This window comes from Ictidomys tridecemlineatus, chromosome 2, assembly GCF_052094955.1.
Source record: "Ictidomys tridecemlineatus isolate mIctTri1 chromosome 2, mIctTri1.hap1, whole genome shotgun sequence".
NCBI lineage: Eukaryota > Metazoa > Chordata > Mammalia > Rodentia > Sciuridae > Ictidomys > Ictidomys tridecemlineatus.
Genome location: NC_135478.1, coordinates 111411626 through 111530934, shown reverse-complemented (window position 1 = coordinate 111530934; position 119309 = coordinate 111411626). Strand labels below are relative to the sequence as shown.

General features: G+C 39.2%; 1 long non-coding RNA gene and 1 pseudogene across 26 annotated transcripts; one reads left to right on the top strand and one right to left on the bottom strand.

The window, feature by feature from the left end:
* Positions 1-4942: 4942 nt before the first annotated feature.
* Positions 4943-103893, bottom strand: LOC110596936 (uncharacterized). 26 transcript variants are annotated; one of them, XR_013434957.1, is made up of 15 exons: positions 103671-103892; positions 101129-101246; positions 96381-96533; positions 92383-92546; positions 88187-88253; positions 77826-77902; positions 77413-77614; positions 75471-75498; positions 71171-71334; positions 35880-37250; positions 35735-35778; positions 34981-35040; positions 29379-29444; positions 10613-10683; positions 7689-10277 (listed from the first exon to the last, which is right to left on the bottom strand). It is a non-coding gene; the product is annotated as an uncharacterized LOC110596936 (long non-coding RNA). The 26 variants fall into 26 exon arrangements; XR_013434956.1 differs by having other exon boundaries at positions 35735-37250; positions 103671-103893; XR_013434964.1 differs by lacking the exon at positions 29379-29444 and adding an exon at positions 17946-17983 and having other exon boundaries at positions 35735-37250; positions 103671-103893.
* LOC120891575 (ubiquitin-conjugating enzyme E2 variant 1 pseudogene) lies at positions 92807-93521 on the top strand (annotated as a pseudogene).
* Positions 103894-119309: the final 15416 nt, after the last annotated feature.

Here is a 119309-nt window from a genome sequence, read left to right as displayed (position 1 = left end):
TGTAATCCCAGGGATTCTAGAGGCTGAGGCAGGAGGACCGCAAATTTGAGGCTGACCTGGGCAACTTAGAAAGCCTCTGTTTCAAAATTTAAAAAAAATTTAAAAGGGCTGGGAGTGTGTGTAAAAGCTAGCCAGTAATACCCGTCACGAAGGATTGATATTAGAACTACACTTAGTGCAAGCAAAGTATCCTGCACCTCTTTAGGTGTGATCTATGCATGTGACCTCTCTGCAGGAGACAGAATCCAAAGTGTCTCTACCCTTACAGAATAATGCATTCTTGCTGCTGGTCATCTCCAGCCACCAGGTCTCCAGTATTCTGCCCAGCACACGCTACCCAACTAATAATGGGAATTACGAGTCTGCAAAGACTGACTAGGTAGGTCATCGAGGTGGAATGCTGAGGATCTGTGAAGGCAGGAGTGTCCTGGGAGGAGGGGAAGAAGTCAAACAGCTTCTAAGGCTGACCGTAGCTGCAGACCTGAAACTTTTCCCAGTGTGCATTAACTTGACTGGCAAAGGCAGTGAAATGACAGCAGGAAAATGCTTCAGCAGAGAGCAAGTTGGAACTTGGGCCAATGTGTTCAACTTCTGGCTCCTCATTGTATCTCCTAGAAAGAGCCCTGGGAAGAAATTGCAGCAGACACCCATTGAAGGGTGGTTGAACAGGCAATGTGGAATCTCAGCCTGCCTTTATCACAAAAGTTAGCCTAACATCTGCACTTATTGGGCACCTTCAACGTGGTAGGCACTGTATTAAGTGCTTTTTATAAAAAGACTCTTCAATAACTAAGCACAGAGGGAGAACATATTGATACTGAAAAGACAAGGAACAGGCCAAGAGAAGAGGAATGCTTGCCCAAGGTCATCCAGCTTCCTTTTCTTTCATACACAAAAGAGAAGGGAGTCCTTCTGTGCCCTACATGTGCCCTACCCAACTAATAATGGGAATTATGAGTCTGCAAAGACTGAGAGTGGGTGCAGAGATGGTAACACCCACTTGATCTTGGTCTCTTCTTCCTTATTCAGCCACACTGGCCCCTTCCTCTCCTTTTGGATACATCTTTCCATCTCACAATCTCAGGGTCCTCACAGTCTTGAATTTCTCTGCCCTTCAATGTCTCTGCCCTTTGCCAGCTCTGCCATTCTTTGGGTCATCATTAAAATGTCCAGAAGGCTTCCCTGAGCCCCAGAACAGGTTGGAGTTCCCATTGTGCCTCTCATAGTAGCCTCCCCTGTGCCTTTAGAACACTTCCTATTTATAATTATACTTACTTCAAATCCATACTAATCACTGTTTGTGTAATTTAAAAAATATATTTCTCTCTCCTGTATCCACAGTACCTGGTGCATAGATGGTTGTTAATACTCATAATACTCCAGGGCTCCAGTATCCTGCCCAGCACATACTATACAACTAATAACGGGAATTATGAGTCTGATGAGAGAAAGAGTATTAACACATGAATACTGAGTCAATACACCCAAATAAATCTCCCTTAAAGATGGGTGAACTGCATTTTAGCCAAGACACAGAGACTTGTATAAGGGACAATGGCCCTTAAAATATAAATCATAAAACCTGACTTAAACAGTATTCTCCAATCACTGTGTTACTGCAAAAAAGCAGGCAGGCTTAATGTAATCCCAAAATGTGCATGGAGGGAGGTGGACATCCAGTTCCCTGCATGTACCGGCTTCTCTTTGTCATCCACCCAATCTGGCTCCCAGTGGTGGAAGTCACTTTCCTTGTTCCTGCAGAAGAGAATTATCACACAGGTGGTCATACTTGCCTTTTGTCTCTCAAGGGAAATCGTTTCGTCTTTCACTTCTGCTTTGAGGTAGAACATATCCTGTATGTCAGACGATCTAAGGAGCACTCCTGTCCTCCCAGTGCCAACCACTCACAGACGCCAATGTGGTGACCAGGAACAGAACATTGGTTTCATTATAATATAGGGAGCCCAGGTCCCAAGCCTATCCTCCCTCATTCCCAGCAGACTGCCCTATCATTGAAGCCAATTTACTGCTTCTGTCTCCCATACCCTGTGTCATTCTCTCTAAAGGGGAGAGCCTTGAGGTTGAAGAATCCAGGTAGATTCAATCCCTCCTGTGCCATGTGAGCTCATTAAATCTGGGTGGTTTCCTTCACTACCCTGAGACTTAGTTTCTTCTCTGCAATGTGAAGGACTGATACACATCCACTTCTCATAGGGCTGTCTTCTGGCTCTAGGACATGGGGCACACACTTGTTTATATTCAATGTACAAGTCAATTCTTGCTGTTATCTTTCTACTGCTTTCTATCTATCATTTCTCAAACATTCAACTAGCTGTGGGGTGCCAGGTTCTCCATGCACCTGTCAAGAACATTCAAAATGGAACATTTGGCCTCTAATGAGGGGAGTGTAAATAGTGATGCCTTAAAATTACTCTGCTGGGGATGTAGCTCAATGGTAGAACACTTGCTTAGCATGCATGAGGCCCTGGGTCTGATCTCCAGCACTGCAAGATAATTATAACTAAAGGAAACTAAAATTACTGAGCACTTTGCACCACCCAGATACCTTCACAAGGTTAGCTGCTTCAGATTCTCACTATGACCCCTTGAAGGAAGCCTGAGAAATACCACCATCATCTATACCCCAAAGTCAAGGTCCAGTGAAGTGAATGGACTTGCTCAGGATCACATTGGTAGCTCTACTAATCTCAGATTAGAAAAAAAATGACTCTACTTCATGATATAAGTTTGTTATTCCTTTTAGATATCTGATCAGAAGCCAAGAAGGCAGTGGATGGAGTTCAGAGGTGAGGACAGTTGAAACTCAGGGGCATGTAGATGGTAAGTAGAATCACAGGACTAAGCTGGGCGTGGTGGCATACTCCTGTAATCCCAGGGACTCTAGAGGTCGAGGCTCAATTCTCTAAATACTTTCACACTCCTGATCACCCTGGTTCTCCCACAAACCCTCTGAGTTACACAATGAAGACTCAAATGGTTCCCATTTTGTCAATATGAAGACTGATGTGTGTTGGGGTGGTTTCAGGAGCTTGTGCAGGGTCATATGACAAAGAAACAGGAAGCTGAACCTGAGAGCAGGGTTTCTGGATCTCTGAAGAGAAAGGGGGTCATGAAAGAGGATCATTTCCCTGTTTGCCCTATCTGAGATGCCAGCTACTGCCTCTGAGTATGGATGTGTTTAGAGCCCATTGTTTTATCCACATCCGGGGCCAGGAAGAGCAAGCCTGACAGGTGAGCGAGGCGCCACCTGGCGTGACCCCAGAAGACAGGCCCAATCAGTATTTCCAGACAATGGGCCATTTGTCACTGCAGGTTGTACCCAGGGACCTGACAACACTAACTTCCCTCTAGAAATCAGTTGTTCTAAGTATAATTGGAGTGGCGCATGTTTGGAGAACTCTCTCCCCCAGTTTTCTCTGATTTCAGTGTTCATTCCCCTTCTCTTAACTAACCCGATGCCAATGCCCTCCAGTCTTCAAGCATCCTCTCCCTCCCCTACATCTTCCTTTCCAGCTAGGAGAGCTGTGAATCTAGCCCACTATCCTTTTCTTCACTTTCCCCTAACTCTCCTGCACAAAATTAGGCTCTTTCCTTTAATCCTGCAGTCACTTACCTTCTGCCAGTACCGACCGCTACGAGAGCACCATGGTTGTCTGTTTCCCTCCACTGGGAATTCAAGCAATTTTGAAAGAGCACCTACTTTGAGATGGGCACTTTTAGTGCAGGATACAAAAAAGAGAGCCATTTTTATCCTCGAAGAGCTTTGGAAGGACAAACTGTAAGAACAAGACAGTATGTGAACACTAAATACCACCAGGATTCTAAACCTGGTTCTGTTCATAACTTGCTGTGTGGCTCTAAGCAGGTCTCTTTGTCACTTTGACCCTGAAACCTAGCAAGAGACACATCTGTAGACTGGAGATGGGGATGCCATCAAGAGGGGGTTCAGAGCTTCACATCCAGAGCAAAGTGGCAGGTTCCTCTTCTTCCAAAGTCATAGCGAGGAGAGTCCCCCCAATTGGATGTTTTACCAGATCACAGTCTACTTTTTGGTGTCTAACCCAACACTTGATGTTTGAAGCTAACAAATTCTTTGTTGTAGGGATTGTTGTGTGCATAGGGGGTGTTTAGAAGTACCTGCTAGATGCTAGTACCACTCCCTGCAGTTGTGACAGCCAAAGTGTCTCCAGACATTACAAAATGTCCCCTGGCAGGCAAAATCACCCTCAGTTGAGAACCTTTGGCTAGCTTCTGGTTCTCTGGCATTTTATCCAGGGTCTTAGAACAGGAGTCAGGTGGTTTTTGTTTTGTTTGACTTCTAAGAGACTGCATCTCTCCATGTTTCCCAGGTTGGCCCTGAACTCCTGGGTCAAGTGCTACTCCTTCAGCCTCCCAATAGCTGGAACTACTGATGGCACCATTGAACATGGCTAGGTCAAGGTTTTTTGAGACAGCACTGAGATAAAAGTTTTTCAGATTTGCCTTTGACAGAGGTCCTGCTAAGCACCCACTCGATATGGTCCATTCTTAATGGTTTAAGGAGTTGTAGGACATTTCACCTTGAAAACAGACTACTTTCCCAAGACAGCACCTGATCATGACTACAATATGCTTTCATACTGTAGGGAGGATGAAAAGGATCCAGAGCATGAGCTACTAGAACTGGACAAATGTCAAAGGCATTAGGAAAATGTCTTTCAGGATGCCATGGGTTTCAAAACAATTTTTCTTCTCTCTTTAGAATTTGAGGAATATTGGGGGGTTGGGGCTAGGAATTGAGTCTGGATAAGCAATCTGGTATAATTCAAAGAGCACAGAGGGGGAGATGAGAGGCTCAGTTCCAGTTGTAACCACCATAAACTTCCTAAGGAATCTTGTTTTAATGAGCTTTTTCACTCCTCTAACTAAAGAACCTCAAAAGAACAATTAGAGGAAAAGTTTATTTTAGGGCTCACTGTTTCCAAAGATTTCAGTCCAGAGGTGTCTGGCTACATTGTTCAGAGCTTGAGGTGAGGGTGAACAGCATGGCAGGAGAGGGTGGTAGAGGAAAGTGGTTCAAAACATCACACCAGGAAGCAGAGAGAGGCTCCACTCACCACATATAAAGTATATACCCAAAGCCACACCCCTAACGCCCACCTCCTCCAACCACATCCTACCTGCATTCAGTTACCACTCAGTTAATCCCCTTCAGGGGATTAATTCATTGATAGGGTCAAGGCTTTCATAACCCAATCATTTCACTGCTGAGTGATCTTGCAGTGTCTCTCACATGAGCTTTTGGGGGACACCTAATATCTAAACCATAACAAACCTGAATTCACTCTCGCAGTCAGTCTTCCTGTTGGTTAAAGAGGACATAAGTCTGTAATCTTGTGGTCTCTAAGGTTTCCCCCAGACAAGTTCAGGTAAAAGTTCCAAGGCTAAAAGAGAAAGGAGTTTAGGGAAGATTGACTCTTCATGAACCCCCCTCCCCGCATTACTGTGTTTCTTCTTGGAAGGTCTATGTTCTGATTTAGTGAGGAAACAGGAATCTTATCACAGCCAGAGAATCAGATGGAGGTCAAATCTGAAGGTTGGTAGGACTGAGTTCTTGGCATTTGCTCTGCCACAAACAAATATTATAACTTAAGCATTTTAGGCTAGGTTTAGGGCAAGTATGTGGCCATGGCCTGAACACCAGGAGTTGCCTGAAACATGTGCCAAGCTGAAGCCAGCACTTACAAGTCAAAGGGAAGAACTAAATAAAGCCTTCCAGATAGGAGCCTGTGGGAGGGGAAAGATGACTGGCCCCTGAATGAAGTTAAGGCCCAATCCCTGCCAATATATGTATATGAGGCCATGTCCAGATATTATACAGCATCTGTGCTCCCAGAGAACTGCAAGATACATATAATTATAATCATCTGAGAACAAAGGCCCCGAGCCTAGGCCCTGGGACATAGCAGCAGATGGTAGTTCACTGACTTAACATCAGTAGGAGGTAAAAGGGGCAGCACGGTGAGCAAGCCCTAGGCTCTTTGGTCTCACAAAGCTGACTTGCAGCCCAGCTGTTTGTTAGCTGTATCATCCTGGTTCCACTTCCTTAGGCCTCTGCCTCCCATCTGCTACGTTGATAAGATTATGTAAAGTATGACACATTACCCAGACAGAGCAAAACTATCAAAAAATGAAGTGACCACTGTTATTGCATGTATTTGAAGTTTTGTGAGTAAATGGAGAGGCCTGTAAATTGGCTTCTGTTTAGCTTTCTCTCCCACTATTTTCTATCCATTCCAATAAAGCCTCAGAAATTTGCTTAGTGTCTCAGGCATATAACATATTTAATACCCAAAGTGTCTTTTTTTGGTGGAACTGGGGATGGAACCCAGGATATTATGCATGGTAGACTAGCACCCTACCACTAAGCTTCAACCTCAGTTTCTGTTTTAATTATTTCGATGGGTCTCTTCTTACAAATGAGATGCAGGTTTATGTACCTATCCATCATAGTACAGTTGGCCCTCTGTATCACTGGGGTCCACATCCTTGGATCCAACTAACCTCAGATTGACAGTATTTGGGAAATTTTTTTTGGTACTGAACAGCTATTCATATTCTTTTCCTATTGTCATTATTCCCTAACCAATATACATAACAACTATTTAAATAACATTATCATTTTATTAGTTGTTATGAGTAATATAATGATTTAAGTATGTTGAGAAAACATGCATAGGTTACAGGCAAATACCACGAGTGTGTAGATCTGTGGTTTTTGGGATCCTTAGGGGATATTAGAACTTCATTAGCTGACTGTACTTACCAGTACAGTACTTAGCAGGTCCTGGCCAGCCTCTGGCAGTCCCGAGCCTTCAGAAGTCCTTATATATCTGTTTCCACTCTCACTGCAGGAGGTTGTATCTGGTCTGTTGTCAGATTGGGGGATCACATTAAAGTCCTTCTTATAGTTCATGTGACCCTCCTATGTACCTTATGAGTGGTCCTGTCATGTGCACGTGCTCCTTTGACTTCACTGACTTACTCAATTTACATTGACTGAAGTATATGTGAGAAGGTATAGTGCAAGGGGCTAGCCAGAGACTGGAGGCCTGGTAACTGCCTTCAGGAATTCCCAGCCTAGTGACTTGAAACAGGCAGCAGATAAATACAGTGTCACAGCACAGAAGACCAACAATAGGAGGCGTCCGTGTGTGGTGTATGTGTGTGTGTGTGTGTGTGTGTACACAAGTTGAGGAAACGGGTCAGACCATATCATCTCTTTTTATCAGATGAGGAAATAGACTCAAGAGATAGGCCGTCCCAAATTTTCACAGCTAACAAATGTTAGGGTTAGAATTTAAACCCTGCTCTTGGTCTTGATCCTATTGCTCTTCCCCCTATACCAAGGCATGGCTTGGTGGACTTTTTGATTCACACATCACTTTTTGATTGACTTTTTTTTTTTTTTTTTGGTACCGGGGATTGAACCTAGGGGTGCTTAACCATTGAGACATGTTCCTAGCTCTTTAGCTCTTTTTAATATTTTATTTAGAGACAGGGTCTCCTTGAGTTGCAATTGCTAAGTTGTTCAGGCTGGCACTGAACTCTCAATCCTCCTGCCTCAGCCTCCCAAGCTGCTGGAGTTTGTGTTCTGTTGCTGTAACAAAATACCTGAGACTAGGTCATAATATAAAGAATAGAAGTTTATTTGGCTCCTGTTTCTGGAGGCTGAGATGTCCAAGAACATGGCATGCAATTTGTGAGGGCATTCTTGCTGCATTACAACAGGGCAAAGAGCATTACCACATGGCAAGACAGAACAAGCATGCTCTCCAGAGTCTGATTTGCTTATCCTACAAAGTCACCAATGCCATCTTTGGGACCTCACCCTCATGATCTCATTTAATCCTTACATCCCTAAGGCCCTACCTCCCAAATACTACAAATATGAGTTAAAGGATTAAGTTTCAAACACATAAAATTCTGGGGGGGGGATATATTCAAACCATTATCACTGTTTAGCCAAATCATCCATTCCTTGAGGCTGAGTTCTACACTCAGTTTGGGTCCAGCTCTGACAGAGATGTGACCCAGCATTCTAACTCACCAGCTGCCCGTTATTCTCCCAGATCACTCTCTAGTCCTTGTTCAGCTGGGTCATTTCTGGAAGAGTAGTAAATAGTAAGTGAGGCCAAACATTGGCCTTACCCACTGGATACTGAGGAACACCAATGACCATGTTATATGGTATGAATAGCAGGCAGTATCTGTGCCAGCCCTATCATTCAGGAGGCTGACTTGAGAGCATGGTGAAGACCTGTCAGGAATGTGAGAACAGCTACCAGAGAGTAAATAACTGTTACTATCTCTTATTAGTGTATCCTTTCATATACATCTGCTTTGGATCCTCCAATTACCTCAGGATAGAGTTTCCTATTTTATAGATGAGAAGACTGAAACTTAGAAAGGAGCAATGGTTTTTCTGAGGGAAGGAATGGTAAAAAGACTGCAAGCCAGGAATCAACAATTATATATTCATATATATATATATATATATATTTAGTTGTCAAAAGATCTTTATTTACTTATATGCGGTGCTGAGCATTGAACCCTGTGTCTCACACATGCCAGGCCAGTGCTCTACCACTGAGCCATGACCCAAGACCATATTCATATATATTAACAAAACTACTCCTTTGAAGTCTCTATGTGCAGCATCAATAGCTGCATCTTAGGAGTTGCAAAAAAAGTTCAGATGAATTTTGTGTGCAAAGGATCTGAGTTGGTAAAGTCTGTTAAGTTCTAGGGACTGAAAAATAGCAAGGGTGGATACAGAAAGAGCCCATAGGACCCGGTTGCACAGGGTTTGTGGGCTGCATCTTAAGTTCTTGTTTTTAGCAGTGGTTAGGGATCAAACCCAGGGACTCAAGCATGCTGGGCAAGAACTTAGTACAACTGTAGCCCTGAATCTAAGATTTTTGAAGTTCATGTCATTAAAGAATCCTAAATAAGTGGCAGGCAAAATTGGAGTAGTTTTTAAAAATATGCCCCCAATTTCCTAGTGAACGTGACCTGAAGTGAAAGTACAGGCAAAGGAAGGCTGGACTTTGGAGTGGTAACACAAGGCCTGGGAGAAGTGGATAGATTTGCAAGGTACTGAGGAGGTAAATCAACAGGGCATGCGTTTAACTCCAGGTGAAGAGAGGAAGAGGGAGAAGTGTTTGTAAATGCAACCATCTCCCCTCTGGCCTGTGATCCTCATCACCTGAGCAGATTAGTGCAGAGTGCTGATGTTGAGGCATCATGCTGAGTCATGTTCTATTAAAACAGTGGGTCCTAAACCGAAGTTGAGTTAAACAGAGGCTTTCCTTAATCATTTTTCAGAATGTAATGATGTCTGCATTAAAAAACTGGGCTCACTCATTTGGCAAGATCTACAGCACAAGCCTATGGTAAGTTACCTAGTGTGTTGTACTTTCTGCTCACTAGTCCTGACTGGAAGAAGCCTTGCTCCTGCTTGAGGGCCTGTGAAATCAAATCTCTGTCAGCTCACAGCCACTCTCAAAGTCAGTACATTCTGAAGTCTTCATGATCTGCATCTACTGCATTGACCTGGAATGATGCCCAGCCCAGAGTGGGACTGCTGTGGTTGGGAATGAGTTTGGGGACAGAGGCTGTAAGTGAAGCTTTATTAGCTTCTAATAAGTTCAGGTATATACAGTTTGTATGAGTCTATGTTACATTATTTCACTTAATTCTATTCATACTGCGTACACTCCTGGACATGAAGCAGCAGATTCTGCTCTTATTACTCCACAGTGGAAAAAAAGGATGCTGACAGGAGCCATTCCTTCTCCAAAGACATTCATGGGGGCTGCCTGCCCCCTTTCCCAGACACTGAAGCCCTCCCACAGAAAATCTGTGCCTCCCACCTGCTCTGGGCACTTGCTGACAGAATCTGGGTGGTGGTAGCAGCAGCAGCTGCTTCCCAAGTCTTTCTCCTGAGTAGAATAGAATACTTGTGGGAGGGCCAAAAAGAAGCAAGGGCTCCCACTTACTAGCAGAGGCAAACTGATAACCTGATCCTTAGAGCCTGACAGGAATCCTCTGCCCGTGAGTGGCCCGGATTCTTTTGGGCCAAGTGGCCTGGATTCATGGGGCACTGGTGTGCATCTTGTTCAGACAACTTGTTCATAACATAACCAGCCAGTTATTGCAGTTGGTGCAGAAGTCAGTGAACTTCTTCAGTAGCTTATCAGCAAACTTCTTGGTCCCTGTGGGGCAAAAACAATTTGTCTTGGTGAGCATCGTTCTGTAGTTCCAGCTGTAACTGACCTATCCGCATGGAACATGTTCTGGTTGGTGCAGATGGTGAAGTCCCACCACTGCAGCTCAACCAAGCAACCTACGTTTGGAGTCGGGCAGCTGCAGAAACGGTGTTCCTAAAGGGAAAGGACACCAGGAGGGCACCTGCAGATGGCTGAGGTGCTTCTTCCACCACAGAATTGGTGTAGGGGAAGAGACTTCTGTGAAGAGACCCAGGCACCCAAGGGCTCATGCACCTGCCTCAGGGTCCCACCTAATCAACTTTTTATCCATAGTTCCTCACCTGTAACATGGGTGTCCTAAGGCTTGTTCTCAGCAGAAAGTTAAAAGCAGAGGTAGAATATTTATCTTGTCCTAAAGGAAGGACAGAAAAGCACATATTATAGGCTAATCAGACTCTCTGCCTGAGATAAAGGAATCTGGAATGATCTCATTTAAGATGACTCTGCAGACTGCTTATTTTTGTCCTCTACCCTCTCTAACCTTTGTGTCTTCTGACACTGTGATTCTCCTGCTCACCATCTTTCATCTCCCAGGTCCTCCGTGTCACTTCAGTGAATGAAAGCCCTCCTACCTACTCTATTCTTCATCTAGCCAAATCTCTCTTGCCATATTCCCCAGATGCCCCAGCAGCACTCCCTACTGTGCATTCTCCCCTGTGTCACCCCGGGCCTTCCCTCTGCCTCTTGCTGGAATCTATCCACCCACATACATTCCTCATCTTAATTTACCTAACTACACCTCTCTCCCTTTTCCCACTGTTCTCAGGCTAACGTGTAGAAGTTTCTCAATAAAGGCCTTGAACTGAAATGAAATGAAGTATCTTAATTGAAATCCTTTCTTTAAAAGTGAGGAAGAACAACTTGAGGCTATCAGTTTTGCTGTGTTCTGGAAATGGGCAAGAGGAGCCATTATTCATCTGTGACTTGTTCTGTTCTCCTGCTCATCTATGGCTTGTACTATTCCTGGTTCTTCTATTTCCATAAAGCACATTTATTATAGACATACCTGCTAAGAGCTGTAAAAAGGACGTGCTAACAGATGTGGCTCCTGCCCTCTAAGTCTGAGGAGTTTATGTAACAAAGGCAGTGATGTAGGCAGAGCTAAAGGAGGTAAACTGCCTGTCTCCTACCCTGGGCTGAGCTCCCCAAGAGGGGGTGTGTTGTAGCCTCTCTCCAAGCTGCTGGCATTACTCTGATATTCTATAAGAATTTACCAAAGAACACATGAAGTCAAATGTGCAAATTAAATGGATAGGCAAATGTGCACTGCAAACTTCTTCATCTACAAGCTGCTTCCATTATTATAGGAATGGTCTGGATTTTGTCTCTGCTTTCTGTCTACTTTCCAGTCAAGCTTACTGATTTACTCAGCATGGATCAGCCTCACCAGGGTATTCTTCCCTCATTTCTTTGTTAGATTATCAGGAACATCTTTTATTTTAAACAAACAAACAACAACATAATTTAATCACATTATTTTCTCCCTTTCTCAAATTGCATTTGAGAAAAATGCAATTCAGGATTGCAATGAAGGCCAGGGGCTCCTGCCAGGGAAGAGGCTATAGCAATCAAACATAACTACCTAGATGAAGATGAAGGAGCTGAGAGTCACAGCAGAGGGGATCCAGGGAAGACGGACACTTCTACTTTGTCTGTGGTGGACCTGTGTATGAGGAGCTTATATAAGGAAGTCAGTGATGTAGGCAGTCTACATCCTCTGACTTCCTTATATAAGCTCCTCATACACAGGTCCACCACAGACAAAGTAGAAGTGGATGGGCTAATGGGTCATTTCAGAGCCACATTCCCACTAAGAGTTCCACTCCATGCAAAACTGGCAAGAAAAACAGTTACTCTGGGCAAGGCACTGTGCTAAGCATTGTAGAATGAAACAAACAAACAAAAAAAAAATGAGAAAAATGTATCTCTTTGCCCTCTAGGAGCTTTAAGACAGTGTAATAGATTAACAGAATGCCCGGGAGAAATGGAAGCAGGAATGCAGAGGGGAAGAACCTGGTGAGGGAAGATTCTGACAGGTGTTGAAGGAACAGGGGCTCCGTTACAAGGTGCAAGGTGACACCTAGTAGAGTGGTACAGTAATAAAAGGAACCTGGAAGACACATGGGGAAATCAGAGGTGGGACAATGAAGATGAAGAATAAAGGGCAACAATTTAGAGAAAATATGACCAGAATCTGGGCTGAGGGAGACCCAGAAGAGAATATTGTGAAGATGGGGGGGGGGAGGCAGATTTGGCACACAGAGGTCACATCTTAAAGATATCGTTAGTGTAGTACAATGACTGCCTGATGAGGTACCAGTCAAGCTGCTTACAAACTCTTCAATGAGCTGAGGTCTTCCTAATGACTGATGTTCTCTGCGGTCTCACAGGTGGGTCCAATAATTTTGTTCAGGGAGTGAAAATGAAGGCTCTGAATTCCAGAACTTGCTATGGAACTTCTACAGCTCAAGCAGATGCTGGTGGAAAGGAGGATGGGCCAGGCCTGTCTGCTTCCCAATTCAAGTTCCTTTTCCACTGACCACTATGCTCCTTCTGCTCTGCCCCAAATCTATATCCTCTATTATGGGAAGGAGGAAGTCAGGGAAACATTCATCCCACAGTCTTTTCTAAGCACCTGAACTAGGTCTAGACATTCTAGTCAGAATAAGGTCTAAAGCATGCCAGAGCCAAGGTTTAGACTGAGGCTGAGGCTGAAGAGTCTGGATTTCATTGAGTGGCTGTATGAGTACGGGGGTGTGGGTTAGGGGTGACAACAGTTGAAGATATCTGAACAAGATGATATGACATTGATGAAGTTATAGCAAGAAGGCTACTAAAGCAAGAATAGGAGGCTTTGTTTTCACCATGATTAATATGAAGTAGCAACTAGATACTGACTTGGTGAAACCTGGAGACAGTGTGGTTTGCTGGTCTGGTCTGTGGGAGAAAGCTGAGTTTAGGGAAGGCTTTCCCTGGGACACACATTAGGTGTCAAGAAGTAACTTCAAGTTCATCTATTGCTTTTTAACCGTTCAGTGTCTTTTCAATATGGTTGAAGGTCTCATGATAAAATTTATAAATTTTCATTTCACATTATCTTCTGGATAGTTTGGCTCAGGCTCTTGTTGGAGGCTAAGGAGAGAGCTCTAAAATCTTCCCTCAATGAGAAGAAGGCAATGAGGTCTGAAAAACAACTACAGAATCTGGCAGAAACCAAGGCAAAGAATCCTGTTGGAGATAAGCAGCTAATTTGTCATCAGTGGAAGAGATCCTTTCCCCAGGAACAAAACAAATAGGGTTTCACTTTGTTAGCAGCTATTCCTATCCAATAAACAATGATTCCTTCCTACTATTACTTCTTGCTAACAAATCTGTGTGCAATGACTTCCTGAAAAAAGGTACATTTCAATCCCAAAGTTTCTGATTCTAAGCCTGAAAGGAAAAAAAAAATATTCTTGTGATCATAAGGTTTGTAATTCTGCCTGAAACTGGGCTTCTGCACCCCTCACTAATCTTGGCAATTATTTCTCACTGAGCCTATACTCTGCTTTCCCACATTACCTGCTTGGGGAAAGAGAAGCCTCCATCCCAAGGTCATTGAAAGGACAGAAGTGTGTTCATCGTCCCTTCCCTTAAGCTATAGCAGGGTCTAGATATGCAATGAGTCCTCAAGAGCCAATGTGAGCTGCCAGAATTCAATATAAGACTAACTGTAATGTCATTCTATGCCAAAAACTGAAAGGTGCATATTGAAGTACAAATACAAACCTTAAATGCTTCTAAGGAACAACAACAATAACAACTATGCATGTTTTTATATTATCAATCTTTCATTTCCCTATAGGGAAAAATATTATAAGCTTCACTTTAGGGTTAGGGAAATTGAAACAATTTACTTGTTTCAATTTCAAATTGAATTTACTTGTTTCAAATTCAATTTCAAAATGAATTTTTGACAAGTAAACTTTTTTGGGAGGGAACAGAGCATGCTGGTCTCCTCCCATCACCCATTGCATTGTTCTGTCTTGCTCCTTCTGCAGGGCTGCTGCCATGGACTAAGGGCTAAGTGATGTGAGAAGGCTGAGCAGGCTGTCACATAGCAACAGGCAGCAGAGCCAGGGCTGCTTTGGGATGGAGATGCTATGGGCTGGGATGGTTATAGCACAGACATCCCAAAGACTAGGGATTCCTCTGGGGGCTCTATTACTCTACCATATTTGGAATTTTCCATCTAAAATAGATTTGAAGATTCTGGACATGTAAAGAATAAAAGGAAAAGGGCTTTAGATTTAATAGAAAATCACATACACACAGAACACAAACCTGTCAGATTTTTAAAATTCTGAATTCACTGTTACAGGAAACAGAGAGAATTAGAGTTATAGAAGCAAGAAAATTGATTTTTAGATTTGAGTTCTTATTCCTTTAAACTAGGACTCCTTTCTTCAGCTGTAACCATAGCAACTAACAGAGGATTCTGATCTTAAAGACTGGGTTACAACTGGCAGGAAAAAACATCAACTTGCACAAAAATGTCCTCTATTGCCAGCCCTGTGAGCAATTCTGTGCTGTTACACTGAGTGTGGAAAGCTCCAGGGGTCTATAGGGGGATGAAGCTCCAGGGTCTACAGGGGGAAGATCCTTTGTCCCCTAATATATTAATAACATTACAAGGAGCTGCCTGGCTTAAAATTGTCTAACAGGAACACAATCATCCTGCATTTCAGGACTGCATAAATGGTTTTCTCTCGGCCATGTTGTGAAGCTAAATGAGAATTTGGGTGTGATGGAAATTCTATAAACCCTACGTATCTCAGAATTCATGGTCTCTGGCAGGGAGGGGTCTGTGGGGCTCACCTGGAATACAAAAATGTCTTCCAAATTGTAAACAAAGAATACACACAGATGGGCCTTTGGAAGTAAAGCTGTTTGCTCCTATAGGGCAGCCTGTCTCATGAAAAGTACAGGGATACTTAACTTGGTCTGCACCACCTGGCAAGACCTCTTCATTCTCTGGGCTGGTTTTCTGCTACCAGTCATGTCAGAGACTTACATGGGCACAGGAAGAAAGCATATCCCTTACATCAAAAGTTACCTATTTCAAATTTATAATTTTTATACCTGAGGGCTTCTGATGTATTAGCATCAACTCTCACTTTTCATTCTGAAAAATATAATCTATGAACTCATTGGAGGATTTTTAGGAGCTATATATATGCTCACCTGCACAGAATGCATGGATATAAAAAGTGATGTGCTGTGTAAAGCAGAGCTCCTCCTGTGATCTGTCCTAAACCTGGTGTCCTAGGGCTGAATGATAGGTTGGGATGGGCCCCTTGTGCCACCTTTCTGACTGACAACCCTGCTCCAGAGGGAATGATTCTGAACTGGATCCTGCTGTCTTCTGAGCCTCCTCCCTGCTGTGCTTTGTATTCCTTGAGATGCAGGAATTGAACTACATACAGGATTTCAGGGAGTGACACATCACAGCTTTGCACAATAAGACACTATTTCCTGTTTTTTTCCCCCAACACCCCCATTTTTGGTCCTTTTTCACAGAACAGCATATACAAACCTGTCAGGAGGTTCAAATCCTTGCAGCCCAGATCAGTTAGGCTGGAGCACATGAAGGGAGGAGGTAGGAGGACAGCAGTAATGCTACAGAGTTACAGTGCGTGACACCCTCTCTCACCTATGGCTCCAGGACTTAAGATGGCCTTCTTGCGTTAGGAAGGCAGCTCTAGCTAATCTCACTGTAGGAATAAGGAATTCAAGGCTCAGAAATATTGTGTTTTTTTTTTTTTTGGGGTTACTTATCCACCAAATGAAGAACTAAAGTGGAAATTCAGATGCCTCTGGGCCCTTATACAAAGGCTCTCCCTTTTCACTAGCCTGTGTTGATTAAATACCCAGAGAGATATCCTTTGGGGGAAGTATTTTACTCACTGAGACATAACCTTCAGAGGGAAGTAGCTCTTAGTATCTAACAGGCTTGTTGCCCTCCTTGAGCAAGTAGCTGAAGAGCTGGGCTAGAAGAGAATCATCATATAGGTAACTGGGCAGTGCAAAAGGACCCTCCAAAATTGGGACCAACAAAAAGCCACCGGAAGTGGCTTTTGATGTCAACTTTTGACTTGGTGAAAAGTACAGAAACAGTGCCATCTCTAAATTCTTTCAGACAAGAGAAATACTTTGTAAGGAGTAGACCCTAGAGAGCAGTGGCATGCATTGTGATTGACATATTCATTTATTCATGTCCACTGACTCCAAACAGGCCTTGGATAGGAAAAAAAGTACAGTTTCACTTCTTGATGAATATTTGGAAAAATGTGAGGTGAACACAAGCTCCTCCTCCTGGCCTATATTTCTGCAACTTCAGTGTTTCTTGTGCAAAGAACGTACTGGAGAGAAGCTGAAACCCTTCATATTCTGTGGGATGTTGGAGGAAGATCATAGCATACAGATTACATCCTTCTAATTTTGTCTTGTACCAGAAATTTAATTAGTCCGAAGCATCAAATAGGAAAACAATTCACTCAGATTTGCTGAGAAGAACATGATATAGGGTGGAAGATGACTGGTGGCCTCTGGCCACAAGTGACCAGCACTGACATGCAGAATGAGAGCCAGTCTTAGGAAACTTCCCAAAGTCATCTGCCTGAAGATCAGGAATGAGAGTTTAATGGGCCCTAAAGACAAACTTCCCATCAATATCATTTTTCTACAGAAGAGTGGCAATTTTCTAGTTTTTGAGATACTTTTTTTTAAACATAAAGCTGATGTATAGTTTTTTTGTAATGGTGCATTATTATTGTACATAATAGTTGAATTCATTATACCATATTTGTACATGCACATAACATAAAAAACTGATGTATTCTTAAAAAAGAAAAAGTGGGGGCTGTGGGTATAGCTTAGTAGTTGAGTGCTTGCCTAGCATCCTGGAGACCCTGGTTCAATCCATAGTACTGGCAAAAAAAAGTGATGGACATGGATCTGGCTCTAAGATACAGATGGGATTTATGTCAAATGTTTTATTTGTTTGTTTGTTTATTTATTTTTCAGACAGGGTCTGGGTGTGTTGCTACTCAGGTTGGTCTCAAATACGTAAGATCAAATAATTCTCCCACCTCAGACTCCAAGTAGCTTACAACTACAAGTACAACATTATTTTAAACAGATATAAGCAGGCACAGTAGTTCATGACTGCAGTCCCCAGTGTGATGCAGGAGGATTACTTGAGCCAGGATTTGGAAGCTTAGCCTGAGCAATATAGTGAGATCTGTGAAAGAACCAAACCAAACCAAACCGAACCACTGCAATAACAAAAAAAGCAGTTTGACTTAAATATGATTATGTAAATAACTGAAGGGAATTACTTTTAGTTTCTTCCTCCCAGAAACCCTCCTAATATAAAACATACAACCATCACAACAAAACCAAAATCTCTGATTTAGTCAAATTAATTTCTAAGATAGTAAACAAGTTTTTATTTTAGGAAATATTTATCTTTATAAAACCTGATGCACAGTAAATGTAGATATTGCATTAAAATGATAATGATTACATAAAATAAAAAGGACTGGGGCTTTAGCTCAGAGGCAGAGCACTTACCTAGAATGCACCAGACCCTGGTTCAATCTCCAGTATGGCTAGGAATAAAACCAACTTTATTTATAAAATCAGATGGCTTTTAGGGAACTTAAACCATTCTTTATGATATTATAAAGGTAGATAAATGTCATATATTTGTCCAAACCCGAAGATTGTGCAACACTGAGAATGAACCCTAATGTAAATTATGGACTTCAGATGATAATGATTTGTCAATGTAGGTTCATGATTGTAAGGAATGTCACTCTGGTGGGAGATGTTGATATCTGGGGAAGCTGCTTGTAGGGAAGAAGGCAGGTAGGAACGATATGAAAATTTTCTGCTTAAATTTTCTGTGGCTTTAAAATTCTTCTTTAAAAACTGAGCAATTATAGAAAAAATGGTAAGCCAAATTTGGCTAGTTAAGCTGTAGTTTGCCTCTACTTACTCCAATGCAATCCCTTCATTTACAGGAAGGAAACGGCAGTACAAGAGGGGAGATCCCTTGGCCAAAATTATGGAGTCAGAAACTCAGTCAACTGAACCCCAGATCTTCTGATTCCAGTTAGCCATAAGAGAACAAAAGGAGAATCAGTTCAGGCCTTGATGAGGAGGAAGTCTTGCTTTTTTGGTTTCAACCACAAAGGCATTAGTTCTAAAATCTTTTCTCAATAAGTAAAACATTATATTGAAGTTTAACACCCTGTTCCATCATTCACATGTCACTGAAGGATTCTGGCTCAGTACCAAACTTGCTCTCCTATCTGGGATCCCTGCTCAGAAATTCTGCTCAACCCAAGATAGTGATATTTTGGAGATGAGACACAAAATCAACTTCCTGACAAGAGTAAAGGCCTAAAATAGGTCAGAAGTTAAAGAAGGCCAGGGTTCTGTTCTGCTTGCCAGGATACTGTCACATCCAGGGTTTACATAAATGAAAGTCTGTCCCTCATTGTCCCCATCCTCATGTGTTCAATGGTTTCTCTCATCTGAAGTACTCATCTTAGACCTGGGTTTTGCAGGTAGAAGCACTGAATGGCATTATCTCTGACAAGGATAAAATAGCTCTTGAGTCATCAGTTTCAATGAGCTGCTGCTGATAGGCAGAGGAGTGTCACCTAAGGCACTGAACAGCACCTCGTCAAACTGATATTCAGTGTCAGGTGTGCCACTTATCATTTCCTCCAACGGAGAACATACAAAATGAGGAAAGATCTGGATTTGGAGTTGGAAGAAAATCCTGCCAATTACTTGCATATGTTTCTGAAAATGTAGCTCTGATTTATTTCTTTGTCTCCAAACTAAGAGGTGACAGCTCAGTTGCTTCACAGAGCAGGGGTGAGGACCAAGTGAAACATGGCAGAGAAGGGATTAGAGATGTCCTCTCTTACCTTCTCCTTCAGCCACCTCACTTCTATCTCTGCTCCTAGTTTAAGCCAGGAGCTTGCCAATGTTCACAGTGAGGCCTGTTCATGACTCCATGAATACCATCTATTACACTTAAGGCACTTGGAACATTTACTTGGCCACTTTGATCCTAAAAAGCTCAACAAAGCTAAACTCTGTCTCTGCTTTATATTCCTGATTCATGACACTGTTTTGGAGTATCCCTTTATTTCAAGTTCAAAGCACAGAAATCTTTGCTCTCTAGTCTTGAACACTGTATTCCTCCTTAGGTAAAAAGCACCAATCAAAAACAAGCGTACTCCATAATCATCAGCAGTGACCATACATATCTCTTCTCTTTCATCTGGCATGTTAAGTTTAGCACAGACTGGTCTAGAGAAGCCCAAGGCAGTATACTGTTCAGCCAAGTGGTTATATGTTTAAGATATCACTGGTTTCATTCTTCAGAGGTCAGATCTGACAGTACAGATGCTTCCAGAAAGTTTGCAGGGTTGACAAAGGTGTGAGACCACCTGAGATGAAGTCATTCCTCAAGTTCCATGGAAACCAACTTATTCATCTTGGGGACATAGAGATATGTGCAGTCCAATAAATATATGCAAACTCAGGGGGAGAACAGATTGAGACCCAGATAAGAGCTAGGGTGCTATTAATGACTCAGGGAAAGGATCTGTCACTGGAGGAGGATGAACATAATCCAGGGAAAGGGACTGAAACCCAGTACAACTGCTAGAACCACCAGATAATGAAGTGGGTGGTCTTAGGAGTGAGTGCCATGTCAAAGGTGTTTTCAAAGAGAAGCTAGCTCCCACTAACCTGGAGTGCTTTGGAAAAGAAGCAAGGTTAGGGTTTGGAAATAGGTACTCTATAGTCCCTACTGACCCTGATATCCAGCATGTCATCAAGAAAAGATTGAGAAGTAGAAGACCCATAAGTGGGTTTAAGGCATGTAGCTGCTTCATCAAGAGTCAGATGCCCCTGGAGCTTCTCAGCTCAGCAACACAGGGTCATAGTGGTAGGGAAGTGGGAGCTACCACAGGTGAAGTCAGAGATGACCATGTGCTGACATCAAGAATTTCAAAACAACTTTCCATTAGTAAGAGCCGATTGAGAATAAGAAGCATTTAAAAAGGAGGATATAAAAAATAAACACACATGAAAAAAAATGAATAGGTCACATATGATACATAGGCTGTTTTCCTATCATGAATAATGTTATTTCCCACCTCCCCCAGGAAAGATAACTCAATTTAAAGACAATAGATTAGGCTGGGATATAGCTCAGTGGGAGAGTGCTTGCCTAAAGTGTGAAAGCTGAGTTTCAAACCCAGCATCACAGTAAATAAATAAATACAATAGATCTTTTTCACTTAAGTAAATGACAAAGTAAACTCTATATTCTAACTGGGAAAAAGATTTAGGCGAAACCTCCCAAATCCTAACACAAAGGTCAGAGAGCTGTCACTGGACATAATTAGCTGTAATAAGGTCATATCAAGTTTAAAAGGAAAAAAAAAGTTATTTCCTGGAAGCTGTTGAAAAGCTAATAAAAGAATGTTTCCCCAGAAAACATACACACATGCAAAATCCTCCCTAGTTTCAGATTCACTGAAAGATCCCCATGAGCAATACCTGTCCAATCAACTAACTGCTATGGATAAATCCTTTTCCCTTCCTACTCTCCCTTGGTTTCGAATAGTGACTTAATTTTTTTCTTTTTTTGTCATTCTCTAAGCACTAAGAACCAAAGCTCATCTGAGATGACCTGAATGCTGTCTTGAGCAGAAGGTTGTGGCACTCAGGAAAGGACTTTTCTAGCCTACACAAGGAGAGGACTTTGGGTGCTAGAGTTGTGGCTCAGTGGTAAAGTGCTTGCCTAGAACGCATGGGGCACTAGGTTCGATCCTTAGCACCACATAAATATATTGTGTCAACCTAAAACTAAAAAATATTTTTTTTAAAAAGGAGAGGACTTTGGTAAGGAGGATGTTTGGATGGACACTGTCAAGAGAGCCTCCAGAACCTAAATGATGCAAAGGTGGCAATATTGGAAGCATTTCCCAGAAGCAATAACTCTAACCAAGGAGCAAGTGCTGCAAACAGGCTGGAACCATGCACCTCTCTACTTATCTGTTCACAGGGAAAGGACCAGGCATACATCTAGGGGATAGGCAGCTTGTCTGTTCCCAGGCTGGTAGTGTTTTCTACAGAATGAATGACAGAACTACTATTATCTTTATGAAAAACTGAGAATTTATTGCTTACGTAGAAGGTTTGCAGACTCTAAACCTAACATTCCAAATGCAATTTTCCCCAATTCTGACAAAATACATTTGTTCATATTTTTTCATATATTCAACAAGTATTGATGGAAACTGACTATGCATCAAGTACTGTTTTAGGAGTGGGGACAGCCAGTGAATAAAACAAAGATCATAACAGAGCTTAAGTCCTCGTGGAAGTAGAGAATCACACAAGCTTTACAAATACACAATGTCCAGAGTTGATAAGAGCAAAACAGAGGGTGGGTATCAGGGGCCTGAAGAGCAGAGGGTGGAGTCATGGAAGGTCTCACATGTGAGCTTGAAGGGTGGGAGGTAGCCCTGAGGACATCTAGGGAATTGGTATCTCAAGTAGAAGAAAGGGCTAGAATCAGAAGTGTGCTTGGTGTGTTGGCCCATGTGCATAAAAGTCAGTGTGAATAGCAAAGTGCATGAGAGATACACAGGAGATGGGACAGAGTGAGTAGCCCACATGGGGTAGAGCCTGAGGGCTGCTTAAGACTGGCTTTTATTCCCAGTAAAATGGGAGCCACAAGAGGATGATGCCAGAAGAGGCACATGATCCCATTTACAATGTGGGGTCTCTCTGGCTCGTGTGTGGAAAGTAGAATATGGGGAATGAAGACATCAAAAGGTAACTACAGGAGATGATACTGGCTATAGTAAAACACCAAAGGAAAGAACTGGTCAATTCTGGGTCTATATTAAAGGCAGATAAAAGGAAGACAAAACTTGATGATGGAATGGATACAGGGTAGGAGATAAAGAAGAACATGAAGGTGACTGAGCTTCCTGGCCTAAGTAATCAGAATGAGAAGGGAATGTTAAGGGAGAAGATGTATGGGGGTAGGGCAGTAAAGCAGAGCTTTGAACACTGTAGATCCACCATATAACTGACAGTCAAGGAGAAAGATGTCTCAAACTGGATGGCATGTCTGGGATACAGATTGAAATTTAGGAGTGGTCATTCTCTGGGTAATGAAGGACACTGGACTGAACAAGATATATTAGGCTATAGAGATGGAGGCCCAGAGAGGGCTTTACCAGCCTATGGAAGGAGGTTTGCTTGCTACAATGTTGAAAGATCAGGTTACTGAAAAGAAATCGGCAAAGGAGATTGGACAAGGAGGAGAACTGAGAGGGAGCACTGACTATCTTACAAGCCAAGTGGGGACATCATATGAAGGAGGAGTCAAGTTTTATCAGACAAATGCTGCTGACAGGACAAAAGAACTAGGACTAAGGACTTGCCCCTCCACTAAGCAATGTGGGGCTCCCTGGTAAGCTTGAGAAGGGCTGTCCCAGAGGAAAGAATAGAGTGGAACCTAATTTGTGCTTCTCATTTTTGTTTTGTCTTGCTTGGCTTTGACCAAAAGGACAGAGTCTGCCTGTTGTAGACTGACAGGAATGCTTAATGAGGATGCTTTATTAAAGATGGGCTTTGACTTTTGTCTTCCTGAGGCTAGATACAGTACGGTTAAAGCTAAGGATTCAGGGCCAGGCAGTCCTGTGAATAAATTCCAGCTCTAGTACTTAATAGATATAGAATTATGGACAAGCAACTTCATCTTTCTAAGCCTCAGTTCCTTAAACTCTAAACAAAACCACCCTAATTTCTGTCACAGAACTGGGATGAAGTTGAAATGAGATCATTTTCTGCTTGGTACAGTGCCTGATATATATATATATATATATATATATATGGAAGTAACCACAAATATCTCCACGGAAACACAAGAAGAGCCCATGGTCCAGGATGGAACAGAGAACAGTGCTTCCTTCTACAGCCCCAGCTCTGATTCTACTTTTAAGCTCTGAAAACACCCCCATATTATGTGCTGTCTTGACATACCTGCTTAGGGAAGTTACTGATGTGCTTCAAAGCTCTCAGGTATCCTGAGCTCTCTATCATGCTTCCTCCATGGACTCCTCCAATTACCCTAGGGCAGGGATTCTCAACTGGAGGCAATCCTGAAACCCCCATGCAACAATGTGGCAATTATCAGGAGACATTCTATCACAGTGGGTGGGTGCTGTTGGCATCCAGTGGGCAGAAGCCAGGTGGAGAAAGCCAGGGATGTTGCTAAAATCCCATAATGTTCAGGACAGCCTTCTACCCCATCCACAATAAAGAATTATCTGGGGCTTTGGGTATAGCTCAGCAGTAGAACATTTGCCTAACATGTATGAAGCCCTGGGTTTCTAGCCTCAGCACAATAAAGAAACAAAGGAAAGAATGAAGAATTATTTGGTCCAAATTGATTGTAGTGCCAAAGTTGAGAAACCCTACTCTAAGGTTTGTATGCCCTGCATGAGAAGATATACATGGGAATAGTTCATTTTATCATGTTCAAGAAAAGAACATTTTCCAAATAAGTGATAATTATCTCCCACCTTCAAAGGACTGAAATGTAATAGGTATATTTTGAAAAACATTTTGCCAAAATGGATTAGTTCTCCTGCTGCCATCATTTGTCCCTAATTCTCTATCTATCATCTGGGGTATTATCGACTGACCTGTAACCAAAATTGAAGGAACTCAGTAAATAGGCTCTTGCTGGTTGAGAGACTCTCATTTTATTTTATTAGGCTCTTCAGAAACTTTTTTGCTTCCTTCAGCTCTTAGGTAAACACAATGTCACCAAACATGGTCCAATATTTATTTAAAGTAACTCATTGTGTCTTTGTTTCAAAAAGTAACCTTGAAGACAGTGGGAAGTTGAATTTTCAATTCTCTTTGGTATATGTCCAAAAATAATTAGCTTTCTAGCTTAACTCTTGCTTTTCTGAGAAGATGAGAATTCTTAATTTGTATATAAACAGAAAAAATGGCTTTAAAACATGACTCCATCAACTTGATTTAATGGGAAAACGGCATTAAAACTGGTTTCTTGAGATATTTCCCATATATAATCCAGTGCTATAAATAAATGACTAATTGTACTTAATAAGTTCTTGTACTTGCTATATTTGCATTATGTTTTCTTGCCTCCCTTTTTTATTGTTGGACTATTGACTTTGTTTCCCACTGACATCAGGGTTCCTCCTGTTAACTTGTTGCTTCTAATAGACCCTTCCATGGTATAAAACATACCAGCCTGCTGCTTGCTGTTCCAGGTGCTCACAGGTCTTTGGTCTCAAGTCCTCAGAGTGCTTTACATAGTTTAGGTTGCTGAAATGAGTTCCCCAGGATAAACCTCTCTTTGATCCCAAATAATTTCTAAGAGATGGAGAATTAGAAACACAATAAAGGGGAGAAGGATAAGCCATGCCAGCCTGAGAGAGAGGAGAAGAAGCTACTTTTCTCAGGGCTGTGCACTGTCCTCCTATCCCTTTGCATGTTGTGAGGTAAGGTCAGAGCCACACCCAGATCACAGCAAATCCAAAGCTCTGGAAATTGTGATGGCTATTAACATTTCCATTCTAGCGGCCAGATAAGAATTCCACTAGCAGGGCCTTTATAGGCAAATAAAGCAGAACAAGGCATTTCATTGGAGTTTGATCTTTATGGCTACTTTCTTCCTTCCAGGTTCCCAGGATCTCTCCAACCTAATGTAGAGGTAAGTCCTATGGTGCTTTACCCAGAGAACACTATTTATTTGATTTTTAAACAACCCATTGGGCTGGTCCTCCAGAGTAGAAGTCTCTATTTCCTATCAAAGGTCATCATCATTTCCTTTTCATAAGCAGGTATTCACCCCTATCTTAAAATCTTAAGAGTTTCAGGAACCATGAAAAGGGGAAAATATTTCCAACTGATATCTTTCAGTTTGGTAAGTACATCTGGGGAGGAAGGCATCCAGTGTCTGCACTGGGTGACCTTTCAGGTTCCTTCCTTTTCTGAGATCCTCAGATGCTAGAGTTCAAGGGAAGGCATCTGGCAGGAACTAAATCTGCAGTGAGCACCAGCTTACACCCCTGTATCCTAAGGGTCACATTTTCTATTGCCTTCTATAATTGCAATTTGGCACCATGCTCTGATTTGAGAAATGCTAAATATATCTCTTGGCTGGGAAAACAATGAAGTTGGATCAATTCAGTCAGTGAAGAGAGCACAAGAGTCCAAAGTGCCAAAAAAACAGTGGCAGGTATGGAGATATAAAAAGTCTAATCCTAGTTTGCATGGCATCATTCCCTTGGTTAGCTGCTACCCTTTCCCAGGCACCTCCTCATACATCCCCACATCCAGCTGGACCAAGCATTTACCAAAAGTGTGACTACTTGGCTCCATCCTCCAAAATTGTGACTAAAGGAGCTATGCCTGCTTGTGTAGGAGGCTGCCAGCTGGGCAGCCAGGGCAGGAGGAAGGCAGTAATCTTGGAGTGCAAGAGCTCTTCTGACACAAAGGCCACCTCAAACCACTTGTGCTGGAAGACAGCAAAGTCATCCATGTCTGCTATGTGCCAGGTAGCAGTGGGTTGCTGCACAGCCACTAGAAAAAGTAGAGGGAAGAGAAGGATCCCTCAGCACAGATGTTGATTTCTCACTGATGCATGCTACAACATGGATGAATCCTGAAAACATATGCTAAGTAAAAGCCAGACATAAAAGGCCATGTACCATATGACTCCATTTATATAAAATGTCCAAAATAGACAAATCTTTAGGCAGAAAGCCTATTAATGGTTGCCCAGGGCTTGGAGGAAGAGATTTCCTGGAAGTGACTGCTAAAAGTGCAGTTTCCTTTCCTTTTGGGGGTGATGAAAATAGTCTGAAACTAGATAGAGGTGGTGGTTGTGCATGTACTAAATGTACCAAATTCCCCTTAAAATGCCTAATTTAATGTATTATGAACTTCAATTTGAAAAAAAGATCATTCAATTTGAAAATCATAATTTCAGAGAATATAATCTCCCCACTTCAATTCAAAGATAAAATAGGTATTTACTGGTCAAACTTAGAATTTAAGAAAAAAAGTATCAACAAATACATCAGAGAATACAGAGAAAATAGCCTTTGAATCACCTCTTTACAAGCCCCCTGTTACTACTGATGGTTAAGAATCATAGACACATAAACAGGAGTCCCCTCTGTTTCTCCTTTGCTAGCAAAGCCAAAACCTTTTTCCTTTTTCTCAAAACCATGTTCTGTTATTGGAGACAAGAACTAAGCTTTTGCCAACAAATGTGGCACTCCATATGGGACCCAAGATCAGCCCTCATTCCAGCTTTCTTGAGCAGGCCTGGCTGTCCAAAGAACCCCACTTCCATGCTGAGGATGCAAGATGCTGGTGAACTTGTTGAGAGCAGTAGGAGAGTTAGGAGACAGATGAGTTTGCCTCAGTTCTAACCAGAGGAGCTATTCCTGTGAGTAAGGGAGGGACTGAGGGACCATCTCAGCAGCTGCCACAGCTCCTTTTGCTTTGGGGAACTCCTGCCTTCTCTCCCTGAAAAGAACAGGTTACTCCATCATGGTCCACTTTGAGAAAAAGGAAACTGAACTCTGTAAAGTTGCGACACTCTTGGCCATCTGGTTAAGTCCTTCAGTGTTCATGCCAAGAACCTTGATTCTATACTTCTGGTTCCTCTTCATGGGAACATATAGTCCCTCTTTGTGGGGACATCTGTGGTGCCACTGGTGTAGGTGTCACAGTTAAGCAGGATTTGAAACCTAGGGACATTACTCTCTTCTGGTCTGTTCTAGGTTCTCATCTATTTGTTGGCTTTGGGTTTGAGAACTTTCTCTGGTTGTCTGTCTGTGTTTTCATTTTGTTTGTATCTGTTACTGCCCCTTTTAAGACATGGTCACTACTGCATTGATCCTACAGATAGTCTCCTGGGAAAGATCTTGCCTGGTCAATTTAAAGGTTCCTGTCTGTTGGCCATGATTTTGGGTTGTGAGATAAGTTCCTCTCTAGTTGTCTGACTCTGTGCTTCTTTTTTGTACAATCTTGCAACTGGAGTTGGTCTCACAGAGGTAAATGAGTTTAAGAAAGGGACACCTGGGGCTGGGGTTGTGGCTCAGCGGTAGAGTGCTCGCCTAGTGCGTGTGAGGCCCTAGGTTGGATCCTCCGCACTACATAAAAATAAAATAAAGGTATTGTGTCCAACTACAACTAAAATAAACAAAATATTAAAAACAAAAAGGGATACCTATAGGTATAAGCCTGTCTAAGATAATGTTTTATTGTAATGGTCTGGCTTTCTGGATTATTATACAATCTTGCAGTTGGAGTTGCTTTGTTAAAGGTAAAGTAAGTGGAATTAATTTGTACATGCAGGTCTGTCTGTTTTAATGGTTCCTGTCTGTCAGCCCTGGTTTTGTTGATCCTCTCTTGTCTGTCTTTTTGTATCTGTTACTGGCCCTTTAATACATGGGTCATGAGAGGGAGAAGATGGTGGCGAATAGAGTGCATCACCCCTGTGTACCTCGTCACTGCACAGGTGAATAACGAGTTAGAACGGCCAAAAGCTATCTTGTTAGGAATTTCCAGCAAAATTGGGGTGCACCAAAACCTAGAGGAAGGATTTCCAGCACCGGAGTATCAATTACTGTGGCTCAATCTCAAGTGAACTGTGGGCCTGGAGATTCAGGCTGACTGATCAGTGGCCTGCCCCGCAGCCAGAGACTGCGCGCCAAGAAATGGCATGCCAGCAACATAGAGAAACGGTGCTGCAGACTCTGTGGGGGTCCTGCCAACTGTGCCTTCACTGTGCTCCAGGCTGAGTTCTGGGTTTGAGACAGGGGAGAGAAACAGTCCAGATCTGTGCTCCACACCGGACAACCCACTGAGGAAGCCAGCGGCCACCATCTTGGAGAGCTGACGTCACCATCGCCAGTTTCCGACAGATCGCAGCAAGTTCAGCGATAGAACATATAGATAGAAATGTGTGTGACATTTAGCCCTTCTCCCATACAGCAGGGAAAGCGCATAAAATCTCTCCCCAGCTTTCCGAGGGCGTGATTATCAGAATGAGTGTGAATAGAGGTGTGGGGAAAGGTAAAGGCACCTGACCTCCAACTCCCTCCTCCCACCAGCGGCGAAAACGAAACCTGTCTCGCCAGCTCTTGGAGGAGTGGCTATCGGAGGAAATCAAAACAATAGGGGGCCAGTTCCCAATAGCCTCGCTCCACATCCAGGACACTGCAGGCCCAGAGTGTAGCTTGAACTTCGGAGAGGTATCACACTGGGGAAGGCCTGTCTGGCAGGAGAAGTGAGGAGACTAGAGACCAGGAATAAACCTAAGCTAACAGGTTTGGAGAGACACCAGGTAGGGGAGGAGGGAGCGGCCTCACACGGATTGTTTCCTATAGCCAGAGGGCAAAATCTTGGCCCAGAAGGCACAGCACCACCTACTGGAAGCGAAGAAAATAGAAGCCTAACAGTGCCTTTTTTTAATTAATTTTAATTTTTTTATTGTAATTTTTATTTTACTGTATTTTATTATTTTTTTATAATTTCTTTTTCATTTCTATTTTTCCCTTTCTTTCTTCTCTCCCTCTCTCTTTCTTGGTTTGCTTCCTTACCTTTTCCCTATCTTCCTCTTAAGCATGACCACCCCGATTACGTATAATTTACTAAATGCAAATAGATGAATACTACCAGTCGGTCTATAGTTCGCCTAAGCCCTTAACTACCCCCAAGTACTCCTGTCTATTCTCTTGTTAATATCTGCCTGCATTTGAGCAACCCCCAAAGAAGCTAACATATACTAACCTCCATACCATCAAATCTCCCAAACTCAACATAAAATCCTAAGTTCAAACCTCAATTCTCTATATGCCATCAAAATCTGTAGGCATTTAATGAAACTAATGAATTTACCTTAAATCACAATTAAATCCAACATCTCTAAACACTGTCTCCCAATACAAAGGAGAGATCCTGGACCTATAAAAAACAAAACAAATTTATAGGAGAAAACAGAAACATAGCATTCAAACAGAGTTAGAAAGTAACATGAGCACCATGAAAAAACAAGGGAAAAAAGGATTACAAACAATACAGGATAACTTAAATTTACAGGAGAACCTAGAGGCATCAGAAAAATGGACAGAGAAAGAACTCAAGGCATACCTGACTCAGATGGAGTGGAATCTTAAAGAAGTCATTAGTCAGCAAGTCCAAACAATGAAAGAATACTTTGAAAATGAATTACATAAGCAGATTAAAATAGCAAAACATGAACTCTACCAGGAGATAGAGATTTTTTTAAAAAAATCAAACATTAATCCTAGAAATGCAGGAAACCATAAACCAAATCAAAAACTCAAATGAGAATATTACAAATAGACTAGATCAAATAGAAGTCAGAACATCAGATAGTGAAGATAAAGTTTATCGACTTGAAAAGACTATAGCCAATGCAGAAAGGCTGGTAAGAAACCACGAGCAAAACATCCAAAAGATATGGGATGTCATAAAAAAACCAAACTTAAGAGTCATTGGGATAGAAGAAGGTATAGAGGTCCAAACCAAAGGAATGAACAACCTACTGAATGAAATAATCTTAGAAAACTTTCCAGAAATGAAAGATGGAATGGACTGCCAAATTCTGGAAGCCTACAGGACCCCAAACATACAAAATCATAATAGACCAACTCCAAGACACATTATTACGAAGATATCCAATATACAGAACAAGGAGAGAATATTAAAAGCTACAAGAGAAAGGAGGCAGATTACATTCAGGAGTAAACCAATTAGGTTGACAGCTGATTTTTCATCACAGATGTTGAAAGTGAGAAGATCCCGGAACAACATATTTCAAACACTGAAAAGTAATGGATTCCAACCAAGAATATTGTATCCAGCAAAATTAAGCTTCAGGTTTGACAATGAAATTAAAATATTTCACGATAAACAAAAGTTAAAAGAATTCGCAACCAGAAAACCAGCACTGCAAAGCATTTGGAGCAAAACACTACAAGAAGAGGAAACGAAAAACAGAACCCAAAACTAACAGTGGGAGGTATCTCAGTAAAGGGGGGAAAAATAATCAAAGAGGAAAAACAAGCCAAATTAAAATAAATAAAATGAATAAATAAACAAACATGACTGAAAGTACAAACCATATATAAATAGTAACCCTAAATGTTAATGGCTTAAACTCACCAATCAAGCGACATAGGCTAGTAACTTGGATTAAAAAAACAGACCCAACAATATGCTGCCTTCAGGAGACTCATCTGACAGGAAAAGACATACCATTCATATGGTCCTTGGAAGCAAGCAGGAGTGGCCATACTCATATCGAATAAATTCAACTTCAAACCTAAGTTAATCAAAAGGGATAAAGAAGGACACTATATACTGTTAAAAGGAACCATTCACCAACAAGACATAACAATTATCAATTTGTATGCACCAAATAATGGTGCTGCAACGTTCATAAAACAAACTCTCCTCAAGTTCAAGAACCAAACAGACCACAACACAATAATTAGGGGTGACTTCAACACACCTCTCTCACCATTGGACAGATCCTTCAAACAAAAGCTGAATAAAGAAACTATAGAACTCAATAACACAATCAATAACCTAGACTTAACTGACATATATAGAATATATCAACCATCATCAAGAGGGTATACATTCTTCTCAGCAGCACATGGATTCTTCTCAAAGATAGATCATATATTATGCCATAGGGCAACTCTTAGTAAATATAAAGGTGTGGAGTTAATACCATGCATCTTATCTGATCATAATGGAATGAAAATGGAAATCAATGATAAAAGAAGGAAGGAAAAAATCCTGCATCACCTGGAAAATGAACAATATGTTACTGAATGATCAATGGGTTACAGAAGACAAAAAGGAGGAAATAAAAAAATTCTTAGAGATAAATGAAAATACATACACAACATATTGGAATCTATGGGACCCAAGGAAAGCAGTTTTAAGAGGGAAATTAATTGTCTGGAGTTCATTCCTCAAAATAAGAAAAAAACCAACAAATAAATGAGCTCACACCTCATCTCAAAACCCTAGAAAACGAAGAGCAAAACAACAGCAAAGGTAGCAGAAGGCAAGAAATAATTAGAGTCAAAATCAACGAAATTGAAACAAAAGAAACCATGGAAAAAATTGACAAAACTAAAAGCTGGTTCTTCGAAAAAATAAATAAGATCTACAGACCCTTAGCCATGCTAACTAAGAGAAGAAGAGAGGGAACTCAAATTACTAACATACAGGATGAAAAAGGCAATATCACAACAGACACTACAGAAATACAGAAGATAATTAGAAACTATTTTGAAACCCTATATTCCAATAAAATAGAAGATAGTGAAGATATTGATAAATTTCTTAAGTGATATGATTTGCCCAGATTGAGTTAGGAAGATACACACAATTTAAACAGACCAATAACAACGGAGGAAATAGAAGAAGCCATCAAAAGACTTTCAACCAAGAAAAGCCTGGGACCAGATGGGTATACAGCAGAGTTTTACAAAAACTTTAAAGTAGAGTTAATACCAATATTTTTCAAGTTATTTCAGGAAACACAAAAAGAAGGAGCTCTTCCAAATTCATTCTATGAGGCCAACATCACCCTGATCCCGAAACCAGACAAAGACACTTCAAAGAAAGAAAACTACAGACCAATATCTCTAATGAACTTAGATGCAAAAATCCTCAATAAAATCCTGGCGAATCAAATACAGAAGCATTTCAAAAAAATTGTACACCATGATCAAGTAGAATTCATCCCTGGGATGCAAGGCTGATTCAATATACGGAAATCAATAAATGTTATTCACCACATCACTAGACTTAAAGATAAGAACCATATGATCATCTCGATAGACGAAGAAAAAGCATTCGACAAAGTACAGCATCCCTTTATGTTCAAAACACTAGAAAAACTAGGGATAACAGGAATTTACCTCAACATTGTAAAAGCTATATATGCTAGCCTCAGGCTAGCATCATTCTAAATGGAGAAAAACTGAAGGCATTCCCTCTAAAATCTGGAACAAGACAGGGATGCCCTCTCTCACCACTTCTATTCAATATAGTTCTTGAAATACTAGCCAGAGCAATTAGATAGACAAAAGAAATTAAAGGCATTAAGATAGGAAAAGAAGAACTTAAATTATCACTATTTTCGGATGATATGATTTTATACCTAGAAGACCCAAAAGGATCTACAAAGAAACTACTAGAGCTAATAAATGAATTCAGCAAAGTGACAGGATATAAAATCAACATGCATAAATCAAAGGCATTCCTGTATATCAGCGACAAATCTTCTGAAATGGAAATGAGGAAAACCACCCCATTCACAATATCTTCAAAAAAAAAAAAAATAAAATGCTTGGGAATCAACCTAAGAAAAGAGGTGAAAGATTTATACAATGAAAACTACAGAAACCTAAAGAGAGAAACAGAAGATCTTAGAAGATAGAAAAATGTACCCTGTTCATGGATGGATAGGCAGAACTAACATCATCAAAATGGCGATATTACCAAAAGTTCTCTATAGGTTGAATGCAATGCCAATCAAAATCCCAATGGCATTTCTTGTAGAAATAGATAAAGCAATCATGAAATTCATATGGAAAAATAAAAGACCCAGAATATCAAAAGCAATTCTAAGCAGGAAGTGTGAATCAGGAGGTATAGTGATAACAGATTTCAATCTGTACTACAGAGCAATAGTAACAAAAACAGCATGGTACTGGTACCATAACAGGCGGGTGGACCAATGGTACAGAATAGAGGACACAGAGACCAATCCACAAAATTACAACTATCTTATATTTGATAAAGGGGCTAAAAGCATGCAATGGAGGAAGGATAGCATCTTCAACAAATGGTGCTGGGAAAACTGGAAATCCATATGAACAAAATGAAACTGAATCCCTTTCTCTCACCATGCACAAAAGTTAACTCAAAATGGATCAAGGAGCTTGATATCAAATCAGAGACTCTGTGTCTGATAGAAGAAAAAGTTGGCTCCCATCTACATATTGTGGGGTCGGGCTCCAAATTCCCTAATAGGACACCCATAGCACAAGAGTTAAAAACAAGAATCAACAAATGGGACTTACTCAAACTAAAAAGTTTTTTCTCAGCAAGAGAAACAATAAGAGAGGTAAATAGGGAGCCTACATCCTGGGAACAAATCTTTACTCCTCACACTTCAGATAGAGCCCTAATATCCAGAGTATACAAAAAACTCAAAAAATTAGACAATAAGATAACAAATAACCCAATCAACAAATGGGCCAAGGACCTGAACAGACACTTCTCAGATGAGGACATACAATCAATCAATAAGTACATGAAAAAATGCTCACCATCTCTAACAGTCAGAGAAATGCAAATCAAAACCACCATAAGATACCATCTCACTCCAGTAAGATTGGCAGCCATTATGAAGTCAAAACAACAAGTGCTGGCGAGGATTTGGAGAAAAGGGTACACTTGTACATTGCTGGTGGGACTGCAAATTGGTGAGGCCAATTTGGAGAGCAGTATGGAGATTCCTGGGAAAGCTGGGAATGGAAGCACCATTTGACCCAGCTATTGCCCTTCCTGGACTATTCTCTGAAGACCTTAAAAGAGCGTACTACAGGGATACTGCTACAGGGATGTTCACAGCAGCACAATTCACAATAGCTAGACTGTGGAACCAACCTAGATGCCCTTCAATAGATGAATGAATTAAAAAATGTGGCATTTATACACAATGGAGTATTACTCAGCACTAAAAAATGATAAAATCATGGCATTTGTAGGGAGATGGATGGCATTAGAGCAGATTATGCTAAGTGAAGCTAGCCATTCCCTAAAAAAACAAATGCCAAATGACTTCTTTGATATAAGGAGAGTAACTAAGAACAGAGCAGAGAGGAAGAGCATGAGAAGATTAACATTAAACAGCCACGAGAGGTGGGAGGGAAAGGGAGAGAGAAGGTAAATTGCATGGAAATGGAAGGAGACCCTCATTGTTATACAAAATTACATATAAGAGGATGTGAGGGGAAAGGAAAAACAAAACAAAACAAAACAAGGGAGAGAAGTAAATTACAGTAGATGGGGTAGAGAGAGAAGATGGGAGGGGAGGGGAGGGGAGGGGAAGGGGGATAGTAGAGAATAGGAAAGGTTGCAGAATACAACAGTCACTAGTATGGCAATATGTAAAAACGTGGATGTGTAACCGATGTTATACTGCAATCTGTATACGGGGTAAAAATGGAGTTCATAACCCACTTGAATCTAATGTATGAAATATGATATGTCAAGAGCTTTGTAATGTTTTGAACAACCAATAAAAAATAGAAGTAAATGAAATCCAAACTGATAAAATATAAATTCATTTTTGTATAATTTATCCATACAAATAAATTTCTAACACACACACACACACACACACACACACACAAAGACATGGGTCATGCTACATTAATCTTACCGGTAGTCTCTTGAGTGGAGAGATCTAGGCTTAATGGGTCACCTATAGGTATAAGCCTGTCTAAGAGAAAGATAATTTACTGTAACACAATCTGGCCTTTGAATAGTTTTTCTGGATTATTATACAATTTTGAAGCTGAAGCTGGTCTATCAGGGGTAAAGTATATGAAAGATATGTACAGGAATTTAGGCAACTGCATGATAAGGGGTCTGAACTATCAGGAACTAAGTTGAAGCTGCCAAAAGGCACTGCCTCAGGTGTGAAAGGATAAAAGGACACCAGAAGAAAGGGTTAAAAAATATTTAAATATTTTAAGTCCAGTGTGGGCAGTGCTAGTACTGTTTCTCAGCCTGGCCTCAGGCAGCCTTAGATCATCTCACTGAGGGTCAAGTACACCATCCCTAAGTTGGAAAAATAAACAAACAAACAAAGAAAACAACGTCCCAGAAAAGATGCCTGGGCTATAGAAAAATGGGCAAAGAGAAACTGGCTTCTCCCCTGCCTTCCATCTTCTTTTGCCTATGGGGAGTTGAGCCTGCTGGCCACAAGGATGTGCAGTAAGTTCCAGCCAGCACTGTCATTTTATGACCTGGTGATAGGAATAGTTTCCCCTTTTAAGATATGACAGGATACCCCATTTGGCTAGGGGATATTCACCACTGGGGCAAAGCAATTTTTGCTTTATCAGTATCCCATCAAACCAAATGCCTAGAGAGCCTGGAAAATAAGCAACTGTAGCCAGAAAGTAACTAACTTGGATTTTGCTGGCAATCTCTTCCAAAGGATCTTCAAGGAAGCCTAAAGAAAAGGATGAAAAGGACCATTGAATATCAATATGCCTAATGTAAGAAAAAGGTCCAAAAGAAGTCTCTGGGTCCAGTTTACAGTAGGAAACTCACTTAAAGTTGATGGCATTGTGAAAATAAAGGAGACAGGTCAGGCTCAAAAATATGCTGTGCTCCAACCCCTTGAATGATACCGGAGAGAAAAAAAGATTAAGACACAGTTTTTATATATGCCAGATTGTCTGATCCCTCTCCTGGGATGAAATTCGTTGTGTAAATTACATGCACACAAAACATTCACAAGGATTATTTCAGAATAGGAATTTAAGAAATTTAAGAAAGGGAAACTAGAAAAGATAAAAGAAAGTTACAGGTAAGGAAATATATTTTAATATGGAAAAATAGAAGGAGAAAGGAACGTTTCTGGATAAGAAAGTATTTTGTCTGGTAAAATGATACTCTTGTGCTAAAATCCAAGATGAAAGAGGACTAAACTAAGGATGTAAACAAATTGTGAATGTCTGAGTCGCAGAAAGTTAGTGGAAGATAAATCTAAAAAAACACAGTGTATTTGTGATTAAATTGGCTATAATTAGCACAGTCATTCAAAGTTATTTGAACTGTAATGTACTGATATATAGTGAAGTCTGACACAATGATCTGCTCTTATCTATAATTTTCTTGTATCTGTTAGGTTTTTTTAGTTAGGGAAACTAGTCTTAAAGGAATTAGGGGCTGTACCTGTTTTAAAGTCTTGTAAATGCTTACGTTGTGACTGGTTAGATAAACAAATATTATTTTATGATATAACAATATAGTTGACACCTTAAATATATGTGCCTTAATATATCTATACACCTGACAACTATATATATCTGAGCCTTGTTTCTAAGTGTTATGTAAAAGTTTATAAATTAAAAATTTATCTAGATTTACTGGCAAGGTAACTAATAAGTGCTCTCTTCAATACAATGTATCTGACATAGAAGGGTCACACAGTCATTTGTAGGCTTGTCCTATATTGGTTTGCTTTGATTAAGTCAATTCTGATCATTAACACTGTTTCCTAAATGTGTAAGAGATTTAAGGGTATCCTTTGATTTTTTGCTAGTACTGCTAACCCATGCAGACCTGTGATTATTGTTACCATACACTATGGATTCTAAATTGTACTTTAAAAGTTAAGCTTAGTTAAATGTAAAGCTTAGGGCTTAGGGGAGAGTACTTTACCAAGATGGTGTTCTCCAAACTAAAATTATCTATAGCAATAGTCTCCTTCAGATTTATATAGAAATAACAAATTTGGTTGGTATTTAGTCATATCATTTGATGTTTTATAGCTGGATAAAGGTAACCTGTTGTCAATAAGTTACATATAGGGGCTGGGGATGTGGCTCAAGCGGTAGCGCGCTCGCCTTGCATGCGTGCGGCCCGGGTTCGATCTTCAGCACCACATACCAACAAAGATGTTGTGTCCGCCGAGAACTAAAAAATAAATATTAAAAATATTCTCACTCTCTCTCTCTCTCTCTCCCCTCTCTCACTCTCTCTTAAAAAAATAAGTTACATATATAATTTTGTCTTACTTTTTACACTGAAATAGGAATTTAAATGCATTTTTGGAAGGTAATAAGGACAGTCTGATCTGTTTATAGGTAACATTGTAAAACATGGAAGCATTCTGCCACTTTTTATAAGGGGGAAAAAAAAAGAAAGTTAAAAACTCTTTTAGATTTTGATTCCTGTTTCAGATGTAATGTATTATTTGTCAAGAGCCCCACCTTACCTGGGAAAGTGCCCTGCTTCTCACCTTACTCCATGTTAGAATGGCTACAAAAGAGGCTAGACTTGAGCTCATTTAAAGTTCTACTCAAAAGATCGATTTTTGTTGTAAAGATTATTGTGATCTCAAAATAAAAACGGGATATGATACATAACTAAGTAAAGGTTTAAGAGTATAAAAATAATTTACTTGGTTCATAGCTATTACAAAAATTAAATATGTTTTGCTCTGTTAATTGCATTTTGTATTTTCACTGTATATTTTATAACTGTGCCTATTAGTGTTTTGCAGAGGTATGACTTCTAATAAAACCACCTGAGTTAATTTGAGATAATAAGCCATCTAGGATATAATCTGTCTTATAGAGGGAAATGTCCCTGATGCTTCCAAGAGAAGCCAAAAATGGTCAACCAGACCCTGACCTATCCTGGCAAACGGCACCACTGGTAGGGGAAAGCTAAAGGAGCCAAGAGGCATGGCACACATTCCCAAGAGTGATCTCTGAGGAATCTCAGCTGACTCTTAAGAGTAGATAGGAACAGGGTCAGTTTTGAGCAACTTGGTCTGAAACACCTGTCAGGAAAGCACAGCCTAAGCACAATACTACACAGATATTTAAAAGGAAAAACAATTTTTAAAAAAACATAACTTAAGATGTACACTTGTGTCAGCCCTACAAAAAGTAAGCAAAGCTGGAGGCTATAAAGGAAAGGTTCTTGTGTAGGAGTGCTTAATAATAATGATCACAAAGGATTCTAGAGTCACAGTTTGTCCTGAGTTAATTTGAGACTAATCTCATAGACATACAAATGTAGCAGATTAGGAATGTTGGAAAGGATGTGGAGAAAAAGGAACACTTTTTGGGGGACTGTAAATTAATATAATCGCTATGAAAATCAGTATGGAGGTTCCTCCAAAGACTAGGGGTGGAACCACCATGTGACCTAGGTATACTACTCCTTGGTATTTATCCTAAAGAATTAATGTAATCATACTATAGTGATAATATGTATAACCAAGTTTATAGCAGCACAAGTCACAAATTGGAACCAGCCTAGAAGTCCATCAATGGATGAATGAATAAAGGAAATGTGGTATATTTTCACAATGGATTTTTACTCAGCAATAAAAAAACGAAATTATGTCATTTGGAGGAAAATGGATGGAACTAGAGACCATTATGTTAAACAAAATAAGTCAAACTCAGAAAGTCAAGGGTCTTATCTTTTCTCTCATATGTAGAAGTTACAGAAAGGAAAAAGGAAAAGAAAGGTTGGGTGAAGAAAGTGGGGAATCTCATGAAAATCAAAAGGAGATCTAGTAGAGGAAATGTTCCAGGGGTTGGTAGGTGAGGAGAGAAGAGGGAAGTGTTAGGGAGTGATATTGGCCAAATTTTAGTTATACTTGGTGTAATAAATACCATCATTATGTATAACTATAATATGACAATAAAAATGTAGAAAGAAAATAAATGGATAAAAACCTAAACAGAAAACAAAAAAAGAAATCCTTGTCATTCTTGTTGTGCCTAAATTAACTATAAATGTTCAAGGAAGTAGACAGGTCTGTCAACTTAGAATACAAAGTCACACATAAAGCTTAAGAAGCCCTGTCATGTCAAACAGCAAGTCACGAGGAAAAACATGTGCCCTTTGGGTAACTGCATTTACCTTAACTGTGACCTCTGTCAGGTTCTTTGTGCTTTACTATCTTGTAGAAAGAGAAGCTGTAGATAAGGGTCTGCCAGGTTTCACCAGATGTGTGTGTGATGAGCTGCTCTTCCATCATTTTCTAGGAAAGACAATAAAACTCTGAAATTCCTACAGAGGGACACCTCAGAGGGGCAGCTCTTAGTTTTGCAATGGAATCAAGAGAATGATAGGAGCACTGATGAGATCCTATCCTCCACCTACCCACTAGAAATCAAGATTGTGCTGTTACAAAAATCAAATCAAAGTGGATCAAAGACTTAAGAAATAGACTAGACATTTTGCAACTGCAAGGAAAAAAAAAAAGGAAGCCAACACTCCATCATATTGGTGCAGGATCTGATTTCCTTAACAAGATTCCTAAAGCTCAAGAAATAAAACCAAGAATCAATAAGTGGGATGGCATCAAATTAAATGTTTCTTTCTGTAGAAGCAAAGGAAATGATTAAAAGCATGAAAAGAGGGCCTCCACAAAGGGAGAAAATCTTTGCCAGCTATTTCTGACAGGGGATTAATTAATATCCAGAATATATAAAGAACTCAAAAAGCTTAACATTAAACAAACATCAAATAAACCAATCTATAAGTGGGTAAAAGAACTAAACAGACATCTCAAAAGAAGAAACACAAATGACCAATAAACATATGCAAATATGTTCAACATCTCTAGCAATCAGGGAAATGTAGATCAAAACTATACTAAGATTTCATCTCACTCCTGTAAGAATAGCAATTATCAAGAGTACAAGTAGTAATAAATGCTGTTGAAGATATGGGAGAAAATGTATACTGATATATTGTTGGTAGGACTGCAAATTAATGAAATGGTTCTGGAAAACAGTGTGGAGATTCTTTTAATTAGGAATAGTACCACCATATGACCCAGCTATCTCTAAAAGATACTAAAATCAGCATACTAGAGGGACACAGCCACTTCAATATTTACAGCAATAGCTAAATTATGGAATCAGCCCAGATGCCCATCAATATATGAATAGATTAAGAAAATGTGGAATATATACATAAAATATTATTACTTAGCCATAAAGAAAAATAAAATTATGGCATTTTTTTCTAGTAAATGGATGGAATTGGAAAAACATACAAAGACAAACTTAAAAGAGAAATAACTTAGTCTCAGAAAATCAAGGATTGAATGATTTTTCTCTTGGATGCAGAAGCTAGAGCAAAATGAGGGAAAAGTGGGAGGTGGGTATCAGATACCACAAAGACATATGGAAAATCAATGGATTAGAAGGAGATTGAAAGGGAGGGAGAAGGGATGGAAAAGGGGAGGATATGTTGAATAACTTACATAAAATCATGCTATGTGCATGTATAAATATACCACAGAATGTTTTTAAAATATTTATAGACACATAATGACTCGAGAATAAGGTTATTATAGGATTTTAAATTTTAAATAAAAGGAATAATTATATATAATTTTATGAATTATTTTTCATCAACATGTTTCTGACATTTAACCTTACTGACACATATACCTTCAGTTCATTTCATTTAACTGTTATAGAAATATTTTATTTTATGAACAAGGAAATAGTATTCTAAGGGAGATGGGAGAATATAAAGTTTTCATGGAAAGGCTATGGAAAATAGCACATTGAGACCATAAAAGAGAGAACGGAGGATTATATGCTAATTCAAATAATTTACTGATTTTACATTTCAGTGATGACAATCCAGCTGCTCAACTATCCATTTCTAGTAGAGATCTCCATATGGACAGGATGGCGTGAACCAGCTCAGTCAACTTCACCTTACCCATTTCTCTCCTCTTCCATTTAGTTTCATTTCTCAACAGTATAATTACATTCAGCATCCTGTGATATATAGAAGGACAATAAGAGGTGGCACCTCTCTAAGCAGGAGACAAATGAAATGAAGACAGGTTATTCACTCTGGTATGCTAAGAGCTCTGACAAAGTAGTACACCCAGACTCAAGCTCCTGAAGCAGGGTTTGAATTTATACTCAAATCTTGGATAAGTAGGAATTAGGAATTCTCAGGGAGGAAATAGCATTCTCAGGGAGATGGGGCTTAAGTTCAGGAGAAGAGTGTTCTCCTAAAATCTTTTACAGAAAAATTCCTCTGAAGTTCAAAAGTACAGATTCCTTACAGAATATTTCATCTCAGAAATAAATTCTGCCAAACTTTTAAATTGAGGTAAAGTGTATTTCAAAGCAAAACCTGAGAGCTTGTTTGGAGGTTCTAGCAGAGGAGCTCAGTTACTCATATACCCTTGATTGAAGAATGGTCCTCCTCTACCAGGGAAGCTCATCCTCTTTGAAAAGCACACAGCTTCAGGAGGGATGCACATTGAATGGTGAGGGAGGAAGGGGACACCTGCCTAGCCAGCCAGATCAACCAAATCAACTCCTGTGATCAATGGGTGACAGATGTCACAGTCAGATCACCTTCAAAACCCTGAGTCTCCTCTGAGTCCAAGAGTCTGGACAAGTGGCTGTCCTCCCTGCTACAACATCTTCAAAGACAGAAGACTTGGCTCCTCCAAATGTATCACATTTCCATGTGGCAGTATCCATTGCTAGTGAGTTACTTATTATGAAATGAAATCTGTTGTCTCTAATTTTCAGTCATTGGTACTTATTTTGCCAGCAATGTCATTTTTGGTCTTATCACCTTTAGCCTAAACATCCCTAATCCCTCCTTTTATCCCCAAAGCACAAGAAAAACTGCTGCTCTACATCTGTAAGCAATGAGGAAGCACAGAGAGTACTCCTAAGGTAGTAGGCGGTCCTTTCAATCTTCTACCTGACTAGAGCCAAAAGCCAGCCAGGCTTGTCAGGGATATTGGCCTGGGAGAAGACAGACAGTAAAGAAATCCAGAACTGAACTGATCATCACCTCTACTGGCCAGAATGAAAATGCTGCAATGAATGAGGCAGAGGTAAAACCAGCATAGAATTTATGACATTAAAGAAACCTGAGTGACTGCTGGCCCAGGCGAGCCAAGTAACCACCAGAAAGAACCTTCTGCTTTTAGGGAAAGGAGTGCAAAAGTCAAATTTCTTAGATCATTTACCTAAAGACCACAGAGTCAGCATAGTGAGGCAACAAGAACATGCTAGGTAGAATTGTTATAAAACAAACAAAACTGGGAAAAAATAAGAAACAAATTCTCAAAATAAAAAACATTAAAATCCATAAATATGTATAATTATAATGTGTTGATTAAAATTTATTTAAATATTTTAAGCTGAGTGCATTGGCACATACCTGTCATCCTAGATATTCAGTTCAAGGCTGAACTGGGCAATTTAGCAAGACCCTGCCTCAAAATAACAAATGAAAAGGGTTGGGAATGTGATTCAGTGGTAGAGTATTTGCCTCGCATGCACAAGACCCTGGGTTCAATCCCTAGCACTGCAAATAAATTAAAAAAAACACATATATACATAAAATAATAGTTATTTTTTTTAAAAGCAGGAGTATTTGCTCAAGGAGATAAGGTATAGGCAGCTTTTTTCCTCCTGGATACTCAGGAAAAGAACAGTCATGTTTAACCACAAAGAGTGACACACATTCACTAAATGTTCATTTTCTTACTGATTGCATGTTATCATCATGCAAGCATCATGCCATGAGTGCTGGGGTGAGCAAGAGAGACTTGGTCTGGACCTTCTTCCTGCAGCCCTGAAATTATGAATGGTTCTGATTAGTTTCTATGTCTTTGAGGGAACTCTCAGCTATCCTGACAGGCAGGACACAGATCATTAGCCCTTGATCATATAGATGTGGATAAGCAATGACTCACCCAAGATCCCACATAACAGATTGTGGAAGAGTCACAATCCCAAAAACCAAATGTTGAATATTCTCTCTGATATGTGGAAGCTAACATGGAAAGTGTGTGGGGGAGAATAGAAGTTCATTGGGTTAGACATAGGGAAATGAAGGGAAGGGAGGGAGAATGGATTTAGGAAAGAGGGTAGAATGAATCAGACATAATGTTTCTATGTTCATATATTAATACATGGCCAGTGAAACTCCACAGCATATACAACCATAAGAATAGAATCCTAATTAGAGTAAGTTGTATTCTACATATATATAATTTGTCAAAATGTATTCTACTGTCATGTAAAAAGAAGAAATTAAAAAGAAGAGGAGAATTCAAATTATCCCTATTTGACAACACAATTCTATATTTAGAAGACCCAGAAAACTCCATGAGAAAATTCTGGACTTCATAAATGAATTCAGACAAGTAGCAGGATATAAAATCAACACCCATAAATCAATTGTGTTCCTATACATCAGTGATGAATCAACTAAAAGAGAAATTAGGAAAACTATCCCATTCACAATAGCCTCAAAAAAATATCTTGAATCAATCTAACGGAAGAGGTGAAAGACCTCCTCAATGAAAACGAGAGAGAGAGAGAGAGAGAGAGAGAGAGAGAGAGAGAGAGAGAGAGAGAGAGAGAGAACGAGAACACGCCAGGGAGTGGGCTTTTATTGGGGAACAAAAAATTCCAGGGAAAATTCCATCCAATGAAGGTTAAGGGGGGGCAGCATCTCAAAGTCAGGGGTGACAATTGGGTCTTTGGGGCAGTGGCCAGTCACATCTCTGCATGGACAAGCCCTCGGACCTGGAGAAGGGTGGGGAATAGGGGAATAGCTCTGACACAGCTGTGTCTAAGCGCCTCTCACCCAGCCAGGGAGGTAACTCAAATCACGTCCGAGGATGGCCTCTCACAGTAATAAAAAGAAATTTAATCCCTATCTCTCACTCTGCACAAAACTCAACTCAAAGTAGATCAAGGACCTAGGTATTAGACCAGAGAACCTGCTCCTCACAGAAGAAAAAGTAGGCCCAACTCTCTATCATGTTGGCTTCGGAACCAACTTCCTCAACAAGACTCTTAAAGCATAATAAGTAAAATCAAGAATCAATAAATGTGATGGTAGCAAACTAAAAAGCTTCTTCACATCAAAGGAAACAATCAAGTACATGAAGAGAGAGCCTAAGAATGGGAGAAAATCTTTGCCACCTGCACCTCAGGGCATTAATCTCCAGGATATACAATGAACTCAAAAAACTTAATACCAAGAAACAAACAAACAAATCACCAAATCAATGAATGAGCAAAGGAACAAACAGGCACTTCACAGAAGAAATATGATCGGTCAACAAATATATGAAAAAAATGTTCAACATCTCTAGCAGTTAGACAAATACAAATTAAAACTATACTAAGATTCCATCTCACTGCAGTAAGAATGGCAATTATCAAGAATATAAATAGCAATAAATGTTGGTGAGAATGTAGGGAAAAAGGTACACTTATACATTGCTGGTGGGATTGCAAACTGGTGCAACTACTCTTGAAAACAGTATGTAGATTACTTAGAAAATTTGGAATGGAACCAACATTTGATCCAATTATCTCACTCCTCAGCGTATATATACCCAAAGGATTCAAAAACATCATACTAGAGTGATGCAGCCACATCCATGTTTATAGCTGCTCAATTCACAAAAGCTAAGTTTATGGAACCAACCTAGGTGCCCTTCAACAGATGAATGGATAAAGAAAATGTGGTATACATACACAAAGTAATGTTACTCACTCAACCATAAAGAAGAACGAAATTATGGCATTTGCTGGTAAATGGATAGAACTGGAGATTATCATGCTAAGTGAAATAAGCCAATCCCCCAAACCAAAGGCTAAATGTTCTCTCTAATATGCAGATGCTAACACATAATAAAGGAGTAGTGAATAGAAGTTCACTGGATTAGACAAAGGGGAATGAAGGGAAGGGAGAGGTGATGGGAATAGGAAAGACAGTAGAATAAATTGAACACAAGTTTACTATGTTCATATATGTTCCCATCTCATACAATCTTTAAAGCTACTTACATACAAGATCCTTTCCATTTCTCTCATTTCCAGTCCCCAATGGAACCTGATGGAAGAGTTAAAGGAGTCTAGAGACCACACTCAGTCTTGTGTGCACTGCCTTAAACTACAGAAACTGGGGATTCCCATCCTTCAAACCAAGGCAGATTTGAGCAAGAGTTTCACAATAAACCCCAAGGACCAAAGAATCTGCTTTAGCACCAGATTCAAACCATGAGATTGACACTATAGAAAACCCCCCAAAAGTAGAAATGTAAAAAATCATTCTTTATTCAAGTTGGAGGAGGGGAAGAAAAGACATTGTGAGACAAATGGGTGAACCTCACACTGGGCACCTTCTATCTACTATGACTTACCCTTTCAATTGTCCAGGTTCAAAACTGAGGCATCTAACAGCTCCCTTCTCCAGCTGTGATCTCCCCTTTATAGATTCACATGTACTTCTAAGTCATGCTCATCCTTGCTCTGACCAAGGAAGACTGAAACTGTCTCCTACCCGGGCCTCTATGATTTCAGCTTCTCTCTTGAAAACTCTACCTATGAGCCATTCCCATTTGCATCTTCCTAAAGAATATATCCCATGCCATTATTCTGTTACTATATATTGCATATCTCTATGAGCTATACCATTGTGAACTGACCCCCAGGGCATAGAGGGTTCTGCCCAACATTTGCCTAACTTGTGATTTTGCTCCATAACCCACCATTCATCCACATTTCCAGCCAAATCAAACCCTGCTTGCACAATCCTGTCTGTGTTCTGTTAGCTGGGGTTCTTCTTCCCAAAATCACTGGCTAAAAACCCGTCTATCTTGAAAGGCCGTTTCAAATTATGGCCCCTTAGTAAAATGATTCATCAACCCCACCCCCTAAACACTGGATCTCTAAGAATCTCTCCTTGTAGGTGCCAGGTTTTGCTTTATACAATTAGTGTTAAATCTGCCTCATTTCCTTTAAAGGTCCTGGAAGGCAGGATTATGCCCTGCTTATCTAGAATTCCTGCAACATAAACTAAAGGTTGCATTCTACAGCAAACATTGGAAGAGAATCACTAAGCCTTTTAGAGTACTCTGAAAACTTCCAGGGCTCTTAATTTGTGGTTCTTGGGTACTACTTCCAGAATGGAACCTTTTATTTGTTAGATAATATAAATATAAATATGGTTCTTCCTAAAACAGGGCTTCTCAATCTCAGTATTATTGTCACTGGGAATTAACTAAGACTTTGTTGTGGGGGGCTGTCCTGTGTACTGTAGGATGTTGACCAGAATCCCTGGTTCCTACACATTACATGTCAGAAATCCCTCATCCATCATCCTCCCATCTCTGAAGTGACAGAAATATCCCTAAATATTATCATATGTCCCTTAAGAGATAAATTGCACCTGGTTATGAAAGACCCACCATGCTTTCCTATAGCAGGTGCAATGACTTAAAAAAAAATCCCCAAGCCAAAAGTTAGGCTTTGCTGGCAACATAAACACCCAGAGAAGTAAGGAAATAGGTATCTTGCAATTACTGACCACCAGCAGCCCACAACTGGGAAGGCTTAGAAATAGGTACCATGCCCTAAAAATTAAATTAGAACAAGCTAACAGAGGGGGACTAGAACCAACTCTTATGCACATATAGCAACTCACAGGCCCCGTCTTCTGGGTCCCCCTAGAGGGGTTATCTCTCTCTACTGCATCCTGAGAATTGCTCTACCAGCCTAAACTGGGAAATACTGCCACAAATTACATAATTCTTTTTTTTTTTTTTTTGGTGGTTAAGGAACTATACTCTAAATCATGAGTTGGCAAATATTTTCCATAAAGGACCAGCTAGTGAATATATTAGGTTTTGTGGGCCACCTGGTCTCTGTTACAACTATTCAACTTTGTACAAGGAAGCACCAAAGCAGCCATAGACAGTATGTGCATCAATGGGTATGGCTTTGTCCCAGTAAAACTTTACTTAAAAAGCAAGATGGTAGGCCAGATTTGACACACAGCTGTCTGATCTCTGCTCTGTTCTGCATCACACAAAGTGTTCCTTTCACGAGGCTGCATATTTTTTCTCAGATCTTAATAAGAGGAAAAGTTATGCTTCTTCTGAAGAAATTTTTCCTTCTTATTGCTCTGAATCTTGCAGAAGATGTTTCCCACATTTCTTTGGCTAGCAAGGATTTTAGAGCTGAATTTAGCACAGAACTCTAGCAACTTTACAAGGCTTTATATTGTGTCCTATCTTATTTTTCTCATTTCTTGAATTTTCCCTATCTGGACACATTTTCCCCACCTTTCTGGAATTTTTTTAGTTCTACAATCCACCTGCAGAAACTTTTTAGAATAAGATCAGTGATAAACAAAAAGAAAAGGCAGGATGCACAGAATGGCAGTCAAATAGGAAGGTCTATGATGAATTTGTTTTTTTCTAATTTTATTTATTCTTTTTAGATATAGATGACAATAGAGTATATTTTGACATATTCATACAAACATGGAGTATACTTTATTCTAATTAGGATCCCAGTCTGTGGTTATGATACATTTCTTCTTAACAATCTTGTCCAAAATCTTCCTTACAGAAGGTTCCACTTAACGAATGTAGAAACTTCCCTCATCCTCTTTAGAGTGAACTAAATTTGGTACTCATAAAGCCAAAAAAGTAATTTTGTAGTGGAAGCAGCTGACAAATAACAACATTAACAAAGTGATGAAGGTTACCATCACAGGCATGTCCTGCTGATCTCATATATCCCAATATGATGTGATGAGAAAGGCACCTCACTTCAGAAGTATCTCCATTCTAACTATAAGAACCCAGATTTGGGGATATTCTACAGGATACCCTGGCCAAGACTCTTCAAGAATATTAAGGTCATAAAAAAACAACAACAAGAAAATGGAGCTGGGGTATGGCTTAGTCATAAGAGCACATATACTTAATGTGCACAAGGTCCTAGGTTCAAACACTGTTTCTCTTTCTCCCTCCCTACTTCCCTGGCTCCTAACCACCTCTGCCTGTTTCATCCATACAATGCATGATAATCAGACAACAGGAAGCAACCAAATCCAAATAGTCTGCTGGAGATAGCACTCTGCTCTGTCTTACCTGGAAACAAATGGGCTAAGTGGTGATTCTTCCTTTCACTCACCCAGCTCCTTCAGGTCAGATAGGCTCCCTAAAGGAAGCCACAACAGAAAATCATATACCTTGAAGAGCAAGAGTGAAGGACTGGGAATAAACTCTGATTCATAGCCTGGGTATTATCCAAGGTTTATAATTTCTGGGAAGGAAAGAATATCATCCCAAATGAAAATCCACCCCCCGCCCGTCCTCATGGAGCTTACCATTTGGGGGTAGGGAGATGATACATATAAAATAACATTTGTAAAGAGTTTCATTCATTCCTGTATTTCCAATAGCATTTGACATGGATGTATACCCAGAAGATGATTGGTATTTTGCTCTCTCCACATGTTCATCCTAATTCCCTTTTTGTGAATAGCTATTATAATTTTATATCTCACATCATGCCATAAGACTGGAGGCTAACAATAAGTAAAAATATGAAATAAATACACAAGAAAACCCCCAGTAAATGAATATAGGAAAAGTGTAGAATTATAGTCTAATCAATTTTTTTTTTGATGTAGGATAACAATTATAAATGTCTGGAATTGGGCCATGCAATACAGAAGCTATTAGCTAAATGTGGTTTTTAAAATATAAATCTGCTGAAATAAAATCATTCAGTTCCTGGATCATGTTAGCCACACTGAAAATAGCTCAACAGCCATGTCTGAGGAGGGGCTACTGTGTTGGATGGTGCGGACAAAAAGTATTTCCATCATTGTAGAAATTTCTCTTGGACAGCTGGTCTAGAGCAAAGATTGCTCCCCCCACAAAAAAAGTGTATAGGGCTGGGGATATAGCTCAGTACAGGAGCATTTGCTTAGCATGCACAGACCCTGGGTTTAATCCCCAGCACCAAGGGAAAAAAAAATAGTGGAGACTGTAGATAGTATGTATTGATAAAATCTGTCTGAGTTGTGTTTTTGGTTATTGTTTTGTTATTTGTTTCTTTTTGTAAACTCAGAGTCTCATGTGTGCTAGGGTTTCATACCCCAGACCTTTGTTTAGTTTTATAAACAGGCTGGCACTGAACTTGTGATCTTCCTGCCTCATCCTCCCAAGTAGCAGGTGTGCACAATTATGTCTGGCTTGGCTGAAAAAAAAAAAAAAAAAATATATATATATATATATATATTTTTTTAAAGGAATGGGCTATAGGCTGCTAAGTATCCATGATTTTTTCCACATTTTTAAAATTGGTTCATTATAGTTGTACATATTGATGGGATTTATTGTTACATATTCATACATGTCACAATGTAACAATATAATTTGGTTAATATCAATCCCTAGCACTTCCCCACCTCCGTCTGTACCTCCCACTTTGATCCCTTTCCTCTACTGATCTCCTTTTGAATTTTAGATTCACCCCTACCCTTGTTTTCCTTTTTCCTCTCTAGCTTCCACATTATAAGGAAAAACATATGACCCTTAACTTTCTGAGTTTGACTTCACTTAACACGATGGTCTCTAGTTCCATTCATTTTTCTGCAAATGACATAATTTCATTTTTCTTTATGGCCAAATAAAACTCTCTTGTGTATCTATACTATATTTTCTTTATCCATTCATTCGCTGATGGACAACTAGGCTAGTTCCATAGTTTGGCTATTGTGAATTATGCTGCTATAAACATGGATATGCGTGTATCACGATAGTAAGATGATCTTCAATTCTTCAAGGAAAATACCTAAAAGTAATATAGCCGGGTCATCTGGTGGTTTCATGCTTATTTTTTGGAAGACCCTCCAAATTGATTTCTATAGTGGTTGTACTAATTTACAGTTCCACCAACAGTGTAAGTGTTCCTTTTTCTCCACATCCTCTCCAGCATTTATTATTTGCATTCTTGATGAATGTCATTCTGATAAGAATGAGATGAAATCTGTAAAGTTTTAATATGCATTTCCCTAACTGTTAAAATATTGAGCATTTTTTTTTCTTTTGAGAAGTGTCCGTTTAGTTCATTTGCTCATTTATTAGTAGGGTTGTTTGGTTTTTTTTGTGTGTATGTAAAGTTTTTTTTTCTTTTTGGTATATTTTAGATATTAATCCTCTGTTGGAAGAGTAGCTAGCAAAGATTTTCTCCCATTCTGTGGGGTTCTGTCTTCATATTCGTAATTGTTTCCTTTGCCAGGTAGATGCTTTTTAATTTGATGCTGCCCCATTTATTAACTCTTGGCATTATTTCCTGAGCTTTAGCAGTCCTACTGAGAAAGTCATTGCTTGTGCCTAAAAGCTGGAGTGTTGACCCTACATATTCTTCTGGGAGAAATAGTTTCTGGTCTAATCCTGAGGCCTATGATCCATTTTGAGTTGTTTTTTTGAGCAGGGTGAGTTCAATTTCATTCTTTTACATATAGATAACCAGTTGTCCTAAGCAGCATTTATTAAAAAGACTGTCTTTTCTCCAATGTGTTTTTGGCACATTTGTCAAGGGTCAGATAAATGTACATGTGTGGATGTGTTTTAGTGTTCTATTGCATACCACTGGTCTAAGTTTCTGTTTTTATGCCAGTACCATGCAGTTTTTTTTTTTTTTTACTATATGATTTGAAGTTAGGTTTGTGATGCCTCCAACATTGCTTTTTTGGCTTAGAATTGAAGTTTAGTACTGTTCCCCCCCCCCCCCCCCGTTCTGTGAAGAGTGTCATTTGCGTTTTGATAGGATTACATTAAATCTGGATATTGCTTTTGGTAGTATGAGGTATTTTACCAATAATAACTGTCCCTATCCATGAAAATGGGAGTTCTTTCCATCTTCAGAGGTCTTCTTCAATTTCTTTCTTCAATTTTCTATAGTTTTCACCTCCTTGGCTAGATTTATTCCTTGGTATCTTATTTTCTTTGAAGCTAGTGTAAATAAAAATGTTTTCCTGATTTTCTTTATCAGCAGATTCATTGTTAGTATATAGAAAGCTGTTGATTCTTGTATGTTGATTTTGTAACCTGGTATTTTGTCCAATTTGTTTTTTAGCTCTAGCAGACTTTTGGTAGAGTTTTTGGGTCTTCTAGGTATAAGATCATATCACCTGCAAACAGTGCTAATGTGACTTCTTTCTTTCCTACTTTTATCCCTTTTATTTCCTTCTCTTGCCTAATTGCTCTGGGTAGAATTTCTAGCTCTCTTTTAAATAGGAGTGGTGAGAGTTTTCCATGTGATTTTTGCCAGGCAGAAACCCAGGTCCAGTGCCTATTTATAATACAAGATAGAAACTTGGATTTTTGTAAAAAATCGACAGATTTTTAAGTAGTTCCAATCAACAAAACAAAACAGAACAAAACCAACCAAACAACAACAACAACAACAATAAAAAACAAAACCGAAAGGCCAAATACACTTTGGAGACATCTGTGACTGAAGTGAATCCTGATTCCTGCAGAAGCCTTGCACAAAGACTTCAGGTAAGAGCCTGAGTAATGGTGGAAGGTTGAGGTTAGGGCAAAGTTGATTAGTAGGTTTCAGAGGTCCTCTGGAGGAAATGATCCTTGGGGATATAAGATATATTTATTCATATATTTGAAGAAGAAACAGAGAAAAGGAGAAAATGTCCACTTTTGGACACAAAACAAGATTACCCAGAACTGTCTCTAGGATCCCATGAACACACTAGAAACTGCTGCCCTAACAGATGTGGCCCCAAAGGGTATTCAGTAGAACCCAGCATCTCTGGGGCCATCACAGGGTGTAATTGTCTGGGGCTATGTGTCATCTCAGGCCCCTCTCCTTAAATACTTAATGGTTCCACATTTGACTTAGATTTCAGGGTGTGGTATAAATTAGCAATGGGAAAAAAGGTCCCAATGTTTTAAATGAGAAGGACCTTACTATTTTTTGTGTCTGAACCAGAGGCTGGGTTAGGGGAAGAATTAACAGTGCACTAAAGAGACATGGCTGCTGCCCTCTTGGAGCACAGTCTTGTGTGGAACGTGAGCATTTATGAAATCCCAGTCATACAAATGCAAAGGAGAGTTGTGTAAAATGAGATGCTGAAAAATGAGGCATCAGAGCTATGCAAGTGCCTGACATGGGATCTGATTCAGTGAAGAGGAATTAACCAGGTATAATCAGAAGGGACAGCACATGCCAGGCAGAGTTGCAGTAGGAAATCTGGTGCTTATAGAGGTCACTAGAGTATAAGAGTGAGGGTGAGGATGAAGCAGAAAATGAAGCTGAACAGGAAGGTAGGGCCCCAATCTTGCAAGACATTTCAGGCTATTGTAAAGATTTCTGCTTTTACCCTAAAGAGAAAAAGAGCCATAAAAAGATTTAATGAGGGATGATACAATAAGACTTCACTGCAGAAAGTGATTCCAGGCAAGGTAGAAACAGACTGAACAGGCCTGAATGGCAGTAGAAACTATGCAGGAGGCTGCTGCAGGATGCAGGTGAGAAATGGTCTTCTGCACTGGAGACGGGGTGGTCCACGGAGATGGAGGTGATTGAGCAAAATGATGACTCCAGAGACATTTACCATGCAAATGCAACCTGGGCTAGGCTGTTGAGACTCAAGCCTCCTTATGAGAATATCTGCTAGAGGTCATGGAGCCAGAGGAGGGAAGAGGCCCTAACAGTGGTTCAGGTCTCATGTAGCAGGATCCTCTCTTGGCCACCATATCCTTTCAGGCTCTGGATAAAAGACATCATTTGATAGGTTCCTAAGCAAAGTCCTAGGACTAAGTGCTTCTCATGTCTTCCAAAATCTTATATAAGTTAAATAAAAATCAACTTCCAGAGAACAGAATGTAGAGAAGAATACTGTGTAACTCTATTCCACTTATCAGACAGATAGTGAGACAAACATTATTGTCAGAATGATGAATTGGTGGCAAAAAGGACCATTTCCCAATGCTAGCATACAGTTCTGTTATTTGGAACCCTCGGTGTACTGCTGTCTGCTTTAATTTTACAGGTACTTCTTTTCCTTGGCAAAGCTGGACTGCAGTGACAGCTCCTCCCCTCGGTCAAAAAAAAAAATCCCTTCTCAGCAAAGAGCCGCTCTGAGGAACAAACAGCATGGCATCACCTTTGCAACTTACCCAGAGCTAGAGGACTTCACTTTCTGAGGTCCAGAAGCATCATTACAGAGCTAGAAGAGGTGGGAAAGTTCACCTCATCCAATCCCATTTTTACACATATACTCATGGAGAAAGAATTGACTGGCTCAAGTCAAGTTCATTTACTGGCTTCTACCCTGTTTTCTTTCCTATCCCTGTCTTCCTCATCCACATAATAATACACTGTGGAGAATTACTGTGAGCTAGGTCTGAGTTAACCACAGAGATGTTTCATCTCACTTTGCTCTCAAAGCGACCCTACAAGGAAAATAAATTAGTCCACTCTACAGATGACAAACACAAGGCTGGGCGAGATGAGCACAGGTGGTTCAAGTCCATGGAGTGGTAAGCAGCCTGACACCAGAGCATACAAAGCTGACAGTCTTGAAACATGTAGCCCCTACACACTATGTGTTTTCTGGTCCTGGATTAGAGGGGAGAGAAGAGGCAGAAGGGAGAGGAAGTAATCCCTATCGGCAGAGATACATTAATAATCTGGCATCATAGGAACTGTTATTTCTCTGAATCTGTAGGAGATTGGTTCCAAGACACCACCACCCTCAGGATACAAAACTCCACGGATGCCAGGTGTGGTGGAACATTCCTGCAATGCCAACGACTTGGGAGGCTAAGGCAGGAGGACTGCAAGTTGGAGGCCAGCCTGCACAACTTAGTAAGACCCTCAGCAATTTATTCTGTCTTTAAATAAAACATAGGAAGAACAGAAGACAGAGTTCAGTGGTAAAGGCCCCCTGGATGCAATCCCTAGTTCAAACAAACAAAAAACAACATTAAGGCTCAATTCCTTTTCATAAAATGGCATTATACTCACATATAGCCTGTATACATCTACTTGTATACTTCAAATCATCTCTAGATTACTTATAATGTATAATATAGTATGAATGCTATGTAAATAGCTGTTATGCTGATAATTAATGATGATAATAAAAGTCTGTAAATATGTTCAGTGTACTTTTCTCCCAAATATTTTTCATCCACCATTGGTCAAATCTTTGGATGAATATAGAAAACTGATTATACTAATCCTAATCAGAGCTAGTGTTGACTGAATACAAATCACATACCCAGCTGATGCTAGTCATTTACATATATAATTCTTGCAACATTAATTAGAAGTGTGTTATTTGATTTCCAAACACATGGGGGTTTCCTAGTTATTGTTTAATTGTTGCATATAACTTAATTGCACTGTAGTCAGAAATACACTCTTTATGATTCTATTCCTTGAAATTTATTGAAAAATGTACATCATGTATTAATGTATATTATTTCTAACATTCAATTTTCTCACAAATGAGGAAACTGGAGTTCAAATATTTAATCACTATGCTAAAAGCAGCACCTAGGTATAGCACTGCAGCCAAGATAAAGAAAAGCACCCATCTCACTTCATGAGTCCCTTTCCCCAAAGCTATGCTGTATCTGAAAAAAGAGATAAAATAAATTTCATATTATGTATATTTTACCACAATAAAAAATAAAGTAAATAGGCCTACAATCCCAGAGACTCAGGAGGCTGAGGTAGGAGGATTGCAAATTGAAGGCCAGCCTCTGCAACACAGGGAGACCTGGTCTCAAAATAAAAAATAAACAGTGATGGGGACACAGCTCAATGGTAGAGTACCCCAAGCACAAAAAAGAAAAAAGTAAACATAAAAATGAAAAACTTGCAATTTAGTTTTATCTATATTTAGAGAGCTCCCTCACATCCTCTGATATGAATTACATTTTTAAAGAATTTACACTTTTTTTTAACATAACAACACACCTGGTAGGCAATAAAAACTTTGTTCATGTGCCTCTCTTAAAGTTTGATCTTTACGTGCTAATCCCATCTGTGAGGAATCATCTACTTTTGTTCTACAGGCGAATTCCACCATGTGAAGTATGATAATTATTATATGGTAGGATTTATGAGTCAACTATCTTGCAGCTCTGTTGGTTTTTCTTACTATAAGTTCTAATCTAAGTCCAAAACTGTTTACAAGGGAATCTCTCGGCAGAAAGCAAAAGACTACATGGATCAATCTAAGCCTATTTTATACCAAAAACACAGTGTGCCTCCCACACTTAGATATAAGAGATGTTTAGATTAGGACTTAGAGGTTCAGAGAGGCATCTGCTCCGGGCCATGAAGTTCATGGGAAAAGGCAGGTGTAGACATCTGAAGACTTGCACAGATAGGACATGCCTAAGAAAGGCAAGATTCCAATGTTAACCAAATCCTTCTACTCACAATGTGGTGCATGGGCCCAGCGACTTGCTAGGTGAGTGCCCTCTAACCAGTTAACTTCTTTAAGTCTTGGTTTCCTCAGTTGGAAAATGGGGTAATGATACATGAACCTCAGAGGCTGTTGTGAAGATTAGGTTTGCAAAGCACTGGAAAAGTGGGTATACAATAAATGCTGGTTCTTTGACTTCTAATAAATATGGAACACTTAACTTTTGCCCTTGTATCTTCCAAGTTCCATCCTCCTTACTCTGCCTCATTCAGCATGAACTCTGTTTACTCTTTTCAGATTCTCTGTAACTAAGTCAATTTCCTATACTACTTAGATGCCTCAATAAAGGGTAGAGTTCTATTTGTCTTCACAGGAACCTATCAGAACAGTAAATTACTAATGCTAATTAAAGAGAAGGTCTTGAGACTATCCTATGGTTCCTGTATTTAAACCCCAGCTCCACCCCCTGCTGTATAAAGCAACTTCTTTGTCCCTCAATTTCTTCATTGTAAAACTGGGATAAAAGTTTTACTTAGTAAAGTTTATATTTTGAAATAAAATGAGATAATATGTGTACATGACATGCAATATATGAAGAATGTTAAGGCCTGGAAGGCCCTTAAAACATCTGTTCCAAATTTTGCATTTGACAAATGAGTTCAGTGAAGCCCAGAGGGTAGATGAGCTGCCCAGGGTCACACACCATTAGCCTATGACATAGCACATGCCTTTTTGTAAATGTTGACTTTGTTTTCTCACCACTTTCTGCCATACTGTTATAAATTTATCCGGCTATACTGGGAGGAGAAAAATAAGTGTTGTGTCCTTAAATGTGCATATTTCTCTTTCTTTTTCTTCTATTTATTTATTCATTCTCTCTCTCCCCCCCCCGCCCTCTTTCTCCTCTTTATTTTTTTTCCTTTTTTGTATTAGGCAATGAACCCAGGGGTGCTTTACCACTGACTTACATTTCATACATCTCAGCCCTCTTAATTTTTTTATTTTTTGAGACAGGGTCTTACTAAATTGCCTAGACTGGCCTCTACATGGAATCCTCTTGCTTTGGCCTCCCGGGTAGCTGGGATTACAGGCATGTGCCACCACACCCACCTGCTGCTTATAAAAGTTGAAGATGATACAGTGTGGTGACAATCATAGACTCATTTGAATCAGAAAGGCAGTGATGAGAAGCACTTGACTTAAAACTGGTGGCATCATTTGTTACATGAATCTCTTTCATCCCCTGCATTGCAGTGAACACCATGAAAGCTTGTGGCTTCTGCAGATGAGACAGGCATGCAAGGGCTACAAAACCCTGCAATTTAAATAATCTGAGGGTAGAAGGCAGGCAATGCTTTCTACAAGCTCCATAAAGAAGGTACTGTCCTGAAGTCAAAGGAGGAGAAAGCAGCAACAATGGTAGCAGCAGATGCAAGGAAGCAAAGAAATGGAGTATGTACCAGTGGTTAACTGTTGAGGCAAGAATATATAGAGAGAAAACAGAAAATAAAAATAAAAATAACAGAGTTACTTTGGATTAGGTAGAGAGAAGTGAAGAGAGGGGAGGAGTATGGGGGTAGGAAGAACAGTAGAATCAATCTGACATTATTATCCTATGTACATATATGACTACATGACTGGTGTGATTCTACATCATATACAACCAAAAGAATGAGAAATTATACCCCATTTATGTATGACGTGCATCCTACTGTCATGTATAACTAATTAGAACAAATGTTTTAAAAAGATAAAAAAAACAAGGAGGAACAGAGAAAAACAAGGACTCATGAGGAAAAAGGGAAGTAGGGGAGAATAAGAAGAAAGAGAAAGAGAGAGAAAGAGAGAGAGAGAGAGAGAGAGAGAGAGAGAGAGAGAGAGAGAGAGAGAGTGTGTGTGTGTCACCTAGAAAGACAATATCCACATGTAAAGCATGTGCAGGAACTCACACCTTCCTGGGCAGACTACCCTATCTGTGTGGGAGAAAGCACCTGGGTTTAGGTCCCTCAGGTCTCCTAAGAGTGTGGCTTGGACTTCTGCCCTAAAATTCCTTCAGATCTACGAAAAGGAGGGGAAAAAGGCTACAGAGCAGCCTGGTGGGGATGGCAGGAAAATGTTATAGTGGCAACATCTTAGTCTCCTGCCAGTGATGAGCAGCCCTCTGGGAGGGACACTGAGATATGAAGTTTCTTTTGTTGATTATTGAATGTGTCAGCCAGATGAGAGAAGAGGACTCAATGCAGGAAGAAGTCTCTATTAATCTTCCTGAGCACATAGCCAGTACAGAAGCAGCCATACTGTCTAATCCACTAGTTGTGTAACAAAATCATAAAGAAGCTGATACGTCACGTACACAAGCACTCATTTGAGGGGTTTTCTGAAGCTGTCTTCCCCTCCCCATTCTACTTATGTTGAGTGCAACCAGTCATGTTATTTGAAACAAAAATGACAGAAGATTTTTCCAAAGATTCTCCACCTCTTCAAAATCTTCTTACATTTTTATGTTTGATTACCAATGAAAACAGAAGTGGCAATTTATTAAGGTCCCTGCTTCCTACAACTTTTCTTCAACTTGAAAGGTAGAATAACTGAGATACTTGTGTGTTCTTTTCATCAATATTGCTACCATGTCCTTTCATCCACTGCAAACTCAAATTGACAAACCTTAGAAAACTGGGGCTGTGGAGAAGCACAGGCAGGTATCAACCATGCAGTTAACACGAGGTGCTACCTTGAGACATTGGTGAGAATTTCTGAGAATGTCAGCAGGACATTTCATAGCAGTTTTGCATCTCCTTCTCTAAACCTGGGAGTCTCAATGTTCAATGGGAAGATAAGAGCGTCCTAAAGAGCAACCTAATATTTGGTGCAGTTCAACCTTAACTTTTGTGAGTCTACAATTTCTTTATTTTTTTTTTTTCCTGTCTAATCCTTGGCACTATTTAAAGTCCTGAAAGAGCAATGAATAGACATTAAGAAAAGGAAAAAAAAGGTAGTGGGCAGCAGGGGACTTATGTATCTCATTATTCCATTCCTGTCCCCTCTTTGCCAGAACTATACCAGCAGAGGTGATGATGATATTGAGAGTGAGATGATGCTGCATGAGCAAGAACAGGTCCAAAACCTCTTTATTGACCAACAGAACATTATTTGATCACAGATTCTCCTTGGGACCTCAAGCTACCCCTTAGAACAGCAGTCAGCAAACTATAGCTTGCAGGCCAAGTCTAGCTAGCCACCTGTATTTTTATAGCCTTTGAGCCAAAAATTATTTTTATAAAGTTAAAATGGTTATAGAAATATCTATACAGTAGCCTTATTTTGCCTTTTTACCCACAAAGACTGAAGTATGTATTTAGGTTTGCTTGCCTCTGGTCCATAGGAACTACAAGCTACCTATAGTCTTGGCTGGTATTTTTTTCTGATTTTAATCCCTCTATCCAAATAGCCAAACAGTATAATTCTAGGAATTACATGAAGAAAATAATCAGAGATATGTGAAATAATTATTGTTTGAAAATTCTTTATAATGTTATTTATCATTGTATTGAGTATAAAAATCTATAGAATTGCTAAAATTTATCTTATAAATCAGAAACCATTTCAGGTTCTAAATGAAGATACATTCATATGATGAAATATTACATTTCATGTGTGTGTGTGTGTGTGTGTGTGTGTGTGTGTGTGTGTGTGTGTATGTGTGTGTGTGTGGTGTCGGGGAATTGAAACTAGGGCCTTGCGCATGTTAAACCACTAAGCTATATCTCTAGCTCACAACTATTTTTAAAAATCATACTTTTGGACCTGGGAGTTTAGCTCAGTAATAGATCACTTTTGTAGCATGTGCAAGGACCTGGATATGATCCCTTGCACTATCACTGAAACACAAAATCTGGACTCTTCCCCAGCTTAAATTCTGATATTTTATGTGAAATAATCTCATATCAGCAATTAAAAATGTGTCAATGGTAATCTGTCGCACTTTTTTTGAAAATTTATTACAGGAAATCTCAAACATACAAAATTAAAGAATATAATATAAAGAACCCCTACATACCCAGACACCAAAATTATATACTTGGAGTCAATCTTGTTTCATCTATATCTTCTACCTTCTCACACCACATAAGGTATGATTTTATCCACAAACCCTGAAGAAGCTTTAGAAGAAAATAACTTTAAAAAACCCATAATTTTAAAAAAGTACAAATTTATATTTTTGATTTCCCCAATTGTCTAAAAAAAAAACCCTATAATTTATCCAAAACAAAATTCAAATACTATCCCTACTTTATACTGTTATGTCCCATAAGTCTTTTTAAAGATATAAGCTCCTCTTTATTTGTCCTTGCAACTCATTTGTTGAAGAAAATAGCTAATTTCTCCTGTAAAGATACAGTCTGGGGGAGCTGGGGGTGTGGCTCACCGGTAGAGTGCTCACTTAGCACATGTGAAGCGCTGGGTTCGATCCTCAGCACCACACAAAAAACAAATAAATAAAATAAAGGTATTGTGTCCAACAACAATTAAAAATAAAATAATAAAAAAAATATATAGTCCAGATGTATTGCTTTCATTCCTTTATTGTTTAACATGTTCCTCTGTGCCCTGTACTTCCTGAGAATTAGAAATTACACCTAGAGGTTTGGGCGGAGTTAGGCCCAGTTTTGGGCAAGACTTCTTGCCAAGTGGAGCTGTGCATTTTTATCTGGAGGCAAATAGTGTCTGGCTTTCTTTCTAGTGGTGCTAGCTGCCACCAGATTTTTGCTAGATCTTGTAATTCTTTAGAGAGTATACATATTCTACATTTATTCTACACATATTCTATTATTTTTCTGTACTTATTAGATAAAATATTCTAAAAGAGAAACTTCCCAATCCAATTATTTGGTGACTCTGAGGTATGATTCATAAAGGAAAAGTAAAATACATGCTTGATTCTTTTCTTCATCCACTGACATCACACTGAATGACTACGTGTGTTTCTCTTACCATCACATTGCAGCATGTTTTCCTAAGCCACATCCACAAATGCACACTGAGAATCTTTGGTACTTCCTGAGAGATACAGCAGTGGGTTATGACTGGGACAGAAGTGGCAAGAAGCCTCAGTTACCCCCAGTACCCTTTCAGATACACTGACTATTATGTATAACAATACACATTGACTTAATTGCTTTCCACAGGCGGACCCACAAAGTAGCAATTAGAGATTCAGACATCAGAAAGAACCTGTCCTTGACCTTAGAGGCTCCTTGTCTAATTGCTCAGGGGGGAAACTGCCACAAAATAATGAGTGCCATACACATTTGCATGAGAACATACACAAGGACACACTGCATTCTAACAGGTAGGGGACAGGGCAGCCAAGCCTCCATAGATGCAGTACATATTCACTGAGTGGGCCTGAAAAGGTGTGTAGAAGGAAGAGAGCCTGCACAGAAGCAGAAAGACAAAAGTATGGAAATGCCCTTCACCTGCCTTTACAGGTAGATGGTATGCTTTATCACACTTCTGGCCTGCTTTCAACATGGAGTCCTAAGCAAAAAGCTAGAGTTACCCTGGATAGGATGAGAACATAGTCTGTCTATCTCTCCCCTCTGGCCTAGCTTGGCTGTCAAGTTATAACCATCTAACAGAAGCAGAGGAGCTTGTTGGCCTACACCTATTACCCAGGTTGGTTCCACTGCTATTAATCAGCAGGGACCTGAGACTCCAGAGACCTCTGCCTTCCACAAGAACCTGGCCAAAAGCCTGCACCTACAGATAAAGACTAGAAGGAAACTGGAAGAAATAAACATAGGCTAGGCATGGTGGTGCATGCCAGCAATCCTAGCTAATCAGGAGGCTGAGGCAGAAGGATTGCAAGTTCAAGGCTAGCCCAGACAACTCAGTAATATCCTGTCTCAAAAAAAAATTTTTAAAGAGTTGGAGGATGTATCTTAGTGTTGGATTACCTGTCCGTTCAATCATCTCCAGCACTGAATTGAGGGGGGGAGGTGGAACTTGTTTATAACACTTATTTCATAATAAATACAACAGAATCTCTTCAGTGCAAAAGCAAAGCATACAAAAAACGCTGTATAAGTAAATTTTATATAAGTTTGGTTCCAAATGTTCACCCTTGAGAAAACATATCATGTTCACCAAGAGAAGTCACCTAGGGGTAAGGAAAAAGTCTCAGGTCTTTGTCCTGCCTCCTGCTGTGAGTCTCACCCTATACATTAGGGGATGCTACTACCCCAAGATAGCCTTCATCTCCCAGTATGAGCAGAAAGAGGATCCTTGGTGTGTACTAAATGATGACTCACTGACAAATTAAAATAAGATACCTCACCCCCAGCTTCACACCCTCCCAGCAACATATGGTCCTTGTTCTCCTTTCCAATGGGAAAAGTCTGTGATTAGTTTATAGGGAAAAGCTGCCAGGCAGAGTTCTGGGCTCTTTCCTGGGTCTGATAAAGATATTTTTGGAAGAGGACACAGTGCCTTCAGTAAAGAGCCTATCCTAACCCTACTTTCCATCTTTCATTTGCCATCTCCCAGGCAACCTGCCCTGTTCTCTCTCCCTCATTCTTTCCTTTCTATTTCATCATCACCTTCTACCTAACCTCTGCCCTCTTGCACCCACCCACCAAGCCTTCTTATACATGGGGCTCATCACTGAAGAAACCACTTCTGCCAAAGACACCAACCATACATTTTTTGATATTAAGGGATATAATTTTTAAAGGCAAACTAGAAGATTACTATTTGGGTTCTGGGTTTTTTTTTTAAGGTACTTATATTTTAATATACTATGGAAGATGTATGTTGTCTGAATTTGAGAAAAAAAAGGAAACGTGAAACTGGAATAGAATTTAAATGAACAAGACTGGCTATGAGTTGAAGATCAATGAAACTGAGGGATAAATACTGTGGAATTTTATACTAGCCTATTTTTTGGTCATCTGTCTGAAAAAATTCCATTAAAATAAAAAAAAAAATCAGATCTGGGCATGGTAGCACAAGCCTGTAATCCTAGCAACTCAGCAGGCTAAGGAAGGGGGATTGCTCATGAGACCCTGTCTCAAAATTAAAAATAAAAAGGAGTGGGGATGTAATTCAGTGCTAAAGCGCCCCTCAGTGGTAATTTCTAGTATTAAAAAAAAATCAAAGGATTCCTCCTGCTATGAGACCAGGTAAGGACTGCCTGGCATCCAGCTTCCCGCTGTCTCTCCAATTGCACCTCCCATCATACCTCCTGCTCTTCCATTTGTTTCAACATGGATTTCTGAAAGTCTAATATGTGCTGCCTCTTGCTGAGCATAACACACACCCTTATGGCTGACAGATAAGGTGCAGACTCCCCTAACACACCCCACATCTTTACAGGGTAAATAACTATTTTTCTTATTTATTTTTACTTTTTTGGCAGTAGGTTAGAGGGAATAGGAGCAAACAGATGCCCTGATGGATGTAGGCCTAGGATGTGGGCAAGCAGAAGGGAATGTGATCTAGCTAGGTAGATGGGAAGACAGGAAAGGCTACCCAAGGAAGGTCCCACTTGTGCACAGCAATGTTGTCTCCTTCCCCTGAGTCCCACCTCTCTCCTTGTGTGAATACTTCACTGCCTACATGCCCAAATCCTATCTCCTGGGATGCTTTCCTTGCCCCTCTCATGCAAGGTATGATCTCATTGGTGTCCCATCAACTGTAGCCACATCCAAACACCCAAATGCCTAGAGAAACCAGTTAGGTATCATGACTGAGGGTGCAAGACAAGTCCAAAACCAGAGGAGAACCAAAGATACATGTCCCTTTTCAAGTGTAGCCCACCATGGCTGGGTACAAATGTGGACTGAGCTTCCTCAGAAGAAGACATACAATGAATCAACAAATATATGAAAAAATGTTCATCATCTCTAGCAATTAGAGAAATACAAATCAAAAATACTCTAAGATATCATCTCACTCCTGCCAGAATGGCAGCTATTATGAAGACAAACAATAATAAGTGTTGGCGAGAATGTGGGGAAAAAGGTACACTCATACCCTGCTGGTGGGACTGCAAATCGGTGCAGTCTATATGAAAAGCAGTTTGGAAATTCCTTGGAAATCTGGGAATGGAACCACCATTTGAGCCAACTATCCTTCTCCTCAGTCTATACCCAAAAGTCTTAAAATCAGCATACTACAGGGACACAGCCACATTAATGTTTATAGCAGTACAATTCACAATAGCTAAACTGTGGAGCCAACCTAGATGCCCTTCAGTGGATAAACAGATTAAAAAAAAATGAGGCATATATACACAATGGAATTTTACTCAGCAATAAAAGAGAACAAAATCATGGCATTTGCAGGTAAATGGATGGCGTTGGAGAAGATAATGCTAAGTGAAGTTAGCCAATCCCCAAAAAACAAATGCCGAATGTTTTCTCTGATATAAGGAGGCTGACTCATAGTGGGGTAGAGAGGGGGAGCATGGGAGGAATAGATGAATTCTAGATGGGGCAGACAGATCAGAGGGGCAGGGGATTAGCAATAATGGTGGAATGTGATAGACATCATCATCCAAAGAAAATATATGAAGACATGAATTGGTGTCAACATACTTTATATAAAACCAGAGATATGAAAAATTGTGCTGTATATGTGTAATAAGAATTGTAATGCATTCTGCTGTCATTTATTTTTTTAAAAAATCAATAAAAAATCAATAAAAATATAAAGCAAAACTGGCTGAGGCAGGATTGTGATTTTTAGGATAGTGTGGGGATATAAGCAAAACTGGACTTTACATGCTATGTATACCTTTATTTTACCTATGAAAATTCACATAAAATTAAGATGTATGAAATCTTCAAATTGGAAAAATTTGGTTGAAAGATTTAAAAAATACTTTATGAGTTGGATGCAGTGGAGCCCTCTTATAGTTCCAGCTATTTAGAAGGTGGAGGCAAGAGGATTACTTGAGCCCAGGAGTCCAAAGTTAAACACAGAAAGACCGCATTCTCAAAAAAATAAATAAATAAAAACATATTGTGGGACAAACAAAATGTGTCTTGCAATTCAAACTAAGCAGTTACTTTCAATTGGCCTCCACCTCCAGCTGAGCAGACAGTGTTGAGGTTCCCTTCTTCTATAGCATGGGGCCTACAGACATAAGGGAGTTTGTGGAAATAGGCCTAGTCATCTGGAAGCCTTCCATGGCAGTTCCTTTCTAAAGAAAAGGAGAGCATACAAGGCTCAAGTAGACACTCTCAGTGGATGCCACAACAGCAATGTTGTCTCCTTCCCCTGAATCCCACCTCTCTCCATTCCAACATAGGCTGCTCCACCTAGAAGCCCTGGGAACCCAATTAACACAGTAGAGGAACACAGGTTCTTTCTGTTCAATAGAAGATGAAAGAAGAAACTAAGGCTCAGAGAGGTTAAACAATTTCTTCCAAATCCCACTGGAACTGGAATTCAAACTTGAGCTGCCTCAGTTCAAAACCAAAGCTCTTCCCATTACAGAATGTCTCTTAGAAATGTTCTTAATCATAGGTGATGCTGCATACAAAAGTAGCTGATGTGGGAGAAAGACTAGTGAATTTTGTTTCTGATTAAAAAATAAATAGAAACTGGGTAGTGATGGAACACTAGAAGACAATTAAAATGAATGAACTACTGATACAATTTCAATGAATCCCAAAGCATGATACTAAGTGAAAGAAGGAAGTCCCCAAAGGTTTCATATTATATGATTCCATTTTTGAAACATCTAGAAAAGACAGAAGTACTGTGATAGTCAACAGGTCAGGCAGTGGTTGCTAGGGGATAGGGATGTAGGAGAATATGACTACAAGGGACAACATGATGGAGCTTTTTTGAGGAGATGAGATTATTCTATATCCTGATCATGGTGGTGGCTGCATGAATCTATACATTTGCTAAATTTGAAGACCTGTATGTAAGCATGAATGTGTCCACAAACACACTATTACACCCAAGTCCGTTATGTTAATTTAAACAAAATAATGCTGAATCCTAGATCTAATCCTTATTAGCAGGGTGCCCTCAGAAACATTCCATAATCCTCATGAGCCTCAGTTTTCCCACTGGGTAGTAGTGTGTGATTGAAATGAAGGACAAAGAATGCTGGACACTCTAAAAATGATGTAAGTAAGAAAGGACTGTCCTTGTTAAACTTCTAAGAGTCTGTAGCCAGCAATTCAGCACCATGCCACACAGGCAGCTGTCAACACTGGATCCCACTCAGGGAGCAGATAAAGGCACTGTGTCCTCAGTTAGAGGGGTGGCTCAAATCATGGGACATTGTCTCATCACTGACATACCCTAAAACCTTCATTTTCTTCATGTGTAGTAGAGAAATAAACTGGGATTTAAAATAAACATTGGAAAGTTGTGAGGTAAATAAACCAACCAATGAGAGGCCCTTGAGAAAGGAGGTGGCAGATTCTGCATCCCAGACCAGGCACAGTCCCTAAGAAGCCCCAGGAACCCTCACTGAATCATGAGATCTGAGTGATACTGCTTGTGAATCTGGTTCAAGCCCTCCATAAAGCAGATAAAGCCATCTAGGACCTTTTTTTCTGCATGAGGCCTATCCCCTTGGATGTTGTGGTGGACCTCCTCCTCTGTGAGATGCTTGGCAGCAGCAGCAGGAAGCAGGACCTCCAGAATTTTAGAGACTCAATGAAGCTGCAGAGGCAAAGGAAAACACAGGGTGGTGGCAAGAAAATAGAGATACTCAGAGCACAATGAACTCTTTCTGGAGATGGTGCATGAGGGTCCACCTCCCCACGAGTGTGTTTTCATCTGATACTAACGTTCATGATTTCATTATAAGATATAAGTCTGAAGGAAGACCATGAAGGTTGCTTTTGCTTTAATTTCAGATAAATCAGAAACTTTGTGAGCACCCAGGCCCAGCAAGGTTGTAGCTTTGCACCATCATAAAAATAAAAGAATTAAAACTGTGACACCACAAAGCTCCAGTCATATAGTCACTGACACTTGCACCATAGGGTGCAGTATCACTGAGTCCCATTGCTATTTTTTTTTATTGTAGTAAAATACACATAACAAAATGTACTGCTTTAACCAATTTTGATTGTGTAAGTCAGTAACATTAGGTACATCCACACTGTTGTGTAATCATCACCCTAAATACTTTATCACTATATTTAACCTATGCAATTGTGTTTTAATTCTTACATTTTTTTGGGGAAAACAAAACAGACATCATCTTGTTATCAGAAAAAAAGGGCAGAAATGATAGCGTATGCATATACCTAAGCAACAAAGATGAAAAACTGCTCTCAAACTAAAATCCTCATAGCCAGAACAGGTAATGCTACTTGTTCTGTTCTAGCTGCTTGTGAGAGAATTTAACCCAATAGGAAACAAACTCTGAGTATGAGGGCAAAGGGCACAGGCTATAGGTGCAGTGGATCCAGACAGTTTTACAGGGTACCTAAAGAATACAGGGCATAAGTAGACATTCAAAAGATCATTCCTCACAGTTCTCTTTTTTGTCCTATGCACTTAGCACTGTCCTTGGCATTCAACCCTTGACTATAGTAAGCAACTCATTCCAGGGGACTGTAATGGAAATTTTCCAGATCTTAATTTTTTTCATTCTTCTCCCCTTATGTTCTTTATTTTTAATTGGCTTGATATTAATCATGCTAAACAGTACAAGCTGAATCAAATCTCTTTGATTCCGTGGGTAAACCATAACCTTAAAATAACCTCAGAGCTGTTTCAAAACAAACACTCTGAAGAAAAAAAAAAAAAAAACAACTGCTAAACTTTCAGGGTTTGAACTAAGAACTATTCACAAATTAGTAAGCAGACATAATTCAGGACAGGAGCTGAAGATCTTAAATATCCAAGGATTCATGTGAGAAGGTACTGCATCACTGTGATCCTCTTGTCCTTTAGTGTCACTGTGTCAAGAGTACTGCCCATACTCCACCATGGTACTCCTCCTCCTCAGGGTGGTTTCGGGACACAAGACTTAATAGGAAAAACAGTAAGTCTTTCTCCATCTGGCTGAGGCTTATTCCTACAAAAGGCATTTGCTTTTCATCCACACAGATGCAGAAAATGAGAAACAGAAGAGGCAATGCTTTCTTTTGAAGGGAAGTTTTATAGAAGAATATAGTTCTTGGTTAAAAAGTCTAGAAGTTAGCATATTTTTCTGTTATCAAACCAAACAGCAGCAGACTAGACCCTAGTTGTGCTGATAGCACCTAGATATCACATGCCATATTGAGTAGCCTGATGTCTCATCCTTTGAGGAAGAACATTCTGGAGTAAGTATTAATAGGTTAAGAAAGACTGGAAAACACTTGTACATTGTTGGAGGGACTACAGGCTAGTACAACCACTCTGGAAAGAAGTCTGGAGAGTTCTCAACAAATTAGGGATGGAACCATATGATCCAGCTATCCCACTCCTGGGTATTTTCCCCAAAGATCCAGAATCGTCATACTATAGCAACACAGCCACATCAATGTTTATAGCAGCACAATTCACAATAGCTAAATTATGGAAGCAACCCACATGTCTGTCAATAGATGAATGGATTGAAAAACTGTGATATATGTATACAGTGGAGTTATACTCAGCCATTAAAAAAATGAAATTATGGCATTTGCTGGTATATGGATAGAAATGGAAATATTATGCTAGCTGAAATTAGCCAAACTCAGAAACTCAAAGGTTGAATGTTTTCTCTCATATGGGGAAGTTAGAATTAAAAAATCAGGGAGGGAAGGATAAGATTACATAAAGAACCAATCAAGTACAAATTAATAGACAAGTGAAACAAGTGTAGTAGACGGGTATAAGGGGAGATTGGTACAAGGGCAACATGTGAAATCCCATCTCATGTATACTTAAAGTTTTCTTAAAATTAAAAAATAAAAGTTCCAGGAGGCCAGGGCTGAATTTTGTTCATATATTTTCAGTTGCACCTGGTAAAATGCTACGCCCATAGCAGTTATTCAAAATATATTAACTGAGGGCTGAGGCTGTAGCTCAGAAGTAGAATGCTTGTGTACCCTGTGCAAGGTTGAATTGAATGCAAGAAAGAGGAAAATAATTAAGAATCAAAAAGACAAGAATTCGAGAGAGTAAAAATTGTGCTGCAAAGGACATAAAGCTAAGGCAATACTCTTGAATTCAAAATATATTCAGTGCTATGGATGAACTGTTCAGCTCTGAGACAGTCACATAGTGGCAGGCAGCACAGGAGTGGTGAGGAGATGATAATGGCAGAAGCTGAGAGGATCTTCATTAGGAATATAGAAATATCTCAGATAATGCAGAGGAGGTGGCAGAACAGCTTCATGCTAGAAAGAGGCAAGACTTTGACTCAGGTCACTCAAGGTTAGACCTCAACTCTTTCTTTTGGCAGCTTCATGATCTCAAGGACCAAACCTCTCCTAGTCTCACTTTTTACAACTAGAAAGAGAACATGCCCCATCTAGGAATTCCTGTGTTCATGCTAGAAACACCTTATGGGCTGCCAGGAAGATAGTGATATCACATCCTAAAGTGGAACAAATTATATTCCATACATGTTTGCTTATGTCAAAATGAATGCCAATATTATATATAACAATAATGCATTAATAAAAACATTAAAAATAAATTAGATGTGCTTCAGTTATTTGTTTTTATCCTGCATAGCACTCTTTACAATCTGATTAAATACATACTTTTGATTATTAGTTTTAATCAATCTTTCCCAATAGACTCTGATCCCAAAGGGAAAGGCCAATGCTGTTCTATTCTCTAGTGGAACAGGGCATGGCTCACACTGGGGAGTCTGTGACAAGTGAGCAGCCCAAACTTAGTTATAATGACAACTTTTCCAGAAATTATAATAATAACGGCACCATTTCTGTTACTACAGAAATAGGAGAGATTACATTTATTTAAGGAGAAAATAAACAGAAAGGGTATAGTCAGGCAAGTTGCCTCTAGTCAACTAGCCTTGACATAAGGTTCAAGAATCAATGAGAATCAGCACTGGACACAAGAGTAATTACAGACCCATGGAGGACATAGACCACCTATTCCAGAAAGCAGCTGATAGGCAGACTCAATAGGGCCATAATACAGGTGAGTTCATTCCATGTTCTGTTAGAGAACAAAATCCTTTCAGAGTCTGGTGAGGCCTAAGTCTCCTGACACTTCTGACTGTACCTCTCTAGCTCACTCCAGTGCTCCATCACACTAGCCTTCTTTTTGGTTCCCAGTGTCAAAATGCCTCCCATATCAGGGCCTTTGCACATACGGATCCTTCTGCTTCCATGTTCTTCCCTTCAATTCCTACCCTCCTCTCCCAATCTGTTTCTCCTAATAACCTTTGCAATACTTCAGGTCTAAGTTCAAACATCACCTCCTCCACGAAGCTGTCCCTGACTTTCCAGACCAGATCAGATGATAATTAAAGTTTCACAGACTCTTGAATATCATAACATGTATTTTTTTTCATAGCCTAAGTTATTTTTCCTCATTGGGCTATAAATCTCCCCTCTGAGTAGGAGCTTCAAAGACAGTTGAATGAATAGTAAATGTATGAATGCATAAATGAAATCATATACTTATTGACCCACATTGCTGCATTCTATGCACACAGTTTCCATTGTGGAGGATAAAAAGATGAAAATAGTCTTGACACTCAAAAAGCCTAATGTGTATGAAATATGAATAGAAGACAATGTACAATAGATGTCTGAAGGAGTTTCAACAAAAATCCAGAGGGAGTCCAAAGCTTTAGCTATAAACAGTGGGGCCTAAAATGGACCACTAGGCCCCACTAACAGGTCACACTTCTCTGATCATTGATCAGAGCAGCACTAATGAAGCCCAAAATGATCTGAGTTTTTACACTGGATGGTTAGGGGAGTGGAGGTCTCCTTAGCAACAATGAGGAAGCAAGAGTCAAAGTTTATTGACTGATCTAGGAAGCGATCACTGCTTTCTAATTCCTAGGATCCTCACTTAATTTCAGCTCTTCATAGCTTGGCTCCTATTCAGTTAAGAGTGCTACTGATCCTTTGTTCTTAGCCTCTGTCACTAACAAATGGCCTATTATTGCTTCAAGTCACCAAGCTTTAATAACAAAAGAAAGATAACTCAGAATAGAAAACAAACAAACAAACAAAAAAAAAAACAAACAGGAAAAAAAATGAGGTTTAGGCAGTATCTAGAAATTACAGTGTGATAGGTACTGCACTAAAAATAATTAAATATCAAATTCTGGTTTAGAATATTCATGATATACTTTTGACAGCTCAGTATTGGCTTTGCTGCCTACTACTTCTAGCTACTATACAAGTCACATATACTACTCCTAAACTTCGGAATCTACCTTGAAAGGAGAGCTGTAACTTAAAAAGAATGTTTAAGATTAATTAGTACTTGAGAGATTTTATTCCTCATATGAATAAAACTGACAAAAAAAATTTGTCTTGAAAATTATTGTTCCTAAATTTATCTATTCCCTATCATCTTGGAAACCCAATCCCACAAATTTAGGAGAAAAGAATAAATATAAGGAGAGCACTCACCTCCACTATAGAGTGGGCTATTTTGCTCAGTGGGGTGGGATAGTCAGGTTGGGTTTCTGTGCTTTGGGCTGCACTATGATTGGGTAACTCTACAGGAGGCACTGGCAAATGAACACTTCACACATTTGCTGGGCAGTCATCGACTCACACTCTCTTCATCCCTCCTGAAAAAACAAATGAAAGCACACATGAATGTGCTTAGCCTGGGGCAGTAACACTTGAGAGTCCATTCTGCTGTCTTCTCCTTTGCTTCATACTGGATAATCATTCTATGGCAATTCATAAAATTAACAATTTGTAAATCAGCTTTGGGACAAACAATCAGATCAAAGGGCTGGAAATAGAATGCAGATAATATTTCTATGCCCAAACAATAATCTTAGAAAAGATTAAGTGTGCCTAAAATAAATGCAATAGAAAACATGAGGAGAAACTGACTTGAAAGAAATGAACAGTTCTTACATCATGAAAGTTCCCAAATGTAAAAGAAGGACACAGGTTTGAAACTCTGGTATTCAAATACATATGTTTGGATGTGCCCTGAACCCTGTCAAAGTGCCTTTAACTTTGACATAACCTGTTCTTGTCTGCTTCCAGGAGGAGACTGTAGCAGCGTTCCATATAGTCATTCTGCAGGTCCTGGTGGGTAGGGAAGTAGTTGGTGGTGAGGGGGGCATGTTAGAGCACTGAGAGACTTCTATTCCACTCCAGCTGTGCAACAGAAGTCTGACACTCACTACAGGGGGAGCATACAGTGTCAGAACTTCCTTGTAAACTGGGTTGGGAGGAGTATGTGTGGTCACCATGGCAAGTTTAGGATAAGAAGGCAAGAGACAGGAAAAGAATGGGAAAAAACTGTTCATGGTAAAAAGTGATAAAATTGCCAGGACAGGGAGGGAAAAAAGGAAAATGGTGATGGAGGGAGAAAGAAAAAGAAACAGTGCACAAGCTTCTCCAATCCCATCATGCAAGTAGGATTCACAGCTGATATTTTCATTTTCTGCTGATCATGAACTATAGTCACAATGCCAGTTAGGTTACTGTAGGGCAGGAAGGATTACATGTCCAAGCAAATCAACATTCTGAAAACAGATGAGAGGCTCAGGCCAGAGTCTCTCAAGGGGACTGCAGAGTGGTTGGGTGGGGAAAAAGCTTAGTCTGATTTGAGAGCAAAATAGCACATAGTACCAGAAATAAGAAATACTTTCAGAACTTCAGGACTAAGTAACAGATCTAAAGAGGCAAGAGGAAAATCCAAGGAAGGAAAATTATGAGATTGGAGCATTAAGAGACAGAGTTGACAATCCAGAAATGAAAAGTAATCACCAGAGTAGGAGCAACCACATGGGTCTGACTGGAATTGTCTGCTCTTCAGTTAAATAGCATTTCTGAATCTTGGAGATTGCTAACATTTAGAACCATATAATTCTTGGTTGTGGAGGGATGTTCTGAACATTGTACAATATTGAGCATCATCACTATATTCTCTTCACTAGGTGCCAGTGCCTCCCTCTAGTGGCAAAACCCAGAAATGTCTGCAGGTACTGCCATAAAGTCCCCAGAGAGCAAAATTTTACCTAATAAGAATCAGGGGGGAGATAGGGAGGGCAGCAGAATACAACTGACACTAGAATTGCTGTATGTATACATATGGATGTATAACCAATGTGATCCTGAAATGTGTACATGTGGAAAAATGAGAATTCATACCCTATTTGAAACAAATGTATGATATGTCAAGATCATTGTACTGTCTTGAGCAACTAACAACAAAAAGAATCACTGAAAGTTATAAAGCAGTGCTATGGTTTGGATGCAATTTTTCCTTCAAAGGCTTGTGTGTTGGGGGTTGGTCCTCAGTGTAGGGAGAGAAGTGTGGAACCTTTAAGAGGTTCCTAATGGGAAGTGATTAGAAAGGATTAGGGTAATTCAGGTGGGACTCTGAGATAGTTCTTGATTAGCTCTTGGTAGTTCTGGCCCCTCCCCATGCTCTGGTTCCTGTCTCTTCACATGATCATCCCTCTCACAGGTTATTTCATTGTTATGCCACCCACTACCATATGATGTATCCAGAGGGCATTCATCAGAGCTGGCATCATGCAGCTTGAAATTTCAGCCTTCCAAACTGTGAACTAAATAAACATCTTTGTTTTAATTGATTTTTAAAAATATATGACAGCGGAATGCATTACGATTCATATTACACATACAGAGCATATTCTTCATATCTCTGGTTGTATATAAAGTATGTTCACACCAATTTGTGTCTTCATACATATACTTTGGATAATGATGTTCATCACATTCCACCATCATTACTAAATAAACATCTTCATAAAGTTATTCCACCTCAGGTACTTCATTTTAGTAATGAAAAACAGGCTAATTCAGGCTGCTGTCTATTTAGGCAAGGATTATTTTAATCTTTAAGTATAGATTGTTTTAAATGAAGATTATTTTTAAATCTCTGTAAGAGAAGCAATATGGAACACCATGCCTTTTCCTCTGAGTCCTGAGTGAGGCATGCATACATCTTATATTTGTATAGTGATTACAGCTCACAACCTGGTGTTACCCTTGTTGCCTCATTTGCCCTCACATCACCCTCACAGGGATGAGGAATACCTGTATGTTCTAAGTCACAGTAAACTATCCCAAGAAACACTGGGTTAAGATCATCTTCATGGTCTACACAGGTCTTGTTAACTCATTAATACTTTTGGGAATTCAAAACATAGTACAGAATAGCTAAACTTATTTTTGCTTCCTGGTTGACCCAAGGAAAGAACAAAAGGACCTGACCAAAGCCATAGCAGGGAAGCTAGAAACAGAAGTCCACTATATCTTCATGCCCTTGTAGGTAATGCTGGCCCTCATTAGCCTCCTGAATATTATAAAAATCTGGAGAAATTCTTTTTGCTGGGCATACTCAAGATATAGAGAACTCAAATGTCTGGTCCCAAAATCCCATGATGAGAAAGCCTTTTTTAATTATTTTCTGTCCTGGGAGGAAGAAAACATGGTATCTTGTCTAAACCCAGTACATTCCAGTTCTGAAAAAGAAGGCCTCTGAGGAGCTCTTAGTTCAGAAAAACTAAATAGGTAATAAGACCTAGTGCTGAAATTATAGAAAAACAGGGTCATCTATTCACAGATAGCTCTACCTTCTGGAGAATAATCAATTTGCCTACTACTGCTTACTTTGGAAAATATATTCCAGGTATATGAAAGGAAAGAAGAAATACACTTACTGCCATTCATATACACTATTACTTGAAATCATTATTCAAATCAAGATATGTAATGTGTCTACAGAGCCATTAAAAATCACTAACCATGACCTAAAGAAATAGTGAAAGGATTAAGTTAATCATAAATGGGGACAAAGAGACTCAGTGATGTATCCATTGGTCACAGAAAGTGAAACAAAGTTGATCAGGTGGCAGGATTTTTTTCTATTTTGTGATTGTAGATATTTTAGATATTCTCTTACTTTGCAGGTATTAAAGAGACAAAAATGGTCAAAATGAGTGTGAACTAGTCAAATATTTTCAACTATAAGTGAGTAATAGATTCCAGGAAAAGCCTATTATTTCTTTCCATTTTTTTTTCAGAGATATCATAAGGCATTTAAGGGTTCATACCAACTCTAGACTGGTATGAGAGCCTCTATGGAAATCTCTTCCTATAGGGCTTCCTCTTGCTTCCTTATCCTTTGAGTATCTCATACACCCTAGCATCCCCCTCCTACTATTCAGTTGCCCCCTCTTATTTGGATCTGAAGAGGTAGAAAAACTGTCTTCTACAACTTATTCTGAGTCCTAGGATTCATACCTATGGAAAGACCAAAAAAAAAAAAAAAAACCAAAAAAAAAAAAAAAATCAGCTTGTCTGAATGAAGGTTATTCTGCAAAAGAGTTCTGACAGGTATGGATGAAAAAACTCCAATTCAAACTAAAAAGATAAATTGGAACCAGTGCCAATTCTAGGCTGAGTATTTCAAATGGCACAAAAGAATCAATCAAAGACAAAATGAACAATTTAAAACTTAGGAATGAATCATAACTTTACTCTGAGGTTATCAATACCGTTATTTCCACAATGAGTCTTTTGGCAAAGTAATCTGCTTTTTAAGAAAATACACAAATTTCAAAGTTATTTCAACTAATTAGAGCAATCTTTAGCAAATTTAAAATGACCTATTTAAATTTAGTCCACTCATAATTCATCTTTATCTATCAGAATTGTTCTTCCTCAAATCATGGCTTTCTAGAATATGACATAAGACATCAAAACTCACCATTGTAACAGAATAACAATGACTCTACCTGTAAATGAAAAGAGAAACATTCTTTGAAATGCAACTTACTCACAAAAAGGTAACAGAATCAATTTTAAAATACACACAATAGTACTTTAAATGTCATTCACAAAATATACATATTTACTAGAAAATTATGCCATAAAAAGAACTGCAATGATTCTCAGCAAAATGTCAACAGTGGCTATCTCCAGGAATGAAGCAGGAGAGGGTAGCAAGTAAAAGAAAACTTTGCTTCCACTTCTAATTACACCTGTCATTTGAATCTTTTACATCAATAACAAATATTCACAAATGTCTGTGAAATCTTTGAAAAAACAAGCTATGACTTGGGAGAAAGTAGTTGTAAATCACATTATCTGGCAAAGGACTTGTATCCAGAATATACAAAGAACCCTCAAAACTCAAGATCAAGAAAACTAACAACCCAATGAGTTAAAGGGCAAAAGATTTGAACAGACACTTCATCAAACAGATGAAGGTGAATGAGCACATAAAAAGATGCTCAATATCACTTGTCATTAGAGAAACAGCAAATTAAAAGTACACTGAGATACTTCTACACACCTAAATGAATGATTAAATGACTGATCATAGCAAGTGCTGACAAAGATGTGGAGCAACTGAAATTCTTATGTATTGCTGGTAGGAATGCTAAATGATATATCACTTTAGAAAACTGTTTTTAAAATTTAACATTTGGCCTACCATTCCCACTTTTAGGAGTTTACACAAAAGAAATGAAAACTCATGCTCATACAAAAAGTTTGTTGATAAAAAAGTATGTTCATGTTTAAAGCAGCTTTATTCATAGTTGCCAAAATCTGAATACAAATGATCTGGTGAAGGGATAATCTGCAGTAGAGTCACACAATGGAATACTACTGGGTAATAAAAAGTAATGAACCACTGATACACGCACAATTTGGATGAATCTCAAATGTATCAGCCGAGTGAAAGCCAGACACAAAGGGCTACACACTGTATGATTCCATGTATATGACATGCTGGAAAATATAAAATGAGAGGGACAGAGAGCAGATCTGTAGTTGTTAGGGGATCAGAGAAAGATTAGATACAAAGAGGCACCAGGAGAGTATTCTGAATGGTGATGGAGATATTCTGCATTTTGATGTATATTTTTCGTCAGTATATGATTTTATTAAAACTGTCAAACTCATAGAACTATATACTCAGAGTGAAATTAAAATATATAAATTTCTCTAAATTTAAAAAGGTGATATTGCTTGGTCAAAAAAAATTAGACTTTAACTTTTTGGAACTACTTACAGATTTTAAAAAATTACTATGAAAGGTTAAATACTCCTAATCCAAAAATTCAAAATCTAAAATGTTGAGATCCAAAACATTTGGAACTTTGACATCACAGTCAAAAAATTTTGGATTTGGGACCATTTTGGATTTTCAGATTAGGGATGCTCAATTAGTAAGGTTTAGCAAATATTCCAAAATCTTAAAAACTCTGAAATGTGAAATATTTTTTTGGTCCTGACCATTTCAGATAAGGGACATTCAATCTATGCCATTGAAGATATATTTACTGTCAGACAAATACAGTATATCATTTCATCAAACACATATCATGGAATCAATATAAAATATATATTAAACATTTTCTACAGATTAAGAAAATGAAAACACCTAGTAAAGTAGTATACATCTGTACTGTCAGCTATTCAGGAGGCTGAGGAAGGAGGATCATTCAAGAACAGACCAGGCAATTTAGTGAGACTTTTTGTTCCCAAATGATTTTTTTTTTTTAAAGGGCCAGGCAAGTCTTTTAGTGGCAGAGCACTTGCCTAGCATGCATAAAGCCCTGAGCTTAATCCTTAGTACTACAATAAAAAGAAAAAACAATTCAGAAAAAGAAAATTAGGTTCAGAAAAGTGAAGTAACTTACCGAAAGTCACACAGTAAGTAGGTGTGACCTGCAGTTTACTCAACTGTACAGATATTCTATTTCATTATTAACCATCTGAAACACCAGGCTTTAGCTGCTGAATGTTATAGTGTCTGGCTGAACACATGTAATCCCAGTGACTCAGGAGGCTATGGCAGGAGGATTGCAAGTTCAAGGCCAGTCTCACCAGCATAATAAGACCCTGTGTCAAAATAAAAAAAATTAAAAAAGGATGAGAATGTAGTTCAGTGGCAGAGCACTTCTGGGTTCAATCCTCAGTACCACAAAAAAAAAAAAAAAAAAAAAAAAGCTATTTGTTTTTTGTCAAGAGCCAAAAGCCACACAACATCTATCCATATAAACATAAAGCATGACTAAACTAAAACAAAGAAGTTTGGCATGGTGGCACACACCTGAAATTCCAGAGACTCAGGAAGCTGAGGCAGAAGGATCCCAAGTTCCAGGCCAGCTTTGGCAACTTAGCAAGACCCTGTCTCAAAAATAAAATAAAAAGAACTGAGGATACAGCTCAGAGGTAGAGGTAGAGTGCTCCCGAGTTCAAGTCCCAGTATCTGCCCCCTATATATAAAAATAAATAAATAAAGAAAGAAAGAAAGAAAGAAAGAAAGCAGCAGTAATGACGTAGATTTTCTTGTTTGACCTAAGAAATAGTATGGAGGCAATTATAAAATTGGCATTTCCAAAATTCTGGGTAATAAGAAGACTATTAAATAATCAATTGCCAGGTTTGGTTGGTGAATTTGACCATTAGACTACTTCTTTTTTTTAAAAAAATATTTTTCGGTTGTTGATGGACTTTTATTTTGTTCATTTATTTATATGATGTGCTGAGAATCAAACCCAGTGCCTCACACATGCTCTACCACTGAGCCACAACCCCAGCTCCTAGACCACTTCTTTTTTAAACTTAAGAAAATACAACAAAGCTACTTGTATAAGGCAGCTAAAATTGTTATACTAATAAATAGTTTAAATGGGTCAGGGGCTGTAGCTTGGTGAAAGAATGCTTGCCTAGCATGTGTGAGGTCCTAGTCAATTCCCAGCACTGTAAATACATAGAGTTCAATCTATCAGAGCAGCTTTGGCTCCCAGGTCAAAATCTAACTTGTAAAATTAAAAACAATAAAGAGTGAAAAAAAAAAGTTGACCCATGCTATGTTTAATACACACACACACACACACACACACACACACACACATACTTAAAAAGGAATTTTTAGAAAAACATATTTTAAGGGCTTCTTAGAAGCTTTACAATTTTCTTGCAGTCTAAGCCCAAGATAATGCTTCTCAAGTTGGCTCTGCTTGTACAGGAAGAACCCCCACAACCTGAGATGTCTTTAAGACATGGTTCAGACAGCTCTGCTCCAATTTGACTTTTGAGAATGAAGCCTCACTCTCAAAGTTCAAAGCCAAACAGTCGATGCCGAGAAAAGCCATTTCAATTCTCTTTTGACATGTGTTCAGAGTTGAGAAGTGTGAACATGTTCTATGATTGTGAACCTCAAGGTCAAAAAGGACAGTTAGTACAGGAACTCTGATACTGGTTCCAGGCCCAGATCTAGAAGCCAATGATTGGAGCAAGTCATTTCTATTCTCTGGGATTCAGGGATGGCACTTACTCATAGAAAACATGACTTGGCCTAGATGAATGACTCAGAGGCTCAGTGTGTTATAATCTAATTTTTTTCACTCTTTTAAAAATTTGGTCTTTTTAGATATACATGACACTAGAGTGTTTTGACATATTATATATACATGGAGTATAATGCATTCTAATTAGGATCTTATGACTATATATATTATAGAGTTTCACTGGTTGTGTATTCATGTATGAACAAAGGAAAGTTAGGTCCAATTCATTCTACTGTCTTTCCTATTCCTATCCCCCTTCCTTTCCCTTCATTCCCCTTTGTCTAATCCAATAAATTTCTATTCTTCTCTCATCTCTTCTCCCTTATTGTGTGTTAGCATCCACATACCAGAACATTTGGCCTTTGGTTTTTTGGGGATTGGCGTATTTCATTTAGCATAATAGTCTCTAGTTCCATCCATTTACCAGAAAATACCATAATTTCATTATTCTTTATGGCCGAGTAATATTCCATTGTGTATATATACCACATTTTCTTCATCCATTCATCTGTTGAAGGACACCCCCATGTTGGATCCATGGTTTAGCTATTGAAGATTGAGCTGCTATAAACACTGATGTGGCAGTGTCACTGCAGAATGTCGATTTTTAAGTCCTTTGGATATATACCAAGGAGTGGGATAACTGGGTCAAATGGTGGTTCCATTCTAAGTTTTCTGTGTAATCTCTGTACTGCTTTCCATAGGGGTTGCACCAATGTGCAGTGCCACCAGCAATGCATGAGTGTACCTTTTCCCCCACATCCTTGCCGACACCTGTTGTTCCTTGTATCCTTGATAATTGCCATTCAAACTGGAGTGGGATAGAATCTCAGTGTAGTTTTAATTTGCATTTCTCTAATTGCTAGAGATGTTGAACATTTTTTCATATATTTGTTAATTGATTGTATTTCTTCTTCTGTAAAGTACCTGTTTAGTTCCTTTGCCCATTTATTGACTGGGTTATTTGTTTTTGGTATTAAGTTTTCTATGTTCTTTCTATATCCTGGAGATTAATGCTCTGAGGTGCAGGTGGCAAAGATTTTTCTCCCATTCTGTAGGCTCTCTCTTCACATTCTTGATTGTTTCCTTTGTTGAGAAGAAGCTTTTAGTTTGTTACCATCCCATTTATTGATTCTTAATTTTACTTCTTTGCATTAAGAAGTCTTGTTGAGGAAGTTAGTTTTGAAGCCAACATGATGGGGAGCTGGGCCTACATTTTCTTCTAGTAAGTGCAGGGTTTCGGGTCTAATGTCTAGGTCCTTTATCCACTTTGAGTTTTATGCAGGGTGAGAGATAGGGATTAAATTTCATTCTGCTACGTATGCATTTCCAGCTTTCCCAGCACCATTTGTTGAAGAGATTATTTTTTTCTCCAATGTACATCTACTTTTTACTTGAGCTCTTAGGCCAAAGATTGTTGCCCACACCAAATAATACAAAACAAAATACCAAGATGCCAATTCTGAATCCCAACAATATACAGAAAGAAAGCACAGCATCATTTATCTTCTTTTCCAAAATTATCCACCTCTAATGAAGGAAATGACCCTAATCAACAAGTCTCCTAACACATTATTTATTTAAAGAAACAAAAGAATAAAAAGCTGCAGGTGTAGCTCAGTGGCAGATGTGTGCTTAGCATGTTCAAGGCTGAGTTCAAATCCTAGTGCCAAAAAAACAAAAAGAGAAAAGAATAAAATCTATCTGCCCAGTTAGGAGCATATGCCTGTAATCTCAGCTGAGGCAGGAGGATTGCAAGTTTGAGCTCGACCTTAGTACCTTAGCAAAACTCTATCTTAGAATAAAAAATGAACAGGACTGGGGAGTATAGCTCAGGTTTAGAACACTCCTGGGTCCAATCATAGGTAGTGCAAAAAAAAAAAAAAAAAAAAAAACAACCCAACAACAATGGCAGGAAGGGAAAAGACAGAGGGAGGGAGGGAGAGGGTAAGCACGAGTGTGTGCGTGTGAGAGAGAGAGAGAGAAATAAATTGAAAAACAGAGAGAGAGAAAAAAATTAAACTGAAAAACAGAGAGAGAGAGAGAGAGAGAGAGAGAGAGAGAGAGAGAGAGAGAGAGAGAGAAAATAAATAAATAGAAAACCCCATAAAACTGAAATGCCTAATCCTATCCACCAAACTGCCTGGTCTCTGTTATAGGTAAGTGAAGCTGGGAGCGGTGGTGCATGCCTGTAATCCCAGCAGCTCAGGAGGCTGAGACAGGAGGACTGCAAGTTCAAAGCTAGCTTCAGCAGCAGTGAGGCACTAAGCAATTCAGTGAGACCTTGTCTGTAAATAAAAAATACAAAAAAGGGCTGGGGATATGGCTCAGTAGTTGAATGCCCCCGAGTTTAATCCCTGATACCAAAAAAAAAAAAAAAAAAAAAAAGTAAGCAAAGAGCATGGCTCTGAGGTACCCACAGACAATGTTCAAAGGGAAATTCTACAGAGCCAGGAGGGCGATCCAAAGAGACATGACTCATGAATCATGTCTAAATACAGGAGAAAATCTGAGCACCTTGGGATGGTTAAAACTGTCAAGCCTTGGAAGGTGAAGGTAGGGTCACACATGAGGTTTTCCCATGTCTTTTGTGGTTTCTTCTTTTTTAAATGAGTGAAACATTAACTGGTTTTGTGCTCAGACTCCACCTCATCCTCAAACAAGGACTCTATATGACAATTTTGTCCTAAATGAACCAAACCACTTTTGATCCTCATAATAACTGTTGGGTAGAGAGCTGAGAGAGAATCTCTGTGCCCATTACATAGATGAAGAACCTAAGACTCCCTGTATTGTTAATGGTAGAGTGCTTATCTAACATGCTTGAGGCCTTGGATTTGATCTCCAGCAGAGGAAAGCAAAGCAAAAGCAAAAACAAAAACAAAAAGAAGCAGAGGCTCAGGTAATGCTGAAGGCTAAACTCCAAAGGCCAACGGGGAGCAGAGGTAGGACCCAGATTCATGTTGCTTTCATCATAGCATACTTTCCCATCTAATATATCCCAATTTAGCAGAGATCAAACCATACTGCATCACTGGAACCATTCATGGCCTAACTCCCTTCCAGAGGGCTTTCCTTTCATGGCTTATACACTACATGGGAGCTGCTACAAGTAGAATTCCAAAGGAATGAGGAGCCAGAGTTCCCTGATGTCAGGAAAGTTGGTGTCTTTAGTTGTTTTTGTTTCTTCTCAGGCCATAGCACAGTGCCTAGAGTTCAATAAGCCTTCTGAGAGGGGTAACCATTTAGTGAGTTTGAAGAGGCAAAACATATTCCATGAAGATTGAGGATGGCTTGTAAAGAAAGTCACTTAAAAACCAAATGTGGTAGAAAAAGAGTCCCAAGTCCTTGAAGAAACAAATTCAGTTTAATTGCTCAACAAGGTTATAAGAAAAATATCAGAAGAAAAATTACATCATGCGTCAGTTAGAGAAAGCTTACCTAAGAAGGCTTTTAGCATTCATTCAACTATAACTATCTACTTTACCATGTATCTCCTTATTATCTACTGTGTGTCAGAACTGTTTTAAGCTCTGGAGATATAGCCATTTGCAAAACAAAAACCTCTGCCCTCAGGAAACTTGCAATAAGAATACAAAGGCAAAAAATACAGAATATCAGATGATGCTATGGGGAAAATATTAGGTTAGGGAGGATGCATGGAGAGTGCTGGGGAAGAATGTGCAATTCAGCCAAGACTTGAAAGCATAAGAGAGCAAATGGGGGGTGTCAATATAATTTATCATCCAATCCAGGACACCACTGAGATTGAAAGGGGACACTAATAATAATACAGGTCAACAAGTTCAAACCAGGACTGTTCTAAGCAAACTCAGACACATGGACCTTAGCCATAAGGTTCTCTGGAGTAAGAGCATAGTAAGGAGGAGAGCACGAGAAAGGACCAGAGATTCAGTGCCTGATCTCGCTAGAGAGCCACTAAAGCAAAGTGGGAGTGGAAAGCATAGGATGAGTTCTAGGACTAATCTGGGGAAATGTGACTCCAGAGCTCTGTCAGCTACTATAATGCTTTAGCTGTTATTCCAAGTGAGTTGGAGAGTACTTGGAAAATTTTGTGTTAGATAAGGTTCATGATCTGACTTCTATTTTAGAATGGTCACTCTGAATTGTCATGTTGAAAATAAACTACAAAAAAGGGAAGGGGGAAGTTTAGATCAGTTAGCACTCTACTGCATCCAAGTAAAAGTTGGTGGGATAGGGTCGGATTGGTGGCGGTAAGGTTCTGGATACAGTCTGACAGATCTAATATTAACTGGTTATTGCACATGGCAATAAAAATTAGGATGATTGTACCTAAATGCTTTCTTTAACATCATTGATCAGGTATATTAGGGTCAAAGATGAGAAAGAATTCAATTCCACATGGCCAGAGCCCACCCCCTAATGAAGACCCCTTGGGCCTTTTGAAAACATGCTACGGGTCATGAGGGAACTAGACCAAGGTAAGGGTGACCCCACTTAATTACATCATCCTGACTAGAAAAACAATGAAAGGGAGCTCACAACTTCTATAACAAGTTAAACATTCTAGAACACAAAAATATATAATCAAATACTCTAATATCAAGCAATTCTGTGGATTGTTCAAGTGCTTCTCAGATAATAACAGCTCAGTTTTAGAAGTATACATTTATTTGCAATAAATGTGCTAAACACTATGGGAAGAAGATGAGCAAAGATAAGCTCTTTCAGTTATTGGGGAACACAGAGGGATCATGATATCTCAACTTGTACAACTGGGAGCACATAGACTTAGTGGATGTTTTTCAGGTAGAATCAGGGGCTGAAGACAGGGAAGAAGCATATTCTATACAAGGGTACTATACTATGCAAAGAATATGAGGACATATTCTTTTGAGAAGTCTTAAGCAATTGATAGAATATAAAATATGCTCATATAGTAAAACAATAATAGCGTCTGTTTGTTGAACACACACCATGTGTTCCTGGCACTGTCATAAGCAGTTATATGGATTTCCACTTAAATATTTATGAGTCTCCTCCTCATACTGAAGAAACTGAAAATACAGAGGTTAAGTAACTAACTTGAGAGTCACTGCTCCTTAGAGGTAGAGTTGGGCCTCCTGTCCTAAGGTTTTAGGGCCTGCACTTGTTCCGCATTCAATGCTATGTGGAAATGGAGTTAGTGAAGAAACAAATATAGGCAAAAGCAAGGTGATGTCTAGCACTATAAGCCATGAAGAATCATGGAAGTGGTGGAGATATAGCTTGGTGGTAGAGAACTTGACTAGCATGAGGGCCTGGGTCCAATCCTCAGCACCAATAAAACAAACTAAGAAATAACAACAGTAAAATAACACTGAGTAGGAAAGAGAAGCTAATCAAATCTGCCTTTAGAAATACCTTATTGGTAACAGTATGGAAGATGAATCAGAAGGGACAAGAACTTAGAAGGAAGATTCACTTAGAAGACTACTGCAATAATCTGGGCCAGAAACCAAAGGATCTGAACAAAAGCAGTGAGAATGGAGGTGAGGAGGCAACATCAGAAGAGGGAACAGAGGAGGAAGGATAGATTGGAGGATGGCTAGATCTGAGTTCTGTTGGTAACATATTAAGGATGATATTGGGGGCCGCCCTGCACAGCTAAGCACACCTCTTGATCCTTGAATAATGAGGGTATTGAACTGGCATCGCACACTGTGCAAAGCAAGTGGGACTTACCTTTGCTCAGCAAGGAAGTGCCTCAGCTCTGGGCTTGGGTGTCATCCAATGGGATTGTGCTAATCCCTTGTTTCTTGTAATATTACCCCTTGCCTTATTTGGGTGGAATATTCTATTGAATATCTTTTCCCCAAGAAATAGAGGAAATTTGATGAAACAAGTCTGGCAACATGTTAATAGATGTTCAGGGAAATCTTCTCTCTAATTGAGCATGTTTAAACATTTCCTTAATTAAAGTTTTAATAATAATGTATTTTTATTAAAACATACATTTCCCTAGGGTAGAAAATCTCAAGAAGTAGTCAGAGGAAAGAGCAAAAGAGAAGTACAATGAGGACGTGAACCCTCAGAATCAAAGAGCTACTCTACCAATAGGGCTGCCCTTCTGGAATCAGAACTGTTTCTTCCAAGAAAGATTTTCTGTTAATTCAGAGCTTTAACAAAGCCTAAAAGTACATTCCAAGTGCTCACTTACATATTTGCTGTTTCAAAAGTAAATATTTGAGCACCAGCATATGTGTAGCCAAGTACAAGGGATAGAGAACCAATTAAGACGCAGTGTGGGTAACTGGACATGGTGAGGCACACCTGTAGACCACAATAAGGAGGAGGCTGAGGCAGGAAGATGACTTGAGTCTAGGGCTTGAGATAGGCTCGGGGGAACATAACAAGATCCCCATATTGAAAAGTAAAAATTAAGACTGAGACCTGTAAGTTGCCCTCCTTGGGCAACTTGGTAAGAAACTGTCTCAAAACATAATAAAAAATGTTGTGGATATAACTCAGGGGTGAATCACTTGCCTAGCAGGCACGAAGCCCTGGGTTTGATTCCTCAGTGCTACCAAACCAACCAACCAAACAAACAAAAATTAAAAAAGCAAAACCTCCCAAACAAGAGGAAATAACCTGGAAAATGGACTCATTATTTGGTGAACTGAGGAACCAAAACACAAACCAAAAAAAAAAAAAAAAAAAGCTAAATTTCTATTATACACATTAATTTTAAAAATATAAAGAACTAAGCACAAAAGCCCAGATTACCATGTATTTGAAGAAAATTATCTATAATTTGGGGTAGAATGAACAAGTTGGTATATCTAACTCTATCACAGTGGAAATTACTGCATGACCAGAACATCACAGAACAAATTTAATAAGCAGAAATTAAATAAAAGAAAGATCGTGAGCTTTTGCAATAACAAACTGAAAAGAAATTTTGGATCTGAGGATCTATATTAGTGCCATCCCAGTTAGAGAAAATTATGAAATTTGTAAACTGCTTCTCTTAGAAAAAGCCTAAGAACTCTCTCTCTATTTTAAGATACTACTTTATGGCAAACAAAATGTCTGGGGCAAAACCCAAGAAAACAGGATTCTTAATTTTCTACATGGCATGGCTTCCATTTGGCTAATCTTATTTAAAACATTTTTAAGGTTCAGCTCATAAAGATCCTTATTGGACCTCAGGTTTTGTAAACAATTCTTATATGCACCCCTAAGTAAATCAGGTGAAAACAAGCAGGTGGCAAGGGGCTGATCCCAGGATGAGCTGGGCAGCCTGAACACTTACTTGAACATCATAGGCATCATAATCCACTTGGATGGGAAAGGTGTTCTCAGATTCTTTTTCTTTTGGAGTTTCAAGAGTTGAAATACACAAATAGTACAAACTGTCACCCAAATACATTTCATATAGATGCTTACGATCATCATCTACCCCGAAAAAATGGGATAATAACCCATTCATCAGTTTGTTAAACCTTTCACAGCTAGTTCAAAGGGAACTAGGTGTCTCAAGTGTTTGGTGAACATTCTTTTTTTTTTTTTTTTTTAAAAAAAGAGTGAGAGAAAGAGAGAATTTTTTAATATTTATTTTTTAGTTCTCGGCAGACAACAACATCTTTGTTTGTATGTGGTGCTGAGGATCGAACCCGGGCCACACGCATGCCAGGCGAGCGTGCTACCACTTGAGCCACACCCCCAGCCCTGGTGAACATTCTTAATCAACTTCACATAATTTTGTTGTCGTGAGTTAGCTGGATCTTTCTAAAAATGATAAAAGATCTCAAAAAATACATTTATCATAGCCATTTTTTACTTTATCAGAGGCAGACTATAAAATTAAATGGATATTTAATAATTTTCTCCTTTGCCATAGTTCATCTCACCATGTACAGCATGCATACGGCTGCTCCCTAGGGCAGGGATCATGTCTTAACCCTCTCTATAACTGATGGGAAGGCAGGAAGAAGATAACAGCTGATGCTCATTTTCCAGTGTCAGGCCCTTCGAAGTCCTTTACATTTACCTCACATCTTATTTATTTTCACCATCCCATCCAATGGAGGCATGAACACTATTTCATAGAAAAGGATATTCGATGCTATAGAGAACAAGGAACTTGCCCAAAGTCACACAATTCACAGCTGGCAAAGGCAAAACCCATGCTCAGATTTTCAGATTCTTATGTCAACCTACTGCTAGATTTTTTTTCTACTATGAATTAAGTCCCACCTGACTGGGACCCTGCATGCTTCCCCCTTCACCATGGTACCACCACTTGTCTACTTACACCCAGAGCTGAGAATTCAATAGATCGTCCGTCCAGTTTGCCTAAATGAAGTACAATGATAGAAGAAAAAGCTGCTAGACTTTTTTTTTAACCCTTTCAGTACTGGTAATTGAACCCAAGCCCTGTCTCATATATTTATATATGATAAAAATTGTAAAGCTCCTCCACTGCCCTCCCCACCCCATACTGGGGTTTGAACCCAGGGCCTCACACATGGCAGATAAATGCTCTATCATTTGGGTCCTTTTTGAAATTTTATTTTGAGACCAGTCTTGCTAAATTGTCAAGGCTGGCCTCGAACTTGCAATTCACCTGCCTTAACTTCCCGAGTAGCTGGGATTACAGGTGTGCATCACCACACTCAAAACAAAAATTGTAAAGTTTTTATAGGAATTTCTTAAATCATATTTATAATCCTGTGGGGAGATGAGTATAACTCAGAACCATAAGAATTATATGGATCTGTGCCAGTCTGTGAAAGTTCTGTGGGTTAGTGGCATCAACTTTCTTTCCTGCCTGTTTTATTTGTGGGGTGAAACTATTTTGGTTATGTGAAAACCATGTAAAGAAATAAACATAGTCATTAAGTTAAACCTTAAGACACAGTTACAATCCTAAGCATGGATCTGCACTCCTGTGATGGTTGTTTTAGGCTTCATTGATCTGCCGAATTCTAACTTCTTCTGCAATTACTACAAAACAATTATTACATTGTTAGTTGTTCTGTTCTTTTTTTTTTTTCCCTAGAAGTTGTTTCATGTGCTAGTTCTAAATCCTAAGTAGATCAGAATCTCTTCCTGGAAGCAGGAATTAAATCTACTTACACCATGATCTTCTTACCTGACTGCCATGATGCTGGGCCTAAGGGAGGTTCTTCTCACTTACTGATTAATCAGCACTTAGTAAACTAGAATAACACAAGCAAGAAAGGAAAAAGGTTAGTACTCAAGAAAAGATGACAGAAATCATTAACTTCCAATTCCTCTGAAAATAATCTTAATATAGTCATGTCAGGCACACAAGAAAACTGGAGACCAACTTTGCCCTAAGTATGTTGAATGAATGAGTGAATGAATGCTACCCAAACTTTTCTATTTTTCTGGCATCTCTCATATTCTTTTATCTATCATTAACCTGTAGGTAAGATTTGGAATTATGACTAATATCCCTCTCCACATTTCATCAAATCTCTGATCATAAGCAAAAATAAAAACATTAAAAGGTGCAATCTTAGTGGCATAGTAAGTATACAAGAACTTGAGAATGCCACTTGCTGTCAGACTTAAAGGTCAACCAACCATTGGAATTGGCCTGTCCCAGTGGTATCAAGGAAAGTACCAAGTGCAGGCTGCTACTCTCCTTAGACACTAACTGTACAAGATTTGAGTGATAAGGTAATATCAGAAGAATGGGTTTCTATTAAATGAAACTAGTAGGTAAGAAACTGCTATTTTTGAGGGTATCATGATTTCAAATGACTGAAACTAATAGCTGCAGCTTTGTCACGGACACCATGTTCAACCCCAGGCAAGCCACTACCCCTCTCTGGAACACAGTTTTCTCCATTGTACAGTGTGACAGAGTGGTCTATACAATCTCCAAGACAGGTCCCGGTTATATTCTCTCATATCCCATACATCCACTATTACAATTCTTATATATCTGATATTAATTTGTCAGTGATTTTCATCATCAGTCAATAAATACTTCTAGTAATACTAAGGTCTTACTGAATACAATTTTTTTTATGCTTACTAAGGTCTTTGGCCTTACTCTAGTGAGAACATGTTGCCCAATTCTGAAGAGGCTTTGCTGACAGGAGAACAACGGCTTCTGGGGACAGCTGCCATCTTTATCCCTTTGTTCCCATAACCAAAGGACTTGGGCAAGCAGTGCTCACAATGAAATGTAAAAAGCAGGCCTAGGGGTCCCCTAGTTGTTAGATTCAGAAGGCTGCCACACATGGTTCAATCCTGCATAATTAACTAGCACCAGAGGAACCAATTTAGAATGAAAAATAAATAATTCAGAAAACTTCAAAATTTTAGAAAACTGTAAAATTCTAATATAATTTTATGTATTCAGTAGTTACTTTTACCTTATTTCCTAAACTAAACTAAAAACCATAAAATATAATGTATAATTGAACAGTAGCTATATTTTAATTGAGAAATGAATCTGAATGGCTAAGTTACAGAAACTGGTGGTGTAGCTAAGTGGCAGACTGCTTGCCTAGCCTGCAAAAAGCCCTGTGTTTGAGCCCCAAACTGTAAACAAATAAGGTATATAAACCCCAACGATGTGAGCACATCATCCTTACAGAGCTAGCCAACCAACTAATCCATGCTCATTCCTAGTTCCTCATTAATAAGTAATTACAGCTGACCAGCAGCAACTACCACAGTGATGGCAACACAGCCTATAATAAAGATAATGGATACATTATGAGGCTAAAATCGACATTTATGATGAGTTTTCAAGCTGGTCTCCAGTTAACATTTGCCACTAAATAGAAGCCAAAACAGAAGATTCTGTTGAGCTTTAGAAGGTAAGTCAAATGGTATGGTCCTCGTCAGTCTCAGCATAAGACAGACAAAGGGTAGAATGCTCTGGAAGCTGAAAAAAAAAGCAACTACTTGTTATTAGGGGCAGTACAGGAAGGACTCAAAGGACTCACAGAAGAGGTATGTTGGAGGTGGGTTTCAGAGGAAAAACAGACATTTGCAAGGGAAAGGCAGGTAGAAAGGCCATGTAGATAGAAAGACTCAGATGAAAATGAGATGTGGGTATCTGCCATGTTAAAAAAAGAAAAAAAAAAAAAAAAAGAGGAGGGCAAATTGTAGGACAGGAGGCCACAGATGTCAAGTGCTTTAGTCTTTGTCAAGCCAGCATGAGGAGTCAGAGAAAAAGGCAACAGAATTTGGTTTTCACAAAAATGACCAACATCGAACTAAGGCATTGGTTGGCAGACAGTTGTGCCCAGAACTCCAGAGTTCCTTGGTGCTATATCAGGGCCTAATCTGTGAGAGCAGAGAGGATACTAATACTTTCTTGTTTTTAGATATTGGGATTTCAAGTAAGACTTTGGCAGAAGAATTAAGAGAAGCCATCTTGAGCTGGAATCAGCAAAGAGCACTGAGACAGTGTCTCACGTAGACAAGAGGCATGGGAACTTTTCTACAAATGAAGGGAGCCAAAAAAGGGAGGTAGGTCTATTAGGTCTGTGGGAGTTGGGAATAGGACTTGGGAATAGTGATAGAAATAAGGCCTTCAAGATGTTTTTATTTTTTCACCATAGACTGAAAATTACTGCAAGTGCTGTACATGTAGAGAAGCTTTAAGTATATATCAAAACTTTCTCTTCACTGCCCACTCCCCACCCCCCCCACCCCAGTTCTGGGGCTCAGATGCAAGGGCATTGCATATGTTAGGCAAGTGCTCTACCACTGAGCCACATCTCCAGCCCACATTCTCTGGACAAAATGTTTAGTGCCATAAAAAGAACTTAACAGATTTAAAGAGAAAAAAGCAAGGAAACTATTCAAATCATTATCATCTGCTGTTAATCAAGGTCACATAAACCCATGATTTACTTAGTGAGAAATATTATAGTCATCACCCAGGAAAGGGTTCTAAGGAGTGCTCTGTGATGTAGCTGAGAAAAGGCTAGCATAGAGAAAAGCTAGAAAACAAGTAGTACATGGAATGGCTCCAACTTTTCTGTTTTAAACTATTCTCAAACTGGCTTTTAGGAAGCAAATCAAAAAATCTAATTACTTTAAATAAAAGGATACGTTAATATTAATCCTTTTTTAAATAAATATTTCCATAGACTGACTCATTCTTGGAGTGTTTCCCATAGTTGGCCTCTGTTGTAATTAAAAGTCATCCATGAGGGTTTATTTATGTGTTATGATGAACAATAATTGGATTTGACCAGAAAATGTATATAAGTATACTGGAGAATATTATCATTGGAATGAATGATTTCTATTGAGATGAAAGATCAGGATGGAACTTGGGCTGAGTCAAAACACTGCCAAAATATAGTCGCCCCATTGTGGTTCTGTCAGCTTAGCAGCATTATAAAATCACCTACCCTCTGTGCCTCAGTTTCCTCAGTAGTGAAATACAGGTGATACTGGACCTTTTTTAGAATTATTGAAAAGATGAGTTTCCAAATGCAAACCTTTAGTATGGTTCCTGCAGTATGTGGTAAGCATGCACTTATTGTTAACCACCATCATCACTAGGACTGTTAACATCATTCCAGTTTGACATAGTAGTACATATGCTCAAAAGCAACTCTTTAAGACCTTGAGTACATGTGCTGAACAGAGTGTTTCTGACCTTGACTACACACTGACCAAAGTGCTCAAGGTGGAATTAGAATCTAGCTCTGGCTCACTTCTAATCTAGACTTTTCCCACTATTCTGCCTGAATTCTTATGGTTGTTCCTCTAGTTTAGAGATCATAATAAAAAGTATACTGTAAAGGATAAATTAACTTTTATCGCTGATTTTATCAGTCTGACTATAAATGGATTTCCTAAATAAAGTGGATGAGAAACTTTAAAATATGAGGAGAAACTTTTTTTATAGCTACAAGATATATTATTCGACATTAAATGCCTACAACCACCTCTGTAACAAACTGGAATCTCTGCTGAAAACTGTGGAACACCAGTTTGGTGCTCTAGGTATAAATTGAAGGCACATGCTTTCAGCACATTTAAATGAAAAGAATCAACTTATGTGGGCTTGTGATGGCACTTACTGGATCCTGGTTAGGCCACTCTATTTGAAAAAGTTTATAGAGAACTCCTAATTTGGAATTTGAAGTATTCTTTTGGATAATTAAATGAGTGAGTCTATGAAAATAAAGATTTTTTTTCCTGCAGGGGTAAGATATAGAAAACAGGTATTTTCTCTTTCGCATCCACTATGAACTAGAGCCCTCTCTATGAACACAGTACTTAAAAAGGACTAATGACTTCATGTACTGTAACAGAGCACCTTAAAAAACATTTTCTTACTTGGTATCCATAATAACTACATGCAGTTGGTACAAAGGATGTCACTGAAGTTCAAAAAAACGAAATTTCTTTTCCAGTATCAAAGTTAGACAATGATAGTCTTTCACATCTCACATACTTTCAAATACTTTTTTCTCTTCCTTTTCTGTTATCTGGAGATAAAACTGCAAAGGAGAACAGAGAAACATTTTTATATAGGGAAATTGTCACACTGAGGATGAGGCTCAGGGATTTGATGGTTGAAAGCTAGAAAGCATGGTGGGAATATTGGTCATCCTTTATTAGGAGGTGGCAAAAACCTCTAGTCAGCTATTCCCAACACCCCGCCTTCCCCAATCCATTTCCATAGGTCTTTTTTTATATCCAGGCCAAACAAAGAAAGCACAGGTTACATAAGTGGGCATATGCTCGAAAGCAACTGTTTATGACCTTGAGTACATGTGCTGAACAGAGTGTTTCTAACCTTGACTACACACTGACCAAAACAGCACGAATTCATGGCATTGATTATACACTAAAAACATAACACATCCTTCCAGAAGCCCCAGAGAAGAGCCTAACTATAGCCATTTTGGGCCTGCCTCCACAAAAACTCATTAGATTTGCTATATACTTGGGTAATATCTTTTAAGACTTGCTTATGCCATGTAGTAATTTAATTTTAAAAAGTCAGTGACTAGGACACAAGAGAGCAGCCACCCCAAGCTCAGGAGTAAAAGTCCCTTGCAATTTCCAACTGCTGGAAGAACTCAAAGAAGGCCAAAAAGGAGTAGGAGATGGCATAGTTAACTGGGGTCTAGATGATGAAGACATGATACAAGATGGAGAGGGATGATAATTGGGCCTCCAAGAACAATTAAGAAAATTAAATATGCAGACTTAAAATAAAATGTGGACCTAAATACCCAGAAGCACTCTCCTTTGTAAGATTTGTAACAAAAATTAATATGAATGGAGTTAATAGTTCTAATGAAGTGGTGGACCCAAGAGCCACATCAGTGCTAGCAAAATGGCAGAATTCAAATGGCATCAAATTTGTTTTGCAAGAGTTGCAGTGCTTAATGATGTCTAAAGAAAATATGAAACTCTCTCAGCCACTAGGACAGTGGTTACAGCAATTAATCAAAAAGAAAAATTAATCATAAATCACAAGTCCCACCCCATTTGATTTAAGCAGTCATTTTCCAATGCAGTAACTTTTTTAGATACATCTTATAGACTTCAAAATACTGGAAAGGAAGCTCCCATTCAAAGGCAATTTATCTTAAGATACTGTAAATGATACTAATTTTTTGTCCATTTGAAATATATAAGTTGTGTTATAACAAATTGTTTTGTCAAGTGTAACCACTATTCATATAGTTGAACTTCTGGGATCAAGAAAATCTATTTAAATTGATTCCCATCATGACAGTTGGGGCACATTTAACTCAACTGTGAAGTCATAATCACCTTGCTGCTGATTACTTGGTCTGGAGGCTCCACCCTTCTGGGGACAGCCCTCTCCTGGGAGGCTTGCTACAGTAAAGTTTTCATATCACAAACCTGGGGACTACTGCTGACAGTGGGGAGTGCTTTGCCTGCACCCTGGTTTCTTTTTTAAGTCTTAAATGATGTTCCATCCAAGCTATCATCCTGCCATTTTGGGCCTGCCTCTCCTTCACTCTCATCCTTGGCCAAAGCACATTGTAACCCTCTGCCTCCTCAGAAATTGGCCTCCAATGAGTAATTCATGGCTTTCCCTATCTCTCCCCTCCCCCACCTTTATTGAGGGTGCTGATTTTTCCCTCCTCCTCAACTCCTTTGTCGCACTGACACCACCCAACACTTTCTTTTTTTTTTTTATTTTAAAATATTTGCAATTTATTTTTTTTTCTTTTTCCATTTTTTTTTGATTGTTCAAAACATTACAGAGCTCATGATATATCATCTTTCATACATTTGACTCAATTGGGTTTTGAACTCCCCAAATACATAATGCAGACTCACTTCTGTTACATACTCACATTTTTACATAATGGCATATTAGTGACTGTTGTATTCTGCTACCTTTCCTATCCCCTACTATCCCCCCTCCCCTCTCCTCCCCTCCCATCTTCCCTCTCTACCTCCTCTGCTGTTGTTCAATTCTCTCCCCTTTTTTTCCCCCTCCCCCTTGCCCCTCATAACCTCTTATAATTTTGTGTATCACTGAAGGTCTCCTACCATTTCCATATGTTTTCCCTTCTCTCTTCCTTTCTCTCCCCCCATTCGTCTTAGTTTACTGTTAGTCTTTTCCTCATGCTCTTCCTTCCTGTTCTATTCTTAGTGGCTCTCTTTATATCAAAGAAGACATTTGACATTTATTTTTTAGGGCTTGGCTAGCTTCACTTAGCATAATCTGTTCTAATGCCATCCATTTCCCTGCAAATTCTATGATTTGTCATTTCTTAGTGCTGCATAATACTCCACATTGTGTATAGCTGCCACAATTTTTTTATCACTCATCTATTGAAGGGCATCTAGGTTGGTTCCACAGTCTAGCTATTGTGAATTGTGCTGCTATAATCATTGATGTGGCCGTATCCGTATAGTGCACTCTTTTAAGGTCCTCAGGGAATAGTCCAAGAAGGGCAATAGCTGGGTCAAATGGTGGATCCATTCCCAGCTTTCCCAGGAATCTCCATACTGCTTTCCAAATTGGCCTCACCATTTTGCAGTCCCACCAGCAGTGTACAAGTGTGCCCTTTTCCCCACATCCTCGCCAACACTTATTATTGTTTGACTTCATAATGGCTGCCAATCTTACAGGAGTGAAATGGTATCTTAGGGTGGTTTTGATTTGCATTTCTCTGATTGCTAGAGATGGTGAGCATTTTCTCATGTGCTTGTGGATTGATTGTATGTCCTCCTCTGAGAAGTGTCTGTTCAGGTCCTTGGCCCATTTGTTGATTGGATTATTTGTTATCTTATTGTTTAATTTTTTGAGTTCTTTGTATCTGGATATTAGGGCTCTATCTGACCACCCAACACTTTCAACTACCCTTCCTTGCTTTGGCCAGACGCCATCAGGTAAGGATGGAAAGTCTCTGAGCTCCCTCCTTTAGTTTTGAAAACATGTTAATTCACTGAGAAATAAGTATTGGATCCTGGGCCCTGTCCCCCTCAATTGATGCATCTTTGGTTCACATTTTTATAAGGTGAACAGGGCAGTTACCAGAGTTACACAGACCTTTTAGGACTCATAGCCCCTACTGCTTAGACCTGAAGAAAGGCCACATAAAGACACTTGTAAACACACAGGGTTCTTTTGGATTATTTCCTTTTCCTGTAATGACTTTGCTTTTAGACAGTAAAGAAGGTATGAACAGGGCTCTTGTTGGGTCGCCCTGCCACCCATGTGGGTCTAGTGTGGAATCTAACAACTGGAACCAGAGAAACCTGGACCTGGCACAAACCTTGCTTTTGGTGCTCAGCAAGGACTGAGGAGGAACCCACAGTACATATAAAGCAGATCCCAAATTGGTGGGGCTAGCCTCATGGCACATCACTGTATCTTCATACTTCCTATTCAGGACCACTAAATGCTGAAATGTGGATCATACAAAATAAAGCCAATTCATGGTGTTAGGAAAAAAAAAAAAAAGTCAGTGACTAGAATCTCCCAGTGCATAGTTGATTAATATATCCTACATCCACCTCAGAGATCCAGTGCCATATCATTTGGCACCTCTATCATTTGGCACTTCTGACTCCTGAGTTCTGCCTCAGCAGGACCTCATCAGAGTATGCCATTGCAAACAACCTCAAGGCCAGTAAGCCTGAAAAGCATTTTAATGAAGACTTTGACCTGAAAGAAAGGGACTGAAAGGCCAAAGGAGCTGACAATTAGTATATAAAAGTAAGAGCAATTCTGATGCTATTTTCAATTCAGGAATTGTCTCAGAAGTTGTGTGATTTATGTTGCTAGCTTTGGCCATTCCTCTGCTCCTTCCCTTTAAAAATAATTTTTAAATTACCTTATCTGATGAAAGTTGACAGTAGATTCCTCTCTGATTAGTCCTTTTCCAAGAGTACAGAATTCTTCCTGTTGGGCATCTGTGATCCCAGTTATTGGGAGGCTGAAGCACGAGGATCATAAGTTTGAGGCCATGTGGGGCAACGTAGTGAGACTGTATCAAAATAAAAAAATAAAAAGGGCTAGGAATGTAGCTCAGTGGTAAAGTGCCCTGGGGCTTGAGCCCCACTAACATACACATACACACACACTCAAAAAAAAAAAAAAAATTTTTTTTAACCCCAAACAAATCTTGACTAAGTGAATGAAATTATTTCCACGAGCTATCAATTTCTTCATACTTGGCACCAATTAAGGCTGTTGCAGGCCATTTTCCCCATTACCAGATTTCAGGAAGATATGAATTCCTTATGGTTCTAGTCCTTAGTAGTTCTGAATTAAGAGGCAACAGGGAAAAGTGTAGAATAATGAAGCTGGTGTTAACCTGCTGTACGGTAGTAATCTGTTCTTCCCAAGTGGTGGAGTTGGCTTCAAGTCTTTTCTTCAATGAATCCTATAGGTTAAAGTTATACTTCAGATGTGTGAAGTTTCCCACCTCCCTGGTGGAGCAGTTCATTCCCATCATTGACCTCCTGACTTGAACTAAAGAGAGTGAGAGATTTGTCAAGCTGTAATTTCCATCTGACTTTTCTGTCAAAATAGGTACCATTAAATAAAACTGAGGAGCACTTGTAAGTTCTACTCAGTTTTGTGGGTAACAGAATGTGCTTCCCAGAATTGGAGCACATTAGGTACAACAAATTAGGTATACATACAACAAACATATGGAGGAGTTTGAATTTTTCTCTGGTTTGATCTGATATAAAGAAATGCCATGGTTCTAGGTTCATTTTGTATATCAAAAGGAGGAGTCTTCAACCATCCGTTCTATTATCGATGGTGCTGAGAGATGTAAAAAGGCATCAAAATGTGACACGTTCATTGTTTTAATGTCAAACTTTGACTTAAGTGAAACTTCAGATACTACCATATTTTTCCTAAAATATTATGTATAAGTAAGGAGAGGAAGTTTTGGTTTTCATTTTGTAGTCTTCTGTATTTTTTTTAATGACTATGCATTAATCTTTTCCCCTAAAATATCAAGGTACAAAGAAAAAAGTACTTTTAATTGTTATCGTTCCTCAAAATCTCTTACATAATAGCAAATCTTGATTATTACCATTTTGATCCTTTCTTTTTTTTTAATTTAAGAATAATTTTAAGCTGGCATAGTGGTTTGCACCTATAGTCTCAGCTACTCCAGAGGCTTATGTTTATGTTGTATTCCTGCAGTCCAGGAGCTTCTGATCAGTGTGGGCAACATAGTGATACACAGACTCAAACACAAAACAAACAAAAGAGCTGCTTTTTGGGGGTGTAGGGGGCACCAGAAATTGAACTCAGGGGCACTCAGCCACTGAGCCACATTCCCAGCCCTCTTTTGTATTTTATTTCGAGAGAGGAACTCACTGAGTTGCTTAGTGCCTTGCTTTTGCTGATGCTGGCTTTGAACTCATGATCCTCCTGCATCAGCCTCCAGAGCTACTAAGATAACTGGGATTACAGGTATATGTCACCACACGTGGCTTTTTTTTTTTTTTTTTTGAGTTGAACTAGAAATTTATTATGATTAATCCAGACACTAGACGATTGCCTTTTGGGCTTCAGTCTCTAAGTCACAAACTTTGAGGCTGAATCTGTTTGAAATTACTGAATCTTATTGCATTCAAGATAATGGCAGAAATGTGCATTTCCAAGATGGAGATTATGAGGTAATGCAATCTGTCATGCACCAGAGCCTCTCAGAGTCCAGCGGGAGTCATGTGCTTTTGTCAGGATAACTGGCAAGGCTTCAGAAATGTTACCCTCTGGTTTGAACTTCAGAACTTATCCTAAATATCAAGTTTGGCATATTCGTGGGATTTACATAGATCGTTTTGTATTTAATGCATCCAGACTTTTACAAAAGCTCATTATGTGAGACATCATCAAAGCATACATAACTCTAGTTAGCATTATTCATAAGATGTCTCAAGACAAACTTTCATTTTCCTGTTATGTTCAACCATGTAGCTAATAATTATGTAGTTTTCAGGGTATGCTTTATAATTTTTTAGTACTGAAGCAGTAATTTCAGGGTAATTTATACTACCATATTTTTCCTGAAATATTATGTATGGGTAAGTAGTCTTAGATGAAGGTGGTGATGGGATTTTAATCCCAATTTCTTTCCCAAGGAAGATGATGCATTGGTGTGGTAGTTGCTAAGTATGTGGTGGAAATGGTTGTTGATGCAGTATACAAATTCTTTCACTCAAATATTGCATTCCATCCCCCATTTAAGGGGATGATGCATCTCTAGCAAAAAGTACAGCTAAGCACAGAATAGACCTGGGTTAAGAATAGAGGCCTTTTGGCATCTTATGTGGGGGTCCCTTCAGACGTCACCCGAGTGTGACAATCCAAGGCTTAACATTCTCCTCTCTCATCATCAGCTCCTTCTGTCCTCTTCTTTCTATGGCTTTCTGCTCTACTACATGGATTGAGTCTGCTTTCCATACTCTCATGTGTCCTGGGCTCCTGGCTATCCTTTTGTCTGGCCACTGCTTTCTTCTTTCTTTCCATAGTTTACTCAGTAGGTATTTGCAGAATACTGGGAATTCTTTGGTGAAGTAGCCCCTGCCCCTATCCTCATGGGGGCTGCTAAGCTTTGAGAATAGTACCCATTTTCCAGCATCTAAACTTACTCAGGCTTTTGGTTTTCTGGTTTTATCCTCAAGTATGAGAACCTGAGTAATGTGAATCCCCTCCTTCGTTTTCTTGTGCCACCATCACAGACCGATTTATAGGCCCATTTAATTTTCTAAGCTGCTGGGCTAATAGTCAGACTCCAGAGCAGGAATGTTCCCCCTTGGGAAGCTCCTAAAAGATCCAGGCCCTAGACTTCTCTGTCAAATGGTCTCCCATTTTGTGATACTTTGAAACTACAGTTAGTGATTAATAGATTAAGCTGATGAAGTCCATACAAAACCCACAATATAAAAGAAAAGAATATAAATAAGTTTGATCCATTAGATACATATAGAATACATATTCATATACATTTTAATATGGAATATTAAAATTGGTTTTCCAAAACTGACATTAGAGACCACAAAACTAAGTCAAATTATTTTTTAAGAAATTGGTAATCCTCAGGGTTAGGGATATAGCTAAGTAGGTAGAGTGCTTGCCTTACATGCACAAGGCCTGGGTTCAATCCCCAGCAACACCAAAAAAAAAAAAAAAAAAGAAAAAGAAATTAGTAATATTATTCAGATCATATTTTCTGATAACAGAGTTGTTAGAGTTTGAATTCAATTATAAATGATTCCTAGGATAAATGCATACCTTTGAACACTAAAAATTCCTTTTAAATATCTGCAGAGTCAAAGTAGAAGTCAAAATTTAAAAGATGGGAATTGTTAACAAGATTTTTTTCTTTTTTGGTACCAGGGATTGAACTCAGGAGTGCTTAGCCACTAAGCCACATCCCCAGTCCTTTTTTATATTTTATTTAGAGTCAGGGTCTCACTAAGTGGCTTTAGGGTCTCTCTAAATTACTGAGACTGGCTTTGAACTCATCTTCTCCTGCCTCAGCCTCCAGAGTGCTGGGATTACAGGCATGTGCCATCCTTCCCAACTGTTAAAGAAGTCTTGAACCTAATACATATGGTTCTGTTTTCTGATTCATTCAATACCTTGCTTAATGGTAATAGTGTTATTTCACATATGAATTTAGAATTCTCCTTCACAGTGTTTCTTTAAAAATTTAGATCAGATTTAAATACACATACACCTACATTGTAAACAGGTGGGAAATAATTGCCAAGCATAAAATAGAACATAGGGGTTGACTTTAGTTTTAACTGAGAGTTTCCTCAAAAGCACAGAACAATGAACATTTTAATGGCTCAATGTTATGAGACTACAAACAAAATACTTAGATCAAATAGTTGCAGTATTCCTCATTGCTTATTTCACATAAATGAAGGTTTTTAAAAAAGAAAAAGAGCCAAGCATGGTGGCACATGCCTGTAATCCCAGCGGCTTGGGAGGCTGAGACAGGAGGATTGTGAGTTCAAAGCCAGCCTCAGCAACGGTGAGGCACTAAGCAACTCAGTGAGACCCTGTCTCTAAATACAAAAAAAGGATGTGGCTCAGTGGTCGAGTGCCCCTGAGTTCAATCCCTGGTACCAAAAAAAGAAAAAAGGAAAAAAAAAAAAAGGTTAAGTGATGAACTTCAGTGAGACCCAAGATAAGCATTTCAATTTCAAAACAAAACTGAAATACTAATAATCACTTTATTAAGTACAAAAGTATTTCAATACAAGTAAAAAGCCCAGTTCACCAGCAGGGAAAACTGACAGCATTTCCAAACCTGAGATTAAATTTGTGTAAATATGTACAGTACCACAAGGTGAAATGCACTTCTTGGTTGAGCCCTCTATATCCAAGGCTGACAAGGGGTTCCTGCTGAATTCTCTTAGATTCCCAATCTAAAAAGCTACCATAAGTTTTAGGCCATGGGCTGGAAAGACTGAAGTCTGTAAAAATGAGATCAATGTTTGAGCAGGATGGAGTTCTTTTTCTGATGGGCAAACTAGTCACATTTCCAGCCAATCCCTGAGCCTTCGATGCTAAGGGTGCACATGGTTATAACAAGCTTACCTGATGTGCCCTTGATTTCACTGGGGACAGTATGCAGAGCTGGATACAGAGGAGAAGTGATGGGACTAAGTTCCCCACAGTGGATGCTGCTTTGCAACCAGGGCATTCTAAGTCAACTCTGAATAACAAAAAACATATATGTGATTCTTAATCCACTGTGACTAAATGGCTTTAAAGCAGGGAATGTCTATTTGCTAAGCCTTCCTCTTATTCCTATTTCAAGCATTAGTGGTTAGTTCTTTCCAATGTGGTTCTTATAGGCACTTATAGGGTTACCATGTTTTCTTTCTTTCACACATACCATATTTACACTGAACCTTAGAACTTCAGGTCTTTTAACAAGTACAGCCAGACCAAAAGAAGAAACATTGAGAAGCAGACTCAGTAGCCAATTATTTGCATTATGATGTTAGGAAAAAAAAAAATCACCACTAGTAGATGATTTTTTTTTCTAAATCATTTAGCATTTATCAAATGTCCAGACCAAAGATCATTTCCAAGTAGGAAAGTTCTAATTCTAACTTCTCTATTGGCCCATATGTAACACAACATATTCTGTTCCTAAAAATTTGTGGCAAGATTTGCTTCCCTGGCTATCTATGATGCTGCTTCTAAATGGGCTTACAGATGCAAAATACCTCAAAATAGCCTTTGTTAACTAATTTACCTGCCCTAATTTTCAAGTCTTGAATTCCAAGTTTCTAAATTTTGAAAGTAATTAGATTGAAAATTGTCTTATTCTATTTCATCCATTTTCTTGCATTTCAGAAGGGCACTGTAAAAATTAAAACTGCCAAAACAGAAATTCTGAGGGCTGGAATTAGGGGATAGAAATTTACTTAAATAAAAAGCAGCTTAAAAATCATGTTGCTAGGTATAAAATATCCATTGGGATAGCTAGCTATCCATTTGATGCTTAATAACATCTCCTGCTCTTTATCTTTCTACCTCTCCCTGCTCTTCGCATGTATTATCAGTTCTCCAACTGGTAGGTTCATTTTCTACATTTAGAAAACAGGACAAATGAAACTCACTTAAAAAGAATTAATTGAGGCCTAAACATGGTTACTTTCAAAAAATGCTCAACAAAATGCTGGGTATATCATAAGCACAATAAAAATAGGCACTGTTACTATGGTCTAGACAGGGAGCATGGCACAGTGGTCAAGAGTTCAGGGTTTGGGGTCAGCCAACCTGGGCTTCCATGTACATTTATAAGCTGTGTAACCTTACACAAGTCACCAACCTCTCTATTTCTTTTTCCTTGCCTTGTAAAAAGAGATAAAAATACCCATGGCATGAGATTATCTAGAACCATGTTTCTTAAACTAGTAAAGGACTAGTTTTTATCATTTCTGTCTCTGACCACTACCTAGCTCTACTATGCACGACTATGAAGTAGCTCCCTTCACCTACAAAGCATCAGGTCAGCAATACCTAGAGCTGGTCTCCACTTGCTTGGTGTTGCAACATCATCTCACTGTAAAGTTTTGAGACCACCTTCCAAGTAGCACAATTCCACAGCACTGGTCTCAACAATGGCAATTTTCAATCAGAGGACACTGACAATAGTTGAAAACATTTTGATTCACTCAACTAAGAGTGCTGTTAAACCTCCTACAGTACTCAGGGTAGCCTCCCTCTGCCTAAGAATCATTTGATCATATATCTCAGTAATATACAGACTGAGAAACCCTTTTCTAAATGGTTAAAGAGGATAACTTGTGGAAACTATTTAGCAGAGTGCTAGATACACAGTAATTGGTCAATACACAAAGGATAGAAGGATATCCAGTTGATGTAGAGTCAAAACAATAAAAAAAAATGATACTTGTGGCCTCTTTGTACATACAAAGGCCTGTAACAGAGGAAAGGGTGGACTTCGGCAGGACAAGAGGCATATTCACAGTGAAGTCTGCCAAGCTTTAAACTTCAGGGCTCCTTCCATAGTCATGCACACTTCCATGTACGGATGTGACTTCAGATTCTTTCAAAGGTTTCACAGCCCACAAAACCCAGGTTCTAGTACTGGCCCCACTACTTTTAGTGTAACCCTGGGTTTAAAAAAAGAAAAAAAAAATCACGTCTGTGAGCTTCATTTTATTTCTCTGTAACAGGGCTGAAACGTGAGGCAAAAATAAATTCATACATACAAAGTGCTTAGTAATAATAGATGGTATACAGGACATGCTCAATAACTCTCAATCACCATTATTATTATAAGTGCTGGCTTCTTGAGGAAAAAAAAAAAGAGGGGATGAGGTACATGAAGCAGCTTGTTGCCTAGCCTAAGCCCATGCCACTACACAGGAGAGGATCAAGGCTGGGATGCAGGTTGTCTGATTCCAGTTCACTTAGGCACAACCAACATTCAAGGAGGGCAAACTGACTACCCTGCCTTTGTGCTGAGCAGTAAAATTTAGGTCTTCCGAGAGGGGGTCCCAGGGCTCCCAGAAAGGCCCCTCACTCAGTCTCCCGGTCCACCGGCCTACGCCAGGATGCCGCGCTGGTGCAGCTTGACTCCACCTTCGCTCCTGCTCACCCAGGTTCCGCCAGCAGCACTACAAACCGCAGGTTCCGCTCAACCAGGCTTGGTGCCTCCGCCTGCCGCACCAGAAGGCTCCACGGGCCCAGGTACTGCCACAGTCATTCAGAACACAGACTCTTCCCTGTTCGCTCACGTAAAGCTCCCGGCACGCTGAGGGTAAGGGGCCACTTCCGTCGCAAACTCCGCCCAGCTGCACCTGCGCGCGCCACTATCAGCCGCATCCACGCACTGGGCTCGGGTCGTTGCTGGGGTAACCGTCCGCCCCACCAAAATTCCGGCCTGGGCAAAGGTTGCTCCAGGATTAATGTTCCTTTCAGGCTAACTTTCTGCTTTCATCAACCTGCCGTCCCTGGCAGTGTTCCACCGCCATTACTGATTCCCTGTGACCAACATGGCCCCATCCTTTGATCCTTTGTGCTCTAGGATCTTTGTGGATTAGACAGGAGGTGTCTCCCAAAGGCTCACGTGTGAGAGAATGCAAGAAAGTTTAGAGGTGAAATAATTGGGTTATGAGAGCCTTAATCCAATCGGTGAATTAATCCAGTGCATTAACTGGGCAGTAACTGGAGGCAGGTGGGGTGTGGCTGGAGGAGGAAGGTCATTGGAAGTATATCTTTAGGGTTTATATTTTGTTTCTGGTAAGGGAGCTTTTTCTGTGCTTCCTGGCAGTGACCTGAGCTGTTTTCCTCCACCATGCCCTTCTGCCTCACCTCAGGCCCAGAGCTGTGGAGTCCGACCATTGACTAAACCTCAGAAACCCTAAGCCAAAAAAACTTTTCCTCCTCTTATTATTCTTGGCAAGTCTTTTGGTCACAGGGACACAAAAGTTGACAGTTGACTAAAACAATGCCTCATTCCAAAGAGATCTAAGTTTTCTCTCCTCCTCCTCCTTTTTTTTTCTTCTTCTTTTTTAAATGAATCCATGCTCATTTTTTTTTTTTACTAAATCTTCACCCCCCCACACACACCAAAAACAACAACAACAACAACAAAACAAAACAAACTCAAAACAAACAAACAAAAACTTCACCACAGGCCCAAGACATTATATTCCCATTTTACAAATGCCACCTCAGGAACTCTCACCTGAACATACTTCTGTAAAACTGCAGCTCTTCTGCTCCTTCAAAATAAACACTCACCCCTTTGTTCTTTAATTCCCAGTGCCCTTAAAATACATTTTGTAATCTTGGTGCCTGCCTTCCTCAGAGTACCTTTTGAGTACTCTATAAAGTATAGGAGGTATAGGAGGTGACAATTGTGTCTTGCTGGCTGCTTTATTGCAGAGTAGCATATTATATTCAATGGATGTTTGCTGAATAAATGAGGAGGCAGCTTAGTTGAGTGTTTGGCCCAATGCTACATATAGTCAGTGGCAGACCTCCTGTATAATTCATTCTCAGTCTGGAGCTTTACTGAGTCACTTAATCGTTCAGGCTTAATTTGTAATAGGATTGGTAATATCTACCTAATATCTACCTCACAATGAACAAGCCACGCAAAGGAGATATGGCAAGCATTCTGTATACTTGAGATAGTTATACCCAAACACATGAGATTCCCAAAGAGGAGTGTCTTTGTTTGTTTAAAAATTTGGGGCTGGGAACATAACTCAGAGATAGAGCATTTACCCAACATGCAGCAATGCCCCAGCACTGGGTTCAATCTCCAGCAGTGTAAAAACAAACAAAACCGAAAAAGGTTTAAGTGCCTACCATGCACTCATGTAACTTCCAGTCATTAGCCAGATAATCAACAATCACCAAGATAGAATTATATAATTCAAAATTGTGATAGAAGCTATAAAGAAAAAATAATAACAATGGGATACAGAGTTTAGACATCAGAGAGGAATGTTCTCATTAGGTTTGTAGATTTCCTTCCTGGAGATCTAGCCCTTGGAATTGTTGGAATGTAGGGCATGAAAAGAACCCCCATTTGAAAGGAGGAAGGAGAATGTTTCTCTTTAGATAAGCTGAGGACTCTGACTCATTAACTTCTCTTGGACATTTTTCCTGATGGGTCGATCAGTTCATGCTAATATCCCTGTGTTTTTGATGTGTTTACAAGTACAAATAGGCAATGGAGCACAGGGACAAGGCTTCCAATCCCATTCGTTTTTTTGCCCCTCAATATCACCACTCTGAGTCTCAGCGCCTGCATCTATAAAATGGGAATGATAAAGAGAGTTGACTTCTGAATTGTCACAGGATTGAATAAGAAAAGCTGACATCAGACATTGTAAGTGATCTATACATTAGCTATGTTATTGTTCTGGGAGATATATCCTAAAGAGTAGGTTTGGAAAAGACCTTATAAATCTTATATTCAAATAGTTTGTGGTTTGTTAAGATGCCTGGATTTCTCTGCTTTCCTGTACTGCCCATCATTCACTTATTCCCATTCAATAAAAGGAAGTGCAAGAGAGACAAAAGAAGGGTATGCGATTATTTAAAGACAACGTGTTGTGTGGAAACACACTGTGGGCATTATGACTTTTCTGTTCCTGCTTTAGGGTTTTTGCTGTCTCCTTTACTTACAGTGCTCTTCCTTGGTAATTGTACAGGCCTCTGCACACTACTGAGGCTCAGCCTGAATGTCCACTCCTCAAAGTACCCATTTCTCATACCTTAAAGCACCCCCTGGAATCATTCCTATTCATAGTCCTTGTCTTTCCTCATGAATAGTTTTTATCATTGTTTGCATTGTGTTCTTTCATTTTTTCTGTTGTTGTTTGTCTTCCCTGCTGAACTGTGAACTCTGTGAAGGCAGAGACAATGTCCGGTTCACTATTTTGTTCTTGATGCCAGAACAACATCTAGAACAGAATAGTGTCCTCACTGTTGATTGGATGTAAAGCAATAATGCAGAAGAAGTAAAAAAGAAACATGTTTGTCAAAAAGGACTGAAGGAGAAAGAAAAAACAATAAAAATATTGAAAATAGACTGTTTTATCCACTTAATAACTCCACATACATTTCTCCATTCCTAACATGGTAGACCATTCAGAATTAAATATAATAATCTCTGCCACAAAGTTCTCACAGCTCCTGATCTTTTGATGCTTGGTTCATAATACCTTGCATTGCATTTTGTTGATTTCTGAACTTTTCTTATCTCCCTGACTGGACTCTAAACTTCTTCTATCAGGGTTGCAGGACACCCAGATTTGAATTTCAGATAAATAATAAGTAATATTTAGTAAAGGTACACCCCAAATTTTGCATGGGCTATCATATTCTTGTTTATTTAAAATTGAAATATAACTTGGAATCTGTATTTTTTATTTGATAAATTTGGCACCCTATATTCAGAGCACAATCTAAAACTCAATCACCTTTGTACCTTTCTTTTGCCAGGTTTTAGCATGGTGTGTTTTTGACATACACTAGGTGCTCAATAAATGCTTGTATAATGAATATTTCATGATTACAGAGTGAGGAACTTATTTGTGCATATCTAGGTCACAAAATTTCAGGTGACAAACTCATATTCATAGTTTTTTTTCATAGAAACAGCAACAAAGGAAAAAATGAAAAATTGAGAATCCCCAATTGATTAATTAATTAGGTTTATGGTAAAATACATGTATAATACAATATTTATCATTTTTATCATTTGTTAGTGTACAATTCACTGGCATTAAATTCACAAATGCTGTGTAACTGTCACTGCTTTATATGCTTAAAACGCTTTTATATCCCTAAGAAAAATTCTGTACTTAGTAAACAAGAACTCTCCTTCCTCCTCACCTGCAAACTCTAATTACTTCTATTCTGTTTCTATGAATTTGACTATTCATAGAATTGTATTTATAGTGGAATTATATAATTTTTACCCTTCTATTCCTGGCTTATTTCACTAAGCCCCAGGTTTTCAAATTCCATTCAAGTTACTTTTGTGTCTAAATAATATCCCATTTTGAGTTCATACATGCTTTGGCTATCCAGTCATCTTCAGATGGTCACTTATGTTGTTTCCATCTTTTGGTTACTGTCAATAATGCTGCTATGATCATTGGTGTATATCTGTTTGAGTTCTTGTTTTCAAGAACTATTCCTAGGAGTGTAATTGTTGAGTCACACAGTAGTTCTGTGTTTAACCTTTGGAAAAACCACCACACTGTTTTTCCACAGAGGCCATATCATTTTACACTCATTCCAGCAACACATGAATGTTCTAATTTCTCCACATCCTTGTCAACACTTATTTTCTGGTATATTTTTTAAATTATAGCTATCCTCATGGATATGAAGTGGTATTTCATTGTGGTTTTGATATGCTTTGGGAGGAACAATTTTAACTTAGGCAAGATGTGGTTTGTTACTGTGGTTTAAGAAAATATTTTAGCAACCCTTTTTATGAAGCAAAGCATGGAGCACAGTCTGGAACAGGAGGTTGAAGACAAAGAGCTAAATTGCTCTATATAAAATCGACATAATTCTGCTTTTTACTTGGTACCTGAAAGACATGTGGTAGGGATCTTGAGATGGTAGGATGATACCAGTGGTGGGAGAAAGGGCTGCCAGCATTATAGTATCAAGAGGCTCACAAGATAGTCAGTCAGTGATGCCTACTATTTGGATTTCTGTGGCTTCCTATGCTGTGCTATTGATTCCAAAACCATCCTATCCCCAACATTTCAGTAAAGAGATTATGCACAACAACACCTTAAATTAAGAGTGCTTTAGGGAATAAAGGGTGGAATTGTGTCTGTGTCTCAGGTGAATGAGCTCGAGAGCAAACTTCAGCCTTAAAGAATGTTGAGGAATGTTGAGGGCTGCAGACAAGTAAAGATGGTACCTGGCACTTTGCCAGGAGGAGTGGTTTGAGAAGTAACGCCAGCGAGCCATTAAGATGATAGAGATTCCTTAATGACTGACTGCTGTGTCTAGATTATGTCAATTAAGTTAAGCTGTGTATAATTATTAAGATAATGAGGATTCCTTAATGACTGATTGCTGTAACTGGATCGTGCTAAATTGAGTCAAGCTGTGTATTCAGTTATGTATATATACCTCTGCTGTCCTACAATAAAGCAGCTCCCGCTGTTTCAACCTTCACAAGTTGCTTGTCACCCCCCCCCCCCCTTATTTTGCCCACCCAGACTGCAGCAGAGGAAACCACCAGGGAGCCAAGAAAAGACATGGGACAATTTTTAGGCATGAAGTGACTATCAGGAGAATCTTTGGCGATGCTGGTGAGAGCTATGGATATCCCGTGATGATGACAGAGTAGACACTGTCTGGTTTTTGCTACTCAAGATCTGTTCCCTTTTCTTCCAGTTATAACTGGTGATAAATGGAAAAGTACCCCTCCCTCCCAGACTATGGGGTCCTCATGCCACTGCTTCAGGAGTGTGCACAAGATCTGAATTGGTCAGCCAACATCTTCCATGCCTCTGACAGCAGTGTTGGTTCAGTATGGATGGAGCATATGACCTGAGTTGGACTAATGAAAGCTACGACCAGGCCTTTTGTCACAGCTCTTGGCGAGGATACTTCTCCTCTCTGTATTGTTAAGGGCCACCTTTTCCACCCATTGAGATGAAGCCAAGGAGGTTCAAGGGATCAGAAAGATGGAAATGATACAAAGTCTGATGGCACTGAGCATATAGACTCACACTCCTGGGCTAGTCTTTACAGTCACTTAAGCCAATCAATTTCAGTTTTACTTTTGCTTATGAGTTGATTTGGGTGGCTATGATTATCACCCTGAAAGATCCTGATATGAGAGATCTGTAGAAACTTGAACAAGAGGGACCCCAACTATCTCAGCAAAGAAATTGACTGTTTCAATGATTGTGCTTTCTCTTCAGCTGAAACAAGACACTTTCATTTTAAACATTTCCCTCCTCATGTCCTTAATTTTTCACTGCATTTGGATTTTCCTTCTACCACCATGCTGATATGAGACAGGAATTTTACATTCAGTCTTTACGTTCGTCTAGTCCATTTGTCTTTTGAGCATTTGAGATTGCATTTTAAAAATGTTAAAATCTCAGGAGAGGGTCAAATGACAGAGACTGGCTTCTAAACAAGTTCTATATTTAAAATATTATATTTAAATATACTATATTTAAAATATAGCTGCAAAATTTATATTTTCACCTACATGTAGAGTAGAAAAGCAGCTATCCTTTCCTGTACCATTTTTCCCCTTTGTTGATAACAAAGATTGTCTTTTTCATTGTTTCTCAAACAGAATCATGCTTATTTTCTTTTGGTCTGAGATGGTCAAATTTAGTTACATCAATATTCTAATTTTAAATCATCAACCCAACAATTTTTACCCTCACTCAACTTGAGCACATCTACTTTGAGCACTTCAAAAGTTGCATATTTTGTTGGGTTGCTTGACTATACCAAGCCACAATTCTACTCCAGAACAGGTGTCCCTGCTCAGAGTTTTCTGTGTAAATATACTTCCTTTTATGCATTGAAGATTTTTCAAAGTTCATGTTAAAACTAAAGGACTAACTCCTAACAACAACTAAGCATTTGGAATCTGTCTTTATAAACACTAATTTCTAATCAATAGGAAACAGATATGTGTTCATCTGTCCCATTCTTTATTTTGCAAAGAGAGTTCTTTGTTTTGCAAGAAAAGGCTTTTGCAGGTGGAGATAGCGGGGCAAAAGGAAGAGGTATTTAAGGAAACTACCATGATTGTGCTCTTGCTGGGTGTTCAGTATTTCTTTTCTTTTCCTCCCCCCCCCCTTTTTGTACTGGGGATTGAACCCAGGGGTGTCTTACTACTGATCTAGATCTCCTGTCTTTTTTATTTTTAAATTTTTATTTTGAGACAAGTTCTCACTAAGTTGCTGAGTTTCTTACTAAGTTTCCCAGGCTGGCCTCAAACTTGTGATCCTCCTGCCTCAGCCTCCTGCATCACTGGGATGACAGGCATGTGCCACCAGGCCTGGCTCTTCCTTAGAGGATGCACCAGGTTCTTGCCTTTGCCTCAATAACATGATGAATATATTGACTCTTTCACTGAACTAGTGACTAAAGGACACATCAAATTCCACATTTGAAGGAGTTTTTAAATAACTTTTTTAGGATTAAGTGATCATCTTTCCTCAGCTTCCAAGTAGCTAGGACACAGATACATGCCATCATGCCCAGCTAGAGCATCCTCTTATTTTAACCTCTCTGAGCCTCCTTTAGGTAAATCTCTTATATAACCTCAAATCATATTTATCTGATAACCTCTCTTATTTGTTATTATGGTAAAACATCCACAACATAAAATTTACTATTTAAACTATGTGTAAATGTACAATTCAGGGGCACTAAGTGCATTCACAAAATTGTATGACCATAACCACTGCTCCAGAACTTTTTCATAATCCCAAACAGAAATTCCATTAAATAATAAATCATTATCATCCCTGTGCCCAACCACCAGATCACCAGTGACTTCTGTTCTAACTTTTACCTCTATAAAGCAGCCCATTTCAGGTAACTCATATAAGTGGAACATACCATTTTTTCTTGTTTGTCCTAACATTCTTTAAAACAACTATTTTCATGGTTTGTGGCAATCATTTAAAATTACCAGATGTAATATAAACACTTGAATGCGATCACAAAACAACTATTTTCTGTGACCACTTACCATAACATCAATAACTATTAAAATATAAAACAATGCCTACACTTTCTTGAATGTTAATATTGCATAAATGAACTTCTCCAGGATGAGATTGCCATTTGCCCGGCTCTATCTTGATTTCATTCTTGTCAAATTCCTCAAGTCAAATACACAGGAAATTTTGAAATGTACCAAATAGATGTGCTTGAGCTCTAAAATGAAGCAAAAGATATTGGAAAAAAGGGCTTGACAGCAGATTAACCACATAGAAAGAGAATTCACAACCTAGAAACCAAGACAGCAAAAATAATAACCATAGTGAAGCAAGTGAGAAAAAGAGGAAAAGTAAAGAAGACAGACCAAGAAACAAAAATATAGCAAATATATGTAATATAAGCAAGGCTGTGTCTATGATATATGGCATTGCCAGCAAACATTTTTGAGAAGACCTTGTATACATAAGCAAATTGATTAAATATGTAATAATAATTGATGGTCCACAAGGATAGAATGAATTACTAATAAATATTAGGATAATGAATACAAAATAGGCACTTATGGGCAAGTGTATCATTCAATCAAGGTACATGAAGCTGCTTTGTACATCCAGAAGCTGTCTCTTCCTAGTGAGGACTTGAGAATCATTCCTTAATGTTTGTTTGTCAAATGTGTGATTCCTAGCTATCTTGATATTTACTACAATGAGAAAAAATAACTGTTATGCTCCAAATATCCTACCTCTTTAGAAAATGTTTGTGTGCAAATAACACAAACTTTCATCCCTCTGATTTTCCCTAATTTCATTTATTAAAGTGCTGGTTTCATCATTGAAAAAAGAAAAGGTTCCTGAAATCTTTGGGGCTCCAGGAGTCACTCCAGGAATACCTGTCCTGGTATTCCTCTGGGGCCAGGCCTGGAGCCACTGAACTGCACTGAGTATAAACCTTCACCTCCTCCTCCAAGAAAGATTTGGGGATTTGGGATAGGATTCTTTCTATCTAGTCAGGCTGGTATCAAAGGACCAAACATCTGAAGAAACTTTTATTCCTCAGTTTACACGACTACGATTACGCCTACGCCTCCAAGCAATCAACAACAGTGTCGGTCAGGTTCACCAGACTGAGAGTGTCTCAGACAAATACTGCAAGTTGTTGGCCCCGCCCCTGTTGTCGGGCCCCACCCCAGGCCCTGCCTAGCCCAACTGGAGCCAGAGGGCTGAGTGATTGGAGCAGGCAGTGTCCAAACGCAGGCACCACTGTTACTGGTGGAAAGGTCATATACTAAGGGACCAGAACCATGCCCAGTCCTTCTTATAACCTAAGCCATCCTTGACTCTGCCCCCTGAACCACTAGGCTTTGTGGTGCTGTTCACTTCCCCTAGCTACACAAACATTTCCCCAGTACCTCAACATTAGTTTCTCTGAGTCCCACCCTCAGCCGCTCCAAACTCTGGTTTTGGAGCGTCCTGAATCCATAAACTTCCCAGCTCTTGCTTAAAACTTGTCCACTAGCACCACAAAACCCTGACCCCTATTTCAAGGAAGTGAAATCCCATTCTGAGTTTCTCAGAGCCCACCTATTTCCCATATAAAAGCTTCAAATCTCAAAATATGAACCCTGCCCCTGACTTCTGAAGCCTTGCTCCCTTCACATTCTCCCACCACAGATCTTCTGGCCTCCTTTTTCTCTCAGCCACATTCCTCCTACTGGACCAGATGCTGGAGCCTGGGCTTGGCCAGGTCAAAGAAGAAATATTCTTTTTTTTCCTTAATTTTTAAGATTATAGAAATGAGGGGGAAAACCCCACATTAGAATTGATGAAATACAGCCACAGCATATGTAAGAGGGAAGCTTACATTGCATTAGCAAAACAGAAAGATCTCAAATAACAATCAAACTACAACTCAAGGAATTAAGGAAAAACAAGCTAACCCCAAAGTTAGCAAAGGAAAGAAATAATAAAAATTAGAGCAGAAATACATGAAACAGAGACTTAAAGAATAATAGAAAAGATCAGTGAAACTAAAAGCCAGATCTTTATAAAATGAGAAAGAAATGAATAACCCTTTAGACTAAGTTGAGAGAAACTGTTAGGTGCAGGACAGGCTGAACTAAGTTGTGTGCAGGGCAGGCTGAACGAATGTTAGCTGCAGGATAACCCATGAACTCAAACCCTGCTCTGTCTGGTCCTTTATCACATGTTTGCATCAAGTTTGAACACTCAACCCCACTCAAGGCTGAACACTCGACCCCCACCAGTCTGGTGCAACAGAAACCCACATCTGACCCCTGCCCCATCTGCCTGAAGGCAGAAGATGACACCCTTAGCAACTACTGCGATCCAATCATATGGTACGCCAACAAGGCAGCTTGCAGACCCAGAGACCCCATCAGATTCTGGCTATAAAAATTCCCTCCTGCTGGGTCCCTCTCTCTTGCTCTTGCTCTCTTTCTTCTCTTGATCTCTCTTTCTTCTCTTGCTTTCCTTCTCTCTTGCCCCACCCCCTCTTTTGCACTGCTGCAATGAAGATCTCTTGGTCATTCTGAAAAATTGTAAGTGAAAGAGAAGACATCACAACTGATGTGAAAGAAATGAGACTATTACAAGAATGGACTCACCTCCTTTGGCAGAAATGTCCCTACCTCTAACGGCTTCTATCAAGTCTTATGTGAGGGACTCACCTTTTTGTGTTAGTTTCCCTAATTTCTTAGCCTACTTTAGCCTACTCAAAGTTTAATTGTACCAGAAATCAGGTATTTCATTGGTGGTATTTCTCTGACAAATGCTTAGTCAAATGTCCCGACTGGCAGGACACATCAATGTGGGCAGCGAACCTAGATGGGGAGGGACAAGAGACATGAAAGGTGACAGCAAGACAGGAGTTCTGATCAAGCTGCAAACTTTTATTGTTCACACAGGGGTATTTATGGGCTGGGAATGGGGAAGCTCTCTTATCGGCAGTTGCTGGATGTCTTCACAAGGTGAGATAACGCAGGATGTTTCAGGAAGACAGATGGCCACAGGATGTCTCAGGGAGATGGATGGCTGCAGGGTGTCTCTTGTAACTGTCAGGCTATTCTTTGAAGGAGAACTCCCTTCTAGTCCCTGGCAGTCAAATGCTTAATCCTGACAGTCTTCATTATGAAGATAAAATTAAATTTCCCTCAATTTTTATTAGATTAGAACATACTAATTTCACAAGCTTATCTTAGAGATTTTTCTCATCATTTGTGAGTTGGTATTTTTTTTTATTTTTTTATTTTTTTAATTTTTTTTTTATTGTTGGTCGTTCAAAACATTACACAGTTCTTAATACATCATCTTTCACAGTTTGATTCAAGTGGGTTATGAACTCCCAACTTTACCCCGTATACAAATTGCTGTATCACATCAGTTACTCTTCCATTGATTGACATATTGCTTTTCTAGTGTCTGATGTATTCTGCTGTCAGTCCTATTCTATGCTATCCCCCCTCCCCTCCCCTCCCCTCCCCTTTTCTCTCTCTACCCCTTCTACTGTAAATCATTTCTTCCATTTGTATTATCTTGTCTTACCCCTCCTTTCCTCTTATATATCATTCTCACTCCCTTTCCCTCCCACCTCTCATCCCTGTTTAATGTAAATCTTCTTCTCAAGCTCTTCGTCCTTACCCTGTCCTTGTTTACTCCCCTTATATCAAAGGGGTCATTTGGTATTTGTTTTTTAATGATTGACTAGCTTCACTTAGCATAATCTGCTCTAATGCCATCCATTTCCCTCCAAATTCTATGATTTTGTCGTTCCTTAATGCAGAGTAATACTCCATTGTGTATAAATGCCACATTTTTTTATCCATTCATCTATTGAAGGGCATCTAGGTTGGTTCCACAATCTTGCTATCGTGAATTGTGCTGCTATGAACATCGATGCAGCAGTGTCCCTGTAGCATGCTCTTTTTAAGTCTTTAGGGAATAGACCGAGAAGGGGAATAGCTGGGTCAAATGGTGGTTCCATTCCCAGCTTTCCAAGAAATCTCCATACTGCTTTCCAAATTGGCTGCACCAATTTGCATTCCCACCAGCAATGAACAAGAGTGCCCTTTTCTCCGCATCCTCTCCAGCACTTATTGTTGTTTGACTTCCTAATGGCTGCCAATCTTACTGGAGTGAGATGGTATCTTAGGGTAGTTTTGATTTGCATTTCCCTGACTGCTAGCGATGGTGAGCATTTCTTCATGTACTTATTGATTGATTGTATGTCCTCCTCTGAGAAGTGTCTATTCAGGTCCTTGGCCCATTTATTGATTGGGTTATTTGTTATCTTATTGTCTAATTTTTTGAGTTCTTTGTATATTCTGGTTATTAGGGCTCTATCTGAAGTGTGTGGATTAAAGATTTGTTCCCAGGATGTAGGCTCCCTATTTATCTCTCTTATTGTTTCTTTTGCTGAGAAAAAACTTTTTAGTTTGAGTAAGTCTCATTTGTTGATTCTAGTTGTTAACTCTTGCGCTATGGGTGTCCTATTGAGGAATTTGGGGCCTGATCCCACAGTATGTAGATCGTAGCCAACTTTTTCTTCTATCAGATGCCGTGTCTCTGATTTAATATCAAGCTCCTTGATCCATTTTGAGTTAACTTTTGTGCATGGCGAGAGATAGGGATTCAGATTCATTTTGATGCAAATGGATTTCCAGTTTTCCCAGCACCATTTGTTGAAGATGCTATCCTTCCTCCATTGCATGCTTTTAGCCCCTTTATCAAATATAAGGTAGTTGTAGTTTTGTGGATTGGTTACTGTATCCTCTATTCTGTACCATTGGTCCACCTGCCTGTTTTGATACCAGTACCATGATGTTTTTGTTACTATTGCTCTGTAGTATAGTTTGAAGTCTGGTATCGCTATACCACCTGATTCACACTTCCTGCTTAGCATTGTTTTTGCTATTCTGGGTCTTTTATTATTCCATATGAATTTCATGATTCTTTTATCTATTTCTACAAGAAATGCCATTGGGATTTTGATTGGTATTGCATTGAACTTATAGAGAACTTTTGGTAATATCGCCATTTTGATGATGTTAGTTCTGCCTATCCATGAGCAGGGTATATTTCTCCATCTTCTAAGGTCTTCTTCTATGTCTTTCTTTAGGGTTCTGTAATTTTCATTATATAAATCTTTCACCTCTCTTGTTAGGTTGATTCCAAAGTATTTTATTTTTTGGGGGGATATTGTGAATGGAGTAGTTGTCCTCATTTCTGTTTCAGAGGATTTGTCGCTGATATACAGGAACGCCTTTGATTTATGCGTGTTGATCTTATATCCTGCCACTTTGCTGAATTCATTTATTAGCTCTAGTAGCTTCTTTGTAGACCCTTTTGGGTCTGCTAGGTATAGGATCATATCATCTTCAAATAGTGATAATTTAAGTTCTTCTTTTCCTATTTTTATGCCTTTAATTTCTTTCGTCTGTCTAATTGCTCTGGCCAGTGTTTCAAGGACTATGTTGAACAGAAGTGGTGAGAGAGGGCATCCCTGTCTTGTACCAGATCTTAGAGGGAATGCCTTCAATTTTTCTCCATTCAGAATGATGCTGGCCTGTGGCTTATCATAGATTGCTTTTACAATGTTGAGGTGTGTTCCGGTTAGCCCTAATTTTTCTAGAGTTTTGAACATAAAGGGATGCTGAACTTTGTCGAATGCTTTTTCTGCATCTATCGAGATGATCATATGGTTCTTATTTTTAAGTCTATTGATGTGGTGATTTCCGTATATTGAACCAGCCTTGCATCCCAGGGATGAATCCTACTTGATCATGGTGTATAATTTTTTTGATATGTATTTGAATCCGATTCGCCAGAATTTTATTGAGGATTTTTGCGTCAAGGTTCATTAGAGATATTGGTCTGTAGTTTTCTTTCTTTGAAGTGTCTTTGTCTGGTTTCGGAATCAGGGTGATGTTGGCCTCGTAGAATGAATTTGGAAGTTCTCCCTCTTTTTCTATTTCCTTAAATAGCTTGAAAAGTATTGGTGTTAGTTCCTCTTTAAAGGTTTTGTAAAACTCTGCTGTATACCCATCGGGTCCTGGGCTTTTCTTAGTTGGTAATCTTTTGATGGTTTCTTCTATTTCCTCTATTGTTATTGGTCTGTTTAGGTTGTCTATATCCTCCTGACTCAATCTGGGCAGATCATAAGACTTAAGGAATTTATCTATGCCTTCACTATCTTCTATTTTATTGGAGTATAAGGATTCAAAATAATTTCTGATTATCTTCTGAATTTCTGAAGTGTCTGTTGTGATATTGCCTTTTTCATCCCGTATGTTAGTAATTTGAGTTCTCTCTCTTCTTCTCTTCGTTAGCATGGCTAAGGGCCTGTCGATTTTATTTATTTTTTCAAAGAACCAACTTTTGGTTTTGTCAATTTTTTCAATTGTTTCTTTTGTTTCAATTTCATTAATTTCAGCTCTGATTTTAATTATTTCTTGCCTTCTACTTCTTTTGCTGTTGTTTTGCTCTTCTTTTTCTAGGATTTTGAGATGAAGTAAGAGATCATTTATTTGTTGGTTTTTTCTTTTTTTGAGGAATGAATTCCAAGCGATGAATTTTCCTCTTAGAACTGCTTTCAATGTGTCCCATAGATTCCGATATGTTGTGTCTGTGTTTTCATTTAACTCTAGGAAGTTTTTAATTTCCTCCTTGATGTCTTCTAAAACCCATTGATCATTCAGCATCCTATTGTTCATTCTCCAAGTGATGCTTGATGTTTCCTTCCTTCTTTTATCATTGATTTTCAGTTTTATTCCATTATGATCAGATAAGATGCATGGTATTATCTCTACCCCTTTATATTGTCTAAGAGTTGCCCTGTGACATAATATGTGGTCTATTTTTGAGAAGGTTCCATGTGCTGCCGAGAAAAAGGTGTAACTACTTGATGTTGGGTGGTAAAGTCTATATATGTCAATTAAGTCTAGGTTGTTAATTGTGTTATTGAGTTCTATAGTTTCCTTATTTAACTTTTGTTTGTAAGATCTGTCCAGTGGTGAGAGAGGTGTGTTGAACTCTCCCATGATTATTGTATGGTGATCTATTAGACTCTTGAACTTGAGAAGAGTTTGCTTGATGAACACAGCTGCACCATTATTTGGGGCATATATATTTATGATTGTTATGTCTTGTTGGTGTATGGTTCCCTTGAGCAGTATGAAGTGTCCTTCTTTATCCCTTTTAATTAACTTTGGCTTGAAATCTATTTTATTAGATATGAGTATGGACACTCCTGCTTGTTTCCGCAGTCCATATGAGTGGTATGATTTTTCCCAACCTTTCACCTTCAGTCTATGAATATCTTTTTCTATCAGATGCGTCTCCTGTAGGCAGCATATTGTTGGGTCTTGTTTTGTGATCCATTCTACTAGCCTGTGTCTCTTAATTGGTGAGTTTAAGCCATTAACATTTAGGGTTATTATTGAGATCTGGTTTGTTCTTCTAGCCATATTTGTTTATTGATGTTACTAAACCTGATTTGTTATTCTCTTTGACTACTTTCCCCCCTTTACTGTCCTACCTCCCATTGTTGGTTTTCAATGTTATTGTCCATTTCCTCTTCCTGTAATATTTTGCAAAGGATTTTTTGAAGCGATGGTTTTCTAGCTGCGAATTCTTTTAACTTTTGTTTATCGTGGAAAGTTTTAATTTCATCTTCTATCCTGAAGCTTAATTCCGCCGGATACACGATTCTTGGTTGGAACCCATTTTCTTTCAGTGTTTGAAATATGTTATTCCAGGATCTTCTAGCTTTCAGAGTCTGTGTTGAGAGATCAGCTGTTATCCTGATTGGTTTGCCCCTAAATGTAATCTGCTTTCTTTCTCTTGCAGCTTTTAAAATTCTCTCCTTATTCTGTATGTTGGACATCTTCATTATAATGTGTCTAGGTGTGGATCTCTTATGATTTTGCACATTCGGCGTCCTGTAGGCTTCTAGGATTTGGGATTCTGTCTCATTCTTCAAGTCTGGGAAGTTTTCTCGTATTATTTCACTGAATAGACTGTTTATT